Source organism: Bubalus bubalis, chromosome X, assembly GCF_019923935.1.
Source record: "Bubalus bubalis isolate 160015118507 breed Murrah chromosome X, NDDB_SH_1, whole genome shotgun sequence".
Lineage (NCBI taxonomy): Eukaryota > Metazoa > Chordata > Mammalia > Artiodactyla > Bovidae > Bubalus > Bubalus bubalis.
Genome location: NC_059181.1, coordinates 83,628,994 through 83,744,810, shown reverse-complemented (window position 1 = coordinate 83,744,810; position 115,817 = coordinate 83,628,994). Strand labels below are relative to the sequence as shown.

The 115,817-nt window shown below is 42.6% G+C and overlaps 1 long non-coding RNA gene across 1 annotated transcript; it reads left to right on the top strand.

Annotated features, from left to right (window-relative positions):
* The first annotated feature begins 61,138 nt into the window (after positions 1-61,138).
* On the top strand, positions 61,139-111,225 carry LOC123331836. The gene is made up of 3 exons (XR_006548630.1): positions 61,139-61,465; positions 109,733-109,828; positions 110,632-111,225. It is a non-coding gene; the product is annotated as an uncharacterized LOC123331836 (long non-coding RNA).
* Positions 111,226-115,817: the final 4,592 nt, after the last annotated feature.

Genomic DNA, 115,817 nt, shown 5'->3' with positions numbered 1-115,817 from the left:
TTCTTTTAGATGGTATTGTGTGCTCCCCACTAGATTTAGGATTATGAATACCCGATCCATTAAGTTGATCTGAAACTCTAATGCACAGCAAAAAAAGGTTGTGATCATCTGTTATCATTGTTTTGATAGTCTAAGCATTCTGGCACATCCTCAGCTTTATTTTCTTCTTTTTCATAAAAGTACTAGGATCTGGGGAGGGTAGGTTAGAGAGCCACATTCAGAGGTTTACTTTAAACATTGAGAGACGTATGGTTTCTTGAATGCTATACTGCCTAAGAAAGGCTTGGAAACTATAAATCAGAAAGGTACATGCACCCCAATGTTCATAGAAGTACTATTTGCAATAGTCAAGACACGGAAGCAACCTAGATGTCCATCAACAGAGGAATGGATAAAGAATCTGTGGTATATATATATATATATATATATATATATATATATATATAATGTAGTACAACTTAGTAATTAAAAAAGAAGAGAATTGTGCCCTTTGCAGAGATGTGGATGGACCTAGAGACTGTCATGCAGAGTGAAGTAAGTCAGAAAGAGAAAAACAAAAGTATATTTACACATATATGTGTATTCTAGAAAAATGGTACAGATGAACTTATTTGCAAAGCAGAAATAGAGATACAGCCATAAAAAATGTATGGATACCAAGGAGATAAAAGGGTGGAATGGATTGGGAAATTAGGATTGCCATACATATACTACTATGTATAAAATGAGAACCTACTGTATAGCACAGAGAACTTTATTCAGTGCTCTGTGGCTACCTACATGGGAAGGAAATACACAAAAGTGGGGATACATGTATATGCACAACTGATTCACTTTTCTGTAGAGTAGAAACTCACACAACGTTGTAAAGCAACTATGCTCCAATAAAAATTAATTAAAAAACAAATACATGTGACTTCTGCAGAAAAAATGGCTGGGTATAGTATCTTATCTCCAGACAGAGGGAAGTGCCATCATGACAAGCAGAGGACACTTCCATCCCCACCCTGAGACAGTCAGGAACATAAAAGGCCAAAGAAGACAATTCAAATATATGGCGTGCAATGTAGGAGGTCAAGCTAAGGAAACCAAGTATGGATTTCAATCACAAGGGGTAAGAACAGAATCCAAATCAGGAAATAGTGTCCAAAGTCAGAATGGTACGACTTGAACCAAATGTAATGTCCAACCCAAGTCCGCCAGGTATCACCGTCTAGGTCTTTCACATCTTCTCTACAGCCATTAGCTATCTGGGAAAGAATACTAGACCCAATGGTAAATGTACAGTATGGAATAAAAAGTATAAAAACTCACCATCCATTCCAGCAGTGTATGGGAACTCATTAAGTTCTTCCACTGGAGCACACACTAAGACTTGCTTTCAAGAGTCGTTTGTTAACAAGGTAGTGAGGGTTGAAAAATGGAAATCACAACGAGGGTATCTAATGATGTCCAAGGATCACTGAATGTCTTCGCTAGACAAGAAAGGACCAAGAACCTTCCATTATTCAATGTATTTATACTCCCACCTTGTCAATCTCTTGAAACTATGTAAGTAAACACAAATAATACACTTTGTTAAGGACTTTGATAAAGAATGCCGATATGAGGTTCTGAAGATTGGGATGAGGTAGACCCAGAGGAGGAGGTCATCACTTCTTTGGGAAGACAACAGCTTCACTGAGTCTTGAACTGAGTTTTGAAAACCAAATGTGTCCTACAAGTGAAAGCATTAGTTGTTCAGTAGTGTACAACTTTTTGTGACACTATAAACTGTAGCCTGCCAGGCTCCTCTGTCCATGGAGTTCTCCAGGCAAGAATACTGGAGTGGGTTGCCATGCCCTCCTCCAAGGGAGGAGGGATCAAATCCTGTATTCAGGGATCTAACCTGGGTCTCCTGCAGTGCAGGCAGATTCTTTACCATCTGAGCCACCAGGGAAGCAATATGATGAGATGGTATGGCATATGAGGGGAGCTGTGAGGAGCTTAGCAGGGTTTGAGGGGCTGGAAATTGAGTTCAAACCACATGGCATCATTTTCGAACTGCAGCTTATAACCCATTACTATTTTATGAGGTTGATTTGGTGAGTCATGAACAACATCTTATTAAATGATATGGACTATAGTAGAATAGAAAATATAATGTATTGCCTGCAGTAAAGGTAAAAATTCTTTTGTGAAAAAATTTGTTATTTATATGCATATTTATAGCAGTGGGTATTAGGCTACAACATAAAATGTATTTTGTACTGTGGGTCACAGTCAAAAAGGTTTGAAATCCACTGTCACAAAGGTACTTGTCAATCTTGGTGACATGTTTGGACATTTTTCCTGTAGGCCATGGCAATCTCTTGAAGGATTTTAAGCAAGGTAATGACATGATCCAATTTGTGTTTCATCAGAAAATTTAACCACCTTAGATCAAATTAACCATAGAAAAGGTGTTAGAATCCAATTAAGTACGTATTGACAGCTGATCTTTTCAAAATTAAATGTTCAGGCTAATTTAATCTGTGTATCATAAGGAAGACACTTCAAATTTGTACACATTCCTTTATTTGAAAAATATGTTTGGAGGCATATCATGTGTCAGGCACTGTGCTAGACATGGAGGATACAATATAATCATGAACAAATGGCACAGGGAGCCCAGCCTGGCACTCTGTGATGACCTAGGAGGGTGGGATGGTGAGATGGGAAGGAGGAGGCCCAAGAGTGAGGATGTATATTCTATGCTAAGTCACTTCGGTCGTGTCCGACTCTGTGCAACCCCATAGATGGCAGCCCACCAGGCTCCCTCATCCCTGGGATTCTCCAGGCAAGGACACTGGAGTGGGTTGCCATTTCTTTCTCTAATGCATGAAAGTGAAAAGTGAAAGTGAAGTCGCTCAGTCGTGTCCAACTCTTCGTGACCCCATGGACTGCAGCCCACCAGGCTCCTCCGTCCATGGGATTTTTCAGGCAAGAGTACTGGAGTGGGGTGCCATTGCCTTCTCCGAGGATGTATAATTATGACTGATTCTCATTGTTGTATGGCAGAAACCAACACAACATTGTAAAGCAATTTTCTTCCAATTAAAAATAAATTTTAAAAAATCAGCACCATCACCTCCTTCATGGAGTTCAGGCTAGTGAAAGAGGCAGGAAATAAACAAAATCTGAATGGATGTGGTAAGTGTTGCAGGTAAAAGTCCAGGATGCTATGAGAGAAGAGTAGAGTAGATATGGAAAAGAATAGTGATTTAAGCCATCCAGTCACAGATGGGCTCTCTGAGGAAGTCATCTTTAAGCTGAGCCCTTACGGAGGAGTAGGAGTGAAGCATGGGGGAAAAGAGGGTCTCAGGAAGAGGACACCTAGTGCAAAGGCCTGGAGGCAAGCAAAGAGCTGGGCATGTCAAAAACAAAAAGGAGACCATTGTGGCTGGAGTACAATGATCAAAGAGAAAGAGTAGCACTGGATGAGACAGGAGATACAAGGAGGGCCAGGGGAGGCCATTGTGTGAGGTTTGAAGCAGGGGAAAGGCCGGATAAAACCCAGAAGGACTGGCTTGCATTCAGACACTTGACAGGGCCTTTGGCATAGGCATGCTGGGAGAAGTTAAAGGGATCAATGTGTAAAGAGCACCACTTTTTCTCTACAGGCTTCTGTTGCAGGTGGAACGAGCCATCGCTCCCTCAGAATTTGCCTAGTGGAAAGCTTTAAAGTGCTTGGGAAGATCCAGAGATTAGAATGTACCTCTGCAAACTGTAAAGTCATGCTGTGTACTGCACAATGCCAGGAGCACCATTTAGCACTTTCCTAGAGCTTTTCTTGAATCCAGCACCTTTTGCTTAATAAACACCTTCTCAACTCAGATTGTTGACCCTTTGCCCACTTGCTAGCAGAGCAATACTCAGCGGATATGTATAGAGGAGGTTTGCTTGAGCTAGAAGAACTTGGACTTGACCACCTCTGTCACCTCAGTCCCAAATGGTAACCCTCCAGATTCTAAAATAATTGAGTAGAGAATAATTGAGTAGAGAATTTGAATGGCATAGTCCATCCAAATGTCCTTCCTTGTGTTTGGTACTATTTGGCATTCTTCTTCTACCAATGTTTCATAAGGTGACAGTTGTTTTTTGTTTGTTTCAGAGCAGTTCCTAGCTCCTATAAGGATTATCTGCCTCCAGTGAAAGTGGAATAGTAGCAGTGGAAACTGGTTACTAAGAAAGCGTGTTTTGAGGGATGAGCTACAGTGATCTGAGTACATCTCTGTTGTGGTGATTTAAATAAACATTTCTCCAAAAAAAGATAAACAATGGCCAAGAAACAGATGAAAAGATGCTCAGTAGCTTTAGTCATTAGGGAATTGCAAGTCCCTATTACAAGTTACAAAAGGTATTAATACAATAAGATACCATTTTACACCTGTTCAGTTCAGTTCAGTTCAGTCGCTCAGTCGTGTCTGACTCTTTGTGACCCCATGGACTACAGCACACCAGGTCTCCCTGTCCATCACCAACTCCCAGAGTTTACTCAAACACATGCCCGTTGAGTCAGTGATGCCATCCAACCATCTCATCCTCTGTCATCCCCTTCTCCTCCCACCTTCCATCTTTCCCAGCATCAGGGTCTTTTCTAATGAGTCAGCTGTTCGCATCAGGTGGCCAAAGTATATAGGAGTTTCAGCTTCAACATCAATCCTTCCAACAAATATTCAGGACTGATTTCCTTTAGGATGGACTGGTTGGATCTCCTTGCAGTCCAAGGGACTCTCAAGAGTCTTCTCCAACACACCCACTAGATGGTTATAATGAAAAAGTAGAAAACAAGAAGTGCTGATGAGGATGTGGAAAACTTGGAACCCTCATTCATTGCTGGTGGGAGTGTAAAATGGTACAGCCACTGTGGAAACAGTTTGATTTCCTGAAATACTAAACATGGAATTATCATAAAGTAAGTAAGTAAGTGAACGTGTTAGTTGCTCAATAGTGTCTGACTCTTTGAAGCTCCATGGACTGTAGTCTGCCAGTCTCCTCTGTCCATGGAATTCTCCAGGCAAGAATACTGGAGTGGGTAGCCATTCCCTATTCCAGGGGATCTTCCCAACACAGGGACTGAACCCAGGTCTCCTGCATTGCAGGTAGATTCTTTACCACCTGAGCCACTAGGGAAGTCCAACAGTAGGGAAACAAGGTAAATGACTAGTAAGACCCTGAGTGACTTATATGCATCTGTTCATATAATTTTCAGAACAACATTATAAAAGAGGCACAACTATTATCATCATTCCCATTTTACAGAGGGAAATTGAAGCAGAAACTGTCATGTAATTAACGAGAAGCAGAGTCAGGATTCAAACTCTAGTTTAATGGACCCCAAATTTCTGTGCTTAATCATTAAGGTATATAGTACCAGTTGCCCACATTCTTACAGAAAGCCTAGCTGTTTAGTTAAGAGAAGGATATGGGTACATAGGGACCTGGGTTCCAGAAGCAAATCTGTTTTCATATGGATGAATTGCTTCCCAGGTTTGTCAACTGGGGAAAAAAACACACACAACCTAAAAGTTGAGAATTATGTTTTATTTGACAGACTTTCTGAGGACAGCAAGCCTGGGAAGCAGACAGCCTCTCAGATGGCTCTGAAGCATGGCTTCAAACAGGTGAGGGAGGAGCCAGGATATTTAGGAGTTTTTGCAACAAAAACAGGATAGTCAGAACATCAAAAATTACCACTAATTAAAGAAAATCAGACATCTCAAGTTAATGAATTCATTGCTTTTCTATGTATGGGAAGATGCAAGAGTATGGGCTCACTGAAGTTGCTCCTTTGACTATGCCCCTCAGCTATCTAGGACCAGTATCCTGTTCTTTCCCATTCTGAGTGCCCTCTGGGTGAACCATTGGTAGTGGATGAGTGGTTTCCATCCTGAGCTCCCTCAGGCTCAATTCAGGGAGGATGTAATGGCTGATGGCTTGATGGCCACATCCTTTGCTGAGAAAGCGGGCAACACTTTTCATCACAAGGTCTAGGAGAGACAGATACTACAGAGCCTAGGAGAAGGGTAGACCTCATTCAGGGAAGAAAATGTGTTTCCAGAAAGTGGCCTAAATTTGTGGCCTTCTAGCACCAAAACCCTGAAAGACCAATGGAAAATGTGGAAAGTTGGTAAAATGTAGTTTTTACTGTAGGAGAAGGCAATGGCACCCCACTCCAATATTCTTGCCTGGCAAATCCCATGGACAGAGGAGCCTGGTAGGCTGCAATCCACAGGGTCGCTAAGAGTCGGACACAACTGAGCGACTTCACTTTCACTTTTCACTTTCATGCATTGGAGAAGGAAATGGCAACCCACTCCAGTGTTCTCGCCTGGAGAATCCCAGGGACGGGAGAGCCAGTTGGGCTGCCGTCTATGGGGTCGCACAGAGTCGGCCACGACTGAAGCAACTTAGCAGCAGCAGCAGCAGTTTTTACTGTTGATCCTAAAAAACATCTGAAAGTTACTATCATTCAGGGCAGGCTTCCGAGGTGGCTCAGTGGTAACAATCTGCCTGCCAATGCAGGAGATATGGCTTCGATCCCTGGGTCAGGAAGATCCCCTGAAGGGAAATGGCAGCCCTGCTCCAGTATTCTTGCCTGGAGAATCCCATAGACAGAGAAGCCTGGCAGGCTCAGTATGCAAGAGCCTATACTCTTGCATCTTCCCATACATAGAAAAGTGATTAATTCATTAACTTAAGATGTCTGATTTTCTTTAATTAGTGGCAATAGGGTCGCAAGGAGTTGAACATGACTGAGTAACTGAGCACACAGGCATCATACAGGGACCTGGAAGTTGTATGAACTCATTTGGACATTTCCACACAAGTAAGGGTGAGCTATTGAAAGAGTTGAGCAGAGTTGTGTATTATCAAAAGATTAACTGTATTTGATAAAAACTGACCATAAGGACTGTCTTGATTTGCTCCCTCACTTTCACTTTGATATGACCATCTTGTGGCTCACAGGCATTGCCATCTGGGTTGATCTATCATTGCTGGGCCTTCACAGGGTGGTTGGAGGAACAAGTCATTACTTTCAAGATAGGAGAAATGGCGGCCATGTTCTAGGTCCCTTCAGAAGATATAAACAGACAAACCGTACTATAAACACAGACACTAAACTTCAGTGGTTGCCAGCAGGAAGCCAAAGTCCCTAGTTCCAGTGGTTTCTGCAGGACAAAGTATGGTACCCACAGCCCAAGGCATGTGGTATGTGTTGTCTCATATGCCTAGGCTAGATGCTGAGGTAATAATGTTTCTCACCTATGTTTTTAGGAGGCTTTGCCTACAGCCAGTAACTGGAAGTGATAATATCTTTTTAAAAAAATCTTTTGGCCACACTGCATGGCATGTTGGATCTTAGTTCCCTAACTGATGTAGGAGATAGATGGGCTCCAGGTTAGACATTTGCAACTGGCCTCCTGTTTACATTTCATGTGGCACAAAGAAGTGGGCTTCAGGCTGGATACTTAAAACTGTTGGCATTTTCTGAGATAAGAGATAAGTAGGCTCTGGCTAAAACATTTACAATCAGCCTCCTGTTCTCACTCCAAAATGGAAGTAACAACAGAAACAGAGTAAATAGCCAGTGTTTGTCTCTTATAAACACCTTAAGGTAAGTCATGACAAGGACAAAGAGAGGAAAACTTTGAGTAAAGTTAAGAGTTCTCCATTCTCCCCTAAAGGAGATACTACACATGCACAGAAAGGTTCCTTGTGGGTCAAAAGTCAGGGGATAATGCCAGACCATAATGAGTCTTGCTCTTCCCGGAAACCTTCCCTTTGATATCCATCTTGGCTGAGGAGTGCATGCACTCACAGGGGAGTCTACCAGGGTAGGTCAGGTGTGGAAAAAGAAACCAGATAATTGGCTAAAGGTAGACAAAGACCCAGAAGAACTGTCCTATATAAATGACTTAAACGCCTCTTTACTGCACTCCTCCTGACTAGGTGGCAAGCCCACACCCTTTCTCTCCAGGTGTGCATCTCTGCCTTGCTTCTGTCTCATCTAAACAAACTGTTTCTCTTTGTGCTCTCCCACTTGTTGTGCTATGTCTTTAATAATAAACTGTGTACAAGCATTTACAGTTTCTGCCTCTGTGATACCTGTATTTTTCACAGGGGGCAAAGATCTAGGGAAAACTAGCTTCTAAACTCTAGCCTTTGCTGGTCTTGTGGCTAGGATTCCTAGTTCTCTTCCAGGCTACCCAGGTTCAATTCTTGGACAGGGAATTAAGATCTTGTTTCTCACCACCACTTGTTCCTGCCTCACCGAGGTCAGTACCAGGGATTGAACCCATACACCTTGAACTGGCAGCATAGAGTCTTAACCACTGGACCACCAGGGAAGTCCCTGGAAGTGATAATATCTAGTGCTACAAGGTCACTAAACAGAAATGGGTCTGGATGAAAGCTAGAACCCAAGATACAAAGGGACCCAGAAGAGGGACCAAGACAAGAGGTTTGCAGAGGTGGGAGAAAGGCAAACTTTGAAGCATTTTCCTTCATTCACTCAGTAGCATCCTTGTCTGCAGTGCCCATGACCTTGGGTATGATCACCCTGACTGCATTTAGAAGGAATGAAGTATTAAAGGTGGCTGTAATGTCTGACTTCCCTTCTGCTGCAGGCCTGGCTGGGCATGTAGCAGTGACAGAATATGGTTGAGAGTATAGGTTCTGAATTCAAATGCATCTGGGCTGGAACCCTAGCTTTTTGTGTCTCTGTCTACTAGTAGGATTTTGATAAGTCATTTAACCTTAGTGAGCCTCACATTTCTCATCTATAAAATGAGAATAATGATAGTAAGTATTTCATAGGGATTTCAAAATATTAAATGAGATAATGAACATGAAATGCTCAGCCCAATGCCTGATGTGTAGTAGTAGCTCAGTGAATGTTAACTCCCCTCTTCCTCCTCTTCTCCTTCCTCATTATGATTATTGTACTGAATGGAGTTTGGGAGAAGTTACTTGAAGAATTGTCCTAAGGAAATTCCAGGTCAGAGTCATGAAGACAGTCCAAATTCAAGTTTCTAATCCACATAGTTTAGAGAAACCATCAAGGTATGAATTTGAGGGAGATGGGAATCGAAGGAGATCAGCGAGATAGGTTGTGTATACAGAGATGAGGTGGGAAGGAAGCCTGGAGTAATGACTATGCCAGGATACAGATGACTTCTGTGGTTTTTCATCAGATGCCATGACCACCATCATGGTTCTTCTGGAAGTATTAAAATGGACAACAGTGTAGACACTATTTTCTTCCAAACTTTTTTTGGCAAGGGGTGGACACAAGGATTTTTGTGTGTTGGTTTTATGAATTCTGGCCTGTTGCTGACCAGGTAGAATGTGAGGTAGAATCCTAAGACCAGGCCACTGTCTGTGACCCTCCCATCAGGCCAGATATAGATCTAACCATACAATCAACATGAACCCTATACCTACTCTCTCTATGAAATATTAATAATTTTATTCCTAGGTTATCTGGGACAGCCACTAAGTGCAAAATGAAAAATGAGATTCAATGGGTTAAGTGAAGAGAGAAACATGTCTGGAAAGCTAGAATCAGAGAGCTACAGGGTTGATAATAGATATGCACTGTCTTTTTTCTCTCTTTTTTTGTTGAAGTGTAGTTGATTCACAACGTTGTGTTAATTTCTGCTGTACAGCAAAGTGGCAGTTGTACACACACATATACATATATATATTTATATATGTATATACATTCTTTTTGTATTCTTTTCGATTGTGGTTTATCCCAGGATATTGAATATAGTCCCCTATGCTATGCAGTGGGACCTTTTCATTTATCCATTGTAAATGTAATAGTTTCATCTACTAATCCCAAACTCCAAGTCCATCCCTCCCCCACGCCCCTCCCCTTGGCAACCACAGGTCTGTTCTCTGTGTCTATGAGTCTGTTTCTGTCTTGTAGACAGGTCCATTTGTGCCATCTTTTAGCTTCCTTGTATAAGTGATATCATATGGTATTTGTCTCTCCCTTTCTGACTTACTTCACTTAGTATGATAATCTTTAGTTATAGACAATAGATATTCTTAAAAGTTTACAAGCAGGGATCCTTGAGCTTCCATGGTGCATACATGCCTAGAAATAACCCAAACATTGTCTTCCATATTGTTCCCCATCAATTCTCTACCCTCTCATGCCCAGAACCAATAGGTCTCTCTTTGGACTGGTCTTTGGCCTACCAGAAAGTGCCCTTTCTAGGCATCCTATAGCTCCCCAGGGTACAAACTGGCTGCAAGATGTCCCTGATATTAGAAATGAAAAAAGTAATGAAGGCCAGGACTGGAGTTATTATGAAAGGAGGTGCTTCCAAACCAGAAATACAGGGAGATGTTATAGGCAGCTTCTGCTGTGGTGAGGTAGGTGGATCATGTGGCTGGTAGGTGGAATAGCAGCAGAGAAATTCTTCTAGCACTGGACTGATTAAACTCTTTGACTCAGTCTGTAGGTGGATGGTATACAGATGGATGAAGCTGGGTCAGATGGCTGGAACATCCAGAGAGGCAAAGGATCTTGTAAGATAAACAAGGTGGTGGTATCCTCTGGCCACCTTTACATCTTCATTTTGTACCAGTTTCCCACTCATTCAGCATATTTCAGCACCTTCTTTCTGTTCCTGAAACCTAGGCCCTTTCTTGCCATTGGGCCTTTGCACCCACTCTTCCCTCTACTTGCATGTTCCTTGCGTGGCTTGTTCCTTTTCATCCTTCAGGTCTTACCTCCTCAAAAAAGTCTTTTTGATCACTTTGTCTAGAGCTGACTCCTGCCAATGACTTTTTCACGTCAGTTCATTAATTTTTTTGTTGAAATTTATCAGCCTCCACAGATTGATTGTGTGTTTAATTATTTGTTTATATGCTTGTTTTCTCCTCTTTTCCCTCCTTCACATCTATGTGATCAAGACCTTATTATTCCATTTCAATACTGTTGCCACAATACCCGGAAAAATAAGCACTTAATACACAGGTATTGAACAAATAAATGAATGCAGATGTGGATGGGAGTCAGAGTCACGATATAACATAATTTTTTTGTTGTTGTTGTTAAGAAACCACTGCTATCACAAGGATGACTTTGTAGCTATGAAATATGCCAGTTTGGGAAGAAACTTGAACTTAATGGTGTCCCAGGAACATTTGGTGTCAGGAGTGGAAGAACTGGGCTTTGAGTTGCTTGGACCTACATTTGACTTTAGATATAGGTGTCAGAGTTCATGGTATTCTGGGGAGTGTCATATCAGTTGCAGAGTTTCCTGTAGGCCCTGTATTTAGGGTTGGGATGAGCCACAAACAACTGGAAGTTAGAATAATGTCAGGAAGTGAGAACTCCTCACATCCTAAGGCCAACTATGAGTGACCACAAACCTCAGTGACGTGCTTCTCCACATAGTCAACTCCTTGTGGCCCTGCTAAGCCACCTCTGCTAGTTTTGGTTGCATCTTGACAACTGCTAAATCTTTGTTACCTAAATATCCTTGGGTGAGGTTGCCTCCCCATCTCATAGTACTCCAGATTCTAGGTTCACCTAGGAAATTCTAGCTGTTTGGGATATAGCAGATGAAAAACTCTAAGCACTTGAGTCATGTGGCATATAGGGGCTAGATTAAAACCTTTAGAAGCCCTAAAGCACAGCAATGTGTATGTCCTCCCTATTATGACCGAAAATACAAACAATAACAAACTATAAATAGGTGTTAGAGAAGTTCAAAAAAGTGCAAACTTTTTTTGAGATACTAGTTTGGTGCTTTAAAAAATTATATAGCATTTCTTTTTCAAATAGTGCTCAGTCGTGTCCAGCTCTTTGCAACCCCATGGACAGTAGCCTGCCAGACTCCTCTGTCCATGGAATTTTCCAGGCAAGAATACTGGAGTTAGTTGCCATACCCTCCTCCAGGGGATCTTTCCCATCCAGGGATTGAACTTGTGTCTCTTGGGTCTCCTGCATTGGCAGGCAGATTCTTTACCACTAGCGCCACCTGGGAAGCCCTTTTACAGATATATTTCTTAGTTTATTGGAACCACTCCTTTGCTAGTCTCTTAAATAAATGCGTTGGGTGGGCTTCCCTGGTGGCTCATAGGGTAAAGAATCTGCCTTCAATGCAAGAGATCCAAGTTTGATCCCTTGGTGTGAAAGACCCCTGGGAGAACGGAACGGCAACCCACTCCAGTATTCTGCATGAAGAATTCCATGGACAGAGGAGCCTGGTGGGCTACAATCCATGGGGTCACAAAGAATCGGACACTACTGAGAGACTAATACATAGTTTAAGTAAATGTCTAATGTGTCTAGAGAGTCAAGAAGCAGTAAGCAGCCACTGTGTTTAAGATGCTCTAGACTTCAGTGATCTGAGTATTCTGTCACCAAACACCTGGATTCTAGGAAGTAACAACATACCTTTAAGAGAGTTCTGATGGTCAGTAGCTTTCTTTTGCAAACAAAGACCTTGATGGTGTTCACATAAATGTTGCAGGAGAATCAGACAGGAATGTGGGCACCAGTACTGGGATTCTGATAGAATGGCCCCTTACCTTGATGCTATAAGAATCAGCTTCACCAAGTTATGGCCTAGTTTGATAGACCAGAGACTGAATAGAGTTAGCAGAGTCTTCATAGCCATGGCTATTGTCATAGATTAGAGGAACCCATTTCCCTTAGGTAAGAGGTCCCCCATTAGCCATGTCAGGGCAGAAAAGTGGGGACCAATGCTCAGCAGTATTTAGTGAACCTCAAACATTTATAGTTATGCTTAATTGATCTAAGGGGTTATTACAGCTGAATGGTTGGCATCTAGGCTAGACAGGATTTGGTTCAAGAATTCCACCTCTGGAATCTAAAAAAACAAAACATATAAACAAGAGAGTAGAACATTGGTTAATGGAGCTGGGGGTGTGAAAAATGGGGAGATGTTAGTCAAAGGTTACAAACTTGTAGTTATAAAAGGAATAAGTTCTGAGAATTTAATGAACAGCATGGTGATTATAGCTAATAGTACTGTACATGACCTTCCTGAAGTCCACACTGCTATATTGGAAATGGATAACCAAGAGAAACCTACTGTATAGCACATGGAACTCTGCTCATTGTTATGTGCCAGCCTGGATGGGAAGGGGGTTGGAGTGAGAATGGGTACGTGTATATGTATGGCTGAGTCCCTTCACTATTCACCTGAAACTATCAAAACATTGCTAATTGGCTATTCCCCAATACAAAATGTTTTTGGCGTTAAAAAAATAGAAATTGAATATATAAATAGTACTGTATACTTGAAATTTTCTACTTTCTACTTCAAGTGCATAGATATTGTGTTCCCACTACACCAAAAGAAAGGGGGAGCGAGAGAGAGAGAGATGACTATGTGAGATGATGGATGTGTGAACTAACTTGATTGTTGTAGTCACCTCATAATGTATATGTATATTAAACCATAGTGTCATATACCTTAAATACATACAGTGTTTTTCAATTATACCTCAATGAAACTGGAAAAAAGAATTCCGCTTCTGGACTTTGCCATCTGCAGTGTGAGTTCAAGGGTGATGCCACTACGGCAGTACTGAGCCTGCTAGACAATATATTTGCTTTGTTTTATTTTGCTTGTTTTCTAAAAGCAGGTCAGTAAATAAAATGTGATGCTATCCAGACAGAGAACAGGCTGTATGTGTAGGAGGTCATATAAGCTGTTGATCATTAAAATAATAGGTAACATTTATCGAGCACTTATTACATCCATGGTTCTATTCTTATTCTATTCCTACTTTATGAATTATAAAACTAAGACATAGAAAGCTTAGGTAACTTACCCCAGGGTCATATAGGTAGTGACTGGAAGAATTGGGATTTGAACCAAGGTAGTCTGATGATAAATGTCATACTCTGAAAAATATGGTACACCACTGTTCAATGTTGTACTCTCTTCTATTCCACTGTGTGTTAGAAGATACAGGATGCTGCTTTGGTTAAACCATATTATGGTCAATTTGCCTCTGCTAAGGTACAACTTTTATCTGTTACCTTCTAGGAAATAAAAACAACTGTGAGCCTCTAGAGGTCCAGTTTCATAATGATAACTCACGGAGCTGGTCCCAGAGATTGGCAATCAGCATGCACAGGTAGTGGTGATCACATCAAGGTCATTGTCATTCAGGTAAAGGTGGAACTCTTCAGTTTTCCAAATCAGAAAGAGAACTGGGGTCTCGTTAAGGGAATCAAATGAATCCCTGCAGCAAGTTGGTGTCTTATCCTTGGGCTCTAATGCAGAATATAAGCATTGAGCAGTGACCTAAGCCCTGGAGTCCAGGCTGAAAGGAATGGCTGTGCCCTCAGTGTAAGGGCAGTTTCTCTACCTGCTACCCCAGTCTCTCAGGGTGGACAGTGCTGAGAGAACATATGAGGTGTTGGGTAACTGTATTGTTTTGTTATAAATTGGAACAAAGTCTGAGTTTTGAAGAAGTCCACTTCAAGGACTTCAAGCCATGTAAAGCTGAGGGCCCAGGGGGAGGGAAAATCAGCCCCTGGGCACTTTCTCCCATTCACAACTTAGTGGAAGATCTCCATAGTTACTGATCCCTTCCACAGGCAGTGGTGTCAATAATAGCAATAATAAGATGAGAATGTAAATTGGTGTAGCAACTGTGGAAAACAATACGGTGATTCCTCAAAAAAAAAAAAAAAAAGAAAAAGAAAACTACCATTTATCTGGAAATTCATACCCAGGTACATCCAAAGGAATTACTTTCAGGATCTCATAGACATATCTGCCCTCTCATGTTCATCGTAGCAACTACTGTGAGTAGTGGCCAAGTTATGGAAACAACCTGAATGTCTGTCAACAGAAGAATGGATGAACAAAGTGTGGTGTGTTCACAGGGTAGAATATTATGCATCCTGAAAAAAGGACATTTGTGACAACATGGATGGACCTGGGGGACATTATACTAAATGAAATAAATCAGACAGAAAAACAAATACCACACAATCCCACTTTCATGAGAAATCCAAAATACTCAAAGAACCAGAGAGGAAACTAGTGGTTACCAGGAACTAGAGGAGGGGAAAATAGAGAGGTGTCGGTCAAGGGTACAAAGTTTCAGTTATACAAGATGAATAAGTTCTGGAGAGCTACGATACAACATGGGGTCTACAGGTAACAATATTGCAATCACATACTTAAAATTCTGCTAAAAAGGTAGGTTGCATGTTAAATGCCCTTACTGCAAGAGAAAAGCATTTTTTTTTAATTTTTAAAATAAATTTTAAAAAGTAAAGGGAGCAAAAGAAACTTTTGGAGGTGATGGAAATTTTATGGCCTTGATTACTCTGATGGCTTCATGAGCGTATACTTATTCCCAAGATCATCAAGTTACATACATTACATATGTACAGCTTTTTGTGTGTTGATCATACCTTAGTGAAGTAGCTTAAAAAATCAAATCTTAAGAAATATCAAATTTTAATAAAATAATGGTAGCAATAGGTGGCATTTATTTGTAACTTACTATGTTCCAGCCCTGTGCTTAACACTTTATATGCATTATCTCACTTAAGCTTCTACTAGTGATGCCAGTTCTACTTTTATCCCTGATTTAAAGATAAGAAAACTTAAGCACAGAGAAATGAAATGATTTGCCTAGGGTCACAGAGCAGATGGCTGGGTCAGTACTGATTCCAAGTGGATTGCGTTCAGAAACTGCCCTCTTAACCACTACAATGGAAGCAAGCACCACTCATTCCTGAGTCAGGGTCTTCACACCTGTTGTTCTTCCTGCTTGGAACAATTTCCCCTGGATTGTCCTATGGATCCCTCATCATCATTCAGTGTGTGTGCTGAGTTGCTTCAGTCGTGTCCGACTCTGTGCAACCCCATGGACTGTAGCCTGCCAGGCTCCTCTGTCCATGGGATTTCCCAGGCAAGAAAACTGGAGTGGGGAGGCGGTCCTAAGATGGCGGAGGAATAGGATGGGGAGACCACTTTCTCCCCCACAAATTCATCAAAAGAACATTTGAATGCTGAGTAAATTCCACAAAACAACTTTTGAATGCCAGCAGAAGACATCAGGCACCCAGAAAAGCAGCCCATTGTCTTCGAAAGGAGGTAGGAAAAAAATATAAAAGACAAAAAGAGGGACAAAAGATGTAGGGACAGAGCTCTGTCCCGGGAGTTCAGTTCAGTTCAGTCACTCAGTCGTGTCCGACTCTTTGCGACCCCATGAATCGCAGCACGCCAGGCCTCCCTGTCCATCACCAACTCCTGGAGTTCACCCAGACTCATGTCCATCGAGTCAGTGATGCCATCCAGCCATCTCATCCTCTGTCGTCCCCTTCTCCTCCTGCCACCAATCCCTCCCAGCATCAGAGTCTTTTCCAATGAGTCAACTCTTTGCATGAGGTGGCCAAAGTATACTAAGGTTTCAGCTTCAGCATCATTTCTTCCAAAGAAATCCCAGGGCTGATCTCCTTCAGAATGGACTGGTTGGATCTCCTTGCAGTCCAAGGGACTCTCAAGAGTCTTCTCCAACACCACAGTTCAAAAGCATCAATTCTTCGGCACTCAGCCTTCTTCACAGTCCAACTCTCACATCCATACATGACCACAGGAAAAACCATAGCCTTGACTAGATGGACCTTTTTTGGCAAAGTAATGTCTCTCTTTTCAATATGCTATCTAGGTTGGTCATAACTTTCCTTCCAAGGAGTAAGCATCTTTTAATTTCATGGCTGCAATCACCATCTGCAGTGATTTTGGAGCCCAAAAAAATAAAGTCTGACACTGTTTCCGCTGTTTGCCCATCTATTTCCCATGAAGTGATGGGACCGGATGCCATGATCTTTATTTTATGAATGTTGAGCTTTAAGCCAACTTTTTCACTCTCCACTTTCACTTTCTTCAAGAGGCTTTTGGGAAGGGAGTCTTAAAAAAGAGTGAAGTTTCCAAACACCAGGATACACTCACACTGCCAAGTCTGTGGCGAGCCTTGGAACCACAGAAGGCTACATAACCAGGAGGAAAAAATAAGTAAATAATTAAAACCCACAGATTACGTGCCCAACGGTAACTCCCTCAGCGGAGAAGCAGCACAGACGCCTGCATCCACCACTAGCAAGCAGGGGCTGGGCAGGAAGGCACACGCTGCATTGCTTAGAGTAAGGACCGGGCCTGAATGCCCTGAGGGCAATCTGAGGGAACTAACTTGGGATGGCAAACCAGACTGTGGGATAGCTACCACGCAAAAAGCCGTAACCTAGAACACCGCCAGACCTGCTCACAGAACAAAGGACTGAGCAGAGCTAGCCGGCTGCAGACCATCCCCCTCTGGTGACAGGCAGCCAGAGACGGAAGGAGGCAATTGCAGCCCCAGAGAGGCATTATTTACCAAACTGCAAGCAGGCTTCTTTGCTAACTAAGACTTCTTGGGATTCTGGATGGTCAACATCCGCCTGAGAAAGTGTGCTGCCGGTTGTATACCCAGAAAACCGAGTGGCACAGACGGGGGAGGCTATAAGTTGCAGCGACCATGCTCGCCAAACACCTGGTCACCTGAGCTGCTCAGACCTGGGAAGGACACAAAACACAGGCCCAACCGAGTCTGCACCTCTGAGGACTACCCGAGTACCTGAACCTAAGCGACTTAGACTTGGGAAGTGCATACAACCCAGGGCTGGCCTCAGACAGTTCCCCACAGAGCAACCTAGAGCCTAAGCAGTGTAGACAGGGAAAGCACACACGCTGTGAGCGGGGGCAAAGCCAGTGTGTCCGAGTCACTGCAAGCACACACCAGTGTTTTCTGTTGGCAGTGTCACTCCCTCCCCACAGCACGACTGAACAAGTGAGCCTAAGAAAGTGTCCACCACCACCCCCTTGTGTCAGGGCAGAAATTAGACACTGTAGAGACCAGCAAACAGAAGAAGCTAAAACAGAGGGAACCTCCTTGGATGTGACAGGTGCAATAGATTAAAACCCTGTAGTTAGTACCAAATACATAAGAAGGGGCCTATAGATCTTGAGAAATATAAGCTAGATCAAGGAATTATCTGAGACCGAACGGACACCACACTGTCCACAACAACACTGGAGAAAGTCCTAGATATGTTTTTACTATTTTTACTATCATTCTTTATTTTTTTTTATTTTTTAAAAATTTTAAGTCCTCTATTACTTCTTTAATTTTCATTTTTATAACCTACTATTACGTTAAAAAAAAAAGAGAGACCCTATTTTCTTAAAGCAAACTTCATATATATATATATATATATTATAAATTTTGTGACTTTTTTTTCTTTAATATTGTATTTTTGAAAGTCCAACCTCTGGATTTTTAATCTTTGCATTTTGGTATTTGTTATTAATTTTGTACCTTTAGGAACCCAGTCTTCAGTACCCATTTTTACTTGAGAGTGATATTACTGGCTTGACTGCTCTCTCCCTCTTTGGACTCTCCTTTTTCTCCACCAGGTTGCCTCTATCTTCTCCCTCCCCCTTTTCTTCTCTACCCAACTCTGTGAATCTCTTTGTGTGTTCCGGACGGTGGAGAACAATTAGGGAACTAATTACTGGCTGGATCTGTCTCTCTCCTTTTGATTCCCCCCTTTATCATCCTGGCCACCTCTGTCTCCTTCCTTCCTCTTCTCTGTGTAACTCTGTGAACATCTCTGAGCCGTCCAGACTGTGGAGCACACAAAAGGAACTGATTACTGGCTAGCTTGCTCCCTCCTCTTTTGATTCCAGCTCATCTCATCCAGGTCACCTCTATCTCCCTCCTCCCTCTTCTCTTCTCCATGTAACTCTGTGAACCTCTCTGGGTGTCCCTCACTGTGGAGAAACTTTTCATCTTTAACCTAGATGTTTTATCAGGAGTGCTGTATAGATGGAGAAGTCTTGAGGCTACTGTAAAAATAAGACTGAAAACCAGAAGCAGGAGGATTAAGTCCAAATCCTGAGAACACAAGAGAACTCCTGACTCCAGGGAACATTAATCAATAGAAGCTCATCAAATGCCTCCATACCTACCTACACTGAAACCAAGCACCACCCAAGGGCCAACAAGTTCCAGAGAAGGACATACCACACAAATTCTCCAGCAACACAGGAACATAGCCCTGAGCTTCAATATACAGGCTGCCCAAAGTCAATCCAAACCCACTGGCATCTCATAACTCATTACTAGACACTTCATTGCACACCAGAGAGAAGAAATCCAGCTCCACCTACACCAGCTTCCCTAACCAGGAAAACTTGACAAGCCACCCATACAACCCCACCCACAGTGAGGAAACGCCACAATAGAGAGAACTCCACAAACTGCCAGAATACAGAAAGGCTACCCCAAACACAGCAATATAAACAAGATGAAGAGACAGAGGAATACCCAGAAGGTAAAGGAACAGGATAAATGCCCATCAAAGCAAACAAAAGAGGAAGAGATAGGGAATCTACCTGATAAAGAATTCCAAATAATGATAGTGAAAACGATCCAAAATCTTGAAAACAAAATGGAATCACAGATAAACAGCCTGGAGACAAGAATTGAGAAGATGCAAGAAAGGTTTAACAAGGACCTAGAAGAAATAAAAAAGAGTCAATATATAATGAATAATGCAATAAATGAGATAAAAAACACTCTGGAGGGAACCAACAGTGGAATAAGGCAGAAGATAGGATTAGTGAGGTAGAAGATAGAATGGTAGAAATAAATGAATCAGAGGGGAAAAAAGAAAAATGAATTAAAAGAAATGAGGACAATCTCAGAGACCTCTAGGGCAATGTTAAATGCCCCAACATTTGAATCATAGGAGTCCCAGAAGAAGAAGACAAAAAGAAAGAACATGAGAAAATACTTGAGGAGATAATAGTTGAAAACTTCCCTAAAGTGGGGAAGGAAATAACCACCCAAGTCCAAGAAACACAGAGAGTCCCAAACAGGATAAGCCCAAGGTGAAACACCCCAAGACACATATTAATCACATTAACAAAGATCAAACACAAAGAACAAATATTAAAAGCAGCAAGGGAAAAACAACAAATAACACACAAGGGGATTCCCATATGGTAACAGCTGATCTTTCAATAGAAACTCTTCAAGCCAGGAGGGAATGGCAAGACATACTTAAAGTGATGAAAGAAATAACCTACAGCCCAGATTATTGTACCCAGCAAGGATCTCATTCAAATATGAGGGAGAAATCAAAAGCATTACAGACAAGCAAAAGCTGAGAGAATTCAGCACCACCAAATCAGCTCTCCAACAAATACTAAAGGATATTCTCTAGACAGGAAACACAAAAAGGGTGTATAAATTCGAACCCAAAACAATAAAGTAAATGGCAATGGGATCATACTTATCAATAATTACCTTAAACGTAAATGGGTTGAATGCCCCAACCAAAAGACAAAGACTAGCTGAATGGATACAAAAACAAGACCCCTACATATGCTGTCTACAAGAGACCCACTTCAAAACAGGGGACACATACAGACTGAAAGTGAAGGGCTGGAAAAAGATTTTCCATGCAAATAGGGACCAAAAGAAAGCAGGAGTAGCAATACTCATATCAGATAAAATAGACTTTAAAACAAAGGCTGTGAAAAGAGACAAAGAAGGTCACTACATAATGATCAAAGGATCAATTCAAGAAGAAGATATAACGATTATAAATATATATGCACCCAACATAGGAGCACCTCAATATGTAAGACAAATGCTAAAAAGTATGAAAGGAGAAATTTACAATAACACAAAAATAGTGGGAGACTTTAATACCCCACTCACACCTATGGATAGATCAACTAAACAGAAAATTAACAAGGAAACACAAACTTTAAATGATACAATAGACCAGTTAGACCTAATTGATATCTATAGGACATTTTATCCCAAAACAATGAATTTCACCTTTTTCTCAAGCGCACACGGAACCTTCTCCAGTATAGATCACATCCTGGGCCATAAATCTAGCCTTGGTAAATTCAAAAAAATTGAAGTCATTCCAAGCATCTTTTCTGACCACAATGCAGTAAGATTAGATCTCAATTACAGGAGAAAAACTATTAAAAATTCAAACATATGGAGGCTGAACAACATGCTGCTGAATAACCAACAAATCACAGAAGAAATTAAAAAAGAAATCAAAATTTGCATAGAAATGAATGAAAAGGAAAACACAACAACCCAAAACCTGTGGGACACGGTAAAAGCAGTCCTAAGGGGAAAGTTCATAGCAATACAGGCATTCCTCAAGAAACAAGAAAAAAGTCAAATAGATTACCTAACTCTACACTTAAAGCAACTAGAAAAGGAAGAAATGAAGAACCCCAGGGTTAGTAGAAGGAAAGAAATCTTAAAAATTAGGGCAGAATAAAATGCAAAAGAAACAAAAGAGACCATAGCAAAAATCAACAAAGCCAAAAGCTGATTCTTTGAGAGGAGAAATAAAATTGACAAACCATTAGCCAGACTCATCAAGAAAAAAAGGGAGAAAAATCAAATCAATAAAATTAGAAATGAAAATGGAGAGATCACAACAGACAACACAGAAATACAAAGGATCATAAGAGACTACTATCAGCAATTATATGCCAATAAAATGGACAACTTGGAAGAAATGGACAAATTCTTAGAAAAGTACAACTTTCCAAAACTGAACCAGGAAGAAATAGAAAATCTTAACAGACCCATCACAAGCATGGAAATTGAAACTGTAATCAGAAATTTTCCAGCAAACAAAAGCCCAGGTCCAGACAGCTTCACAGCTGAATTCTACCAAAAATTGAGAGAAGAGCTAACACCTATCCTACTCAAACTCTTCCAGAAAATTGCAGAGGAAGGTAAACTTCCAAACTCATTCTATGAGGCCACCATCACCCTAATACCAAAACCTGACAAAGATGCCACAAAAAAAGAAAACTACAGGCCAATATCACTGATGAACATAGATGCAAAAATCCTTAACAAAATTCTAGCAATCAGAATCCAACAACGCATTAAAAAGATCATACACCATGACCAAGTGGGCTTTATCCCAGGGATGCAAGGATTCTTCAATATCCACAAATCAATCAATGTAATACACCACATTAACAAATTGAAAAATAAAAACCATATGATTATCTCAATAGATGCAGAGAAAGCCTTTGACAAAATTCAACATCCATTTATGATAAAAACTCTCCAGAAAGCAGGAATAGAAGGAACATACCTCAACATAATAAAAGCTATATATGACATACCCACAGCAAACAGTATCCTCAATGGTGAAAAATTGAAAGCATTTAAGTCAGGAACAAGACAAGGGTGCCCAATTTCACCACTACTATTCAACATAGTTTTGGAAGTTTTGGCCACAGCAATCACAGCAGAAAAAGAAATAAAAGGAATCCAAATTGGAAAAGAAGTAGTAAAACTCTCACTGCAGATGACATGATCCTATACATAAAAAACCCTAAAGACTCCACCAGAAAATTACTAGAGCTAATCAATGTTGTAGGATATAGTAATGTTGCAGGATATAAAATCAACACACAGAAATCCCTTGCATTCCTATACATTAATAATGAGAACATAGAAAGAGAAATTAAGGAAACAATTCCATTCACCTTTGAAATGAAAAGAAAAAAGTACTTAGGAATATATCTACCTAAAGAAACTAAAGACCTATATATAGAAAACTATAAAACGCTGGTGAAAGAAATCGAAAAGGACACTAATAGATGAAGAAATATACCGTGTTCATGGATCAGAAGAATCAATACAGTGAAAATGAGTCTACTACCCAAAGCAATCTATAGATTCAATGCAATCCCTATCAAGCTACCAATGGTATTTTTCACAGAGCTAGAACAAATAATTTCACAATTTGTATGGAAATCCAAAAAACCTTGAATAGCCAAAGCAATCTTGAGAAAGAAGAATGGAACTAGAGGAATCAACCTGCCTGACTTCAGGCTCTACTACAAAGCCACAGTCATCAAGACAGTATGGTACTGGCCAGATTACTGCTAGCCATCACCAGCAATTTTCTACAGGACTTGAAGTTTTGGCAGCAAAGGCTTCGGCATGGATACTAAAATTTTCAGTTCCAATACTGGACTGTCACTTGGCAGAATGTCTACTACTTACACTACTGCCACAAGCCTCCTCTGGGAAATGCAAATAGAAGCCCCAAGGAGCCAAGTAGACTCTAACGCTTGTCTGGTACCTTGCTTTTGACTAGTTGAGCCAGAGGGATTACTGTAGTTCTGATCAGAGGAATGTCCCTTATACTCAGACAGGCCAAACCAGGGGGATTCTTCTTGCCCCTTGGTGTAGTTATGTGGAATCAAAAAGCAGTTGCCTAAAGCAACATCCTCAAAAATTGTAGGTTCAGAAAAAGGAAAGTATCTGTTCCTGAAAAACAAATAGGACTTATCAAAGATGCGGTGGTAAGGTATAAGCAGGGGTTTGGTGGTCAGTGTGTAACAACTGGCTCTTCAGGTGGGAAGAAACTAGATTGCAGTGTTTGACCATTTTTGTGGTATAAATCCTCCTATTATGGATGATTTTACAACACTGATGTGACATCACTGAAGGCAGAGTTGGGAAGATATGTGTATATTTAGCTCTCAAGAGGCAGTGGCAAGGATTTCCCTGGTGGTCCAGTGCTTAGGACTCTGTGCTTCCACTGCTGGGGCATGGGTTTGATCCCTGGTCAGGGAACTAAGATCCCATGTGCCATGTGGCCCAGCCAAAAAATAAAAATAATAAAATAAAGAAGGCAGTGGTTGCTTCTAGTCAATAAAAATGGGGTCTGAAAGCAGCCACGGAGAAGAGGACTTAGAAGTTGGTGGTGAGGTATGAAGTCTAAATTACTCATTCTCAGCCTCAAGACAGGTCACTGTGGTAGCATGGACACACAAGAAGCTCTTACAGGACATGGCAACAGAACAGGCAATTACCTTTCCCACAACATATACTATTTCCTGCCTTGGGTCATCAGCCCAGTTGAGGGCCAGAAGAAAGAGTGGGGAAATATGCAGTGGAGCAGGCAGAGTAGAAATGCTCTGTATGGTCAGGCCACTCAAGATGGCTGTTCTCTTGCTCTCTGTACATGCCCTTCCCCATCAGTGTGTGCTTCACCTACACCCTACTCACAGGACTGACATTCCTACTCACTTGCCCCAGGACCCAGCTGGTGATTATGCTTATCAAAGGGGTGATGAGAGGCATGCCTCTCTGCTGTTTACCCTGAGCCCACCTTATGTCAATTCCCCCTGTAACTGGCAATCTCCCCTTCCCCCCAGGAGTGAAGACTGCCACCATGTCCTGCTCACTGTTGGCCTCACACAGTGGAGTTACTCGGGATCTTGCTTCAGATGTGTAAGCTCCCCCTTCCATTAAACTGATGTCTCTGTCACTGACTCCAGGCTCTTTCTTAATCTTGAAGTTGAGCAAGCATAGGGATCTAGGCCTGCAGGGTGCAGCCCCACATGCTATCAAGCAGATCATGTCTTTTAGGGGCTTCAGGTAGCCACTCTTCAGTTGGGGGCAAAGGCAGGAGGACAAGCTCCCCCTGGACTAGCCAACATCCTTCTTGTTCTCATCCTAGACCCACCGGAAGGGGAGCCTAGAATTTCTGTTGGTTGGCCTGTCTATCTTCTAAGTTCTGATCAGTCAGTGGAGTGACAGAAGTGCTAAAGAGAAAACTGATTACTCTGAAATGGAGCATTCCTCGTGGCAATTCAGTGACTTTCTCCATGTGACTCTTAAGTCCACTAGGTTAGGAAACATATCCCTGCTGTGCATAGTAGGCGTAGCACAGAGGGATGCCTCCAAGAACTCATTTAAAGGATGCATCTGACCACCCATCTGCCAATGGTGATAGGTAGATGCAAAAGTGGAGAACTTTGAGTGGTACCCTCCAAAGTAGGGATACAAACATGGCTTTCTAGTGAGAGACTGGGTTGATGTCAAGTCCTTAGAGACAGAAAATTTCCTTGATGGTTTTGGTAGCAGTGGTTGGCACAGCTGCAGTACAATTGCAAAGGCAGTATTATGCCACATGAATAATAGGATTCTTTACTCTTAGAATTTTCCCCTAATCCCAGTTTGATTGTGAGGTTTCCTGAGAAACATGGCTCCTACAGCAAAGCGGTATGAGTGGCAACTCAAGATTGGCTTGGGCTGTGTGGTCAGCTACATAAAGACTTCATTTGTAAAAGTGTCCATTAGTCAGAAGTCTACTGGGGCCCATACATGAAGGCACGTGCCATGGCTTGAAATTCTACAGGAGTAAAGCAGGGTGCAAGAATGGTTAAGGCTTAGGCCCAACCAATCCCAGAGGTTAACACCAGTCCTCTAGTTGTTTCATATACTTGCCCATCTCCTGTCCACTGTTTTAGTAGATGTTGTGGTGCAGGAAAAAGTGTTGGTGGGTGACAAAATAACACCATGTAGATGTCTCTGAATTTCCAAAAGACTGAGAGATTTGGACACAGTGTCTATTCATTGTGGAGTCCACTGAGACCCTCTTAGAAATGGTCTTCTCTGAGATATTTTTAGCTGCTTACATATGGGGCTGTTGAATGTGCCTTATCGTTCACCATAGACTGAATCAGCAGATTGTGGTGTTGAAACTCTTAAGAGATGCAGAGCATTCATGTATCTCTGGGGGGTTTACAGGAAATCCCTTTCTCTAATCCTTCCCTGAACTGTCCATTTCTAGATTGCAAGACAGTGCAGTGGCTCATTGCTTCACTTCCTCTCCAAGATGTGACTTTCTCAGGTGGTCACAAAAAGCAGTAACTCCATGCGCCCATCTTATATTCCCACCTGCTCTAGATGGGGATGTCATGTCAGGAGCTTCAACTAGGCTTGGGGTGGGTCAAACCTCACCCATGGTGAAGGGCAGTGTTTGAAATGTGAGTCATCCAACTCTTCCAAAGATTGAAACCAAAATGCAGGCATATCAGTGGTTCATCTAGGTTGTCAAGCCAGAGGAGAGCTCAGAGGGGGAGAATTCAGGTATGAAGGGAACCAGTCAAGAGTGAAAGGATGCCAAGCAGATGGTGGGAGTCAGAACCTGAGAGAATTTTCCCGAGCCAAAGAAATGTGACCAGAGTGGAAAACCGATAGCTTCACATGTTGAAAAGAGGGAGCTAGTAAACGCAACCACACTACACTGACATCTCCCCTGCTCAGATCTCCTCTGCTGCACAGGACATGGCAGGGTTGTGCTTCCCTATGTACAACTGATAAAAGGCCTACCTCAATCCAATACTTTTAGGAAACACGAGCTAGTTTCTCATGGCCAGTTTTCAGTTTTCTTGGTGTTTCATTCACTCAACAGAAGCTTATTGGATACTTGCCACAAAAAGGCACTGTAGCTGGTCACAGTGTCTTTGGGATCTTTTTTTTAATCCACGGCAGTAGTTTAGAAAAGGTAGCAGAGCAGGGCTTGGATGCCCCAGACCAGGCGAGGTACAGTGGAGGATGGGATGGAGGCATAGGGAAGAGAGAGGCTTAGTTGGGAAGACCATGAAATTGATGTCAGTTACCTTAAAGATGCTCAGATAATGATCCTAAAGTTTCCAACAAGGGCACAGAATGGATATATGTTTGACAGAGATTCAGCCAGAAACTCCTACTTGGACGCCTGCCCTTGGAACTTGATACCCTTTGAAATACTCAGCCCTTTTTGTACAGCAGGACATCCTAATAGGTGCTTTTAAGAGGCTCATGTTCTCACAGGTACTGCCTGGCTGCTGGGTCTCCATCGTTCTAGGGGAAGAAGAGGACTGTACTGTTGGTAAATTGAAAAATAATGGCTGGCAGATCTTTTTAAGTACTAAGCACACTGGTCTTGTGCCTACATCACATTTCAATTTATTCCTTGCTCATCTCCTGATGTGCTCTGTGTCAGAGGTGGACTGAACTCTGCAGACTACATTTCCCAGACTTCCATATTAGTGGACTTCCAGCTAAATTCAGCTAAGGGCAAATACTGATGTGAGATTGGAGGATGGGAAGTTAGTGCTAGGGGTGAAGACTGAGTGCATGCATGCATGCTAAGCCACTTCAGTCATGTCCGACTCCTTGCGATCCCATGGATGGTAGCCCACCAGACTCCTTTGTCCATGCGATTCTCCAGGCAAGAATACTGGAGTGGGTTTTCATTTCCTTCTGTAGTAGATCACATTTTGTCAGAACTCTTCACTGTGACTCATCCATCTTGGGTGGCCCTGCAGGGCATGGGTCGTTGAGTTATGCAAGCCCCATTGCCATAACAAATCTGTGATCCATGACGGGGTTTTTATTGCTGTTTCATTGCAAAATATGACTCCAACACAGTATTCAAAGCACTCCACGAACCATTCATGTTTCCCAGCTTTCACTCTATGCTCCAGGGACGCTGAACTATTTGATGTTCTCTGCAAATGCTCTTTCTTCTCTATGTAGCTGTATAGGGGTTACTTTGTCTGCCTGCAGTGATCCAGCCACCTGTTCATTGGATATATTTCTCCTCATTCTTCAGTACTTGACCAGAGCATCTGCTCTCTGAGGCCTGCTCTGCCTACTTTCTATGCAGAGTGAATTATGTTTCTTTATATCATCATTCTCAGATGTTGCACGAAATGGAGAAGACTAGATCCATAGGCCTTGATGACTGAGTGGATCCTAGGATTGGTGGAGAGGTAGGAGATACAGATGGTCCTAAGTTTCTTGTTTGGACAGTCAAGTGGATGGTATTGTCATTCTCTGACCTAGGGAACACAAATGGAAGAGCAGATTGCACTGGGATGGGTGATGTGTTCAGCTTTGGACATGTCGGGTGTGAGGAACCTAGGATACATCCGAGTGTAGGTCCCCAGTAGTCAGTTGAATGTATTGGTGTAGAGCACAGGAGGGAGACCTAGGATACAGAATTCAGGAGGCTGAAGCCATAAAGCTTATGGGTAGAATTGCTCAGAATGACCTGTAGAGTGAGAAGAACAGAGGAACCAGGATAGAGGCTGAAGAAATCACTCACACTTGAGGGGCAGAAGAAAAAAAGTCTTCTTACAGACCAAATCTATTAGGAGTTAAGGGATTTGCTAAAGGGAGTCTTTTGTGACTCAATTTGGGCATTATAACCAGAAATGTTTATAAGAAATGGACTCTATGGTGTGTATAAAAGTCCCAAGGAAGTGTGTGATTCCACTTCTCTGAAGTTCCTAGAGTTGTCAAAATATAGACACAGAAAGAGTGGGTGATACGGGCTGAATGGCAGGGGAAATGAGGGTACAGAGTTTCAGTTTTGTAAGATGAAAACAGTTCTAGAGATTGTACAATAATGGGGCTCTCTTAACCCAACTGAACTGAACACCTAAAAATGGTTAAGATGGTATATTTTATGTTGTGTGCATGTTACCCCAATTTTTCAAAATCCCAAGGAAGAAAGAATTTCAACATAGATTAGGACTGGAAGAGTGTAGGGCTTTCTTCCCTTTTCCTTAATAGTTATTTAAACACCCGAGAATACTCTCTTTCCTTTCTCATCCCACAGGACTCTATCCCACCATCCTCTAGCACTTGAGGACCTAATTCAGTGCTTAATAGAATCTATTGCTTGAAAATCCTTCCAGCTATTGACTCCAGTCTGACTCTGAAATAAAATGGCCTTCCATTTCAGTTGATTAATATAGATTTCCTCAGGGCCTGTGAACGTAGTTTCAAGATATGAACCTTGCCGTTCTCAGGAGTATTCATTTCCCTGGGGTATTCTCCTGTTTTATAGACAGAGTCTGTGTTTCCTGCTACAGTGAGCACACACAGATGTGGTTACCTGGGCCCTGGTGGGTAGAGGTTCCTGTGGATATTAGGAAAATGTCAATCACTCCAACACTCACCCCTGGGCTCAAAGAGAACAACAAAAGACACTCAAATCCACTTGATCAGAGTTGGGCTGATCACAGTCTCTGCGGTTTCCAAGGAGAATTTGCCTTTAATAAGGTTTGGACTTCTTTTTCTTTTTTTTTCTCCCTGTGAAGTGGGGAGACTTGGGATATATAAGAAGGCTGAGCCTGGGTATCAGGGTGTCACAGAATGGATGTGGTGAGGTGGAATGGATAAGATATAGGCAGATGTTGCTGAATGTTCATGTAGCATCATTTCTGGGGACAGACAATGTCCGTTTTTGTATGGCCCTTCCCCCCCACAGACCACAATTCTGTCTCTTTCCATATTTATTATTGACTGGTTCCTAGGCACCCAGACCAGTGCTAGGTCCTATGAGAAGTACAGCAATAGATACCTGATCAGCCTTGCTGTCAATATCTTATTATCTACTTGGGGAGTAATCCAGGGATGATTTTTTAGGGAACCATTTTCTAAAGCTCCAATACACAAGGAGTACTTCAAAGTCAAAAGAGGAGGAGACCCTTGTAGGTTAGGGGTGGTGGGCTTGGAGCAAGGCTGCTCCAAGGCGGTAGAAGATTAAGTAGATGTCTCCTCCACTAGGGTGCTGGAGGGAAGGGAGTGGGACCTGAAATACACTCTGTAATCCCCATTTCCCAAGCTCTGTGCTCTGGCTTGGGTTTGCATCATCCCTGAGAAAGGCACACCTTTCCCTGAGTTTGTCCTCCTAGCAGGGCTGCCTCTTTGTAATTCACCCAGTGATGGCATATGTGGGGCTGGAGACTCTGGCCTGGAGATCGATGACATTGCTCACAGCAGAAAAGTAAAAGAACGGAGCTGGGCAAATCAGGAAGCTACTCTCTGGAGGAGGGCTGGAGGGCACATATCTGCATTGGCAAAAGTAACCCTTACACCACCAGCACTTCACTTTGACACAGTGAATATCAGCATGTCAACAGGTTGTGTTTGTTTTCCATTTAAGACAACCCAGAAAGAAGCTGAGGAATGTCCATTTTTTCTTCTAGGTTCCGGGGAGTAACATTGTTAGCACCAGATAGGAAGGGTACTACTGGGCTCTTTGGAAAGCATGGGCAGAAGAGGCCCCAGGGATTACATGATGGGGAAGGTCAGCACAGTAGTGATGGGCTAGACTCTAGGGTCCAACTGGCCAGTATTCAAATTCCACAGCCACTGCTTGCTAGCTGTACAAACTTAGGTAGCTTTACCACCCTCCCTCTGCCAAGCCTCATTTTCCTCTTCTGTAAACTGGATATAGTATCTCCCAGGGTTGTTGTGAGGACTCAAGAAGACAATATATAAGGTATCTGGCATGTAATAAGCACTTGATAAATGTTGTAAAAGTGTTTGTTGCTCAGTCGTGTCTGACTCTTTGTGACCCCATGGACTGTAGCCTATCAGGCTCCTCTATCCATGGGATTTCCCAGGCAAGAATACTGGAGTGGGTTGCCATTTCCTTCTCCATGATAAATGTTAGGTATTGTTATTTCCCTACAATTTCTTCTAACGTTACACGATAAGGCACTGCCAATTTTTACAATGAATGGTATATCCTCATCCCAGGGGAACCCAGGAGCTGACAGGCAGAGGCTACAGAGAACTCTGTGTCACCTTCTCAGATGGGACTTTCTCTCACTCCAGTGGTTTGATTGCAGTCTTCTTGCCCCCACAGGAGTTGATGTGCAACTGTTAGCCAGCTTGGCAGAAACATCATTCTTCTCCTTTCTAGCAGGGATCTCCTTGCTTGATAGGTATTTACTCTAGCAAAGAAAGGGTAGCAAGTTGATTTCCAGATGCTCTCATAAGTTGGATATGAGTCACATGTGGATCTTATTTCAGCAGCACGGTCAGCTAACTCTGGAGAGTTGAGGATTTTTTTTTTCACTCTTCAGAAAAGCATTTCTTGCTTAAAAAAAAAGAAAAAAAAAAGAAAGCTCTATATTTGTGTCAACAGGGCCAGCTTTCAACAAAGCTGAGAGTTGGTTGAGAAGTGTGTCACTGGCGGGTTTTCATTCTCCCTTTCCATTTCTCTCCTCTCTCCCTCATTCCAGGATCCCATGGTTTATTCCCACATGTCCTTCATCTTTGTTCACTTTGTTCAACTTTGTTCATCTTTGTTCACTAAGATTCAGGCTTATACATTTTAATATGTGGCCCCTATAAGACATGCTTTCCCAAATAGCTTGGCAGCTGATGGGGGAAATCTGTGATAGGAATCGTGTCCACCTATGGGAGCTTCTGGGGCTTCCCTGGTGACTCAGATGGTAAAGAATTCGCCTCTAATGCGGGAGACCTGGATTCAATCCCTGGGTTGGGAAGATCCCCTGGAAGAGGGCATGGCAATCCACTCCAGTATTCCTGTCTGGAGAATCCTCATGGACAGAGGAGCCTGGCGGGCTAAAGGCCATGTGGTCGCAAAAAAAGAATTGGACATAACTGAGTGACTAAGCACAGAAGAGCACAGCATGGGAGCCCCTGGGTCTGGGAGATCCCTCAGATAACCTCATGTGTTGCCCACTCAGCCAAAACAATGTGAGTTTTGGACTCCCAAAGCAAATCTCATCCTGAGCCCTCCAGCTTCAATCCCTGGCTCCACCTCATTTTTTTTTTTCTTTTCAATCCAAGTGCAATGTGTGGAATGAAACCAGAAGAATAAAATAAATCACCTACTATTAGGCCTGAGAGGAGAATAAAGAAGGGCAGGGTGGACATTGTTTGTTAATTAGCATTTCCTGAGTGAATACTATGAAACTGGAAATGATCTTGGCACTTTCTCACTCCCTACCTTATTTAACCCTTCAGCATTCCTAGGTGGTGAGTACTTTCATCCTGATTTTCCTGATGGGGGAACTGAGGCTCAAAGCAGTTATGAAGCAGCAGAGCCAGTGTCTGGAGGCCAAATCCATACCCTGGGCCACCAGACATACCTGCTTCAGTGTATCTTAAAAAATGCCTACCAATCTTACAACTCATCTGTATCTCTTGAACAGTCCTCTATGCCAAATGCTTTGCTGGGACTGGGTCTATTACCAGAATAACTTGAATCAGCTCCAGGTGATCAAGCTCCCCAGTTTTCTCAAAATGTAGGGTGTTGAGTGCTAAAACTTTCACTGCTAAGAATAGAGCCCTGCCGTCAAATCCTTTGCAGTAACATTCCTTCCTGACTCTGGTTCAACGCCATCATGTATTAATAGATAACTAAAATCAGCTATGGTCAGAGGATTTATTCCACAGAAATTACTAAGCTCTACAAATGAGGGCCTATTTTTCTTTCCCAAGAGAGCTCATTGTTAAGTGTTTATTGGCACATCATCGCCTACAGTCTAGTAGGAAATACATCTGAGTGGATATGCAGTATCTATGTCTAGCACAGTACCTGATGCACTGTAATAAGAGCTAATGTGTATTGAGAGTTTACAAAGCACTGTTCTGAGTGCTTTAGCTAGATTAATTACTTTAATCCAGACTTTACAACAACCATATGAAGTCAGAACTATTGTTATCCCTGTTTTACAGATGAGGAAACTTAGGCAGAGAAAGCTTAATTAAGTTGCCCAGAGTAATACAGCTACTAGGGCTTCCCAGGTGGCGCTAGTGGAAAAGAATCCACCTGCCAATGCAGGAGACGCAGGTTCAATCCCTGGGTCAGGAAGATCCACTGGAGGAGGGCATGACAACCCACTCTGGTATTCTTCCCCAGAGAATCCCATGGACAGAGGAGCCTGGCAGGCTACAGTCCATGAGAGCACAAAGAGTCAAACACAACTGTGTAACTGAGCACATACAGCTACTAAATGACCAAAGCCCCAGCTCAAACACAAGTATGCCTGGTTGTAAATCTGTACTCAAGGTAGCCTGTGAAGACAGAAGATCCAGGATGAATAGAGTAATGGTGTCGGATCCAGGTAGGCCCTTGAGACAGAGGTAATGAGCCAGTTCTGAGATGGTGTTGAAAGACACACATATACACCTATTACTTAAAACAGTGCATGGGACATTCTAAGTGTGATATCAAGTATTTGGGTTATTTATTATTGTTGTTGTGTCAGGGTCTTAAGAGGAAAGGAGGCCAGAGTTGAAGTCCCTGGTAACAGTGACACAGGGCATGCTGAGCTCTTCCTACTGGAGCATAGTTGTTACTGCAAGAACATGTTGAAGACTGCTAGCTTGGAGTGAGGACAAAAAAAGGTCATGCAGGTTGTGTTTTGGGCATTGAATGAGCTACAGAGATCTACTGGAGTAGCTTCTTGGGCCTGAGTTTGTATCTCTTTGATACAACAATATTAAAATCTCTTGAACCCATTGAAACCCAAAGTCCTCTTTCATCCTAAGAACTCCACAACCATTCCTCAAAGCTTTGGACCTGCTGGGTATACCAGATTATTTCCAATAACTAGCGTGGGCCTAGAGAGCCTCAAATATCTTTGGCCAGAGGTTTTGACTCCCTGCTAATTCAGCTTCTCAGAGAGAACTACCTTTGGCCCTTGACTAAAGCTGGCCAGAACACCATATTTCATCTCCTTTCATTATGAAAATGCATATTCTTCACTTTACTTCTCTATTCTGCTGCCAGGGTTGTTTGTACTCCCTGGGACCTAACTCATTTGTCACCTGAATACTTGGGACCCGAGGTGTTTGGGAAGAATAAGTGCTGCCTTCTCATGAATGTGATGGGAGATCACCCCAGTACTCAGGGCTCACTTGTCTGTCAGGCGTGTAACCCTTAGAACCCAATACCCAGGCTGTGTGAATGTCTGCAGCAGCCAGGGTGTGGGAGTGTTTCACCCAGCTTCCTAATTCCCACAAAAGTTCTGCTGCTCCTCGTGAGAAAGTGAACAGGCTAAATCTGCCAGGATTCCTGCTGCTGTAGTACACTTACTCCTCTGATTGTTGACCTCTCAGAGCATGGCCTGCCCTTACGGAGTCCTGTGACTTGGACGGAAAGAGCAAGAGGTGGAGCCCGACTTTCCCTCACCAGTCTAGAACCTTGACTAGTTTGAAAGTTTTGTTCAGCTCTTGGGCCTGTGTGATGCCTGATCCATTGTTTATATTGCACAACAATTGACAGTTTGGGTTCCAGAGGTAGACTGTGGATTCAAATCCTGGCTCCGCCACACCCTGGCTTTGCATCTTTGGGTCGGTTATGTAACTTTTCTGTGGTTCCATTGTAACAGGGATAAAATGAACATAATCAGAATAATGGCAAATAGGAATACAGTGAGAAATAAATGTGATCATCCATGTAAACATCCTAGAGTGATGCCTGAGTATATAATAAGTACTCAATATTAACTAGCATTATTTATTATTGTATTTATTATCTTACCCAGGGGGTAGAAAACTTTTTCTTCTGTGAAGGGCCAGATAGTAAATACTTTAGACTTTGTAGGCCAAGAGAAAATGTAAGAATATTATTATGTAGCTTCATCATAAGCATCATAAGCACTTATGATGTACTTTCATCATAAGAAAGTAAAACGATTCCCATAAATTTTTATTGAAAAAATTCTAAATACAATAATGATTGGGTATGATTTTTGATAATATGTGCAAAGTCACTTCAGTTGTATCTGAAGTTGTATCTTTGCAACCTTATGGACTGTAGCCCACCAGGCTCCTCTGTCCTTGGGATTTCCCAGGCAAGAACACTGGAATGGGTTGCCATTCCCTTCTCCAGGGGGTCTTCCTGACCCAGGGATTGAACCCGGTCTTTTACGTCTCCTGCACTGGCAAGTGGGTTCTTTACCACTAGCACCACCTGGGAAGCCCATTTTGATAATATAAACCAACTAATGAGAAAAACGGAAAACTTTTTTAAAAATAACATTTCACTTAATTTGGTTTTGAGTTAGCATTGCTGCTGCTACTGCTAAGTCGCTTCAGTCATGTCTGACTCTGTGCCACCCCATAGACGGCAGCCCACCAGGCTCCGCCGTCCCTGGGATTCTCCAGGCAAGAATACTGGAGTGGGTTGCCATTTCCTTCTCCAATGCATGAAAGTGAAAAGTGAAAGTGAAGTCACTCAGTCGTGTCTGACACTTCATGACCCCATGGACTGCAGCCTACCAGGCTCCTCTGCCCATGGGATTTTCCAGGCAAGAGTACTGGAGTGGGTTGCCATTGCCTCCTCCAACCTGCCATTAAATCAATTGCAAATGCTTATCTGTAAAAATGATTTTTAGGGAATTCCTTGGCAGTCTAGTGGTTAGGACTCGGTGCTTTCATTGCCCCAGGCCCAGGCTCAATCCCTGGTTGGGGAACTAAGATCCCACAAAGAACCCGGCATGGCCAAAGAGGGGGGAAAAATATTCTTAGTTCATGGGCTAAATAAAACCAAAGAGTGGCTTGATTTTGACTCATGAGCCTTAGTTTGCTGACTTTGGATATTATAAACCTCATCAACAGAACGTTTGTTATCTATCTGGAGGATATAATTTATTCCCGTGATCTGACCTTGAAAGAATCCCAATTCTGGGCAGTTCTGGGTCATCTAAAGTAGCACCACCTCTGGGAAGACCTTGAAAAACCCAGAGGTGACTTTCTTAAACAAAGGCTTGACCACCCCAGTCATTTACATAGTGCCTGACAAAGTTCCAGTCCCACCAGATTGGGACCCTCAGGTCATTCAAAGTGGTCTATTGATATCTGAAGTTGATGGAGAATTGCTACGGCCTTCCTCCCCATTTTACTACACTCACTGGCCTCCAGGTTAACTTTCTCAAAAGACGAAAGTGTTTATCTGGTTCTCATCATGGCCCTAGTTCTCTAGCAGTTGGAGCCACTTTTCGTCTCTGACCTCATGCTGCCCTCCTAGATATAGCTAGTCCCACACCATCCCAACCAATATCATAAAAACAACAATCAATGCCTATCTAACTTAGAACCCTGGCTGCATCACTGTCATTGTGTGTGTGTGTGTGTGTGTGTGTGCACTCAGTTGCTCAGTTGTGTCTGACTCTGCCACACCATGGACTGTAGCCCTCCAGGCTCTTCTGTCCATGAGATTTCCCAGGCAAGAATACTGGAATAGGTTGCCATCTCCTCCCCCAGGGGATCTTCCTGACCCAGGGATGGAACCCATGCCTCCTGCATTGGCAGGCAGATTCTTTACAACTGCCACCAAGGAAGGCCACTGTCATTTTACTTGCCTGCTTCTCTAGGAAGGAAATATCTCTGCCTGTGTTACTCCAACTTTGTGTATGTGTGAGGGGTACTGGCCATGAAGGCTAACCTAGAAACCTAGACATGTTACTTCAAGGGTATCCAATATCCATGACCGATAGGCATAGACTCCAAGAGCCAGAGCAATGGAGAAAGACCCAGCAGCTCAGCTTTCACAGATGAAGACTGTCATCTTTTGGAGCAATTCAGTATTTCTGTTGTGGATATGCTTGCATGCCAAGTCACTTTAGTCATGTGTGACTCTTTACAACCTCATGGACTGTAGCCCAGCAGGCTCCTCTGTCCATGGGATTTTCCAGGCAAGAATATGGGAGAGGGTTGCCATACCCTCCTCCAGGGGATCTTCCTGACCCAGGGATTGATTCCATGTCTCTTCCATCTCCTGCATTGGCAGGTGGGTTCTTTACCATTAGTGCCATCTGGGAAGCCTGGTGTGGATATAGTGGTTCACATTTTGAACTGTTACTGTCATTATATATCAAGCCAGCTTGCAAGACAGCTTGGAGGACACCCCGTCTAAGTCAATGCCCTTTTTAAGTCCTTCTGCTCACACTGTGGTCAAAGGCATCCTAGAAAACTTGTTAGTGTGTGTGAGCCACAGCTTGGGGAATTTTTCCAGGTTTTTTTCTGCCCTCTGTTTAACAGCAACAACTAACATTCATTGCGAACTTACTGTGTGCCAAGCACTAAATACAACATGTACTTTGTAGAGACTGCCATTTTTAATTCTCACAGTATGCTATGACTTACGTATCCTGTTTAATCTCTATTTTCCCAGATGAGGAAACTGTAGAACAGAAAGGTAAGTAATTCATCCAAGGCCAACAGCTAAGGAAATGGCAAACTCAGAATGAAACACAAGTTTAATTAAGATGCTCAAGGCCACTCAACTTGCCTGTGGTGGAACTGAGTTATAACCAAGCCCTCTCTGGCTTTTAGGTAATTTCCCCCCTCTCTACTCTGTTACCTACATCACAGATGTTCCTACCCAGCCTATTTGGACTGATATTTAGATTTGACTATTTGCCTGGCCTTCATTTCAATTTTTCTCCATAATGTTGCCACTTGGATGGGCCAACTCTGTTCTATCTTCTGCAGACTGCATTCCAGCCCAGCACTATCCCTGTGGGCAATACAAGTTCCAGTGACAGCACACGCATGCTAAGTCGCTCACTCGCGTCCAATTCTTTGTCATATGATGGACCATAGCCTGGCAGGCTCCTCTGTCCATGGAATTCTCCAGGCCAGAATACTGGAGTGGATTGCCATTTCATCGTCAAAGGGATTTTCCTGACCCAGAGATCGAAGAACATGGGTCCCTTAATGTCTCCTGCATTGGCAGGTGGGTTCTTTACAACTAGCACCACCTGGGAAGCCCAGTGACCGCACACTCCAGTCTAAATCCAGTTGCTCCCGAGCTCTACTTATCTGCAAGGAGAAATCCAACATTACTTCAGAAAAAAATGGAGTAAGAGGGAAAAATGGAGGCAGCCTCACCCTGGTAGGTTCTCCCACAGACCTTGGTTATCCAGACCCAAGAAAAATTATAACTGATGTTAATCCCATCCTCCAAGCACTGGGATAAATGCTTTGCACAAATTATTTCATTTAAATCCTCATGGATGTTCACTGAATGTATTGTGGTAACCATTTCATGGAGTAAGCAAGACACTATGCTGTACCCTTTAAACTTATACAGCGCTGTAGGTCAATTATATCGCTACAAAACTGGTAGGAAATATAAAAGTCCTCATAACAATCCTTTACATTTTAGTACTATAGTCATTCACATTTTTAGAGATGTGGAGACTAATGTTTGAAGAAATTAAGTGACTTGTCTAATTTCAAAGAGCTAGGTTTGGGATTCAGGTCTCTTGGACTCCAAGCCCCACACCACCACACTTTACAATTAGCTTACATGATCCAGAGCAGGCTGTAGATGGATGCCTACTCATGGCTACACCTGGCTGAGATCCAACCCTGATAGGCACAGAATATTGTAACTACCTATTCTCTGAGAGGGAACAATTATATTTCCTAGCCGGAGAAGCTCACATACAAATATTTCTCTTGTACCATGAACCAGCTCTGATGGCCACTGTGATCCATTCAAGTCAAGACCTTGAACATGATTTTTAGTAGGGCTCCATCACTGACAAGACATCTCCAATGTGTCATCACTTGTGATAGCTGCTTCTAAGTCGAGGAGTAGACTAGGAGATCCAGAAGTCTTCTGCCTCCACTTCAGATCTCCAAACACCTCTGGGATCTCAAACATCTCACAGTCAGCTATTTCTAGCATATTCCCTCTTATAACTTCACAAAATCCTCAGTGGCAGATGCCCTGGGGAAAAAATCAATCATGTGTATTTAGCACCAGCTCCCTATCTATTTCAGCTGTGTTTATTTTGTTTATCAAAAGATTCTTCTGGTTCCAAATTATCCAGCTATATGGTCTTTGGTTACTGCTGTCAATAATCATCCCAATTTTGGAGGGCTCCATTCAAGGTCCTTCACATTTGTATCTATTTGTGAATTATCTACTGCTCGTAGATGTAGAAGTGAGATTGAAAACATCAACCAAGTGCTATCTAGAGGAGTACCTCTGCTGTTTCATCTTTTACTAGCAACATACTGGCTTCCCTCCTTACTATTTCCCAGTTTTCTCTTAACTGATCACATTCATCCAGCCAGAAATACTTATTTTTGCAGTAATTATGACTTTTATATTCCCTGCCTTCTTCACTGTCCCATACAATGTAAGACATAAGAAGCTGTAGTTTACCAGCATTTTGAAGGTCAGAACATGAAGCGTACTGGACAATTCTGGATCCTTGAAGAGAATGTCACCATGGGAGACAATCACACATACAAAAACACCACCGTATGGGGCACTCAAGGTAATGAACATTACTGACACAGTAGGTTTCCAGCTAACCCCTTTATGTGAATCTATCCCATTTACCTCCATTCCTTGCTATATCCCATCCACTGAAACTTCACCACTATATCAGTGGCTGGGTCCTCAGAGTCAAGGAAAGCAAAGTCAAGGACCAAGGGAGATAGGATAGTGGCCAATGGGCAGCAGTGCCCAGTGACACCCTCCTATATACTTACCTATGAGGTGATCTTGAGAGTCCCCAGTTAGAAAGATGCATTGGTGATAGTCGTTCACATAGTGGTGAGTATGGGTTAAATAGGCAACTGGGTTCATTGATCAGGGTTTGCTCTGCCAAGCAGTAACGAGTCCTGAGTATATCCTATCCTCAGTTAAGTGGCAGGGTACACTGGCTCCCTTTTGACAAGCTGGGCCACCAAATATATTTCTCAGATTAGTTAACAGGGCAAGTACTTTCTGAACTTGCAAGAAGTATAAACCTTACTCATCCATGTCTATAGGCATACAGGACATAATTTATTGTTGCTGTTCAGTTGCTCAGTCGTGTCTGACTCTTTGTTACCTCATGGATGGTACCACACCAGGCTTCCCTGTCCTTCACCATCTCATGGAGCTTGCTCAAACTCATATCCATTGAGTTGGTGATGCCATCCAACCATCTCATCCTCTGTCATCCCATTCTCTTCCCACCTTCAATCTTTCCCAGCATCAGGGTCTTTTCTAATGAGTCAGCTCTTTGCATCAGGTGGCCAAAGGACTGGAACTCCAACTTCAGCATCAGTACTTCCAATGAATATTCAGGATTGATTTCCTTTAGGATTGACTGGTTTGCTTTCCTTACAGTCCAAGAGACTCTCAAGAGTCTTCTCTAACACTGCAGTTTGAAAGCATCAATTCTTCAGTGCTCAACCTTCTTTATGGTCCAGCTTTCACATCCACACATGACTACTGGAAAAACCATTAGTTCAATTCAGTTCAGTCACTCAGTTGTGTCCGACTCTGAGACCCCAAGGACTGCAGCACGCCAGACTTCCCTGTCCATCATCAACTCTCGGAGCTTATGCAAACTCATGTCCGTTGAGTCGGTGATGCCATCCAACCATCTCATCCTCTGTCGTCCCCTTCTCCTCCCGCCTTCAATCTTTCCCAGCATCAGGCTCTTTTCAAATCAGTCAATTCTTCACATCAAGCGGCCAAAGTGTTGGAGTTTCAGCTTCAGCATCAGTCCTTTCAATGAATATTCAGGGCTGATTTCCTTTAGAATTGACTGGTTGGATCTTCTCACAGTCCAAGGGAATAGCTTTGACTACATCGACTTTTGTCAACCAAATGACATCTCTGCTTTTTAATATGCTGTCTAGGTTGGTCATAACTTTTCTTCCAAGGAGCAAGCATCTTTTATGGCTGCAGTCACCAGCCACAGTGATTTTGGAGTGCAAAAAAATAAAGTCTGTCACTATTTTCATTGTTTCCCCAACTATTTGCTGTGAAGTGATGGGACAAGATGCCATGATCTTCGTTTTTTGAATGCTGAATTTTAAGCCAGGTTTTTGACTCTCCTCTTTTACCTTCAATTTTATTTTATTTTTAAACTTTACATAATTGTATTAGTTTTGCCAAATATCAAAATGAATCCGCCACAGGTATACATGTGTTCCCCATCCTGAACCCTCTTCCCTCCTCCCTCCCCATTCCATCCCTCTGGGTCGTCCCAGTGCACCAGCCCCAAGCATCCAGTATCGTGCATCGAACCTGGACTGGCAACTCGTTTCATACATGATATTTTGCATGTTTCAATGCCATTCTCCCAAATCTTCCCACCCTCTCCCTCTCCCACAGAGTCCATAAGACTGTTCTATACATCAGTGTCTCTTTTGCTGTCTCGTACACAGGGTTATTGTTACCATCTTTCTAAATTCCATATATGTGCGTTAGTATACTGTATCAAGAGGCTGTTTAGTTCTTCTTCACTTTCTGCCATAAGGGTGATGTCATCTGCCTATCTGATATGCAATATTATTGATATTTCTCCTGGCAATCTTGATTCTGTCTTGTGCTTCATCCAGCCTGGCATTTTGCATGATGTACTCTGCATAGAAGTTAAATAAGCAGGGTGACAATATACTGCCTTGACGTACTTCTTTCCCAATTTGGAACCAGTCTGTTGTTCCATGTTTGGTTCTCACTGTTGCTTCTTGACCAGCATACAGGTTTCATGGGAGGCAGGTAAGGTGGTCTGGTATTCCCATCTCTTTAAGAAATTTCTACAGTTTATTGTGATATGCACAGTCAAAGGCTTTATTGTAGTCAATGAAGCAGAAATACATGTTTTTCTGGAATTCTCTTGTTTTTTTTTTTTATGATCCAACGGATATTGGTAATATGATCTCTGGTTCCTCTGCCTTGTCTAAATCCAGCTTGTATATCTGGAAGTTCTTGGTTCATATACTGTTGAAACCTTACTTGGAGGATTTGGAGCATTACCTTGCTAAAATGAGAAATGAGTGCAATTGTACGGTAGTTTGAACATTCTTTGGCATTACCTTTCTTTGAGACTGGAATGAAAACTGAAACTTTTCCTGTTCTGTGGCCACTGCTGAGTTTTCCAAATTTGCTGGCATATGGAGTGCAGCGCTTTAACAGCATCATCTTTAGGATTTGAAATAGCTCAGCTGGAATCCCATCACCTCCACTAGCTTTGTTTATAGTGATGCTTCCTAAGGCCCACTTAACTTCACAATCCAGGATGCCTGGCTCGAGGTGAGTGATCACACCATCATGGTTATCTGGATCATTAAGATCTTTTTTTGCATAGTTCTGTATATTCTTGCCACTTCTTAATCTCATTAGCTTCTGTTAGGTCCATACTATTTCTGTTCTGTATTGAAAACATCTTTGCATGAAATGGTGCATTGGTGTCTCTAATTTTCTTGAAGAGATCTCTAGTCTTTCCCATTCTATTGTTTTCCTCTATTTCTTTACATTGATCACTTAGGAAGGCTTTCTTATCTCTCCTTGCTACTCTTTGAAATTCTGTATTCAGATGGGTATATCTTTCCTTTTCTCCTTTGCCTCTGCTTCTCTTCTTTTCTCAGCTATTTGTAAGGCTTCCTCACTATCATTTTGCCTTTTTGCATTTCTTTTTCTTGGGGATAGTTTTGACCACTGTGTCCCATACAATGTTATGAACCTCCATCCATAGTTCTTCAGGCACTCTATCAGATCTAATCCCTTGAATTTGTCTGTCACTTCCACTGTATATTATACAGAAGGATTTGATTTAGGTTAGGGATTTGATTTAGGTCATACCTGAGTGATCTAAGGGCTTCCCTGATAGCTCAGTTGGTAAAGAATCCACCTGCAATGCAGGAGACCCCAGTTCAATTCCTGGGTCAGGAAGATCCACTGTAGAATGGATAGGCTACCCCACTCCAATATTCTTGGGCTTCCCTTGTGGCTCAGGTGGTAAAGAATGTGCCTGCAATGTGGGAGACCTGGGAAGATCCCCTGGATAAGTATTCTGGCCTGGAGAATTCCATGGACTGTATAGTCCATGGGGTCACAAAGAGTTAGACATGACTGAGTGACTTTCACTTTCATACCTGAATGGCCTGGTGGTTTTCCCTACTTTCTTCAATTCAAGAAAAGTAGCTTTCATTGATTCTTCTGTGAAAGATGACTGAATATCTTCATATGTACCAGCATTTGGAGCCCAAAGCTGGTGGCATGAATCTTTATCAAGCTAGGACATGTTCCAACACAGTGACCAAAGCTTCGTCCTAGTAGGTGGTAGGTAAGCATGCAGCCCTGTATCCGTGCCTAAAGAGAAAGTTGCCCTCTAAATACTTTCTGATGTTCTTCTCATAATGTAGAGGGTAGGAAGCAGAGCAACCTAGTGAGTTAGCCCCACAAGTCACAGATGGGCAACAGGAGCTGCTTCTTCCTGAAGCTCTTGTGCATAGATCTGGAAGGAAGAAATAACAAAATTATATGTAAACAAACAAAAAAAAACCTATCTAAAATAAGTGGTGATGCAAGAGTCTTAGGAAAGCAGTAGAAGTTGAGGGGCAGTGTCAAATGGGAAGAACTAAGAAAGACAAGAGGAAAATCATAAATTAGGCAGGTGTGGGAAAACCAAATGCATGATATCTGAATGAATATCAAAAACAGGAACCAAGTGACAATGGACACTGGGACTATACCTGTTCCAGATATGACTTGCATGAATGAGCCAGGTCCCTTTTATGGGGCCAGAATGACTATCACATTAAAAATTTAAATAACCAACTAACTAAATAATTTTAAATGCACATACTCTCTAGCTCAGCAATTTGATTTCAGAAATTTTTTCCTACCAACGTATTTGCACAAAGACATAAATATAAGGATGTCCATTGTAGCATTAATTGTATTAGTAATAGACTGAAAAGAATAGAATGTGCATCAATACTGGACTGATTAAATAAATTATGGTACATTCATACAATGTAATATTACTTAACCACTAATAAGAATAATGAATCAATTAAAAACTAACCCAAAATTAACACAGACAGTAGAATTAGCAAAGACATTAAAACAGTTACTTTAACTGTAGTACATATGTGGCTCACATGGTAAAGAATCTGCCTGCAATGCAGGAACCCCAGGTTTGACCCCCTGGGTCGGGAAGACCTCCCCCCCAGAGAAGGAAATGGTTCCTCACTCCAATATTCTTGCCAGGACAGAGGAGCCTGGTGGGCTAAAATCCCTGGGGCTTCAAAGAGTTGGATATGACTGCGTGACTTACAAATATTCACAGCGTCTCATAGAGACATGGAAAAAATTATAAATGACCCAAATAGAACTTTAGAGATGAAAACTATAATGTATAAGATTAAAAACGTACTAAATTGGATTCCAGTAGTCATGTACGGATGTGACAGTTGGACCATAAAGAAGGCTGAGTGCCAAAGACTAGATGCTTTCAAATGGTGGTGCTGTCGAAGACGCTTGAGAGTCACTTGGACAGCAAGGAGATCAAACTAGTCAGTCCTAAAGGAAATCAACCTTGAAAATTCACTGGAAGAACTGATGCTGAAGCTGAAGCCCCCAGTCCTTTAGCCATCTTATACAAAGAGCCAACTACCTGGGAAAGACTCTGATGCTGGGAAAGATTGAAGACAGGAGGAGAAGGAGGCAACAGAGAATGAGATGGCTGGATGGCATCACTGACTCAATGGACATGTGTTTGAGCAAACTCTGGGAGATAGTGAAGGACAGGGAAACCTGGTGTGCTGCAGTCCATGGGGTCACAAAGACTTGGACATGACTTACCAACTGAACAACAAAATGGGATTTATGGCAGATTAGACACTGCAGGAGAAAATATTAGTAAACTAAAAACTACAACAATTAAAAACTACCCTTGGAAAACACAGGACAGAAAGAATCAATATAATGAAAGGCACGTCAGTGAGCTGTGAAACAACTTTAGGCAGCCTAATATATGAGTAATTGGAGTCACTGAAGGAGAGCAAGGAAACGTTAGGGAAAATGTGTGAGGAAACAATAGTCGAAAAAGTTCCAAACGTGATGAAAACTATAAACTCACAGATTCAGGTAGCTCAGAGACTCTCACAAGCGTGAAACCTGAAGAAAATTATACCAAACGACATCCTAATCAAATTTATCAAAGCCCATGATAAAGAGAATATCTTAAAAGCAGCCAGAGAAAAAAGACAAGTTTAGGCGCTGAAGATCAAAAATAAGAGTCACAGTAAATTTTTCATGGGAAATGGTGCAAGTGAGAAGAGAATGAAAATAATGTCTTTAAAGTTCTGAAAGGAAATGTGTTAACCTAGTGTTCTATACCCAGGGAAAATACCTTTTAAAAATGAAGATGACAGACAGACATTTTCAGACACACAAAGCTTAAGATACTTCATCACCATCAACCCCACACTACAAGAAATATTAAAGGGTGTCTTTCAAGTCAAGCAAAAATGATACCAGATGGAAATGTGTATTACACAAAGGAATAAAGTGTGCTGGAAATGATGACTACTTGGGTAAATACATATTTTTCCATAATAATCAAATCTCTTTATAGGATAGCTGATTCTTTAAACAGATAAAATAACAATGAATTGTGGGGTTTATAAATAAGTAAATAAAGTCTTATAAATAAGACTTCCCTGGTGCCTCATATGGTAAAGCGTCTGCCTACAATGTGGGAGACCCGGGTTCAATCCCTGGGTCGGGAAGATCTCCTGGAGAAGGAAATGGCAACCCACTTCAGTATTCTTGCCTAGAAAATCCCATGGATGCAGGAGCCTGGTAGGCTACAGTCCATGGGGTCGCAAAGAGTCGGACACAACTGAGCGACTTCACTTTCACTGTAAATAAGTAAAACCAAGATGTATGACAGTAATGTAAAATCTGGGAGGGAAGAAATGGATTTATACTGTTGTTAGGTTCTTATACTAGTGAATAAAGTGAAAGTGTTATTCACTCAGTCGTGTCTGACTCTGTGCGACCCCATGGACTGTAGCCTGCCAGGCTCCTCTGAGGTGAAGGGGTATTAATTCACTTGATAGTAGACTGTTAATCACTTACAAATGCTTCTGTAAATCTTGAATCAATGTGTAAAATAACAAAAGCTGTAGCTAATAAACCAACAAAGAAGATCAAGTATGATAATTAACAATGAAGAATAATCCCAAAAAAGGTAGAAAAAGAGGTAAAGGGAACAAAGAAAAGATGAGGCAAAGAGAAAACAAATAGCAAGTGATAGAGTTAGCACCAATCATAACAATAATCACATTAGAAGTCAATGGTCTAATCTCCCTAATTAAAGCACAAAGATTGTCAGATTCAATAAAAATATAAGATTCAAATATTGCTGAATTTAATATACAGGTATACCTCAGAGATATTGCACACTTGATTTCATACCACTATAATAAAGCAAATATCACAATGAAGGGAATCACATTAAATTTATGGTTTCCCAGAACATATAAAAGTTACATTTAAGCTATACTGTAGTCTATAAAGTGTGCAATAGCATTAGGTCTAAAAGTAATGTACATGCCTTAATTTAAAAATTAAAAACACAAATTGCAATACCAATATCAAAGATCACTGATCACAGACCACCATAACAAATATAATAATAATGAAAAAGTTTGAAATATTGATATTGGGAGAATTTTCAACATGTGACACAGAGATACAAAGTGATCAAATGCTGTTGAAAAAATGGTGCCAATAGATTTGCTCAATGCAGAGTTGCCACAAACATTCCATTTATTAAAAAATGCAATATCTGTGAAGGGCAGTAAAAGTACAGTAAAATGAAGTATGCTTTACACACTTTAAATATAAAGACACAAACAAGTGAAAAGTAAAAGGATGACATGAGACACACCATGCTAACCCTAGCCCAAAAAAAGTTGACACGATTGCATTCATAACAAAGTGAATTTGAAAGCAGAAAAAAGTATTATCAGTGACAGAGAAGGTCATTTCATAATGATAAGGGGATCAATTCTTCAAGAGGACACAATAGCCCTAAATGCTTATGCTCCTAAACAATACATGAAGTAAAAAGTGATAGAACAACATGGAGAAATCTGCAACTATAGTTGGTAATTTCAACAACATTCTCTCAATGATTAACAGAGTAAGTAGAGAGAAAATAAGCAATGGTATTGTAGGCTTAAACAACAGTATCAATGAACTTGTTTGACACATATAGAACAGTCCACCCAACAACAGCAGATGTCACATTTTTCTCAAGTGCAGATGGAACATCTATCAAAATAGATCATACTGTTGAACAAAACAGTGTAGTATGTTGGGCGTTCAGTCGTGTCCAACTCTGTGTGACCCCATGGACTGTAGCCCACCAGGCTCCTCTGTCCATGGGATTCTCCAGGCAAGAATACTGGAGTGGGTTGCCATTCCCTTCTCCAGGGGATCTTCCCAACCCAGGAATGGAACCCAGGTTGCCTGCATTGTAAGCAGATTCTTTACTGTCTGAGCTACCAGGGAAGCCCCTGTTGAACAAAATAAATGTTAAGGTATTAAGGTGATACAATGTATATTCTTTCACCACAATAGAATTAATGTAGAAATTAATAACAAAAGCATCTGAGAAGTGTTTAAATATATTTAAAAACTGAATAAGACAATTTCAAATAATCCATGAGTCAAAGAAGAGATCAAAGGGAAATTAGAAAATATTTTGAACTGAGTGAAAATGAAAATATAATGTACAGAATTTGTGGTATGTAACTAGAAGTAGTTTAGAAAGATCTCAAATCAATGATCTCAGCTTCCACCTTAAAAATTAGAAAAACAAACATAAAGTAATTAGAAGAAAATAAATAATGAAGACTAAAGTATAAATCAGTAATATAGGAAACAGAAAGACAGTAGAGAAAACCAATGAAACCAAAAGCTGGTTCTTTGAGAAGCAGCCAGTGCTCCTGCATAGGGGCATCTGCCTGTTGTCTGTTTCACTTGCCTCAATTAGACTATAATGGTGGTAAAATTCCTAGGTCAGAGGCTCTCTTGAGGTGGGGTCTTGGCTCCACGCAGACTTACTTGACTGGGTATGTACTTAATGGAACAGATTGGATGTGAAAAGTCTACCCCTTCTGGAATAGTGCCACTTCACCTGGCAAAACTGAGCATCCAATTTTGCTTCGATGGTATCATAATGCATAGTTTGGTCTACATCATTATAGACTCAGAGACTCCATGCTTCAAAGGCAGCTCTAACTGCCGGCAGTTCCTGTTCCTACACCAAGTACTTAACCTAAGAGAGAGGCACATAGGTGGAAGTCCTTGGGCTGAGATCTTCTTGTTACAAGATCACTGTACCTGAATACCGAAGGTGTTAGTTTAAATTAAGTAAGGCCAGGTTGGCTCAGGTTAGGCCAGGATCAAGGCAGAAAGTTTTTTTAACTGCTTTATTGACATATAATCGATATAAAATATACCACACAAAATTCAAATAATTACCATTTCTTCCTTTTTTTCCTCCACCTTTTTTTTTTTTTTTTCCTTGTCTGACTGTACTTGCTGGAACCCCCACTGGCTGAACAAGGATTGTGCCAGGAGGCATCTTTGTCTGGTTTCTGATGTTAAAGGAAATACTTTCAAGATTTCCCCAGGATGATGTCTGCTATACTTATTGGCATAGGGCACTTTATCAGGTATAGAAAGAGCCCTTTTGTTCCTAATTAGCTAAGGGACTTTTAAAATCATGAATGAATGTTAAGTATTATTAAATGTGTTTTCCATATTGGTAAAATGATCATATGGGATTTTTTTCTTTTTAATCAGTTAATACGATGAATTATGTTAATTCTCCAAACTAACCTTGCATTTCTGGTATAAACCCAACTTGGTAAATATTCATTATCATTTTAATACGTTGCTAAATTTAGTTTTCTAAGTTTTTTTTTTTTTTTTTTTTTTTTTTTAGTTTTACCAGTTTATTGCTACCAACCCATTTCCCTATACCCTCATGCATGCGTGCTCAGTCACACAACCCCATGGCCTGCAGCCCGCCAGGCTCCTCTGTTCATGGATTTTTCCAGGCAAGAATACTGGAGTGGGCTGCCATTAGTTTGCTAAGTTTTAAAATAATTTTTACATCTCAACCATGAATAAGAGTGACTTGTATCATTCCTCTGTTAGGTTTTGGTACCAAAATAACTTTAGGAGTGTACTAATTTTCTTTTCTCTGGAAAAAATTGAGAAATATTGAATGATATTTTCCTTAAGTGGTTGGTAGAACCAACCAACCAAGCCTGTCAAGAACTGTGCATCCAGTGTTTCCCCTCCACCACCTGGGTACAATTTTATGTACTGACATTTTCTTTAGTGGTTAAAGGACATTTTGGATTCTCTATTTCTAAATTCACTTTTAGTAATCATATTTTTCAAAGAATAAGCTCATTTTTAAACCCAAGTTTTCAAGTGTATTGATATGAAGTTCTTTATATTATCTTACTGTTATGTTTCATCTCTGTAGTATCTGTATCTCCCACTTCTTAAATTCTAAAATGTATATATGCATCATCTGTCTTTTTTTACATTGATTAATCTTTCTAGAGGTTTTGCATTTTATTAGTCTTTTCAAAGAAATAATTCTTGGTTTTGTTGATACTTCTATCTATATATTTGCTTTATATTTCATTGACTTTTACTTATACCTTTATTATTTCCTTCCTTCTGCTTTCCTGAAGATTAGTCTGATATTCATTCTCTAATTTATAAAATTAACATGTTTAATTTCATGTTTCACAGATTAGTTCTGAGCCTTCCTTTTTTTCTAGTGAAAGCTTTTAAGTCTATTCATTTCCTTGTAAATATCATTTTAGATGATCTCACAAATTTTGATATGCAGTATTTTTTCATTATGTTTCATATCCAAGTATTCAGTTCTAAATCTAATGTTCATTATAATTTTTCTTTCACCTATAAGTTATCTAATATTGTGTTTCAAGTTTCTAAACAAGTGAATTTTTCATAGTCATTTAAAAATACTGATTTATAACTTAGTTGCATTATAATTAGAGAAGGTGATCTAATACTACACCAAATCTTGGAAATTTGTTGAAGCTGCTGCTGCTAAGTTGCTTCAGTCGTGTCCGACTCTGTGTGACCCCATAGACGGCAGCCTACCAGGCTCCCCCGTCCCTGGGATTCTCCAGGCAAGAACACTGGAGTGGATTGCCATTTCCTGCTCCAATGCATGAAAGTGAAAAGTGAAAGTGAAGTCGCTCAGTCGTGTCTGACTCTAAGAGACCCCATGGACTGCAGCCTACCAGGCTCCTCCGTCCATGGGATTTTCCAGGCAAGAGTGCTGGGTTGCCATTGCCTTCTCCATTGTTGAAGCTAGCATGTGGTTAATTTTTTTTTTTTTTTTGGTGGATTTATTTATTTTTTTTATTTAATTTAATTTTATTTTTAAACTTTACATAATTGTATTAGTTTTGCCAAATATCAAAATGAATCCACCACAGGTATACATGTGTTCCCCATCCTTTTTGAATGTGCTTCAAATATACTTGAAAGTAATGTATACTCTCTAATTGTTGAAATTTTATACATATATATCTATTTTATCCAGCTTGCTAGTTATGCTGTTCAAGTCTTTTAATATCTTTACTGTTTATTTTTTGCTTGATCTATCAGTTACTATAAAAGATGTGTTAGAATCTCCTACTATGATAGTGGGTCTATAAATTTATCCTTGTAGATCTGTCAATTGTTGTTTTGAAGAAAACCTTGGCTATGTTAACAGGCAATTACACATTTAGAAATATTATATCTTCTTAGTTGAATTGACTTTTTCCATTATGAAGTGACTTCTTTCACCTCTAATAACACTTTACCATACATTTACAAGTGTTATATGAAAATAGCTACTTCATGTTTCTTTGGTCAGTTTTTGCCCAGTACATTTTTCTATCCTTTGATATATAGTCTTTCCATGTCCTTACATTGAAGTCTAAATGAAATTATTTCTCTTTTAAACAGTATATAACTGGGTTTTGTTCATTTATTTATCCTGATAATCCTTGACATTTTTATTGAGTACTTTAGCCTATTTATATTCAGAGCTACTACTGATATATTTGGATTTATTCTTATCCCCTTATGTGATTTTTATTTGTCCTTTTTTACTCTTTCATTTTCCTCCTCCTCTTTTCTTGGCTTTATTTATTTATTTATTTTTGGCCATGCCAAGCAGCTTGCAGGGTCTTAGTTCCTTGGTCAGGGATTGAACCCAAGCCATGGAAGTGAAAGCATTGAGTCCTAGCCACTAGACTGCCCGGGAATTCCCTTAGCTTCTATTAGACTAAGATTTTTTTTTCTTTTGCATTCCATTTTCTGTCTACTAATTTGAAAGTTATATATTACATGTCTATTCTTTTGCTGCTCACTATTGCCATTTTAACATGCATGCTTTAAATAGTCTAAAATTAATAATTTTCATTTCCTTTATAATTTAAATTTCAAAGCACCATACACATTATCCATACTCACCATATTTTGCCTTCAGCATCAGTATCTGAAAACTATGAATTATGTAGTACTATTCCCACAAGCCTTTCATTTTTCCCAGTTTTGCAAAGAGATGTGTTTAAAAAATTATTACCAATTTTGTAGATCAAGAAATTGGGTCCAAAACAAAGAACTTATTCATAGAAATAACTCATCAACCATGCCCCCTGACTATTTTTCTAATTATGGAATTCAGGAGATGGCCTGGGGAAACTTTACTGTCATAAAACAGAAATTTAAAAATTTTTTATATACATTGCCACCTTGCCCTCTAGAGAAATTATACTGATATATATATATATATATATAATTTTTATATACTAATTTATATAGAGCAGTAATTGAAATCCATGATCAATCTAATGCTGAGCTGCTTCCAGTTCTCAGAGTATAGGGACCATGTCTTTTTTTATTATTTGTATTATAGAAAGTTTTGAACATATATAGGAATAGAGACTAGTTACTAAATTTTGTGATGACTTTAAAAAAATTATTGAAATATAGTTGATTTACAGTGTTCTGTTAGTTTCTGCTATACAGGCAAGTGAATCAGCTACACATATATTGTGAGAACTTTTTAATCCCAGATAGCTCTCAACAGCTTCAGTTCGTTTCAGTCACTAAGTCATGTTCGACTCTTTGCGACTCGATGGACTGCAGCACACCAGGCCTCCCTGTCTAACACCAACTCCCAGAGCTTACTCAAACTCATGTCCATTGAGTCAGTGATGCCATTCAACCATCTCATCCTCTGTCGTCCCCTTCTCCTCCTGCCTTCAATCTTTCCCAGCATCAGGGCTTTTCCAATGAGTCAGCTCTTTGCATCAGGTGGCCAAAGGATTGGAGTTTCAGCTTCAACATCAGTCTTTCCAATGAATATTCAGGACTGATTTCCTTTAGGATGGACTAGTTGGATCTCCCTGCAGTCCAAGGGACTCTCAAGAGTCTTCTCCAACACCACAGTTCAAAAGCATCAATTCTTTGGTGCTCAGCTTTCTTTATAGTCCAACTCTCACATCCATACATGACTACTGGAAAAACCATAGCCTTGACTACATGGACCTTTGTTGACAAAGTAATGTCTTTGCTTTTTAATATGCTGTCTACATTTTCTTCCAAGGAGCAAGCATCTTTTAATTTCATGGCTGCAGTCACCATCTGCAGTGATTTTGGAGCCCCCCAAAATAAAGTCTGTCACTGTTTCCACTGTTTCCCCATCTATTTGCCATGAAGTGAAGGGACCAGATGCCATAATCTTAGTTTTCTGAATGTTAAGCTTTAAGCCAACTTTTTCACTCTCCTCCTTCACTTTCATCAAGAGGCTCTTCAGTTCTTCACTTTCTGCCATTAAGGTGGTGTCATCTGCATATCTGAGGTTATTGATATTTCTCCTGGCAATCTTCATTCCAGCTTGTGCTTCCTCCAGCCCAGCGTTTCTCATGATGTACTCTGTATATAAGTTAAGTAAGCAGGGTGACAATATACAGCCTTGATGTACTCCTTTTCCCATTGGGAACCAGTCTGTTGTTCCATGTCCAGTTCTAACTGTTGCTTCCTGACCTGCATACAAATTTCTCAAGAGGCAAGTCATGTGATCTCGTATTCCCATTTCTTTCAGAATTTTCCACAGTTTATTGGGAAAAAATCAGTCAACAGCTAAGATAGGAAATACTACAATAAAAAAGAAGAAAGTAAGACTAAATAGTGTTGGGCTTTATGTTCTATTTTTTTAAAGACGAGGTTCTTTTCAATCTTTTCTCTGTTTTGAGATTACAGTAAAATTTTAATTAACAGGATCCTAATAAACTGGAAAACTTCACTAACTAGATTCTTTCCTGGTACTCTATTTTAAGGAGACTCTCATTATAATAGGGCTTCCCTCATAGCTCAGTTGGTATAGAATCTGCCTGCAGTACAGGAGACCTGGTTCAATTCCTGGGTCAGGAAGATCTTCAGGAGAAGGGAAAGGCTACCCACTCCAGTATTCTGGCCTGGAGAATTCCATGGACTATAGCCCATGGGGTCGTAAAGAGTTGGACACAACTGAGTGATTTTCACTTTCATTTTCATTATAATATGCTCCTCAGTTCAGTTCAGTTCAGTTCAGTTGCTCAGTCGTGTCCAACTCTTTTCGACCCCATGAATCGCAGCACGCCAGGCCTCCCTGTCCATCACCAACTCCCAGAGTTCACTCAGACTCACGTCCATCAAGTCAGTGATGCCATCCAGCCATCTCATCCTCTGTCGTCCCCTTCTCCTCCTGCCCCCAATCCCTCCCAGCATCAGAGTCTTTTCCAATGAGTCAACTCTTCACATGACGTGGCCAAAGTACTGGAGTTTCAGCTTTAGCATCATTCCTTCCAAAGAAATCCCAGGGCTGATCTTCAGAATGGACTGGTTGGATCTCCTTGCAGTCCAAGGGACTCTCAAGTGTCTTCTCCAACACCACAGTTCAAAAGCATCAATTCTTCGGCGCTCAGCCTTCCTCACAGTCAAACTCTCACATCCATACATGACCACAGGAAAAACCATAGCCTTGACTAGACGGACCTTTGTTGGCAAAGTAATGTCTCTGCTTTTGAATATGCTATGTAGGTTGGACATAACTTTCCTTCCAAGGAGTAAGCGTCTTTTAATTTCATGGCTGCAGTCACCATCTATAGTGATTTTGGAGCCCAGAAAAATAAAGTCTGACACTGTTTCCCCATCTATTTCCCATGAAGTGATGGGACCAGATGCCATGGTCTTCATTTTCTGAATGTTGAGCTTTAAGCCCACTTTTTCACTCTCCACTTTCACTTTCATCAAGAGGCTTTTGAGTTCCTCTTCACTTTCTGCCATAAGGGTGGTGTCATCTGCATATCTGAGGTGATTGATATTTCGCCCGGAAATTTTGATTCCAGCTTGTGCTTCTTCCAGTCCAGAGTTTCTCATGATGTACTCTGCATAGAAGTTAAATAAGCAGGGTGACAATATACAGCCTTGACATACTCCTTTTCCTATTTGGAACCAGTCTGTTGTTCCATGTCCAGTTATAACTGTTGCTTCCTGACCTGCATACAGATTTCTCAAGAGGCAGGTCAGGTGGTCTGGTATTCCCATCTCTTGAAGAATTTTCCACAGTTTATTGTGAACCACACAGTCAAAGGCTTTGGCATAGTCAATAAAGCAGAAGTAGATGTTTTTCTGGAACTCTCTTGCTTTTTCCATGATCCAGCAGATGTTGGCAATTTGATCTCTGGTTCCTCTGCCTTTTCTAAAACCAGCTTGAACATCAGGAAGTTCACGGTTCACATATTGCTGAAGCCTGGCTTGGAGAATTTTGAGCATTACTTTACTAGCGTGTGAGATGAGTGCAATTATGCAGTAGTTTGAGCATTCTTTGGCATTGCCTTTCTTTGGGATTGGAATGAAAACTGACCTTTTCCAGTCCTGTGGCCACTGCTGAGTTTTCCAAGTTTGCTGGCATATTGAGTGCAGCACTTTCACAGCATTATCTTTCAGGATTTGAAATAGCTCAACTGGAATTCCATCACCTCCACTAGCTTTGTTCGTAGTGATGCTTTCTAAGGCCCACTTGGCTTCACTTTCCAGGATGTCTGGCTCTAGGTCAGTGATCACACCATCGTGATTATCTGGGTCGTGAATATCTTTTTTGTACAGTTCTTCTGTGTATTCTTTCCACCTCTTCTTAATATCTTCTGCTTCTGTTAGATCCATACCATTTCTGTCCTTTATCGAGCCCATCATTGCATGAAATGTTCCTTTGGTATCTCTAATTTTCTTCAAGAGATCTCTAGTCTTTCCCATTCTCTTGTTTTCCTCTATTTCTGTGCATTGATTGCTGAGGAAAGCTTTCTTATCTCTCCTTGCTATTCTTTGGAACTCTGAATTCAAATGGGTATATCTTTCCTTTTCTCCTTTGCTTTTCCCTTCTCTTCTTTTCACAGAGTAGTGATGTACAATCTTAAATACATATAATATTAATTTGTTCATTATACCTTAATAAAGCTGGAAAAAAAGGAAATCACCTCAATAAAATAAAGGCCACATATGGAATGCCCATAGCTATCATCATACTCAGTGGTGAAAAACTGAAGACTTTTCTTTTAAGATCAGGAACCTGGCAAGGATGCCTACTCTTGCCACTTTTATTCAACATAGTACTGGCAGTCCCAGCCAGAGCAACTGGATGGAACAAAAAGGGATCCAAATGGGAAAGGAACCAGTAAAATTTTTTCTGTTTGCAGATGACATGATCCTCTTTGTAGAAAACCCTAAAGACTCCCCCTACATCCCCGCCAAAACTGTTAGAGCTAATAAGTGAATTCAATGAAGTTGCAGAATATAAAATCAACATACACAAACCAGTTGCATTTCTATACACCAAGAATTAACTATTCAAAACGGCATTTAAGGAAGCAATATCATTTACAGTAACATCAAAAATAATAAATTGCTTTGGAATAAACTTAACCAAAGAGATCAAAAATTGATACATTGAAAACTACAAAACACTTGTGAAAGAAATGTGAAAAGACACAAGTAAATGGGAAGACATCTTGTATTCATAGATTTAAAGATTTAATATTGTTAAAATGTCTATATCACCCCAAGTGGCCTACAGATTCAATGCAATGCCTATCAGCACCCCAATGGGTGCCAATATCCAGAGAATAGAATGGTGGTTGCCAGGTGTTGGGAGGAGGAGGGATGGTTAGGGGCTATTCAATGGGTATAAAGTTTCAGTGATGCAAGATGACTAAATCCCAGTTATCTTTTGTACATTGTGCCTATAGTTAACAATTTTGGGGCTTCCCAAGTGGTGCCAGTGTTAAGGAGCCCACCTGCCAATGCAGGTGACATAAGAGACTTGAGTTTGATCCTAAGGTTGGGAAAATCCCCTTGAGGAGGAAATGGCAGGCAACCCACTCCTGTAGTCTTGGCTGGAGAATCCCATGGACAGAGGAGCCTGGTGGAGTACAGTCCATGGGGTCACAAAGAGTCAGACATGACTGAAGTGGCTTAGCACACACACATTGTATACTTAAACAATGTTTTTAAAAGGGTAGGTCTCATATATTAAACATTCTTATCACAATAATAAATAAAAGATTCAGGGAATGACCAGGATTCTGTCCACCCTTAGTATAGTCTTATACCTCTAATATCATTTCCAGAGTCAGGTACCTGGCATCACATAGACGATTTTACATGTCAATCTTGTTTGAAATAGAAACTCAGAAAAATTACTTGTCAGGAGCAAGCTAAAGGAAGCAAGAAGCAGGACCGTGCCTTAATTTTGGTCCTCTGTTCTTATTTTCACGTCGTCCTTATGTACCCAGAACAGTCTTAAATATCGATCCTAAGCAATTGTTCTTGGTTTTCTTCCTGGTAGATGGAGTAAGACATTGTAGTGGAAATAGATTTGTGCCTGGAATTCGAGTCCTGACTCTCCTTGGGAGCTCTGTGGTCATGGAAGAGTCACTAAACCTTTCTGAGCCTTGGTTTAATCAAGACTTGTGAAACAAAGGAGTTGGGCTGGAAATAATAACTAATGCCTCTTCCTGTTCTGGGTTTCTGTTATGATGTGAATTTACATTTCCAAGGTCTGGTCTTATCCATGGAACATCTCATACCTAAAAGGTGTGAGGGCACCCGGGGTATCTTTACCACCCTGAAAGCCTGACCTTCTTCCATTAGTGATCCATTTCATTGGGCTTAGCATTGTTTCCTCCTGCTAGTCTTCCTTTTGAGAAGCATATAAAGGCACTTCATTCTAAATCTAGGTCATTTTACCTGGTTGGGAAAGTCAGGGATTTTGATGTCCAGAGATTTTTAAGTGGGAAGATCAGGGTGTATGTAACACAGAGAGACCTCGAAGGGTGTCAGAGACAAATTTCACCTCCTTTACAATTTTTATGCAGCTTGGCTCTGAGCATTGTTATGACTCAAGCTCTGTGCTTGGCAAGGCTCAAACAAGAATAATCTCTGCTTGGTACCAAATCAGAACAGGGAGTCCCTAGCTAAATGTCAGATTCAGGTATTTCTGACAGATTCTGAATGGAGCTCTTTATTAAGTCTTTTGATAAAAGGAACTTGTTTAGAAAAGCCAAAACACCCCTTTGAGTAAACCATGTACATTGTTACAAAACTGTGAACTGGCCTACAGGCCCAATCTTAGACACCCTCTTTTTCATCATTGTCTTCTAATCCTGTTCTCTTCCATGCTCGTCCTCAGTAGTTGCAGGAAATCCCTCATCTCTGTTTATCTTGCCTGTCACCAGCACTCAATCCTCCTATCCTGGAGAAAAGCAATCTCTTCTTCCGCATGCTCTCAGTGTTGAGGTACCACAGTGATAAAGAGTTTCTGCTTTTAATGGAGAAAGACTCATTAATGTAGTTGTTGCTTTTCTCTCTCTAACAATAATACCTATCATTTATTGAGTCTTGCTATGTCTCAGGCAAGTTTGTGTGCCCAAGGCACTGTGAGACCAAACAAATATAAATATGGAAAGGTCAGAGTTTGGAGCACACAGAGGTTTATTGCACAGGGAAGCAAGGAGAACCAGGGGGAGGGGTTCATGCCCCCCAAAACCTTGAATTTCCAAAGGATTTTGTGCATGCATGCCAAGTCACTTCAGTCGTGTCTGACTCTTTGTGACCTTATGGATAGTAGCCCACCAGGCTCTTCTGTCCACGGGATTTCCCAGGCAAGAACACTGGAGTGGATTGCCATGCCCTCCTCCAGGGGATCTTCCCGACCCAGGGATCAAACCTGAGTCTCCTGTGTCTCCTGCATTGGCAGGCAGATTCTTTACCACTGCACCACTGGGGAGCATTCTTTTTTTCGCCATGCTACATGGCATGCAGGATCTTAGTTCCCCAATCAGGGATTGAACCCAGGCCTGAGCAGTGAAAACGCTGAATTTCAACCACTGGAAGTTCTAACCAGGGAAGTCCCCAAGCAAAGCATTTTTAAAAGCAAGATGGGGGATGAGGGTCTCAAAGAACGTGATGATCTCTGGCACAACTCTCTGGTTGATGTTGAGGCTACAGGGCAGTTAACATCCTTAGGCGCTGGCAGGTGGGTGGGGGTGGGGGGCGCTACATCCTCCTGATCATCAAGTAGTTAATTTCTTCCATTAGGTGGTGGTTTTAGCATCTGAAAAACTCAGGAAATATGAATGAGATACTATTATCTGGGTACTTTAGAGAGAGGCACTACAACAGAGGATATGGGAGAGAGGATCTGTCCTGAGAAGGCCCCAGAGCATCCTGCTCAGTTACAGTATCACTCCACTTGGTTCTCACATCTCTCCACCTATTTTATAAGTGGATGGCAACCCACTCCAGTATTCTTGCCTGGAGAATCCCATGGACAGAGGAGCCTGGTGGGCTACAGTCCATGGGGTCGCAAAGAGTCGGACATGACTGAAGCCACTCAGCATGCACTCATCCATACTGTCATTCTCCAAGATTTTTCAGCTAGAGCTGTATGGCCCCCGAGCACAGCTTTTGCCCCTAGCACTGCCAGCCTCTTCTGCCTGATAGCCATCTGCATACTCTTGGGACTGCCCGGGCTGCTGTGTGGGAGACAGGATTCCTCCCCTGATGACAATTGATGGTTTCTTCTCGTGACTTAGAAGACAAAGACCTAGCTCATGGGGGAAATATTCATAAGGTTATCACCCCCAAGAAATTAAAATACATCTTCTTTCTACTGTCCTTTCTGTACCGAATTATTCTTACAGGAGATGTTAGTAGCAGAATCAAAAGAAACATTTTTGTATGCTGGTTGGGGACTGAGATCTAAAACTTATTACCTCTTTTCTGCTTCCTAACTTGTGAGTTGCACCTGAATGCATCCACCTAACTGAAATACTTTTTCAAAATCTCATTTTATTTAATTTCTATTTAGACAATGCACTAAGCCATTACCTTCCATCATGGAGATCAATAGATGAATTTGAAATTTCTTTGCAAGGTGTCATTTAAAATAGGAGCTTTGGGAATTGCCTGGTGGTTCAGTGATTAGGACTCAGTGCTTTCACTGCTAGGGCCTGGGTTTGATCCTTGGTCACTGGGGAACTTAGATCCCACAAGGCCCATGGTGCAGGAAAAAAAAAAAAAAGACAAAGGGTAAAAAATGAGCTTTGCCCTAAAAATCTGAAGACTTGAGTCCCAATTCTGGATCTGCCACTTATTAGCCTGTGTGTATGTGCTAAGTCACTTCAGCCGTGTCTGACTCTTTGCCACCCTATGGACCATAGCTCACCAGACTCCTCTGTCCATGGGATTCTCCAGGCAAGAATACTGGAGTGGGTTGACATGCCCTCCTTCAGGGAATCTTCCCAACCCAGGGACTGAACCCACATCTCTTAGTCTCTTTCATTGGCAGGCAGGTTCTTTACTACTAGTGACCCTTGAAGAGCCCTTATTAGCCTGTAATGTGTTGTGGTCCATGTGCGGGTTGGAAAAGAATTTCCAGAGATGAGGGAGAATGAGAGGAGAGTAAAGTTTATTAGAGGGGGAGATGCTGTTAGAACAGGGGGCTGGCTCAATGAAGAGCCAAACCCTTTAAGCAGGCTAGCATTCAATCTTTATAGCCTTAAGATAGAGAAAATTCCTACTGGAATGCTGGTATTAGGTGATTGGTTAGGATGCTATAGGGTGAGTATTTTACCTAATACGGGGTCAGGGGAACTGGTCAGTTTAGATCCGGAGGCTCATGACAACAGTTGCTATGGGGCTTGGTCAGTTCCAAAGATTTTTATCCTGTGACCTTGGTACATGGTTCTTCATAATGTTAGGCAAATACACTTAATTTTGTTAAATCTGTTTCCTCATCTGTAAAATGCAAATAATTATATTTTCCTTGCTTAATTCACAGAGGTGACATGGTAGGGATACCACTATTAGGAAGTGCTTTGTTAATCTACAAGCAGAAGCCACTGGACAAGATGAATTGGAATGCTCAAAAGGTCATGAGTGGGAAGGAGACCTTCAGCAGGGCTCGAAGAAAGGGGTTCATCAAGGATTCAGTCATGGAGAAAAATTATGCATCTTTCAATTGGATTCACTTTATCTTAGCTTGAGGGGTGCAGATCCGAAGTCTCCAGCTGGATGCCTGATATTCTTCAACCCTCTGATTTCCAGGAAACAAGTCTTGGTTCTCATCTAAACTGAGTGCCCCACTTCTAGAGGGAGAGTGGCATGAGGACGAAGCGACTGCTTGACACCAGTGAAACCAGGCATCTGGATAATACTGGCTGGATGAGCAGACTAAAAAGTAGAGAATTGACTGCATGCCACCTTGGTTACAGGGCTTCCCAGGTGGCGCTGGCAGTAAGGATCCTACCTGCCTAATGCAGGAGACATAAGAAATGTGGGTTCGATCCCTGGGTTGGGAGGATCCCTTGGAGGAGGGCATGGCAACCCACTCCAGTATTCTTCCCTGGAGAATCCCATGGGCAGAGGAGTCTGGCGGGCTACGGTCCATAGGGTCTCAAAGGGTCAGACAGGGCTGAAGCTGGACTTAGTACCCACCTACCCTCACACCTTGGTACAAGCACAGAGATTTGGCAATGGAGTGAGAGATAGGAGAAAAGGCAGAAACTCAGATCCTGTATGAAGTTATGGCGCCTCAACTCCCGAAAGTTAACCCCAAGTTAGAACAGAAATTGCCTTCTGGGTAGTCCAGACAGCACGGACATAGCGAGCAGCTCACTCAATACCATGTGATGGTGACTGTCCTTGGCCTCTTGGTGTCTAGTCTCCTTAGCTATAGGTTTTCCAAAGATACGTGTTAAAGGATGCAATTTATCAGGGCCCAGAAAGAAGACTGAAATAAGGACGTGTTCATTAATGGCAGGCCTGGCACCATACTGCTGAGCCCCTTCTCCCCCATCTTGCTCATTTCACCTCCAACCCCGATCCCCAGACCAGCATAATCAGGTTTGGGAGACTGAAAGGGCTTCAGTTCCGCCTGGCTGCAGGAACCATAAATTCCAGACTAGGTCGGAATTGGAATAATCGCCGTCAAAATACACCCAGATGCTCTTACACACCCAGGCGCGCGCGCATCCCCAGGCCATGGGGCGCACGTGAGCCCACGCCCCGCGCGCCCAGCCCTGCCCCTCGCCGGAGCATCCTCCGCAGCTGCCACAGAAGCCGCCGCCTCCTCCTTCTCCTCCTCGTCCACCTCCTCCTCTTCCTCCTTCTACGGCCACCGCCGCGGCTGTTGTGACTCCCATCCCCTCTTGTCCTCATTCCTCTCCCAGTACTTGCTCCTCCTCCCATCCCCGGCGCCTGCTGCCCGGCGCCGAAGGGCAGAACCCTCGGCAACGGCTCCCCTCCGCTCGGGCCACGAAGAGGCTGGAACAGGTCTGTGTCGGGGGCGCTTTGTTGCAGGCTGTTGAAACGCCAGTGGCTCCAAGAGCCTTTGGGGCGGGGAGGGGTGGGGAGGGCACGGAGCAGACGGGAGGGTAGATTATTTCTCAGGTTTTGGTCTTTTTCTATGAATAGATGGGATGCGATGCGGTGGGAGGGCAGTCCGGTCCCTTTGCCAGTTCGCCGTCCCTGTGGCTTTGGAGAGAGAGCTCGGTAGCTGCCCGGACTCGTGACCCTGCCCACCTCTAAAGCTCTCTTTCTTTGGGCCCCCAATCCCCACATCCACTTCCCAGAGCTGAGCTTTCTCTTGTTGGGGGCGCTCATGGGTGGGGGTGGGGAGAGATGGATAGAGTCAGCGGGACGCCTGGGTGCAGGAGGCTTTGTTGCCTACAACAAAACCAGTCCCCACCAGCTTCCAGTTCCAGGCTAGGCTACAGTCTGCCGGTAGAGTGGGGTGTGGATGGGGCAGTCTGGGGAAGTGAGGGAATGTGAGGGGCACTCCCTGTGTGTGACTGGCACACAGGAATGCATATTTGGGAGGGAGATGGTGCAGGTTTTGTGTGGGGTTTTTGAGTGTGAATTGGAGTGGTGTGTGTGTGTGTGTGTGTGTGTGTGTGTGTGTGTCTGTCTGTCTGTCTGCACCACGGGGCTGGCCTGCTCTTGGCATTACATGTCCTTGGGTATCATCCCATGCCAAGCCAGACTGCAGTAACACACAGGCAGATCAGGTCCAACCTGTTCTGTCCACATCAGAAGGGTAATGATGGTTTCAAAGTCATGGAAATCCCCCCAGCTGGGGCTGATGCTTAGGACATTCTGGATGTGGAATCTCTAGCCAGGTTGGCCAAGTCCTACTGGACATCATTATTGTTCCCCCAAAGATGCCCAACTTTCTTAACAGGCTTCTCTTCTCAGCCAATGAGGATACAAAGCTCTTACAGTGATCCCTGCAGTAACTCCCCCCACCCCACTTCCTCACCCCACCCCTTTAATTAGTGAATCCTCATGTCTTTACTGCAGTAATGTTAGCGGTGGGTGAGGAGGTAGCTGTATTATGTTTGGAGAAAACGGACATACTAAAAGCATCATGTATTAGTTGTGAATTTGGTTTAGAGGGTTTTTTTTGTTGGTTGATCCATAAGGTGTGAACTGGCATGGCAATTTTTTTTTTTTTTTTACCAAAGAGAGAAGAGTTCAATAAAAATGAACAAAACTAGTAAGGCTTCTCTTTGAAATTTTAATTTATGATTTTAATAAAGTGTTGTTTTTCAGGGTCGAAAAATGTACAATTAATAACAGTGATCATTTAGTCAAACAACCGACATTTATTAAACACCTGCTATGCACCAGAGGTGTTAGGTATTGGAAGTATAGAAATGAATAAATAAATGAAACATCATCTCAGCTCTCAGGGAGTATACAGTCTAGTAGGCGAGAGAGAAGGTGTAAACAGATAATTACAGTAGAGTTTGACAAGGCCTGGGCAGGGTTCTGTAAGACCATGGAAGAGGGAAGCCTGCCTAGAGGAGTGGGAAGAAGATCAAGAAAGGTTTCATGGGCGAAGTGACATTTGAATGGGTCTTGAAGAATTAATTCACCAGGTGGTTAAATTGAAGTGACAGCATATATAAAGATAGAGGAATCCTTGGATGGGTCACTGTTACATTCTCAACAAAGTTAGGATGAATCTCCTTGGACTGGGATGGTGATTAATAGTGAATTCAAAAGGAGCCGGTATTGCAGACTGATACGGATCAGAATACATCCCCATCTTAAGAAATGTCTAGCTCATTTATTAATATTAGTGTGTTTTGCTTTAAGCAAATCTGATATATGTAATTATGGATTAACAAGGCAAATGAACTAGATGAGGACAGTATTCACATTGCAGAATTTGTTGTTTTACAAAAGGATTCATAATCAGATCATCTTAAATAACAGTGCCCCTGTGACCTTTACAGTGAATATTATACCAAAAAGCGATTTATACAAAATTGTTCCCATAACAATGGATGGATACAGAAAGGTATATTTGTATTACATTTACTTTATGCATACAAATTTACCAATTTCAGTGGAAGTGTTTTTCCTCATGGTGTGGATGTTTAATAAACACTAAAAGAAAACGTGAAAATGGCAGTAATAAATATGAAATCCTTTGTGATCTTCTATCATTTGAATTGTATATGCGTGCATGCTAAGTCACTTCACTTGTGTGTGATTCTTTGAGATCCTATGGACCATAGCCCACCAGGCTCCTCTGTCCATGGGATTCTCCAGCCAACAATATTAGAGTGAGTTGCCATGCCCTCCTCCAGGGGATCTTTCTGACCTGCGCCAAACCCGTGTCTCTTATGTCTCCTGTATTGGCAAGTGGATTCTTTACCACTAGCGCCACCTGGGAAGCTCCAAATTGTATATAAAAATACAAATTAATCAGGACAGAGTCTTCAGGGAGTTTTACATTTTAGGTACTTTTAGTAGTGTCACTGGTAATTAATAATAGCACAATATTTCTGTGCCATATGTTAGTTCTAAAATGGATATATGATGACCACTCTAATTCTCATGCAATGAAGCCAGAACAGGGGCAGATTCTGAGTCTTCTGTTTTGTTGTGTGGGCACTGATTGCATGGGCTGATGAATGGCACTAGGAATGAACCTAAGAGATGGATGATTTCTACTGGAAGTGCCTGGTGAGCACAAAATTCTGCTAGTTAAGAGTGTGGACCCTGAACGTTTGGACCAGCATCCCAGGCATTTACTCCCTTCAATGAAGACCCAAAATAGCTCTGGCTTCTATTTGAAAGGTGTGGTGTGCCAGCAGAAGTAGGCAAGCTTGAATCGGCTTCCTCTCATCTGGCCAGTGCCCTGCTGCAGAGGAAATGATGCCCTGAGGTCCTTTGGGTGCATCAAGGTCCTTTGGTCACTGGCTGTCAGTATCAGAAGGTATGGGGCATTATCTCTAAGAAACATCCTCTACAGCTTGGGCTAGAACGGAATTGATCTGTTACTATGGTGATACTCAGATTAGTCTAATGGCTAGGACAGTGCTTCCTAATGCGGGTTCCGAAAAGACTAGTTCCATAGGATGGTAGTAGGTGTTACACACACACTCACACCCACCCACCCCGACACACACCCACCCCCCCACACACACCCACTGAGTTTTGTGGTTAAGTTAACTTTGAGAAATTCTTGCTTAAACAGAAACAGTTTTGTTTATTGCAGGGCTTCTAAAAGCCGTCACTAGGCCAGTGTATATCTTTGCCCACAGAACCTGGTGTTCCAGCAAGCATTTGGTGGAGCTGGAGAGGGAAGAACATTCTTTGGGCAATGCCAGGCAAGAGCATTTTTGCACTGAGTTTCGAGGCTGTCATTGTCTTGCTGAGTAAACTTGGATGACTCCCTTCAGCCCTCTAGGCTTTCCTTCCCCCATGTGTAAAATGAGGCTGATAATGATCATTGCTCTCACTGACTGTGATGGTGTGATGACAACTAAGATAACATCCCTGCAAGTATTTTGAGCTCCTTAGAAGAAAGGCTCTATATAAACTCAAGGTTATTATGAAAGGGAAGTGAAGAATTAAGGCAATTATCTCCATAGTTCGGGCCCTAGTCCTGTTTTTCTGCTGCCTTATTGGGCAGTCTGCCTCAGTTCTCTGTCTGCTTTGACTGCAAAAAATCTATATCCTCATCCAACCTTGGGTGACTCAGTTCTCTGGGGTTACTTCCTTTCACATCCTGACATTTTCAGCATGGCCTTTAATTTCCTGATCCAGAGGTATCATCAGTGCAGCCTCAAGGAAATCCCATCAATCTGAATGCACCCTGCTGACCAGAGAGCCCTGGAGGTGGGAATTAAATGTAGTTGGAAAATTGCTTTTATCCTTCAGACTCATCCTCCTGCAGAAGCAGTTCTAAAGGACCATCTTGGAAGCTGAATGCTATGGGCTCCTCTCCAGTGGCCCCAGTGCCCCATCTGGACCAGAGTCCTGTTCGCAGGAGAGGTTTCTTGACCAGTTTCCAGGGTCCCTTTTGCCAGTAGGAAGTCATGGCCATCTTTAAGGAAATTTAAAGCAAAAGCAAAACCACTCTCATGACCATTGACCCTTCCTGATTCCCGTGACTCTTTGTTAATTTCTTCTTTTCCTTACAAGCTGCCTTGAAAGGATAGAGTTCTTGAGGATTAACCACTAAACATTGCAGACTGGGTTTGAGGTAGAGACTGAGGTGAGGGCATTAGAGTTAGCAGTCTACGGTGCTCTGTACATGGACCAGCAATTTCCCACATGCAAGCGGCAAGCTTCCATCGCAGTAGGAAGGATTTAGGTTCAACCACAAGAGGAAACTGTGTGACTTTAAGATGTGATGCTGGAAAGTGAGAGTGAAGTCATTCTCTGTCCTGGAGAGCTTAGTGGAAATGCCTGTCCGAGAGGAGAATCATAGCACAGTAGAGCTGCAAGTGCCTCGTGAAGTTCACCTGATTCAGACGTTCTCTTTGGATGAGGCAAATGAGGCCCCGAGAAGTGCAGTAAGCTACCCAAGGTCACACAGCTACCATATGTCAGAACGGAAGTCCTCCTAAAAGCTAAAACTCAGATCTGCTGCCTCCTTATGCTCTTTACACAGCTTTATACCCAGCTGTGTTCTTGTATGGGGCCTCCTTGGTGACTAGACAGTAAAGAATCTGCTTGCAATGCAGCAAACCTGGGTTCGATACCTGGGTTGGGAAGATCCCCTGGAGAAGAGACTGGCTACCCACTCCAGTGTTCTTGCCTGGAGAATTCCATGTACAAAGGAGCCTGCCCGGCTATAGTCTTGTATATTTGAGGGGAGTGTGGATTGGCTCATTCAGTGGGACTTGGAGGTCATGTCCAAGGCTGAGTTGTGTGGGCTGTAGCAGAGGAACAGGTTTCTCTGGGAGGCCTCAAAGGCCTGCCTCCTTGTATCTCCGGATCTCCATTCCTTTTTGAGCGTATGGTTGTCTGATTCACCAAGCCATGCAGCTAGCTGGAAACCTAAGGCCTGGGTGTTCTGCCAAGATACCCAGTGGGTGATTAAATCATCCCAGTCCCTCTGCCTTGGTCATTATTAACATTGCATGGACTAAGGACCTCCTTGAAAGTCTGATGAAAACTATTGATGCACTCCCCAGAGAAGGGCCCACATCCGCTACCACAGGCATGTAATGTCAGCGTCATCTAGGTTTGTAGCTCCTGGTCTGCTGGCTGTTGGTGTTGGTACACAGCCTAGGATCACATGTAGATGCTCCCTAAATTCTGAAGACTCCCAGAGCTGGAATTGTCAGTATTATCTAAGGGGAAATTGGAAGTACTGGGATGAGCCTTGTGCCAAATAGACTGGGGTGGTATATAGGTTAGAGTGAAATTTCTTTAGGATGAAAGAATGGGATTGAATCCTGGAGTTGAAGGAAAAACAAAAAAGGAACTGAAATGAGCTAGCCATTTCCCTTTCTCCCAACGTTATGAAAGAGATAAGGAGAAAAGGAGGCATGGCATAAAGAAAGGTGGGAGACTTGGAAGAATGGGAGAGGGAGATCATTCTAGAAAGGGTGTCCATAATGTCACCACTACATGAAACAAGCTCTTCTGAAAAAATGCAACAACCCTTCTACCTCTTTCCAGACTTTCTCGTCCTAGTTCAACTTCTAAACAGCAAAAGCTCATGTCTTTGGGAATTAGAAATTGTCTTAGATCCTGGAAAACCATGTCCTTGAAGGGGACATTTTTAGAGGTTTGGAGTGGGAGCTGGACATTGTGGGGGAGTGGTACAGCTTGCCTCACTTCTTCTTTAAAAAAAGCATTTTTATGATCAAAATAATACATGCTTATGGCTTGTAAAAATAGGAATATGAAGTAGAATGTTCCTGGCCTCTCCACCACTGATTACCCACTATGTTCACAGTTTGGTATGTATAGTTAAGTGTGTGTTTCTATGAATATTCATATATGTATTCATGTGCCTAAAATAGTCATAAAAGATGTGACCAAGACACCATATACTGCTCTATAGTGTGCACTTCACTGGACACTGTGTCTGGAGGTCTTTGCCTGCCAGTATACATCTAGCTAGTTTATTCTTTTTAACAGTTGCGTAGTATTCTGTCATCCAGTTGTGACCTAATTTTTTTTTTTTAATCCAAGCTTTATTGGTGAATTTTACATTGTTTCAAAGTTTTACAAATTATTAAATACTGGTGCAGCCTACTTCCTTCTACATATGTCTCTCCATACTGTGGCCAGAATTTTTGTAGTGTAAATTCACAGTGGACTTTCCAGGTGGCTCAGTGATAAAGAATCTGCCCACCAATGCAGGAGACTTAGGAGACACAGGTTCAATCCCTGGGTTGGGAAGATTCCACCAAAGGAGGAAATGGCAACCCATTCCAGTATTCTTGCCTGGAAAGTTCCATGGACAGAGGAGCCCAGCAGGATACAGTCCATTGGATCACAAAAAAGTGGGACTTGACTGAGCGGCTGAACACACACACAGATTCACAGTAGTGACCTTATTGGTTCAAAGAGTTTAGTTTGCACATCTCTTTTATTTTTTAGAGAGCCTGCTCATTTGCCTCCAGGAACTTGATGGTGACTTACCTTGTCCCCCCAAAATGGCCATTTCTCCAAGCTCTTCCTCACCCATTTCAGTTAGGTTGGTTGATCCTTTCAATCTTTGACAATGTGAATTCTTGAAAAAGTCTCCTTTTCCTTTGTGTATTTTTTTTGAGTGCTAGTGAGGCTGAAGTATGTGTATGGCACATCTGCATTTCTTCTTCAGCATTGGCATTTCATATCCTTTGCCTATTTTTCTACTGGGTTGTTCTTTCTCATTGTGATAACCAGAATCTCTCTATATTTTTAGTAGTAATAATTTAACTGTGATCTATATTGCAAATACAGTAACTAGTCTATTATTTATCTTTTGACTTTGATTTTAGTGTCTTTCATGACACAGAAATGTTTACGATTTTAAAAAATAATCATTGCCACTCTGTTCCTTTATGAGCACTTCAACAATGCCACCATGAACGTCTGTGGACTCTATTAAATGCGTTTGGCTCACTATTTCCTTAAGATAAATTCCTGGGATTGGGTTTGTTCAGTTATATATATATATATATATATATATATATATATATAGCTAAAGTGCTTTCTAAAGTGTTTTTTTTAACCAATTTGCACTCCAACTGCAGTATATCAAAGTATACTTTATTCCTCCTCTTGAGATCTTCTGATAATTCAGGTTTTGCATCTTAAATCAAGTGCTAGGCAGGAACTCATAATTGGCATCACCAAAGGCTGGGGCAGAAATCCCTAACTGCATGTGAAACACACGTAATACACATTTCACCTTCAATTATTTAAGCAAACATGTTTTTAATTCATCTCCAACTAGAACTGTTTCAAAAGCATTTTCCAACATCAAGTCCCTCTAAATTCACTGTGAAATGAATGGCTATTTAGGGTCATTTCTGCTGGTGGCCACTGCAGCAGCAGACAATGGCAAATGAACTTTAGAGGTGTATGTTGTAAGACATTTGGAACAAAGCTACTACTGCATCGTCACTGAACTCAGAGGTCAGCTAGATTGATTCCAGAATTTTCCAGAGGCTGAGCACTGAGTAGGAGTCGGCTTCTCTCCGACTTGCCTTCCAGCAAAGAGGACAAGTTTGAGGCCCTCCCATGAGGAGTTATTCTAATAGAAATAAACAGTGATGTCACCCTCTGCAAAGGGAATAGTGACAAACAGGTACAGGTGTAGCTTTTCTTGTCACTCTGCCTGGGCTGGCTTCATCGTCTTGCATCTCTTTGCTGCCAACATCCAGGTATGGTCAAGGGAATTTCGGTGTTTGCTTTAGGCCACACGTAGGATTAGGAGAAGGTGGATATCAGAGCAGTCATTTGTGTGGCTTAAGAACTGTCTTTAGTCTGAAGAGTGAGAGCAGCAGTAGCAACCTTTAAATCCTTTGGGGGTGGTTGAGCATGCTGTGGGGTATGAAAGAGCAGTGATAGTTGGTACCCATTTTACAGATGGAGAAGATGCATCTGGAAAGGAGAAATGCTCTGAGAGTTGGACGTGCTGGAAAAGTCACCTGACATACCTCCAACACATGCTAGTTAAAAATCTGGCCACATTTCTCCTCTAGGGATGGATGCTGCTGCTACGTCACTTCAGTCATGTCCGACTCTGTGTGACCCCATAGATGGCAGCCCACCAGGCTCTCCTGTCCCTGGGATTCTTCAGGCAAGAATATTGGAGTGGGTCGCCATGCCCTCCTCCAAGGGATCTTCCTGACCCAGGGATCGAACTCGGGTCTCCCACATTGTAGGCAGACACTTTTACCTTCTGAGCCACCAGGGAAGTCTGCATTTGAACTATAGCCAGTTACTATTTGTGGTTTCCCATTTACCTCAAAATCTTGGTATTTGGAAAATGACTTTAGATCCTATCTAATATATGTGGGTATTTTCTTTTAAAGGCTTCGAACTGATGGCCAGTAATTATTGCTCTTTGCTGCTTTGAAAAAAAAAAAAAAAGAATGGCTTTGGCTGTTAAATTAATGAATGTCCTGGAACTTCCCTGGTGGCTCAATTGGTAAAGAACCCACCGGCCAACATAGGAGACACAAGAGATGCAGGTTCGATCCCTGGGTCAGGAAGATCCCCTGGAGTAGGAAATGGTAACCCACTCCATTATTATTGCCTGCAAAATCCCATGGACAGAGGAGCCTGGCAGACTACAGTTCATGGGGTCACAAAAGAGCTGGACATGACTGAACACACACACACACACACACACACACACACTCATCTTAAAGCTAGGGTGTCCCTTCTTTGATGCTGAATTATTTGTCTGTTTATTTATTTATTTTGGCTGTGCTACATGGCTTACACAATCTTAGTTCCCTGACTAGGGATTGAACCGAGGGCCACAGCAGTGAAAGCACCTAGTCCTAACCACTGGACCACCAGGGAACTCTCCAATGCTGAATAATTTATAACTGAAACATAGCCACAAATATGGTCTCTACACATAAATCATGTGATGAATTTCTCCTTATGGGTGGTCATAATGGAAAGGGCTATATTTTCTTTTCTTTTTAAAACTCTGCTTGATGCTTTTCATAGAACTGAGGATTGTCATGTTTTGTTTCCTAAGGATTATTCCCCAAAGGTAGCACTGCTGTTTAACTCATTAGAACCAGGAGGGGTTATCTACTGTTCCCAAACTTAAACTTGAAAGGACAATCTTATTAAGAAGCAAAGTCAGTCAGTTAGTGGAGCTTACAGGAAATTGGGAGGCAGACACCTGAATCCCAGTTCTGGTTTTGTTCTAATTAGCTGTGTGACCTTGAACAAGTGTTCAATGTCTCTGAGCCTCAGATTCCTCACTCTTTGTTAGGAACAGATTATATTGTAGTCCCCTTCATCTAAGCAAAGCATACTTGTCTCCAGAGTCAAAACCTGCTTAATGACAAAATCATTTGAAAGTGAAAGTGAGAGTGAAGTCGCTCAGTTGTGTCCGACTCTTTGGGACCCCATGGCCTGTAGCCTACCAGGCTTCTTGGTCCATGGGATTTTCCAGGCAAAAATACTGGAGTGGGTTACCATTTCCTTCTCCAGGAAATCTTCCCGACCCAGGGATTGAACCTGGGTTTCCCACATTGTAGGCAGACACTTTACCATCTGAGCCACCAGGGAAGTCCAAAATCATTTGGGAGCACATTAAAAAAATATGTTGGAGTCCCCACCTCAACCAGTTGAATCGGAAACTCCAAGCGTGGACCCAGCTAAACTATTTGTTAACCAGCTCCTTCGACGATTCAGAGATGGCTGTAACTCCTTCCCGTGGTAACTTTCAGGAGGCAAGAACTGAGTTTTCCAGCCTGAGGGAATGAAACCCATTTTCCAAAGTGGGAAACTCCAGGTGTCTCTGGCTTAGAAACCTGTGATATGAGACCTCATTTGGGGAGGCTGGTTTGCGACCTTGTTCCCTGGGGCTAGCTTCTGCAGAGGTGAGTGGAGAGCACACTGTTCTTTTTAATAAGAGCAAGTCTGAATGAACAAACTGACCATTTATTCAATAATGAGCATATTTCAGGCCCTTTGGCACAAAATCTTTGGTCGAGGCATTTCTGAGAAAGAACAAAGCGGTTTCCAGAATTCAGACCTTTCTGCCCAAGCTCTCCTGTGAATCCCTTTTGAAGCTTCCTTCTTCTATCCCTTCTTTGACTTTGTAAACTTTTCTTTCTCTTTCCTTCATTCAGCTCATGGTGTTGCTGTGGGTTCTCTTGTTTCATGGGATTTCAACCTCTGAGCTTTTTAGGCCCTCATCTCCCACCACCCCACCCTTCTTTAAACACCTTCTCCCCACCCATCACCCCTCACTTCATCACATTACTGATTTCATTTCCTTCAACCGTAGGCCCTCTCTCAATATTGTCCTGTTCTCTAAGTGCTGAAAGGAAAGGGGTCAGCATCAAGATACACGCCTTTGGGGATTTCCCAGGCTGTCCAGTAGTTAGGACTTGGCACTCCCACTGCCATACTGGGTTCAGTCCCTGGTTGGGGACCTATGATTCCACCACCTGCACAGTGGAACCAAAAAAATACAAATGTACACGCCCCTTTGCTCCATTTCTTTCCTCGGGTCTCAGCCTTCAGCCCTTCACTTCAAAACAGGGGAAATTGGAGCTAGAGAAATGCTTCTTCAAGGCAAAGTTTCCGAGACAGCAAGTCTTCCTCTTTGTCTATAGCCATTATTTACTAAGCCGAGTGCCAGGTGCTGTGCCACTGTCCTGGCATGCATTATCTCACAGTCTCTTCCACAGCTGCATCAGATAGGCACTCTTAGTATTCCCATATCCCAGAGGAGGAAACTGAGGCACAGAGCCACTAAGGGACTTGTACAAGTTCAGTCAGCTGGTAGTAGCAAAGTGGATCTATCTGTCTGGTCCTAGGGCCTGCATGATTACACAGAGTATTCTGCTATTAAGGATTCCCCATGGTGTATATCGGGCTTCTATGATGGCTCAAACAGTAAGAAATCCGCCTGCAATGCAGGAGACACAGGAGATGCGGGTTCAATCCCTGGGTCTGGAAGATCCCCTGGAAGAGGAAATTGCAACCCACTCCAGTATTCTTGCCTGGGAAATCTCATGGACATAGGATCCTGGCAGGCTACAGTCCATGGGGTAACAAAGAGTTGAATACAACTTAACATGCACGCATGCATACAGTATCTACCTCCTACCTTGTGGTGTGTATCAGGCTGGGTTGTACTGGAGGCCAATCTATGCAGCAACAGATTTTCTTGGGTGTGAAGAGTCTGAGCCCTGAAGAGCCTCAGTAACTTTAAACACCAAGAAAGAAGGGGGAGTTGGTTGTAATGGCAGAATAATGTTGCCAGGGTTATTAAGTATCATTTTAAGGGTGGGCCCGGGAACCTGGTTTTGATTCTTGAGAACTGAAAACTGAGTAAAATTGCAACTATTGGCATTGAGAAGTACATTCCTGAGACCCCTGTGACTATTGTTAGTTTCATAGACCCTGGGGATGTGAAACATACTTGGTATTTTCTTCCTCCCACTCCCTTCCGGAAGCCAGTGCCAAGAGCAGAGGTAGGGAATGACTTCCTGGATGCTCTCAGCTAAAAGGGGACTGCAAAAGGGGAGAGAGCCAGGAAAGGGGCCCAGAGTAGGCTAAACAACATTCTTGTTGGCTTGGATTCTTGAGTTTCCAGCTCACCCAAGTCCTTCTTGTCTGATTCTCATTATCAAACTTGCAACACGAGGCAAGGAATATTTGGCATCCACCAATACAGACTCATTGAATCGTGTTGATGTGACTCAAACTCATGGGTACAACAAATCCATGCCCAGAGATTTCCAGAATATTCCCATGGGAGCAAGTCTGTCTTGGAGCCATAACCTAAGACCCCATTTGAAGGAGACCAAGTTTTCACTTTGACTGGAGTGCATGGATCGATTTAACATTACTACAGAAAAACATTTTTTTTTCTTTTTCTTAGCTCCTTCCTGGAAAGATCTTACACTGGCTATAATTTCTCTAAAATCTCTTTTGAGTTGGAGATGCCAGATGAAGACTCCCACCTCTTTTCTGCAGGGTTTGTCCTTTTTATTGTCATGTTCAGTCATGGGAGTCAGTGGGCCTAAGGGTCTCTTAAGGCCTCAGTCACTTGCTCCATGTCTAATGCCTGACAAGTCACTTGGTCTCCCTAGGCCTCGGTTCTGCCATCTGTAATGATCCCGACTCTCCAGTTTCCATGGGGATATTAGAGCAAGCAGATCATTGAAAGCAAATGGTCCAAGATAGATGATTGTAGTTGTCTTCAGGTTTTCCCTGGTAAAAGAGCTGTTTTGGAAAAAAAAAAGAGAGAAAGAGAGAAGTAGTAGAAGGTTCAAGGGCTGAGAGTTGGAATCATTTGCTTAAGTTCAAATTCCTGTTCTGTCTCCTACTAGCTATGCGATCTTGGAAAGTTTCTTAACCACCTAATTGCCTTAGCTCTGTACAATGGAAAGAGTAATAATTATACCTATGTCATAGAGCAATAGTAAGGAACCAAAGAGATAATACATAGCAAGGGTCTGCCCCATAGTTAGTGCTCAGTAAAGAGCAGCTATTTCTTTTATGATGATGAGCACCTGAATCCTAGTCCAGCAACTCGCTTAGCCTCCTTAAACTTAAGTTTCTTCACCTGTATAATGGGAACAATCACAGTAGTCACCTCATAGGGTTTTTTGAGGAATAAACAAGCTCATTCTTGCAAGGTTCTCAGCACACTGCTTGGCCTGTAGAAGTGCTCAAGAAAGTATTGTCAGTTGCCAACTTAGTGGCCCTGTAGGCTCTTTGGCCCCTGGCTTCTCCATGTCTGGGCCACCTCTGAACCTAACTCCCACCCCAGCAGAGGTTTCTGATGCCTGTTGTTGAGGGGAGCAGAGGAGACAGCCTTTCTGCCTGGAGACCTCCTGAGAGCTTCCTGCAAAAACCCTGCACCCAGGCTGTGTCACCTGGGCTGCTTCTGGACAGCATCCAATTGATTCCTAGGACCCCAAATGGTTCACAAAGTGACAAAAATGAGGACAAGGCAGACCTTGCTTATCAGCTCCCATAGGAACCTGGCCCAAGGCAGCACCAAGTTTTGTTAGCTGCCCCTCCCTTTCCTCCTTTGGCAGCCCCACCAGGCACGTATTCCCTTCTGGCCTTCCTCCAAGACAACAGGCCAGAGGGCCCTGCGTCTCCTCCCACGTCAAGGAAGGCAAGCAGATGCTGCCATAGTGACAGTTCCTACCAGATCAATAGAGCTGGGAATTGAACCCTGGTGACAGGGCCTGCCTTGAGGGGGGCTACCTCCCAGGGCATCGCCTACCTCAGCCTGGTGACCAAGCAACCTGCCCTGCCCACCACTGGCTGGGCACCAGCCTTGAAGCCTTTCTCTATACATTTATCTGCACCTCTGGGACCCCACAGTGACTGCCCATTTCAGGCATATGCTGTCCTCATCGGATTCCTCAGTGACTTTGCCTTAGTTCAGCCCTTATTATTTCTTTCCTGAACTGGTCAATATTATTATTGCTGCTGTTGAAGCTGTTAATAACAGTAGGAATAGCTAACATTATTGAGTGCTTCCTGTGTGTGAGGCACTATGCTAAGTACTTCATATGTACTTTCGTATTCCATCCTCCTAATAACCATTTCAGGTAGGAGGCGGTATAGTACTACTAGAGATATCGGTCAGCCTGGAGTGCTAAGGGTCCAGATGGGATCTTGGACACCTATAAAATATTCAGAAGGGGTTACATGACCCAAGGGGACTTTTTGATGTGTTAGGGTTAGCCAAAAAGTTCTTTTGGGCTTTTCCATAACATGTTATGGAAAAATCTAGCAAACTTTTTGGCCAACCCAATACTTGGCCAAGAAGCCCTTCTATGCCACCCTTTCCACTTTTCCACTTGTACAGCAGACATTGGTACAGCAATGTTCAATTGAATGACTTGGACACAGCAGATGTTGCACATTCTGAATCCTGCTGGGCCCCTGGCCATGGCTGGAGATATGGGAGCCATACCATCTCTAACTGCTTGCAGCACAGGAGGATTTTTGCATCTGACCCACCCTGGGGTTGCTTGGATACTAGCTGGGATCAGGCTAGGGTAGCCCCATGGTGAACATGACCAAGTAAAGATCACACTTCTTAGCCCGAAGTTTCAGACTTTCTATTACATGGGCTTCCCAGGTGGCTCAGTGGTTAAGAATCTGCCTGTAATGCAGGAGACACAGGAGGCGTGGGTTTGATCCCTGGGTAGGGAAGATCCCCTGAAGGAGGAAATGGCAACCCACTCCCATATTCTTGCCTGGAGATTCCCATGAACAGAGGATCCTGGTGGGCTACAGTTCACGGGGTCGTAAAGAGTCAGACATGACAGCACGCACACACCACATTAGATAAATGACTATGACACCCATTTCCAGTAGTATTTACTTAACACAGACCCCACACTCCAGCTACACCAGGCTACCCTCATCCCCAGAATACATCTTGCACATAAATACCCATTTCCATGCCTCCGTTCATGGTGCTCTCCTACTGGTTCTTCTCCAAAAATCCTTCTGAGAACATCTCACTTCTTTGCTCCTTTCTTCTTTCATCCCAAGGACCCATTGAACATCTGTTATATACTAGGTGCTGTGCTTGGCACTTAGAATGTGATTATAAACTAAACAGACATATACTCTGCCTTCATCAAGCTCACAATTTAGTGCAGGAAACAGACATTAAGCAAACCAACAGAGACATATATAATTAGAGTTGAACCTCAAACAGTATGAGGTTTGGAGCACCAACCTCTGTGTCACTGAAAAAAATGTGTATAACTTATAGTCAGCCCTCCATATATGTGATCCCAACCTATCTGCGATTCCCACCCATGGATTCAACCAGTGATCATGTTGTACTGTGGTATTTGTGCTCAGTCACTCAGTCATATCTGACTCTTTGCGACCCCATGGACTGTAGCCTGTCAGGCTCCTCTGGCCACAGAATTTTCCAGGCAAGAATACTGGGGTGGGTTGTCATTTGCTTCTCCAGGGGATCTTCCTGACTCAGGGATTGAACCCTTGTCTCTTGCATTACTGCTGAGCCACCTGGGAAGTCCCCCCACATCAGAAAATATCCACATGTAAGTGAACCCACATCACTCTGACCCATGTTGTTCAAGAGTCAAATGTGTAAGTTGTGATAAGTGCTGTAAGGGAGAAGAAAGGGTGGTTATGAGAGATGGTTACAAGGGAGACAATTTAGATGGGAGGGAATGAAGAAAGGTCTTTCTGGGGGAAGTGACATCTAAGCTGAGATTGGAAAGATGAATAAATAATAACAAAGAATATTCCAGATTGAGGGACCAACGTGGGCAGACACTTGAGGTGGGTGCTGGCCATATTCAACTGACTCAAAGAGTTAGTGAACCATGGAGAAAGTGGTGCTCAGTGAGACTGGAGACCACGTGGGGGCTTGCAGGCCATGGTAATGAGTTCCCTCTTTATGTTGAGTGCATTGGGAAGCCATGGATGTGTTTAAGTCAGGGATCAAAATGATTAATTCATATGTTTAAAATAGTCCTCTGACTGCTACACAAACTTGGCCTGTAGAGAGGTCTGAAGGGAAAGAAGGCCAAGACTAGGTGGCTGGGATACTAGTTCAGGAAGAGAGATTCTGGTGGCTTGGACTAAGGGGTGGCAGTGGCCATGGAGAGAAGTGAGCAGATTTAAGATACATATTACAGCTAGAGCCAAAAGGACTTGCTGGTGGACTGGATATGCTGGCAAGGGGAGGGAGCAATCAAGGGGGACTTCCATGTGTCTGACTTGAGTGAGGAAGATGGCAGTACCACTAACGGACATGGGGATGTAGCCTGAAGCCAATTCAGAGTTTAGCTCTCCCGTGCCACATTCTGTCTCTAACGGTTATGTAGCATATATACTGTACTACCTTGTTTTGATGATAACATGAGAGTATTTGTTGTCTCTCTGTCCCTGCATGCTCAGTCACTTCAGTCGTTTCCAACTCTTTGTGACCCCATGGACTGTAGCCCACCAGGCTTCTCTGTTCATGGGATTCTGTGAAGAATAATGCAGTGGGTTGCCATGCCCTCCTCCAGAGGATCTTCCTGATCCAGGGTTCAAACCTGAATCTCTTGCATTCCAGGCAGATTCCTTACCTCTGAGCCACTGGGAAGCCCCGTTGTCTCCCTAGGTAGGTTTTAAACTCTTTGAGGACACTGACTATGTCTTCCTCATGTCTGTATTCCCCAAAGCACCCAAGACATCATATATTGAAGACTGATCAATTAAGGGAAGGAACTTGTTTATTTTTCTATTTTACTCTTCTCACTAAGGCATCAGACATGAATGGATCAAGCTTTTATTTAAAAAAGAAAAAGATATGTGCCTGGATAGACTTTGAACTGCATTTAATCATTAATCCCCTTTTGAACAATTGCTGCTGTGTCAGCATGATGCACAGGGCACACCAAACCTTGGTCCTCAGATCATCCTTCATCCATGCAGTGAAGCCTCTGTGTTCATGGAAGCGTGGCTTCGTGGGAATGTGCAGGCTAGCTCAGGATGGGCAGAGCGGAAGACGAGAAGTGACCTAAGGGCCTCAGTTGCTCAGGCAGGTGTGGGTTTTCATGGCCGTGGGTAAGCACGTACTATGGTAGCATGCTGTGGACCTTAGAGTCCATCACAGAATAGACAAAATATAGCGGGGTTGCAGCATCTAGACAAGAGAAAATAAGGAGGTGCCCTATGCAGTGTTTATGTGATTCTTGCAGTTCTCCAGGGAGTTGTCTGATCCTATAGTTCTGAGGTAGGAGTTCAGGAATCTGCATTTTTACAAGCATCCCAGGGAATGGTGGTGCAGGTAATCCCTGGATCACACTTTGAGATGTCCTGGCTTCAGAGATCAGCCCTGGAACTGAAAGTGTGTACAGCTAGCTCCTTGGGGACAACCTGGCCCATCCCTGCTCCCTTCTTGGAGGAGGTCCAGAGTCATCCTCAGGAGCCCCAGGAGCTACACACACAGATGTAGACATGCATGGGCACCCAGATGAGTGACAGAAAAAGAGACGTAACAGTCCTGACCACCAGAATGGGAAGGGTCAGGAGGTCAGAATCCATAACTTTGTAGCTGTACCTGGGAACTGACTGGGCTTCCCTGGTGGCTCAGTAGTAAAGAATCTGCCTGCCAATGCACGAGACAGGGGTTTGATCCCTGGGTTGTGAAGATCCCCTGGAGAAGGGAATGACGACCCACTCCAGTATTCTTGCCTGGAAAATCCCATGGACAGAAGAGCCTGGCAGGCTACAGTTCCTGGGTTTGCAAAGAGTCAGACTCCACTGAGAAGCATGCGCACACACAGGTCCATTTTAGCGAAGGCCTTAAGGGGGTGCTAGGTGGTGGGTTAGTCTGCAGAGGCAGCACCCTGGCTGGTCCCCACAGACTGCTAAGGTTGCTTTCCAATGAGGAACTGAGCCAGGCCTTGCCCTGTACTCTAATGGGCTTCCCTCATGACGCAGATGGCAAAAAATCTGCCTACAATGCAGAAGACCGGGGTTTGATCCCTGGATCGGGAAGATCCCCTGGAGAATGGAGAGGCTACCTACTCTGGTAATACCCAACCAAGGGTATTGGAGGGGGATGGGTATGAATTTAGCATCTCAGTGGGATTAAGGGTACCCAGCAGCTCCCTGCCTCCCGAGACCTGATCCTGGTCTAGTCAGCCCAGCTTCCTACCTAACCAAAACCTGCTTTGCATCCACCCCCTGTAGTCCAGACAGAATGGAAACCACCTTCCTCCAACTGTCCATGGGGTTAACTCGAAGCAGGTCCAACATCACTGCTCCCACTTGCCCTGCCTTCAGCCTCTCCTGATGGAGACCCAAGACTGACCTGGTCATCATTTGCAGAACACACAGCCTATAACAATGAACATCTAGGGGTCCACTTCACTTCCTGTTTTCCAAAGCCACCAAGAGAAACTTGCAAGCTATCATCACATCCTCACCTTCTATCCACCTTGGACCTGACTGTATCATCTGAATTCCCCAAATCTGGAACTGGCCTAGGTGGTAATCAACACCTCCCCAGCTTGTTTCAAGTCTGGGACAGCTTCACCCAGTGATTTTCTTCTAAAAGGAGTCAACTCCAAATTTTGAGACCTCTTAAAGCCTCTCCATTCATGTGATCCTCTGCCACTGTCATAAATGTAAGCCCCTTCCCACTCTCCTGGGGCTTTTCATCCCCATACATGTTTGTACTTTCTTTTCCTCACCCCCATCGTGCCTCCCATGATTTTGTCTGTGTCCTTTGAGACTCAGGTTGCACATCGACTAAGTCCCCTGGCTCTTCCCTCTTGCTGTGTCATCCACCTCCGAGCATCACAGTGCTGGCTACACATTAGCGTCACCTGGGAAGCTTTTTAACAAGGACTGAAGCCTGGACTCCCTCCCTGGGGAGATTCTGATTTAACCGGCCTGAACTGGGGCCTGGGCGTTTCTACTTCTTAAAGAGCCACACCCCAGGTGATGCTGATGTGCAGCCAGATTTACAAACTCCTGACACCTGCTTGCCTTAGAGGACATATCCATTCTCTTGCAGCTGCTTATTCTCTGGGGCTGCACACACCACATTGCTGAGGGGTGATGTCCACATGCTCTTATTCTCTGATACTATTTTCAGGCCTTTTTTGTCCATCTTAAAAAAAAAAAAGAAAACAAGCCAACAGATAATAGAATTCAATAACAACTAAATGTATTGTTTATAGTTTTAAAAATATTTTTTAATTATTTTTTATTTTTAATTGGAGGGTAATTGCTTTACAATGTTGTGTTGGTTTCTGCTGCACAACAATGTGAGCCAGCTATGCCTGCATGTGTGCTCAGTTGCTCAGTCATGTCCGACTTTTTTTGACCCCATGGACTGTAGCCACCAGGCTCCTCTATCCATGGGATTTCCTGGACAAGAATACTTGCATGGGTTCCCATTTCCTTCTCCAGAGGATCTTCCTAACCCAGGGATCGAACCCGTGTCTCTTGTGTCTCCTGCATTGGTAGGTGGATGCTTTCCCCCGAGCCACCCAGGAAGCCCCAAATCAGCTATAAATATACATTTATCCACCCCACCCCATTTGTGCATCTGTCCCACCCAACCCCCATCCCAGCCCTATAAGTCATCACAGTCTAAAAGATAGATTGTTTTAAAAATGAAATAAAATTAAATAAATGCTCCTTTGAGGCATGTGCTGCTTATACTACCCACTCTCCTTTTTGTCAACTCTTCCTCCTCTTTCACCCACACTTTTCCTGGACTTTTAATGCCTGGTTTATTACTTTCCTCTCAAACATGAGCCCTGCTTTTATCCTGGAAGACTTTAGTGCCCCAGTGTACAATCCATCCAGCACCTTGGACTCATGGCTTGTGCCTTTGATGAACATTTATGGAGTGTTGTGATATACTGGGCACTGTCAGAGGTGTGATGTGAAGGCTATAGCAATGAACAAATGGACAAAAATTCCTGCCCACAAGAACCTTACCATCAGGAGGACAGGAGTAGGGGAGAGAGTTAACCCATCAGCAAACAAATAATCATGCATAGAATGTCAGTTGGTGATAAACAGATGGAAAAGAATGAAGCAGGGAAACAAGGTAGGAAATGATGAGAGAGAAGAATCACTTTTATATGTGAGAGAAGGAGTTTCAACAAGGGTAGCCTTCATTGAGCAGATGATATTTGGGCAAAGACCTGGAGGAAGTGAGGGAGCTACCATGTAAATATCTTGTGGGAGAGCATTACAGGCAGAGAGAACCGAGAGTGCAGATGTCTTAAGGCAGGAGCGTACCTGGCTGGGAAGGGGCCAATATGGCTGAAGCTGAGTTCCTGAGGGAGAGTAGAAGACAAGGTCTTCTTAGGCCTTGTGTGAACTTGCACGGACTCTGGCTTTTACTCTGAATTGAGACGGTGAGCCTTTGGAAGGGAGGGTTCTGGCTGGAGAATGGGATAGAGTCTGACTTACATTTGAAGTTTACTTGATTTCACTCATCTCCACTCACCTTCATCTCTACTCCACTTTGATCATGTGTCCCTATTGCCAGCTCATGTATTTTTTCATTGCCTCTGAAATCTTAAACTCAAGTAGTATGAGAGCAAAGCTTTTTCGCTCAGACCTGTCTCTTTGTGAGGCCATGGACTATACAGTCCATGGAATTCTCCAGGCCAGAATACTGGAGTGGGTAGCCTTTTCCTTCTCCAGGGGATCTTTCCAACCCAAGGATCAAACCCAGGCTTCCCACATTGCAGGTGGATTCTTTACCAGCTGAGCCACATGGGAAGCCCAGGAATACTGGAGTGGGTAGCCTATCCCTTCTCCAGAGGATCTTCCTGACCCAGGAATTGAACTGGGGTCTCATGCTTTGCAGGCAGGTTCTTCACCAACTGACCTATCAGGTAAGTTAAAGATTCTACACCCACCCCTTCATTCTAATTACGCTTTCTCTTGCACCTTAGCTAAATCTCTCATCTCTTGACTCTACTGAGTTCTTCCTGGTTATTAGTCCTTCTGGCTTCTCTTCTTTTCCTCTCCCTCCTAAACCCCACAGTGCAACTTTTTTAGCAATTGTCATGTGTTAACTTTCTGGTCTGGTTGGTAGTTCAGCAAAGCCCAAACCATAGATCATTCCAGTGGATCTTGGTCTTGGCTGCACCTGAAAATCACTTGGGATGCTTTAAAACGTGCTGATGCCTGATTTCATTGGCCTAGAATGGGGCCCCTAAGTTGGTCTTTTTAAGCTCTGTCAGTGATTCTAATGAACCACCAGATTAATCAAGTGACAGGCTCTTATCCTATACTTCTGCACCTGGGCAGGAAACCAATCTCAGTTCCCTAAAACTACTGGGAAATCTGACAAAGTGTGACCCTAGTAAGCTACATCTCTCATTCCTCTCAATGGGTAAATTACCCTCCCCAAGCCTCCAACCCCACACCTGTCCATGTCTCTCTTAGAAGGTGGCTTCATTTTCCATTTCATAGAGAAAATAAGAGGCTTCCATGGCCTCAAATTCCTGTCTTGCTGCCTAGATGCATCTCTTGTTGTTCGGTCACTCAGTTGTGTCTGACTCTTTGCCACCCCACGGACTGCAGCATGCCAGGCTTCCCTGTCCTTCACTATCTCCTGAAGTTCCACTGAGTCAGTGATGCCATCCAACCATCTCATCCTCTGTTTCCCCCTTCTTCTTCTCCACTTTTATTCAGTTGTCTCATCCACCTCTACCAAAACTTTCCTCTATTTTGAGGCTCTTCAACATGTTTCTTACCATGGGCTCCCTTCAGAATATTTGCAGTGTTTTATCTTTCAAGACTTTCTTGTCAATCCCATATCCTTCTTCTCTAGCCACTGCCCTATGTCTCTTCTCCCTTTCATAGCCAAGCTTCTTGAACAGTGAATCTCCTCAGCCTGTGCCATCCCCTCTGCTTCCATTTATTTCCACAGTGGAATCTGGTTTCTGTCCTCATCACTCCCCTGAAACATCTTTTGCTGTGGACACCAGTGATTTCCCAACTGACAAATCTAATGTACATTTCTCAGTCTTTTGACTTACTTGGTGTTTCTGAATCATTAATTTTTACTGCCTGCCTTCCTGAAAATTTGTTCTCCAGTGGATTCCATGACACTGTTCTTTCTTGATTCACCTCCTACTTCTGTGGCTGCTCTTGGAGCTTCGCTTTCTTTTCCCAAACCCAAAATATCAGTGTTCCCAGGAAGCTCTTTCTGTTTTCCTACTGTGTGCTTGCATGCTAAGTCACTTCAGTTGTGTCTGACTCTTTGTGACTCTATGGACTGTAGCCCACCAGGTTCCTCTGTCCATGGGATTCTCCAGGCAAGAATACTGGAGTGGGTTACCATGCTCTCCCCCAGGGGAATCTTTCCAACACAGGGACCGAATCTGCGTCTCTTAGGTCTTCTTCATCTTAGGAGGATCGTTTACCACTAGCGCCACCGGGAAGCCCTTCTTTTCCTACTCCTTCACATTTTTTCTTGGAAATTTTATCCATGCCTGCGACTTCAGCTATCACCTACATTTTATAACTGGCAGATGTGTCCCTTCACCACAGATCTCTCTCCTGGGCCCTAGATCTGTTTATAAAAGTGGCTATGGGCTGTCTCTGCCTAGAAATTCCAATCAACATGTCCCAAACTGAATGTGACCTTTTATATATTCTGGCTCCACTAAATGAGAAATCTGAGTCATCCAAGATTCTTCTTTCATCTTCCTCAGTTTCAACAATGACCAGTTCCTCCCAAGTCTATCTCTCAACCATCTCTCATATGTTTGTTCTTGGCATCTTGACTGCCCCTTCTTTGAACTCCCATCATTTGTCACCTGTACCATTGTAGTATCTTCCTAACTGGAGCGCCTGGCTCTATAGCAATCTCCTTAGAGCTGTCTTTGGAACCCAAATAATCCTTCTCCCATGGAAAACTTATTGTGTTTCTGCTCTGCTCATATGTCATCAGCGACCCCCAGGGACTCATAGCAGTGGTTTTCAAGTTTATGCTACAGGGATCCCTGTGCGTGTTCTGGAGTGAAGGTGAGGGGCAGTGGGCTGAGTGGACCACCCGCCAGGGTGAAACTCTTTAATCAGGGCAACTGTGCTTTGTGTGTATTATTCTGGGCAACCTAGGACATTTTCCATTAGAGTGAAAATTCTGTAGCCAGAAGAAAAAATTTGAATGCCATTGACCTTGATCTTCACACCAGACTTTAACAAGTTCACTGTTTATCAGAAATAGAAGAGTATCTCTTATATCAAGAGTATGAAAGCTTCATAGAGCTTGTATTCAGGAACTTTGACCCTTCCAGATGTGTGTAGTTGGTTGCCAAGGTCCAGACCAGACTGAGAGCTCTCACAGCTTGATGTGACTTTTGGTGATTGTCCTAAGGCCCTTCCTCCTCCCTTTGGGGTGCCTGGTGCCTGTCATGGACATGAACATTGAACTCTGCCTGGAGAATACCCAGGGCCTTGATGCAGGCACCATCCCTAGTCAGTCTCAGATATTAAACTACACCCTGTTTCATAACTTGCATTTTTTCTCCTTGACATTATCTCTCATATCCTTCCAGATGATTAAAGAGTCTTTTCAAAACCTGTAGAAGAGCCCATTGAATCAAAGATTGTTCCATGTTTACTTTCTCAGAACTAGGAGAACCTTAAGACACCCTGTCCAGCCCTATGCTGTGCTCTTAGTGAAAACTGATTCTCCGTGAGCTTAGTTCTCAGGCCAGCTCATGGACCATGGCCCTGATTACACTCTTCCAAACTGGGATTGAGTTCAGGCTGGAGGCTTTTCATCTGCCTTCAGGAAAGGGGAACATGCACATCGTCACTTATAAAAAGGGAATCTTGGCATTGACAAATCTGGTGGTTCCCAGTTCCATGTTGTAAAATAGTCTTAATCTGTCTCGTTCAGAGAATGTTCACGGGTGAGTCGGCTGTAGCCACACCCTGGCTTGACCTGAGCCTCTAGTGTCAATTTTCCCTAAGCCAAGTTAAAACTGCTTGATAGTATAAGCACAAAAGCAGCAACCAGATTTTAATGCTGATTGTGCCACCCCATGTATTGTATGACCTTCGGCACTCATTGAACAATCAATCGTTCCCTGAACAAGGAGGATGTTGGGTGAGGTGATCTCTAGGCACCCCTTCAGTTCCAATACCCTGAGTCTTAAATGCTAGGAGGCAATGAGTGTGAAAGATGCTTTAAAAAGTTCAAAATGCTATATAGTTGTGGGGTGTTCTTAATTAAAGTTACTGCTTTAAGTTCCCATAACAGCAGCAGAAGAAAATAATGGGCCCTTCCTGAGGAATAGACAACTGGGCAAGTCAGCATCTGACTCATCTGCAGTTGGCAGATTAGTGTTGTTTATCAGGGAGCAAAATAAGAAGAACAGCTATTATTTACTGAGACAGGATCATATGCCAGCAGTATGCTAGTGACCTTCATAAACATTTTTGTTATTTATTCTCACAATAACCCTGTCATTATTATCATTGTTGCCTTTTTACAGATGAGGAAACTGAGGCTCTGGGAAGTTAAGTGACTCAGTTGAGGTCACACACCTAGTAAGTGATGGAGCTAAGATTGGAACCATGATTTTTCTCATTCAAAAAGCTCAACCACTTTCAAATATGTGAAAAGGGGAAACTTATTTCCTACCCTGCTGCTGCTGCTAAGTCGCTTTAGTCGTGTCCAACTCTGTGCGACTCCATAGATGGCAGCCCACCAGGCTCTGCTGTCCCTGGGATTCTCCAGGCAAGAATACTGGAGTGGGTTGCCATTTCCTTCTCCAATGCAAGAAAGTGAAGTCGCTCAGTTGTGTCTGACTCTTCACGACCCCATGGACTGCAGTCTACCAGGCTCCTCTGTCCATGGGATTTTCCAGGCAAGAGTACTGGAGTGGGTTGCCATTGCCTTCTCTGATTTCCTACCCTAGGCTTCTCAAATGTTGATGAGCAGCTGAATCACCACATCTTGCTAAAACCAGATTGCTGATTCAGGTTAGGGTCTGAGATTCTGCATTTCTGACAGGATCCCAGATGCTGTTGATAGAGCGGATCCATGAACCCCGTTGAGTTGCAAGAGGCTAGAGGCCTTTCTAGAGGAAACCCTGGGCTCCATGTGTTCTAGGGGTCGGGCCACACAGGCTGTGCCCTGCAAAACTCCAGGGGGCACCATTTGCATTCTACTCTGTGCAGTGTGCTTCCTGGGGTCCCATACTGGGGTAACCCCCAGTCTGGAGTGAGACCCCAAGGAACAGTGAGCAGATCAACAGACTCTTCATCCCCTGGGACCCAGTCTGAAGAAAGGAAAGTGCTTTCCGTTCCCCAACAAATGAAAATTTGATCATCCCAGTTGAGAAAAGAAACACTAAGCGGGTCTGCTCACAATGAGGGTGGCCCATTTGGTGTTCAAGGCGAGCTGGGAAAGAGGGAAAAAAGGAAGCTGGCAGGCTGGCTGGTTAGCAGGCTGGCTGGTGTGGCCAGCTCCATTCTTATGCTAACAAAGCCGTGATTCCAGGCTGCAGCTGCTGCTCGGTGGGGGCTTGGGCCATTCATAGCAGCTTTCCTTCTGAATGCCAGACCCCCAGAACAGGTGCGGCCCCACTTGTTATTTTGTGCAGCCCTGACTGTCCAGACAGGGAGCTGATTATCACTGTGAATCAGGGATTACTGCTGATTTACCAGCTTCTGTCGAACAAAGGGGCCGGCCTCCAGACAGCTGTCTCTTCTAGCCAGCATGAGGCTGACTGCCCCGAAGGCCATGTGGGCCTCAAGGAGGTGAGATTGAAGTGGAAACAGGACAGAGGAAAATAAAAAATCCAGGTAGCATTTTTTCTGGGACAGGTCAAAATGTCAGAGAGTCAGAGGGCTGGGAGCTTAAGCCCACAGTCTCCCAGCAGGAGATCAAAACCAAGGGAACTAGGCCCAAGCACCCCTTCTCTGACTGGGGGTTGCTGCTTTGACCCCCATGGCCTGAGCTCTGCTGAAGTGGCCAAGGTTGTGGGAAGGCCCTCCTTGTCTCATTGTCCCCTTCCTCGTGCTCAGCCTCAGTGCCAGGCTTTGGGAACAAGACAATCAGCTGCCATTCAGAGAAAGAGGGGAGACCTATTAGCCCTGCGGTTTACAAGCCCAGTTCCAAAGTAAGGCAGCTTGGAGCCGGATCTTGACTCCTTAGTAGCCTCATGATCTTAGGCCATCGTTTGATTTCTCCAAACCCAAGTTTCTCCTAGAAAGATAACAACAGTACCTCTATCGTGGAGCTACTGTGAAGATTTATTACCACTAACAATGACAGCTAACACTGGGAAGCACCTGCTATGGACCTGGCCCTCTTCTAAGCACTTCACATGATCACCATAACCCTGTGAAATAGGTACTCTGATTATCACTGTTTTATAGATGCAAAACCCAAGGATCAAAAAGGGTTAACTTGCCCAAGGTCACACAGGTAGTAAGCGGCAGAGCTGAGAATCAAACTGGGGCAGCCTGTTCCAGAGGCCGCCTCTTAAGTGCTACGCTTTCCTCCACTGCACAGACTCATGTAGAGTGATGAGCACAGTGCCCGGCACATGTAAATGTCTGGTAGAAGGGGCGGTTATAATTCATTCAGCTGATGTAGCCAATGAATGACTAAACATGTGTCACCTAGAAAAAGAATATATTTTTCTTATATGAAAAATGGATTTCCACAACTGGAGTCTCCATAATGGAAAGAACGGTGGTCTTTGTTGGCCCCAGGGCTCCAGCTCTGTTCACTCACACATGAAGAGGGGGGTCAATTCATCTTGCTACTTGACTTAGTAGACCAGTTTTGATGTCCAGAGCAGCTTTTCACCTCTACTCGCCAAACCACCTCCTCTTCAATCTACACCTTCCATAGGCCCACTGCTCCCCCACCCAAACCTTTATCCTTATAAATTTGATTCACTTAGTATGTCAAAGAAAGTGAGAGTAGGAAAGAGAGAGGGAAGGGAAAAAGGAGGTAGAGAAGGAGTGGGTGAGAGAGAGGGAGTGAGACCCCCGTCTTAGAAAAATGAGAAGGGAAAATAGTACCAACAGTCCCATTCAAATGTAAATGTTTTGTAAGAATTTTTATTGACAAAGAAATATGCTCATAGTGTCTGATTGAGAAAGGCAGGCTACAAAATATATTGAGTGTGACGCTCTTTTGGAGTGTCTCAGTAAACACAGAAAAAAGACTGGAAGGAAATTCATCAATATGTTAATAGTAATTATCTGTAGGTAGTGAGGTTTCAGATCATTTTGCTTCTTTAATTTTTCCCTATAATGTCAACAGAATTCCACATGAGTATGTGTGATTTTTTTAATTTAAACAACTTTTAAGGAAGAGAAAGAACTAGGGGCAGGATATGTCTTATAGTCTGTGTCAGGGATGGATTCTGCCCCCAGTCTTCGAGAGCAATGCTTTCAAATGTCCTTTGCATGCATGCTCAGTCACTCAATCATATCTGATTATTTGTGAACCTATGAACTGTAGCCCATCAGACTCCTCTGTCCATGGGATTCTCCAGGCAAGAATACTGAAGTTGGTTGCCTTTTCCTACTTCAGGGGATCTTCCCGACCCAGCAGTTGAACCCGTTTCCCACGTCTCCTGCATTGCACGTGGATTCTTTTTCGTGAAGCCACTGTGGAAGCCCTTTACGTCCTGCCAAAGAGCATTCCTTGTGTGCAAGGGAGTGCTAAACCACTCAACAGGGCCTCAGAGAGCTTTCAGGCATATGCTCAACTCTCACTTCAAGAGTATATAATCTTCCTGCCCAGTCAGGTAGGTAGGAAGGAGAGCCCTGACCTTAAAACACCCTGTGTCCCTGACTGTGGTTCAGGAAACCAGCAGTACAGTTAACATCCTAAAGGTTTGCCGTATTTGGCAAGAACCTGAACAGGGCTGAGCGAGTGGGGCCAAAGCAAATAAATTAAGAATCAATGAGTGAGAGTGCTCAGAACTGATAACAGAAAGGTGAGGACTAGAGGTATCTTTCTTGAACTGGAGGCTTCTCATGCAGAGTTCCTATTTGGGGCATGGCCTTGTTAGAAATGGGTGAAAGTTCAGGCAGGCAGAGGGTTGGGGACAAAGGCATGACCAGAGGCCACAAGCTCAAATGCCTTTGGGAGGGCCAGGCCATAGCATAAACGACTACCAGGACCTCGGTGAGGACTCTGATGGCTAGAGAGAGCAATTCCCACATAAAAAAAGCCTGGCAATGTGGGCCAGGGTTTCCATGTCTTAGGACTTTTCAAGAGAAAATAGAAATCCAGAAGTTTATACAAAATCTCTCAACCTTTTTTTTAAAAGTTGAAACAAAATGTATATACAGCCCACAATTTTTTAGACTTTTTTGAAAAATTATTTTTATTATTTTTGGCCGCACTGCAAAGCATGCTGGATCCTCATTCCCCAGCCAGGGATCAAACCCATGCCCCTTGCAGTTGAAGTGCAGCGTCTCAAAAGTTTCAAACACTGGACCACCAAGGAAGTCCCTAGACTTTTACTTTTTAAATAATTATAGATTTACAGGAAAGTTGTAAAGATGGTACAGAGGGGTCCTGTGTGCCCTGCACTTAGTTTCCACTTAATTTCCTTGTGGCCGCAGGGTTATATCTTACATAACCATTGTACACTATTAAGCCAGGAAATGAACTTTGACACAATGTGTGTGTATATATAGTTCTAGGTCAATTTATCTCCTGTATGGTTTTATGTATCCAGCACCACAGTTAAGGTACAAAATTAGTTCATTACAGCAAAGATCGCCCTCCTGCTACCTCTAATTAGTTATACCCACTTTTCTCTCCCCACCATCGCTAACCCTTGGCAGCTACTAATCTATTCTCCATCTCTGTAGTTTTGTCATTTCAAATATGTTATATAATTGGAATAATATGTAACCTTTTGAGATTGGCTTTTGTACTCGGCTTGATGCCCCAGAGACCCATCCAAGTTGTTGCATATATTAATAATTCATTCCTTTTTAATGCAGACTAGTATTTCACGATATGGATAGATCAGAGTTTGTTTAATCATTCTGTTGAAGGACATTGTTGCTGTTTTCAGTTTCTGGCTATTATAAATAAAACTGCTATGAACAATTGTGTACATGTTTTTATGTAGACAGAAGTTTTCATCTCTTGGATTAAGGTCCAGGAGGGTAATTGCTGGGTCAGGTGGTGCTAGTGGTAAAGAATCTACCTGCCAATGCAGTAGACACATGCAGTAGACACAAGAGATGTGGGTTTGATCCCTGGGTCTGGAAGATCCCCTGGAGAAGGGAATGGCAATCCACTCCAGTATTCATACCTGGGAAATCCCATGGACAGAGGAGCCTGCCTGGTGATCTACAGTCCATGGGGTCACAAAGAGTCAGATGCGACTTAGTGATCAAACAACAGAGGTAAATGCATGTTTAGTTTTACAATTTAAGAATCTGCCAAACTGTTTTCCAGAGTGACTGTACCATTTTACATTCTCATGAGTAATACATGAGTAATCCAGTTTCTCTGCATCCTTGCCGACATTTGATGTTTCCACTAATTTTTAGTCCACCAGTCTCAGGTGTGTAGTGGTATCTTTTAAATTTGCATTTTTCATCGTGGCTAAAACTGTTGAACAACTTTTTTATGTGCTTATTTGCTATCTAAACATCCTCCTCAGTGAAATGCTTTTTACTGTCTTGTGCCCGCTTTCTAATATAGTTCTGTGTTTTTTGCTGTTGAAGTATTGAGAATTCTTTATATATTCTAGATACTGGTCTTTTGTCAGATACATGGTTTGACAATATTTTCTCTCAGTATTTGATTTATCTTTTCACTCTTTTAACTAAGTCTTTCACAGAGCAAAGTTTTAATTTGTATGGGGTCCAATTTATTGATTTTCTTTTAAGGATTATACTTCTGGTGTCATGCCTAAGAACTCCTCACCAGGCCTTGGGTCCCTGAGATTTTCTCCTATTTTTCTATAAGAAGTCTTCTATAAAAAATATTCTGCATTAAAAAATAAACTTCTTCACAGAAATGAAAAAATATCGCCTGTAAACTCTACATAGTTTGTAAAAACTGTCCAGAATCTATGATCGATTTTGAGTCAATTTTTGTATAAGATGTGAAGTTTAGGTCAAGTTTTCTTTTTTTTTTTTTTTTTGGCTTATGGATGTCAAATTACTCCATTATCATTTGTTGATAAGGCTATCTTTTTTCCACTGAATTGTTTTTGCATCTTTGTCAAAAATCAGTTGGGCATATTTGTGTGGGTCTATTTCTAGGTTTTCTGTTCTGTTCCATTGATATCTGTGTCTATTCTCTGCCAATAATGGTGCTCTCTTACTTACTGAAATTATATAGTAAGCCTTAATATTGGGTGAAGCAACTACCCTCACTTTATTATTCTTTTTCAAAATTATTTACCTATTTTGTCTTTTGTATTTCCAAATGTATTATTGAATAATATTGCCTAAATCCACTAAAATCTTGATGGGATTTTGATAAGAATTACACTACATGTGTGCATCAATTTTGAGAGAATTGACACTGTCACTATTTGGAGTTTCCCAAACTATGAATGCGGTGTGTGAGAGTGCTAAGTCACTTCAGTCATGTCCGACTCTTTGCTACCCTATGGACTATAGCCCACCGGGCTCCTCTATCCACGGGATTCTCCAGGCAAGAATACTGAAGTAGGCTGACATTTCCCTCTCCAGTATTGCTGAATAATATGTCGCTGTTTACACATATCACATTTTGTTTATTCATTCATTAGTTGATGGACATTTGTGTTGTTTCAACTTCTTGACTGTCGTGGTTGTTTTTTATTATGGTGTAACAGTTCTTTAAATATTTTAGAGAAGTCTCTTATGAGATATATGATTTGCAAATATTTTCTCCCATTCTGTGAATTGCCTTTTCACTATCTTTATTGTATTCTTTTAATTTTAATGATGTCCAGTTGCTTGTGCTTTTAGTGTTATATCTAAGAAACCATTGCCTGATTCAAGGCTAGAGTTTTATAGTTTTAGCTCTTACATTAGGCCTTCCCTGGTGGCTCAGTCAGTAAAGAGTCTGCCTGCAATGCGGGAGACCTAAGTTCATTCCCTGGGTCACCTTTGATCCATTTGAGTTAATTTTTTCATATGAAATGAAGAGGCCAACTTCATTCTTTTGCACATGGATATACAGTTGTCCCAGCAGCATTTATTGAGGAAATTTTTGCCCATTGAAATTTCATGGTATGCATGTCAAAAATCAATTGGTCATAAATGTGAGAATTTATTTTTGGACTCTAAACTCTATTCTATTGTTCTATAAGTATATATGTACGTGTGTGTGTGTGTGTGTGTGTGTGTATCTTCCAATCCATGAACATGGGATGTGTTTCCATAAATTTAGGGTTAGGTCCCATTCTTTTAGGTCTTCTTTAATTTCCTTCAACCATGTTTAGTATGGTACAGATGATAAGTTTTATATTTATTTCTCTAAATTCATTCCTAAGTATTTTATTTTCTTTGATGCTATTGTAAATGAAGCTAAATTATTAATTTTAATTTTAGCTTGCCTATTGCTCCTATGTGGAAATGAAAATTTTCATATTTTGTATCTTGCAACCTTGCTTTTTTTAACGTTTTATTTCATATTGGAATACAGTGGATTAACAATGTGGTGATAGCTTCAGGTGTACAGCAAAGTGATTCAGTTATACATATACATGTATCTATTTTTTTCAAATTCTTTTCCCATTTAGATTGTTATATAATATTGAACAAATAAACTTACTAGTTTTAATTTGATTTCCATGGATTCCTTAGGATTTTCTTGATATAGATCATGTCATCTGTGATTATTTCCTTTCCATTCAGGAGGCCTTTTATTTTCTTGCCTAATTGTTCCAAATAGAACCTCCAATAAAATGTTGAATGGAGATGGCAATGGTTGACATCCTTGAATTTTTCCTAATCTCAGGGGGAAAGCTTTTACTGTTTCACCATTAAGTATGGTATTAGCTGTGGGTTTTTCATAGATGCTGCTTACTAGATTGAGGACGTTCCTTTCTATTTGTAGTTTGTTGAGCGTTTTATGATGAAGAGGTGCTGCATTTTGCCAAGTGCATTTTCTGTATCTATTGAGATAAACGTGGTTTTTTGTCCTTTATTGAAGTATAATTCTATTAAATTCCATTAATTAGTTTTTGGATGTTAAGCCACCTCTACACTCCTGGAATAAATCTCAGTTGGTTATGGTATATAATCCTTTTTAGATATTTCTTGATTCAGTTTGCTAGTTGTGGCAGTCTCACCTGTTTATTGTTTTTTTATTTTTTCTTTTTCTTGTAGATGTTCTTTATCAAGTCAAGGAAGTTCCCCTCTATTCTTGGCTTTCTGAGAGTTTTTTTTTTTTTTAAATCATGGATGGGTGTTGGATTTTGTCAAATACTTTCTTGCATCAATTTTCATGGTCATACCATTTTTCTTGCGTAGCCTGTCGATACTTTGGATTTTCAGTGTAGCTTGTTGTATTTTCATCTTCATTCCATTCTGTAGGTCAGAAGTTCTGGTAGACTTGACAGGGTTTTCTGTTCAAGATGTAAGCTGGGCTGGGCTGTTACCTAGAAGTCCTGTGGATTAATCTGCTTCCAAGCTCATCCAGATATTTTTCAGAATTCAGTTCCTTGGGGGTATATGTTTGAAGTCCCCATTTCTTGGCTGGTTGTCAGCCAGGTGTCACCCTGTGCCCCTAGATGCCACCAGCAGTTCCTTCTAACATGGCCCCCTCCATCTTCAAAGCCAGTGACCTGGCACCCTGGCCTGTCAAATCTTTTTCATACTTCAAATATCTCTGACTTCCTCTTCTGCTTACTTGCCAGAGAGAACTCTCTGCTATTAAAAGCTTCATGTGGTTAGATTAGGCTCATCCAGATAATCTCCATTTTGCCATATGTATGCTTAGTTGCTCAACCTTGTCTGACTCTTTGCGACCCCATGGACTGCAGCCACTAGGCTCCTCTGTCCATGGGGCTTCTCCAGGCAAGAATACTGGAGTGGGTTGCCATGCCCTCCTCCAGGGGATCTTCCCAACCCAGGAATTGAACCCAGGTCTCCCGCACTACAGGCGGATTCCTTACCATCTGAGTCACCACAGAAGCCCATATAATGTAGAATAATCACTGGAGTAATTTCTCATCAAATTGATAGCTCCACCCACACTCAGGATAGGGGATTATATAAGAGCAAGGATCATTAGGGATCATATTTAGAATTTTGTCTACCACAGAAATACAGTTTAAAAGTGAATTAATTTAAAGAAAAATGATGGGTAAATGATATGGCCACAGTTGTGAGGTGTGTATGAAAATAGCTTGGGACCTAGATAAACAAGTAGTTCATTTTCAGATTTCCTCTATATTCTATGATTCTTTAGTTAGGAAGTTTTGGAATATTCTACTCTTCTGTCCACTGTGAGGTAAAAGTATGAATATCAGAGTCCAGTGTGTTCTTCATATATGTCATGGTCATGAATGACAAGAAAGACTGAGGAACTATTTCCAGTTAAAGGATACTAAAGAGATATGATGCCTAAATCGAAGTATTCCTCCCTGTTTGAGTCCTATCAGATCAGTTCAGTTCAGTTGCCCAGTTATGTCCTACTCTTTGCAACCCCATGGACTGCAGCACACCAGGCTTCCCTGTCCATCACCAACTCCCAGAGTTTGCCCAAGTTCACCATTGAATTGGTGATGCCATCCAACCATCTCATGCTCTGTTGTCCCCTTCTCCTCCCACCTTCAATCTTTCCCAGCATCAGGGTCTTTTCTAATGAGTCAGTTCTTCGCATCAGGTGGCCAAAGGATTGGAAATTGAGCTTCAGCATCAGTCCTTCCAATGAATGTTCAGGACTGATTTCCTTTAGGATTGACTGATTTGATCTCCTTGCAGTCCAAGAGACTCTCAAGAGTCTTCTCAACAGTTTGAAAGCATCAACTTTTCAGCATTCAGCTTTCTTTATAGTCCAACTCTCACATCCAAATTTGCTGGCATATTGAGTGCAGCACTTTCACAGCATCATATTTTAGGATTTGAAATAGCTCAACTGGAATTCCATCACAGCCACTAGCTTTTTTCATAGTGATGCCTTCAAAGGCCCATTTGACTTCGCATTCCATGAAGTCAGGCTCTAGGTGAGTGGTCACACCATCGTGGTTATCTGGGTCATGAAGACCTTTTTTGTATGGTTCTTCTGTGTATTCTTGCCACCTCTTCTTAATATCTTCTGCTTCTGTTAGGTCCCTGCCATTTCTGTCCTTTATTGAGCCCATCTTTGGATGAAATATTCCCTTGGTATCTCTAATTTTCTTGAAGAGATCTCTAGTCTTTCCCATTCTATGTTTTCCTCCATTTCTTTGCATTGATCGCTGAGGAAGTCTTTCTTATCTTTCCTTGCTGTTCTTTGGAACTCTGCATTTAAATGGGTATATCTTTCCCTTTCTCCTTTGCCTTTAGCTTCTCTTCTTTTCTTAGCTATTTGTAACGCCTCATCAGACAACCATTTTGCATTTCTTTTTCTTGGGGATGATCTTGTTCCTGGCCTCCTGTACAATGTCATGAACCTCCATCCGTAGTTCTTCAGGCACTCTGTGTATCAGATCTAATCCCTTGACTCTATTTGTCACTTCCACTGTATAATCGTAAGGGATTTGGTTTAGGTCATACCTAAATGGTCCAGTGGTTTTCCCCACTTTCTTTAATTAAGTCTGAATTTGGCAATAAGGGATTCATGACCTGAGCCATAGTCAGCTCCCAGTCTTGTTTTTTCTGACTGTATAGAGCTTCTCCATCTTTGGCTACAAAGAATATAATCAACCTGATTTGAATAAATGTGATCTGCTTTATACAGTCAGACCGGCAACAGACTGTGGCTCAGATGAGGAACACCTTATTGCCAAATTCAGACTGAAATTGAAGAAAGTGGGGAAAACCAGTAGACCATTCAGGTATGACCTAAATCAAATCCCTTATGACTATATAGTAGAAGTGAGAGATAGATTTAAGGGACTAGATCTGATAGACAGAGTGCCTGATGAACTATGGACGGAGGTTCCTGACATTGTACAGGAGACAGGGATCAAGACCATCCCCATGGAAAAGAAATGCAAAAAACAAAATGGCTGTCTGAGGAGGCCTTACAAATAGCTGTGAAAAGAAGAGAAAGGAAAAGCAAAGGAGAAAAGGAAAGAGATAAGCATCTGAATGCAAAGCTCCAAAGAATAGCAAGGAGAGATAAGAAAGCTTTCCTCAGCAATCAATGCACAGAAATAGAGGAAAACAACAGAATGGGAAAGACTAGAGATCTCTTCAAGAAAATTAGAGATACCAAGGGAACATTTCATGCAAAGATAGGCTCAATAAAGGACAGAAATGGTATGGACATAACAGAAACAGAAGATATTAAGAAGAGGTGGCAGGAATACACAGAAGAACTGTACAAAAAAGAGCTTCACAAACAAGATAATCACGATGGTGTGATCACTCACCTAGAGCCAGACATCCTGGAAGGTGAAGTCAAGTGGGCCTTAGAAAGCATCACTACGAACAAAGCTAGTGGAGGTGATGGAATTCCAGTTGAGCTATTTCAAATCCTGAAAGATGAGGCTGTGAAAGTGCTGCACTCAATATGCCAGCAAATTTGGGAAACTCAGCAGTGGCCACAGGACTGGAAAAGGTCAGTTTTCATTCCAATCCCAAAGAAAGGCAATGCCAAAGAATGCTGAAACTACCGCACAATTGCACTCATCTCACACACTAGTAAAGTAATGCTCAAAATTCTCCAAGCCAGGCTTCAGCAATACATGAGCCGTGAACTTCCAGATGTTCAAGCTGGTTTTAGAAAAAGTAAAGGAACCAGAGATCAAATTACCAACATCCACTGGATCATGGAAAAAGCAAGAGAGTTCCAGAAAAACATCTATTTCTGCTTTATTGACTATGCCAAAGCCTTTGACTGTGTGGTTCACAATAAACTGTGGAAAATTCTTCAAGAGATGGGAATACCAGACCACCTGACCTGCCTCTTGAGAAACCTGTATGCAGGTCAGGAAGCAACAGTTAGAACTGGACATGAAACAACAGACTGGTTCCAAATAGGAAAAGGAGTATGTCAAGGCTGTATATTGTCACCCTGCTTATTTAACTTATATGCAGAGTACATCATGAGAAACGCTGGGCTGGATGAAGCAAAAGCTGGAATCAAGGTTGCTGGGAGAAATATCAATAACCTCAGATATGCAGATGACACCACCCTTATGGCAGAAATTGAAGAAGAACTAAAGAGCCTCTTGATGAAAGTGAAAGAGAAGAGTGAAAAAGTTGGCTTAAAGCTCAACATTCAGAAAACTAAGATCATGGCATCCGGTCCCATCACTTCATGGCAAATAGATGGGGAAACAGTGGAAACAGTGTCAGACTTTATTTTTCTGGGCTCCAGAATCACTGCATATGGTGATTGCAACCATCAAATTAAATGAACTTGCTCCTTGGAAGGAAAGTTATGACCAACCTAGACAGTATACTAAAAAGCAGAGACATTACTTTGTCAACAAAAGTCCATCTAGTCAAGGCTATGGTTTTTCCAATGGTCGGGTATGGATGTGAGAGTTGGACTATAAAGAAAGCTGAGCACCAAAGAATTGATGCTTTTGAACTGTGGTGTTGGAGAAGACTCTTGAGAGTCTGTTGGACTGCAAGGTGATCCAACCAGTCCATCCTAAAGGAGATCAGTCCTGGGTTTTCGTTGGAAGGACTGATGTTGAAGCTGAAACTTCAATCCTTTGACCACCTGATCGGAAGAGCTAACTCATTTGAAAAGACCCTGATGCTTGGAAAGATTGAAGGCGGGAGGAGAAGGGGACGACAGAGGATGAAATGGCTGGATAGCATCACCAACTCAATGGACATGGTTTTGTGTGGACTCTGGGAGTTGGTGATGGACAGGGAGGCCTGGCATGCTGCGGTTCATTTGGTCACAAAGAGCCGGACACAACTGAGCAACTGAACTGAACTGATCTGATGTATAAATTTATATTATAAATTGAGTCCTTTAGCAGAAAAATTTTGGTTTTATTTTTTTTTGTTTTAAAGGATGATATTGGCATAATTGATGAAATTTGAAAGGTTTTTGATTACATGATAATGTTATATCAATATTAATTTCCTGATTTTAATAATTTTACTGTGGCTACATAAGAGAATTACCCTTCTTTTGTTTAGAAAATATACACTGAATTACTTAAGGATAAAGGGGCATGATGCCTGCAACTTACTGTCAAATGGTTCGGAAAAAAATAATTGTGTATGTGAGTATAAATATCCATTAAAAGAGAAAAGAATGAAGCAAATGTTAGAAAATGTTAACATTTGAGGAATCCGAGTGAAAAGTATATGAAAATTCTTTATACTACGCTTCTACACTTTATATTAGTAGAACTTCAGATGAGAATCACAACCCTGGCTGACACCTTTTCAGCCCAGAGAGAGCTTGAGCAGAAGATCCAGGTGTACCATGTCTGGACTTCAGACTCATGCATGGAAACTGTGAGATTATAAATTGTGTGTCTCTGTGTGTGTTTAATTCAATCAACAGGAGGTTTCCCAGGTGGCTCAGTGGTAGAGAATCCATCTGCCAGTGCCAGAGACACAGGAGATGTGGGTTTGATCCCTGGGTCAGGAAGATCCCCTGGAGAAGCGAATGGCAACCCGCTCCAGTATTCTTGCTGGAGGATCCGATGGACAGAGGAGCCTGGCGGCTTACAGTCCATGGGAGCTGCAAAGAGCTGGACATGACTGAGCATGCTCACATGTGTAACAAGCATTTGCAATGGAAGAAGGGGTAGACTCAAGAGACAGTATAGATAGGAAATCACCACAATTTGGTGCCTGACCACAAGAGGTCAGAGAGAGTAGTTGGAGAGGATCCTGAAGGTAGGAGCTTGGGAATGGGGATTAACTGACAGAAAGAGGCAAATTGAGATGGAGAGCTGGTTGGAAGAAAAAATAACCTTTTGGCATGTTAAATTTGAGTAACTAGGTGACATGAGTGGAAAGGAACTATCCAGTAGAAAGGAGTTGGTTAAGACTGACACCAAATAGGTCAAGGCTGGAGCCAGAGATATGGGAGTCATCACAATGATTCTGGATACATCTCATGTGAAGGGAAGAAAGGCTGAAAACAGAGGGGTGTTCCCACGTCCAGCATGGCACACTCAACTGATTATGAGTACTTGCTCTGAAATCAGACAGGTATGGGTTTAAAACCCCAGCTTTGCTCACTGCTAGCTGTGGGCCCTCAAACAAGTTCCTTCATGTCTCTGAGCCTCATTTTTTTGCAACTATGAAATGGTGATCTGCACCACACCTGCCTTCCTATGAGAGTTAATCTGTTTAGAGCTCTTAGCCCTGTGCTTGGCACATGGTTGGAGCTGGAGAAACCAGACCTACAATTGTTATTGATTGATATTTCCTTTCATGTGCTTGTCCTCATGAAGTAACCCTTCTCAAAGGCCTATACAGGTCAGTTCAGGTTGCTGTGGTTTGCTGACTAGAAAGAGGCAAAGGTAAACCAGCCTGGCGTCTTCTGCTTATGGGAGCCAGGTCTACAACCTGTCACTGCAGAAGGCGGATTGCTTTTCTCTTCTGGAAATATGGACAAATTAAGAAAAAGGTGCAAGGGACTCTAGGAAGTAAGTGTCCGAGCTGATGGAACAAGGGCAGGCCCCGAAGACTTATCCATAAAGATGTTATGGAAAAGCACAAACGAACCTTTTGGCCAACCCAGTACTTGGCTCACCATGAGTGATTCGTTCTTCAAAAGTCTTCCCTAAGCCATCTGGAGAAAGGGCTATTTGGAGGAAAAGGATAGTCTGATCGAATGTGAAGAATGGGCACAGTGTGCAAGGGGGCAATTTAATGAAAGCTATCTGGTGCCTACTGGTAAAGAGCCCACCTGTCAGTGCAGGACTTGTAAAAGGCGTGGGTTCGATCCCTGGGTCGGGAAATCCCCTGGAGGAGGGCATGGCAACCCACTCCAGTATTCTTGCCTGGAGAACATTCTTCCCTATGGACAGAGGAGCCTGGTGAGCTCCATGGAGCCAGAGGAGTCCATGGGGTCACAAAGAGTCAGACATGACTGAAATGATTTAGCATGGAGCATAGATGACCTGATACACGTCTAGGGAGGAAGTGGGTTCTAAGGGAGTGTGACTGGCTCAGGAATGAAGAGATCTGGCTTCATCTACTGGCATTAATTCTCCCTGTGGAAGATGTCTGGCTTTGTGACCCCATGGAGTGTAGCTCGCCAGGCTCCTCTGTCCATGGGATTTCCCAGGCAAGAATATTGGAGTGGGTTGCCATTTCCTTCTCCAGGGGATCTTCCTGACCCAGGGATCAAACTCATATCTCCTGAGTCTCCTGCACTGGCAGGTGGATTCTTTATCAGCTGAGCCACTGGCTTGAAGGCCAGTGGGCATTAGGAAGATGGAGCTCTGGGCATTAGACTTCCAGGTTCATTCCCCCTCCCTGCTGCTGTAACACTGATCAATCTGTAGTCTTCTGCTACTGGATGTTAATGCAATCAAAGAGATCACAGTGACCTTAAGATTTCCTGATTAATCCCCCTGCCCCAGTCAACATTACTTTCTTTAATTTCTCAGTGCTCGACTCATTTTCGCAGCTCACTTGGCTCTGCTCCAAGTACCTTTCTCCTGTCACGGGGAGAGGGTTTGGGTGAAGCTGTGAAACTCTGGGCGATTTCTTGGTGGCAGCAGATGGAGAATCCTTGTCCTTGAATGAAGGTGTATGCCCCAAAGTGGAAGGTTTTCAGGTCATGACAAAGAGCGATCAGATAAAAAGCGACATTGGGAAATGATAAGTGTGTGTGTGTGTGTGAGCATGCACGTGAGCATGTGCATGTATGTGAGAGAGATTGAGAGGTATCAGGATCCTATAAATAAATGAAGAATCTTGAAAAACTGGTAGGAACAAACTGAAATCATTATTTCATCTTCGGCCAAAGGAGGCACAAAAAGAAACCTGCTGAGCCAAAGATAAGGAGCAGGGATTACCAATTTTCCAGAGGCCCCTCATGCTTTGAGATCCTCAGTGGGAAGGAGCTTAAGATACAGAAACTGACAGATCAGCTGCTTACCTGGGCAGCCACAGTCGATGCAAACTGTTCAAAGCACGACTTATAATTTTTCGCCTACAATGTTCCTCTTCCTCTCAGCCACACATAGTGTATTGACCCTTTGTTTGAAATCTTCCATTTATTTCCCAGTGTTCTTAGGATGAAGATAAAGCTCCTCACCTGGCCTGAAAGGCTCTACTGATTGGCCCCTGCCTTCCTCTGCAGTCTCATCTCACACCACCCTTTCCCATGCCCCAACCCCCACCCCAGCCTTACTGGCTTTAGATCTCCGGATCATGAGAGCTCATCCCTGTCTCATTCATTGTATTTCTTGTCTGCATACCATGCACCCCCACCGACCCTTCTAGAGTGTTTACACTGTGAAGCAAGGACTTTATCTTGTTTACTAGTATGTCATCACCTAGTACAGTGCCTGCCATGTAATAGGTGGTCAATAAATATTTGCTGAGTGAATAAACAGCAGGGCAGCAACTGGAAAATGGGCAGCTTCAACCCACCCGAATGGCTCCAAGATGCACTTCAGCTCAACCTCATTGCTAGTGTGCTTTTAGATCCTCTGGTGAAATGAGAGGGCTTCCCTGGTGGATCAATTGGTAAAGAATCTGCATGCAATGTGGGGGACCTGGGTTGGAAGATCCCTTGGAGAAAGGAACAGCTACCCACTCCAGTATTCTATCCTGGAGAATTCCATGGGCTATTCCACGGGGTCGCAAGTAGTCAGACACAACTGAGTGACTTTCACTCAGGTGAAATGAGATGACCATAAAATGCTGGTGAGAGACTGGTTTGGCCAAGAGAAATTATAATAGTCAGCATAACTGCAGTTATTGAGGCATTAGCATGTGGTGGGGCGTTGCTTTAGGCACTTTACCCATTTACTCTCCACAATAACCTTCGGAGGTATTATTAATATTATTCCCATTTGACGATGAGCAACCTGAGACCCAGGAGATTCTGTAACTTGATTCAAATGGTGGCGGTTTGAATGAAGTGCATCTGCTGTACTGTGGAAGGGTGAGAATATTTTTATTTCCTCTGTTTTTTTTTAAATGCCCTGGAACTGTTTCCCTTATGCAATCTCATCATCTTGAACCCAGCCCCAGGAAGCAGGTGGGAGAGGTGCCCATGCTGTGTTGGCAAAACCGCAGCAAGTGCTGATCTAGTTAGCATCCCCTTGGAGAAGGAGCCACTTCGGTGATTGACAATGTAAATTAAAAAGCTGAGATCTTTTCTACTTTCTTGATATTGAAATCTATAAAACCATCAAATCCTAAGCCAGCCTCCCCCAACTAAAAGGGAGTTGCAATCACAAAGCAAATTTAACACCTCTTCCAATTTTCTGACATCAAGTGGAGTGCTTCCGTGGAGGTGAGACTGGCATTAACTTGAAGCTCTGCGTGGCTGTAACCTCGGCTATTACAGGGCCAGATTGCTCCCTGCACCTTCACCTGGGATGTGAAACTGACACACAGGGAAGAGGCAACTGACTAGGCAGGCTTTGCAACCCTTTGCCATGTGTAGAGAGAACAAAAAGAAAAGCAAGAGACAGAAAAAAGGAGAGTGACCTTCGTTGTTAGGATGTTAGCCTGATCATGGGCATGATAGAAATATTTTTTTTTTCTTTATCCCACCTTTTGGACCCCCTTTAACAAAAGAGAACTGTTTAAAACACAATTTGAAATCAGTTTGCCCCTCCCTGCTCAGATCCTGAGTCACATTTGTGGGCTATACGTAGGGCTTTACCTACATATTTTATCTGAATCCTAGAACTAGAGAAGGGACCTAACAGACCATTTGGTTTAACTCGTTGACTTTATGTGGGCTTCCCAGGTGGCGCATGGTAAAGAGCCTGCCTGCCAGTGCAGGAGACACAGGAAACTCGGGTTCGATCCCTGGGTCGGGAAGATCCCCTAGAGAAGGAAATGACAACCCACTCCAGTATTCTTGTCTGGAGAATCCCATGGACAGAGGAGCCTGGTGGGTTATAGTCCAGCCTGGCGGGTTATAGAGTCGAACATGACTTAGCTGCTAAGCAACAATAATTGACTTTAGAGATGGGGAGACGGAGGCCAAGAGAAGGATGGCTTGCTTTTATTTTCACCAAATAGTGTGTGTGTTAGATGATCCTTGGGATTTGTTAAGGGGAGAGAGGGAACAACCTGCATTATGAAGGGAAAGGGGTGAAGAAAAATGTTAGAATCAATAAGAGTGTTTGATAAAGAGCTAGTCATGTGTCACATAAATGTATACACATTGCGAACAACACCCCTTTCTGTGGCAGAAACAGAAGGGATGTTCTCAACAGAGGAAGGGTCTCAGCCAAGGAAGCTAAATGGGGGTCATTCATCCCTCCAGCCCCTTTCTGCCATCACAGAGATTGACCCAGTCCACTGCCTCGGCTTTCTGTGGGCTCACAACATTTTGCTCAGCAGTGACTTCCAAACACTGCCTCACTCTTGGCTGGTGGCATTTACCTTGTGTGGGAGGGATAATGCCTTTTCCTTTCATCCTTGAATCCATTAGTTTTCTTTGAAGCATGGTGCAGAGTTTTCTGTTTCCAAATTACATGGCAAAACCAGAAACACTGCCAGTTTTCAGTACAGCCTTGTGTAGGCGGTTTGGGGCAACCTGTCCCTCAGGCAGTGTGTATACAGAGTGTGCTCATTTCAGAAGTTGATAGTAAATCCTGTAAAGAGGGAGGCAGAAAGTACCAGCTCTTCTTCCTTTTCTACTTTAAAGGGAGATAGACTTGAAGTGGGGTGGATCTAGAAACCCTGGAGAAAGCCAGCCCAAGAGCAGTAGTAGACCCTGCCTGAGATAGCTTTTCTTTAATTTGCTGTCAGACCTTGGGTAAGTCACTTCCCCTCTTTGTGTCTCTGTATTATTTTTTCTGTCTCTTCTGCCATCTTCCCTGGTGGCTCAGATGGTAAAGAATCTGCCTGCAATGCAGGAGACCTGGGTTGGATACCTGGGGTGTGAAGATCCTCTGGAGAAGGGAATGGCTACCCACTCCAGTATTCTTACCTGGAGAATTCCATGGATGGAGGAGCCTGGCGGGCTACAGTCCATGGGAGTGCAAAGAGTCAGACACAACTGAGCAACTAGCACTTTGACTAACACTTTCTGCCTCACAGGATACCTCAAAGGAATAAATGTGGAGAAAATAGCCACACATATGCTTTGGACAGTCAAAATTCAATATAAGTGCAACTCTTATTGTTTTGTTTTACACCTTTTCTTGCCTTTGTTGGTTGGACCCCTTGGGGTATGGCCTTGAACTTGAATTGGTATAGAACATCTAGCATAGATCCAAGGTCTCTGGAACTACAGAGGGGAGAGGGTGGAGGGATCAGTAAGGGTGGGAACAGAGCCCCCATGAATCATAGCCCCACCACTTCCTTAACCTCTCTATCTATGTCTCTGAGCTCAGTTCCTCATCTATAAAGTGGAGGCTCTCTGAGCCTCGGTTTCCTCATCTATAAAGTGGAGTTGCTGTGAGGATTTAAGTGAGTCAATGAATGGAAAGTGCTTATGCCGGCAGCACTGGCATGAAGTAGGTGTTTGATAGTAATGACTGTGATTGCTGTTATTTGCTTCTACGTCTTGAGGAGAACTGTGATGTCTTAATGCCAGTGTATGGCTGGTCCTTGGTAAAAGAAAATATAGATTCTTAGGTCTCACGCTGAAGAAATTCTGATTCTGTAGGTTTGGAAGGGGAGCACAAGTATATGTATTTAACAAGGACTCCAAGGGATTCTGATGTGGCACCAGATTTGGGAACCATTGATCTGAAGCAGTGTTTTTCAAGCTGCCAATTATTACCCACTGCTAAGAAAATCAATTTAGTGAGTAGTGATCAGGATTAAAAAAAGGAGGGGGGGATGAACTGGGAAATAATAATGCACGATGCACACAATAAGGGTAAGGATTGCTTCATGATATGTTTATTGTCTATCTACATATATATATATATATATATATATATATTTAGTAATGTGTGCTATATGAATGACAAACATATTTCTTACTGTAGATCATGATCCAAAATGTTGGAGTATACTAATGGGTACTGTGTTCCATTTAGAAACACTGGTATCCAGAGAAATCACCTGTCAGGTCCCAGCCCAGACAATAAATGGCCAACAAGAGAATGGAGTAGGATCCATTTCTCCTCTTCACGTCTCTGCCATGCTGTGCTTGGGTTAACAGAGTTGGTTGTTTTCTGATTAGAATGAGTTCTGATACCTTGTAATGGCCCTGGCCTGAGATGTAAGGGCAAGGCAGGATATTGCTACAGGTATCAGGCTAATTGCTTTGACCCCCATTAGACAGAAAATGCATCTGGGTGAATGACAGTGTTTAGCTGCTCTTGATTAGGGAATACTTTGTAAATACAATTCGCTCCTCTCCTTCTCTCAGACTTTGATACTTATTTTACCACTTGAAACTCTTTTGTTGCCTTTGTGAAATCAAAGAATAAGCTTAAAACTGTGTTTCAATTCACATCAGCCAAGGTCAGTGTCTTCTTACTCCCCACTTGGTATGTAAAGGGCATTAGCACTCCTAAACCTTTCTCCTACACGGGCCATCTAAAGGGAGCCGAAAGACCTGGACTCCAGCCCATTGTGGTCCTGGGAATAGCTTCCTTTGGCAGTGAGGCTTTCTCAGAGCAGCTTCTGTTAACTGTAGGCCTTGCTGGATTCCCCTCCCCTTCTACTAAAGAACTCCCTATCTGCTTTATATTTTCTCTGTGCTACTTATCAAAACCTATCATGTTATATTGTAAAGAATAAACAATTGACAAAAATAATCACGTATATCCAGATATTGTTTTCTAGAAAGACTGGAAATCAAATTTTATGTGAAGTCTTCCACTTTTTTAATGTTGCCAGGTCTTCCTATTTTTTTTCTAGAAAGCTTGGAAATCTGAATATTTCTATAAAATCTTCTGATTTTTAAGTGCTGCTTACCAGATCAAAACAATTTTAAACAGTATTTGGGCCCAAGAAAATATGTTCCTGGCCCATATTTGGTTTGTGGATCACCAGTTCGTGGAACATAGGGTCTATGAGAGGCTTTGTCATGGGACATCGACTAGTGAGGAAGGAAGTACAGCCTCAGAGAGGCTGGTTACCTTCCCTGTGGTCACACAGCTAGATTGGAGCAGAGCTGGATCTTGAACCCACCTTTCTTGCTTCTTAGTGCTCTCTCTCATTCACCCCGTGCCTGCTGGACTGCCCCACTTCTGCTGAGGATTGAGCCACACTGGCCTTTGTGGAGGACAACATTTTGTTCAGTCCCAAGTGTCCTCCTCACAGGGGATGTAACACAGTCATCACCACCCATCTGATAAGCACCAGGCACTTCTCGGCACAGAGTGTGTGAATTTACCTGCCTTCCCAATCTCAACCGTGGATATGGCCTCTTGTCACTCTTTATTGCTTTTGCTCCAGTGATAGGATCAAGACAAGCTCTTTATGGGAATGTTATTAGCATTACTCCCAGCCAGCGGTACCTTCCAGTAGAATCAGTGTGTTCTAGGATAAAGAATCTGGGGCTTTGAGTCCAGAGGGCTGGGCTGAATTCTGAGATGTGTGACCTGAGACAGCTTACTTAGCCTCCCTGGCCTTCAACTTACTTTACTGTGAAAATGAGAAAAATAAAATCTTGTCTGTCTCCTATGAAGCAAAAGTGAGACAATATGTATGAGACCTATTGGAAAAGACAATGTTTTACAGCTGTGAGGTGAGATTATCATTATGAAATCAGCCAAATAATTACTGAGCACCTACTAAGGGGAAGCTAAGAGACCATTTATTCAGGGCATGCCAAGAAACTCAAGACCTAGCTGCCTCTGTGAGCTCTAGTCTAACTGAGAAAAAGGGACATATGTGAGTTGAGCAGAGCCAGCACTACAAAGCCAGAGATGACCAGGCTGAATGAAATGTACAGGCTGTATAATAAGAGATTGTGGTGGAAAGGGCTGATCACTGAAGGATTCCTGGAGGGAGTTGCATTTGAGCTGTGTTTGGAGAAAAAAATTAGTAGGATTGTGGTGAAAGAGGAAAGAAGGACATTCTAGAAAGGGACAACAGCACAGTTATCTATGTTGGAGACCTAATCTCCATAGAGTGGAGGGTTCAAGTAGTGACTGGCAGATAATCACTTCTTCACTTGGCTGGAAGGCAGAAGAGACAATCAAGAAAAGTATGATTCTCATGAAATCAGAATAGAGTCCAGGTGGGGCAGTGGACATGGTTGATTACATTACAGAAGAGGCCAATACTGTACAATGGTCATAATAATAGTTCCCACTTTAAGGGGCTGTTCTGAGCATTGAAGGAGGTAATGTTTTGGAAACAGCACAGAACCTTATACAAATAAATGGTAAAGAATCTGCCTGCAGTGTGAGAGACCCGGGTTCAATCCCTGGGGTAAGAAGATCCCCTGGAGAAGGGAATGGCAAGCCACTCCATTATTCTTGCCTGGAGAATCCCATGGACAGAGGAGCCTGGAGAGCTATAGTCCATGGGGTCACAAAGACTCAGACATGACTGAGTGACTAACACGTATTATACATGATTAGGACTAAAGAAATGTTAGTTGTCATTATCATCATAATCATTTTTCATCTTACATTGATGTCAGGGGGTAATAACATAGCCTTTGAATTCTGCCTGATATTAGTTGCATCACCTTGGTCAAGTCATATCACCTCCCTGTTTCTCAGTTTCCTGGTCTTTAAAATGGGAGTAATACTAGTGCCAACTGAAAAGGCTATTGTGAGCTTAAATGAATTAATCCAAGTAAAGTGCTTATCCCCACGCCTGGCACATGGAAAGCACTCAGTAGATGTTAGCTATTACAATGACGATGGCTAGGTAATGCAATATGATTGCATAAAAAAAATTGGGGAAATGGAGAAACAAACAAAATCACCTGGAGTCCTACTACTAAGATACAACTGCTTGTTATTATTGTGAGATCTGGTTCTTAAATCTGAAACGTCTTTTATTGAGAAAATTAAACCTTCTGAAAATGATGTCAATTTGGGATGCACTAGTCATTTCGTTCGGAGAAGGCAGTGGCACCCCACTCCAGTACTCTTGCCTGGAAAATCCCATGGATGGAGGAGCCTGGTAGGCTGCAGTCCATGGGGTCACGAAGAGTCGCACACAACTGAGTGACTTCACTTTCACTTTTCACTTTCATGCATTGGAGGAGGAAATGGCAACCCACTCCAGTGTTCTTACCTGTAGAATCCCAGGGACAGGGGAGCCTGGTGGGCTGCCATCTATGGGGTCACACAGAGTCGGACACAACTGAAGCGACTTAGCAGCAGCAGCAGCAGCACTCATTTCGTTAAATATTTACTGAGCACCTACCATCTGCTACTGATATTCCAGAGGTTGAGAGTTAGCCAAAAACAGGACATATAGGATCCCTGCTTATACTTATAGCCCATTAGATGAGGATAGGAAACAAAACTAAATAAGTCAAATAAAAATATAAGATAAGCAGTGAGTTTTGCCCACCCAGGACTTGGATAACAATAAGCAAGAGGGGACAGCCTCAGTAGTTCCTGTCCAGCTGTCCTTACCACTCTGTAGACCACAGAGAGAGGCTCATTGATCCAGGGAGGACATGGAGATCTCATAGGAGAAAGATGTAATCTTTTAAAGCTGAAAGGGCCCTGGTTACTGTGGTTCTGCCACTGGGTATCTGTTCATCCATCCTTGTCTTAAAATAACAGTCTTACCAGGCTACTCAACGTCCTGCAGGACCCTCTCAAGGTCAGAAAGCCTTTTTTGACAGGTTTACTGAAAAATCTGCCTCCTTGCTACCACTAGGTGGCAGTAGTCCTAGTTCTGTCACCTGAGCAACCCAGATAAGTATGTATATGGGAATGCTTCTGAGATTTGAAAGCATGTGCGTATCCTATATGGGATGTTTCTCTTTTTTAGACCCTGTGTCTCTGGTCCCTTCAAGAGCCACTCTTGTTATGGGATGGTTTCCAGCTCCTTTGTCAAGTTCATGACCATCCTCTGGAGGTGCTTCGCTTTGTTAATGATCCTCTTGCAATGTGGGGCATAGATTGGAACAGGAGACTCTGGGAGAGAACAGCAGAGACTGAAGTGTGACAATTATATTCTGGGGTCTAGAAACCATACTTTAATTAATACAACCTAAAATGTGCTCCATTTTTAGCAGCTACATAATTTAGTTACATTATGCTATGGGTCAACTTGAACTGCTAGATCTTTTTTGAATTGCCTGTTTTTATGTGACCTGCTGCCAAGCCATGCTTCCCTTATTCTGGCCTCACAAAATAGACTTTTAAATTTTACAGAATATTTTTCTTTATCTTATAATTTTCACCTTATTATTTCTTTTAATTTTAGCCCAGTACTCCAGCCATTCTGAGCTCATTTTGAATCTCAGTTTTGTTCTTCAACAAATTTGATATCCCCGCCAGTTTTGGGTCATCTTCAGACGTGGTAAGTACGTTTTCTGTGTCATCTAAGTCCGGGGTCCCCAACCTCCAGGCCACAGACTGGTACCTCCTGTCAGATCAGCAGCACCATTACATTAGAAATAAAGTGCACAATAAATGTTACGTGCGTGCTTCATCCTGAAACTATTCCGCCCCCCAACTCCCTAGTCCATGGAAGAATGGTCTTCTGGGAAATCAGTCCCTGGTGCCAAAAAGGTTGGGGATCACTGATCTAAGTTACTAGTAAAAGTGGAAAAGCCCTGTGGCCTTTCTCTGGTGACTTTTCTCCTGGTTGCTACCTATGTTTTGTGTAAAATTTTTTGATCAATTGCCAGTCTATTTCACCTGTGTTATAACCTGGTTAATATATCGCTGCCTTGTCTTAAGTCATTTGTGGGAAAGTTGTAGGATATAATTTCAGATGCGCTGCTGAACCTAAGATATGTTGTAGTTACAAAAGTCAGGATGGATGGAAGGTGATCCAAGAAGGCTTCTTTTGTTTTGTAAAATGGAAACTATTGTACTTTTTCCAATGATAAAAGTAAGATAAGCATGTAAAGGTCAGCAGCATTCAAAAGTATATGAATTAGAAAGTCCTTCTGTAGTTCTTTGTGATGACCAACTTCTGGATAACTGTGGTTCATGGTTTTGTGTATTCATAAACACAGATCTGTGATATAAATCGAATCATGCTACAGAGAATGTTGTGTGATCTACTTTTTTACCTTATAAGCTTTTGGAAATGTCTTTGTCAGAATATATAGTTTCACTTCATCCTTTTTAACAACACAGTGTTCTTTTCTGCAGATGCATCCTAACTTAACTCATCAATCCCGTATTGATGGAGGTTTACATCATTGGCGAATTTTTGCTGTTGTGTAAGCAGTGATGCATGATGAACTTTCTTTGCTGGCTTGAGATGTGGTGCTGTTTGCTGGGTTTTGCCTCCCCTGGATTCCCTATCCATCTGGGATCTTGTTTTCAATGTTACAAATGTCAAAGGCTGCTTCTACTGAAGAAATAAACTAAAGAAGGGTCTGCCAACTCCTTGCTCATCATGTTTTGAGTTTGCAAATCTAAGCCTTATCCTTCTTTGAAGGGTAGTTAAAGATGTTTGAACTCTCTAGGGCCTTAGGAGAACCAAGAACCAAGGTACCCCAAGACCAAGTCTGGAGTGATAGACAGGTTCTCCCCATCACATACCGCCAGCTCTGCCAACTGAGGCCAGTTGCCAGGCCCTGTTATAGTTTCTTTCCTTCTCATCTTCACACTTTCTCTCTTCTATGGAGTCTTCCTCCCTGTACACATGTACCTCCCAGACTAAATTAGAAGCCACCTGCTCTGAACTTCCAGAACATGTTAAGAGTGTGGGCTTGAGAGTCAAACCTGTGTTTGAATATCACAGCTGTACCTTCCCAGTTCTGTGATCTTATATAAGTCACCTATCCTTTCAGGGCCTGATTATCCTCATCTGTAGAAAGGAAATAAAACTATATAAGATATTTCAAAACACCTAACCCAATGCCTGGCTGATATAAAGCACTTAGTAAATGTTAGCTGCTATTATAGCATCATGGGTGATCATATTACCTATTCCATAGACTTATGACTATTACAGGAGAATGTATGTAAAACTTAACACAGTGCTTCACATAAATTGAGTGTTAAATAAATGACAATTATTTATTGTATTTCTATCTCCCTTTGGATACTTAACCTCAATATATTTTGTGTGATTTCTGTTTGTGTTCATGTCTTGATCTCCTCTTCTAATATATAAGCTCCCTTGTGAGCTGAGTTCTCTCTCTCCCATTCTCTCTTTCTTCTCCTCCCTACCACCTCTACCAACTAGAAAGCATAAAAGACCCAGTGCTGGGGATTAGTGGGGCTCTTTAAAATTTCAATGAATGAATGCTGCTATCACATCTTAAAATCTCTTTATCACTGTATTGTGTTCTTGTTAGAAACCATCTTTCCCATTAACTGATCAAGGGGGCCTTACTGATCAAAGGGGGCCTTGTCCGTAGGGCTGGACATGGCATACATATTCCAACCACTGAGCCACTGGTCACAGAACTAGCAATCTATGGAATCATAGCTTTGGGAAGGTTTCCAGAAAACAGTGGCCTTGACTCTGTGTTTATCTGAGCAGAATGTATTTGTATGTTGCTCTCAGGCTTCTGTCTAAATGGAAAGGGACATCAGGCACCAGCTTAGTTTAGGTCACCCTGAAGTTGTTTCTCTCCTTTCACTCATGCCCTCCACATAGCAGCAAGAGCTATATTCAGTTCAGTTCAGTTCAGTTGCTCAGTCGTGCGCGACTCTTTGAGACCCCATGAATCGCAGCACGCCAGGCCTCCCTGTCCATCACCAACTCCTGGAGTTCACTCAGACTCACGTCCATCGAGTCAGTGATGCCATCCAGCCATGTCGTCCCCTTCTCCTCCTGCCACCAATCCCTCCCAGCATCAGAGTCTTTTCCAATGAGTCAACTCTTTGCATGAGGTGGCCAAAGTACTGGAGTTTCAGCTTTAGCATCATTCCTTCCAAAGAAATCCCAGGGCTGATCTCCTTCAGAATGGACTGGTTGGATCTCCTTGCAGTCCAAGGGACTCTCAAGAGTCTTCTCCAACACCACAGTTCAAAAGCATCAATTCTTCGGCACTCAGCTTTCTTCACAGTCCAAATTTCACATCCATACATGACCACTGGAAAAACCATAGCCTTGACTAGACGGACCTTTTTTGGCAAAGTAATGTCTCTGCTTTTCAATATGCTATCTAGGTTGGTCATAACTTTTCTTCCAAGGAGTAAGCGTCTTTTAAATTCATGGCTGCAGTCACCATCTGCAGTGATTTTGGAGCCCCCCAAAATAAAGTCTGACACTGTTTCCCCTGTTTCCCCATCTATTTCCCATGAAGTGATGGGACCAGATGCCATGATCTTCATTTTCTGAATGTTGAGCTTTAAGCCAACTTTTTCACTCTCCTCTTTCACTTTCTTCAAGAGGCTTTTTAGTTCCTCTTCACTTTCTGCCATAAGGGTGGTTTCATCTGCATATCTGAGGTTATTGATATTAGACAATAGTAAATCAGATCATCTTGGAAGAAAAGCTATGATGAACCTAGACAGCATATTCAAAAGCAAAGATATCACTTTGCCGACAAAGTTCCGTATACTCAAACTATGGTTTTTCCGGTAGTCATGTATGGATGTGAGAGTTGGACCATAAAGAAGACTGAGCATCGAAGAATTGATGCTTTTGAACTGTGGTGCTGGAGGATACTTTTGAGGGTCCATTGGATAGCCAGGAGATCAAACCAGTCAATCCTAAAGGAAATCAACCCTGCACATTCATTGGATAGACTGATGCTGAAGCTGAAGCTCCAATACTTTGGCCACCTGCTATAAAGAACTGACTCACTTTCAGTTAGGTGTTTTGAAATATCTTATATAGTTTTGTTTCCATTGTACAGATAAGGATAATCAGGCCCTGAAAGGATAGGTGACTTATATAAGATCACAGAACTGGGAGGGTACAGCTGTGATATTCAAACACAGGTTTGACTCTCAAGCCCACACTCTTAACAAGTTCTGGAAGTTCAGAGCAGGTGGCTTCTAACTTAGTCTGGGAGGTACATGTGTACAGGGAGGAAGACTCCATGGAAGAGGGAAAAGAGCCTGATGCTGGGAAAGATTGAGGGCAGGAGAAGCAGGGGGCGACAGAGGATGAGATGATTGAATGGCATCATCAACTTAATAGACATGACTTTGAGCAAGCTCCAGGAGATAATGAAGGACAGGGAATCCTGGCATGCTGCAGTCTATCATGCTGGAAAGAGCTGGACATGACTGAGCGACTAAACAACAAGAAGGAGGGGAAGGAGAGGACTTGGAGACAATGAGTATAAACAGTTGCTTCAAGGTTTTAATATAAGGAGGAGGGCAGCAGTGGGGCAGTAGTAGTATCTGGAGGTGGGGTTAGAGTTGAAGAGAAATAAATATGAATGATCTAGTCTCAGACCTCAGAATGTAAGTTCCTTGAGGGCAGGGATTTTGTCTCATGTGTCTGTGCCACCTCCCACAGTGCCTAGCACGGAGTTGGCATTCCATAACTGTTGTTGAGACATAGAGACAGACTTGTGGTTGCTGAAGGAGAGGGAGTGAGGAAGGGACACATTAGGAGTTTGGAATTAGCAGATGTAAGCTCTAATATATAGGATGGGTCAACAACAAGGTCCTACTGTATAGCACAGGGAACTATATCCAATATCCTGTAATAAGCCATAATGGAAAAGAAGATGAAAAAGAACATATATATCTATATATAACTGAATCACTTTGCTGTACACCAGAAACTAACACAACATGGTAAATCAACTACATACTTCAATGACAATGAAAATTTTTAAATCTTGTTGATTAAGTGAATGATCAAATGTTTGAAAGAATTAATGGAACTAGGGACTTCTCTGGTGATCCGGTGACTAAGACTCTTTGCTCCCAAATGCAGGGATCCAGGTTTGATCCCTGGTCAGGGAACTAGATCCTGCATGCCTGAACTAAGATCCCACATGATGCAATTAAGACCCAATGCAGCCAAACAAATAGTAAACAGAAAAAATCAATGAAAGTAAATGTTAAAGCATTGAATAAGAAGTAATAGCAGGATAAAGTGGCAGGTGAATTGCATAGAACCTTGGCTTGAGTCCCAGTCATTCCTGCCACACTCCTGGCACACCAAGCTTACCTAAGAGCCAGACAGCCTAGGCATGGGTTGGCATGGCACAACTCCCTTTGCTGAGAGGGCATGCTGTATCTCTGCAATCCTCTGTTCCACGAAGCAGACAGGCTTTGGGACTGTAAGAACTGGGTGCATCCAGATGAGACAGCAAAGCTCAGGAGCATGCCAGAAGAAAAACTCCTGTGCTTCATCACCATTCTCGGGGCGTGGTCAATCTGTGGCACAGGGCACATTTGAGACATGGGTCGCAGTGCTATCCCAGTCTGCCCCTCCTGGCTGGAGGGTGATTCATAGCCTCCTGTTGCTCATGCCAAGGAATAGCTAAACCAGAGTCCAAGGAGAAGCCAATGGCCAAGCAGCCACCAGAAGCCTTGGACCTGGCTCCTCCCAGTTGCCACATTGCATAATCCTCACAGAGTAAAGTGATGGTCAGCGCACTGGGGCTTCCCCCAGGGTTCTTGTGACTCAGCCGTTGCTGGAAAGATGGTATGGCCCAGTATCGGACTAGCACACAGGAGGCACTTTTGAATGAATGGACCCTTTGGGACTCTGGGAACTAATACGAATGGTGAGGAAAGAGTGCTTCTTTATCCATGCCTTCCCTGTCATCACACTCAGTGCCCAGACATAGTCCTATGCAGGGATACAGCCAGAGGCAAGAGCATGTCCTGGGCTGGGAAGAAAGGATGTAGTTAGTTGGCAGTACCCCCAGACAGACCTTTTCCATCTCCCCACCTGGCACCTGAAGAGTCCACTATCGTGTCAGGTCTTAGGAGTCCAGAAAGTTTATTTCAACCCTCATTGACCTAATGCTTAATCTGAATCACATCCTGTGTATTTTCTCAAAGTTGTTACTATAATAATAAAACAACAACAACAACTAATAATAATAATTGCAGTTGACACACATTGAACACCTACTGTGGACCAGCCACTGGACTAAGCACTTTATATATATTATCTGTTGTACTCCTTACTGCACACCTGTGAGGTGAATGCTATTTTTAAAAATTGAACCGTAAATTGATTTACAATGTTGTATTAGTTTCAAGTATAAGGTAAAGTTAATCAGTTATAGAGATATATAATATATAGTCACTCTTTTTTAGATTGTTTTCTCATATAGGTTATTACAGATTATTGAGTATAGTTCCCTGTGCTATACAGGAGGTCCTTATTGGTTATTTAATTTATATACAATAGTGTGTACATGTCAATCCCATCCTCCTAATACTATTATTGTCTCTGT